Genomic DNA, 107,455 nt, shown 5'->3' with positions numbered 1-107,455 from the left:
GGGTTATGCCGCAAACCGCCATATTCTTTCTTCCTATGTCAAAAAGTGTAAATAGATTTAATTAACATGGATGATATAAATGTATTCTCAAAGCAATATCTTTGCAAACAATATAGTACCGTTTATCAGTAGTGTAAAAATGCAGAAGAAATAGACAATAAACAAAAAGAGAAAACTTCATCCCAACCCAGTGGTTAAAGGAGGGTTTCAAAAACCTCTGCTGTTCAGCCCCTAAATGTTGTTTTTACCTTTATACACTGGGGTCGCACCCAACATTTTAGGCTAGTTTAGCTCAGGGCTAAAGAGAATAGAAAGGCTAGTTCACTCCGCTCTTAGAGCTGAAGCTACGATTTCCCTCCTCATGACGTCACTGTGTCCACAGATCTCGGAGATCGCAAGCAAAGATATTATGATAACTTTGCATCTTTCTCTTTGTAAAAATAAGTTAGACTTTTTCTGGTTATTAGCTTTCAAACTTTACGTAATTAACACATTATTTCCGTTCATAAACATAGTTCAAAGAAACTTTATTGGCCATTATATTAAAAAAAAATACCATTTTAATCTTATAAAAATGTTTTACTAGTTGTCGAAAATGACACTATAAATACTTTATTTTAAAAAAGTTCAGTTTTAACTTTAATTATTAAGAAAAATGAAAGCATATATCGACACTTTTTTTATCTACATATTCTTTTATAACAATAAGTTGAGTTAAATTTAGAATCCCTGATTTTAAAATATGCCGTTAATAGCAATTTGTTCATACTTGATCATTAGAAAACATCAACCTTAAACGCTAATTACTGAAACAAAATAATAATTTAGGTTCATAATGACATTAGAAATTTTACAATTGCTTATAGATATTTAAATTTACGATGATATAATTTATAGATATTTAAGAGAACATAATTTTTAAAAAAAATCATAAATATTTAGAATAACTACATTAAAAAATATGTTATGAAATTAGGAGAATTCCAACTATATACTATATATTTTATTTATACTTTTTATTTACATTTTAATTTTCTTTGACTTTATCCATTTTTTAATATTTTTCACCTGCCTTTCTTTTTGAAGTAACGAGGCGGTTTCTATTTAGATAATGAATTTTTATAAAAGATCTCAACGACAGAATAAACGTATCGCTGTTTTATATTAACTGTGTCATTTCGAAATCCATTCATTGCATAGTTGTTCATTTACTTTAGGGAACACGCGGAAAAGTATATTTTTTCCTTTTGTTTTTCTATCAAAATTTTTTCAAGTTGAAATCGCGCAAACTGGCATTTTGATAATAGTTTTAAATTCTTGTCAATTCACTGCAAAAACTGAGGAAAGTCATTATAGAAAATAACAAATGTCTTAGAATATCTCGCAAAAAGAAATGCTCCAATATTAGTTAGAGCTAGTAAGGCCGAGCGCTCCATTCTTGAAGTAAAAGTGCGAGCTTTGCGCCAAAGGCACGTCACTAGAGAAAATCGGAGGATTGGCGCGGCGAGAGCTACTTCAAAGAAGTGAACCAGCCCTTCTATTCTCTTTAGCCCTGAGTTTAGCTAGTCTAAACTTCTCTCCCTATTCGTTGATTTAAAATTTCGAAATCAGACACAAAAAACGTATTTTGAGCGTCGAGAAAAAAGTATGTTTACTGTGAGAAAGTACGTTTCTGAGTCTAATTCCATAATTTAAAATATCGCTTACATAAGTTAATTTGCATATTTTAGTTTAGGCTCTCGAACTATTAACATAGTTTTTCGAAGGTCCGTCGCCAAGGAAAATAAAAAGGTCACAGTTTAAGTGTCTTTCACTTGAAGCTAAACGATGACTTGCCGTAAAGAATTATTTGATCCTTAGAACGGACAAATAACTTAAACATTTAAAAAGTTGAAATTATTTTCAAAAATTGCCAATTGGGTATAATATGAAAAAAACACAACTACTTCGATTTAGTAGGAACAACATATGACGCAATGCTAAACGAATGGAATTTAGTTGTTGTTTATCTAGTTATTGTTATTAGTAGTTGTTGTTATTTGTTTTAGTTGTTGTTGTTTATTTAGTTGTATTTAGTTTCAATTACTTTTCTTTATAATGCAATAAAATCTGGCGAGCAGCTATTTAAACGATCGAACACTTCGTTTGTTTATTTGTGGCTTGAAGTTAGGCTCGCAGAAAATGCCGTTCATGGGTTAAATTTAGTAGGAACAACACAACCTGTGACGTAGGCTATATTATACCCAATTAGGAGATATTTTCCCACCTAGATGAAAATTATTAAAATCACTGCCTTATTCTCAGTTTTTGTAACTTTTTATGAGCCCAGATAATGCAGCATTGGAGTAAGCTTTTAAATATTAAAAAGAAAAAAAAATTAGAACACAAACGCTTTTCATTTCCTGAAAACTGGTTTTTATCCATATTGATGTTTTGCACCATTTTCAGAATAAGCATTGACTGCGCTAGCTTTAGATAGGCTAAACATGTCCTAACAGTTATGAGTAACTGTTATAAACTTACAACAGTTATGAAAATAGTTAAGTATTCGTGAAAAAGCATCATTTCATATGACAACGAAGCCTTTGAAAATAAGAGACCTTAAGAGCTAGAGTATACGATCATTAGAACAAAAGTTATTAAATATATTCGCTTTTTTTTTAAAGCTCTGTCCAGTTGCCAGTTTTTTTTTGCATTGCTTCGGAATGATTAAATTTTAAAATTCACTAATTTACTAATCCATATAAAAGTTTTTTTCATTCGTACTGAAACTGAGGTAAAAAACTTGTATAAGGCTTTAAATTTGAGTGACTCAAATTCAATCAATGGCTGTAATTCATAATTTATTCAGTAATTATTTAAAGATATACTGTACGTGTGTACCAACCAAATAGTCCTACCAACCCTTTATTTAAAATGGTAGCGATTTAACATCTATTTCATTAATTTTGCCAGAATTTGAAACCTTTCCTATCCAATTTACAGTTATTATTTATTTCTTCACATTAATTATATATAATATTCGCGATCGCAACGCTCGAGTACGCCGTCTAGCGGGAGCCTGTAAATATCGGACATTAATTTATCACGTTTTCATTTAGTTCCATCAAAGTCATTGACTGAATCAGACGCCATTTTTTAGCAGCAAATAAGAAACAAAATTTCCCTAAGGAAAAGACCGAAGAACTTGAAAAAAATCTCCAGAATATTAGTAAATCTTTCAGGAACAGAACACGCCAAACATTTGAAGAAAAATTCCTCAATAATTTTTAATTTCTATTATCAACAAACTTGCAACTGATGACTTCCGATTTCGGATACTGTTACAGATGTGTGTATTAAGGTAAAATGCATTTCTTCTGTCTTCAATTCATTACGAATTAAAGTGAAGTCAACATTGCTTTCGTCATTCCAGTGAATAAATATGAATTCAGAACATACAGAATTGTAATAGTTATAGCATATTCTTCTTCGTTATAGAATAGTATATATTTCTGTATCCATATAATTCGGAAAACAACAATAAAAAATTATCCAAGTTACTTGAAATAGTGCCATTTGTGCTGATTCTTAATTAATTTAAATCGTTTTCTTGGTAAGTTTTTTTTAATTTTGAAAGAATAAGTTCAACTAGAATTCAGCTATTCTGTTTTTAGCTACATATTCAAATTCATATCAATTATGAAATTTTGCTGTGTAGTATGTTATCTAAAAGTAATGAAGGTATAAACTATGTATCTATTATTTGAGAATAAAGTTTTCAAACAAGGAACTTATCATTTTGGAATTCTCCGGGAATCATAAATCTGGTAAGTGCAATGATTTTTACAATAAAAAATTTGCTTGTAAATATTTTTTTTTCATTTGATGATGGTTCTCTACAGAATGGTTTTTTACGTCTGATTAAGAACTATAAGAATAATAAAAAAAGAAACAATATGAAAGTTTTTATTTCAATGTTAATAATTCCTAAAATCGTTTTTTTTATCCTAAGAATTCTTTATTTTCCGTTTTTTAGTTTATAATTTTTTGATAAAAATTGTTCTCAAAATACTTTTGAAAAATTAAATGGTATAACATTATGTGTTTATGTATACTTCTTGTATATTCCAATGTTTGAAATAATATGATTCAGAAAAGTATGGAATAAAAATTCGGTACTTACGACGTATTAACGCCACCGCCGCTACAGATTTGGCGGTTTTTAAGTGCCGCCAATCTACACTTAAAATTTTTGCGACAGTTCATAAAATAAAACACTTTATTTAAAATCAAAATAGTTAATTGGATTTCGGTGGAAAATGAGCCGATATAGAGTTTAGCATAGATTCAAAACAATCATATCGCCATATGAACTCTGATGAATAAGATTCCAAATGAAATAACATTTCCAAAACGTACGTTTGCCAAGATAAAGTTTTATGTTGTGGGAATTGGTACATTTTCGTTTTTTCGGTAAAATATTTCCCTCCTGAAAAAATAAAATTGCATCTTGTTTTGTTTTTGGCAAATCCCAAAGACGAATATTCGTAGCACTAAAAATGGCGACAAAAAAGAATTGTTTTTTTTTTTTTTGTTTTTGTTTCGTCAGCATTCTTTATTTTACGTTTCTTAGTTTCTAAATAATGATTTTTATTGAAACTTGAAATTTTTTGATAAAAATTGTTGTCAAAAAACGTTGTTTACAAAATTAAATTTCATAAAATTATGAGGTTTATGTATACTTTTTGTTCATTTTAATTTTTGAACTAATATGATTCTTAAAACTATAGAATGTAAAGTTTAAATGGGCCTTTCATGTTATATCATTACATTTAGTAATACTATTTCTCGGGCATTAGGTTTTAACTCTTATAAGAATATACATATTTTTTTCTGTTAATGTGCAAATATTTTTCCGATGTGTTTTGGATATTCCTTCTCTAATAAAAAGAGATACCATTTTGTTTTCGGTTGTACAAGAAAGAAGATCAAGCATTTTTCTTTTTTAAATTTAATAAGCCACATTAAAGAAGGAACGTTGCAATGCCACACACTACATTAACGACGTCTCCAGAGTAACTGAATGACGGTTCATATGGAAATCGCAGGTAAGCGTCTCATACAACAACGCCCCCTATAGTTCGTTGCGATCGCGAATAGTGTCATTGTTAATCAAATGGATTAAATTAAAAATAAAGTTGTTATTTGTAAAATTTACTACCACTTTAAATATTAAAAAAAATAAATTTCCTGTTTAAAGTGAATAAATATTTTATTTTCACCTATAAAAAAATGTTTAAGTCTTTTTTTTAAAAGATACTTAAACAAGAGAAAAAATGAATTAACGGCTGACATTAAGATTAGTGTTTCGATGAAATACATAAAGCTCATCACGCGATACTGACATCTAATGAAATTCTTGTTGGAACGAATTCCGAGGCTACATATTGAGTTATAATACAGACTGCTCATCACCATGGCAACTACTTCCAAATCATATGTCTAAATCCTTATTTGCTAAAAATACTTATAACAAAAGAAGTTCTTTATACAGTATCCGGAGTTAGTTGGCGGAAAACATCTAAACTTTAAAAGTAAGTTTTAAAATAAAGTTGTTTTGATATATATAATCCCTTGAATTAGAAAATATTGATCATTTGAATTACAATAAATCCTTTCTTTTAAAATTGTCTTAAAACGCTTTTAAGTTTTGCAGTTACGGGAATTTTAAGTATAGGAATAATTAAATTTATTTTTATTCAATTACGTAGATGATAATCGTAATTTTTTTGCATTATTATTAAAATTTTCGATATCGTTTAGTTTTATTTTTTATGAAGAAATAAAATCTGCAATAAATTTGGAAATCTTCAATAAAGTGAAACGCTGTAAATCTTCTGGAATTCTGTAACAAAGTAAGCATGTTTACGAGTAATAGATATATATTTTTGCGCTAGTAGTATACAATATATATAGTAATGTATATAGTAGTATAGCGAGTAATATATATATACTTTATTTAGAAATGCATTGTTTCCAATTTAAGTACAACAGATTTCTTAATCCACCCGTAAGCCGACCCAAAATACGTTTTTGATTCATCGGTTCTGGAATTTTCATATTAAAATTAGTTGGGGGTATTTCCGTATCGTGATCTGCAACGCCAACTAAAATCGCTAAAGCGCCAAGTTGGTTTGAAACAGGAAAAATTAAAAAGAAAAAAAAAAAAAAAACAAGTAGAGGTTTGCCCAAGAGCGGCTACGAGTTATATCCTTCGAGTTATTTTTTTTTTTTTTTTTTTTAACATTATTAAATCTGTAGTTCTATAATAAGTTTTCATACTAACATTTATTGACTTTATTTTAACAAGAAATTTAAACTACAATTAAAAATTTATAAGTAAAAAAAAGAAATACATCGATTCATGAATTTCATAAACAATAGAGTAAAGCATATTTAAATAATTTGCTTGTATATCTGGTCCTGGAAGGAAATAAATTAGAAACCTTATTACCGCATAAAAAGATTGCACTATATTCATAGCAATTCATTATTGTTATATTATGAAAGTTTTCTTTTAAGCTAAAATTGTTCTCTCTTGGAATTAAAATTTAAATCCAAAAAGTGAAGTGTTCTAGGTAATATTTTAAAAAAACCTGTTCAAACCCATCCGAATTGCTTATTTTTTCATTTTAATGTGCAGATATGCCTAGCAGTAACAGCTGTAAACTTACATCAGTTACAAAAATAGCATATTATTCGCACCAAAAGCATTATTCCTTGCGACAACAGTGCCTTTGAAAAACAGCCTGAAGAAAATTATAGTTAAGATCAAAATTTTATTCTTTATATTAATAATATATTACGGTGAACAGGAACATCTTCTTTTTCTAAGGTAAATTTAAAGTAGGAAATAATTGAGTTACCAGTCTTAATCTTGTCGGAAAAGAAAAAAAGAAAAAGAGAGAAATGTAATGTTTAATGGATAAAGGTGAGGAGAAATTACATTTTGTGTCTTCTCCCGACGATATTTATTTTATTTCATTTTAAATAAAAATGACGAGATGATCCCAACATTCTATAATAATATTTTCTTCCTTTTTTTCTGTCTTAGTTTATAATAGTCTTCCGTCTTAGTTACATTTAGTTTATAATATTGTTTGATTTTGTTATTTTTTTTTTTTAAATCCGCATTAATTTTGGAGTTATTAAATCTCAAAATTTCGTTTCTATTCTCCTGTGTAATGCATTTACTAATTGTTTTAAAATCATTATTTTTTTTTGCTGCCGCGTTCTTTTTTTATGTTTAGAGATCGAGATACATTTTTTCTTTTATTGGAATTAGTTCTGGAGTTATTAAATTTTAAAGCTGTTACAGATGTTACAGATGTTACAAATTAGCTGTTACAGATGTCTTTCGTGTCAAGTTAAAACTACGCGTCCGCACCTGGCTAGCACCAACCACAGTTCTAACGTATAATATCCTAATTGTCAGATCATACATTTGATTCCCCTAGCCGTCAGACTGAGAGGTTTTCGTGTTTTTCCTCTCCATGTTACGCAAATGTTAGTTCCGTCAAAAACTCCTCCCCGAAGGCAAATTTCCCCCAATACTTAATCCAGGAGTTCCCTTGTCTTCCGGATAGAATTCAAAATTAGAAGTCTACGGAGTTGAACATTGGAAGCCGTAAACTTAAAATTGGATAAGCTACTCAACGATGATTATAAAATAAAATAAAATGAGAAAGTTTGGGACCCACAGTGGCTCAGGGGTTAGAGCGTCCTCCTCCCATTGTAGTAATACAGGTTAGAAGCCTTGAGGAGGCTGGTGAACATGAATTCCACTCCCGGCCTACCATAATGGTAGATATCAGTGGTAGACGGATCATGGGTTAGAACCCTCTTGCCGTCGGGTTTACCCAGGGAAGTTTTCGTGTCTTTCCTCTCAAGGTAACGCAATTTCGGGTTATTTCCATTAAGAAGTCCTCCATAGGGTAGTTTGCCCCAATGCTTGATCCAGGAGTTCCCTTGTCTTCTGGTTTGGGTTCAAAATTACAAGGCTACGGAGATAACATTGGTAGTCGGAAATTCAGAATTGGGATGGCTGCTCAACTCCGGTTATAAAATTAAAAAAAGAGAAATTTTGATCAGAACGTTTTAACAAGATAATAAATCTCCAGCCAATTTGATAAAAAATTGATTTCCATAATATTTGTGCGGGTTCCTTTTGTTATGATTTTCGAGTTTAATACAAAATTATTTTTGGGAAGAATTTCTTGACTAAGTTGATACATTTTTCGTATAATGAAAACACATTTACGAACATAATTTAATTTTAGCATAAATTCAACTTTGTTGCAGATCCAAAATTTCAATGCAGCCTCAGGAAAACGTCACGAATTCTGCAGTCATCAAAGCAACTTGTTATTGTCCATGTGCTCAACCCAGCAAGGTAATATAACTTTCCTTTTTATTTACCCTATAATACATATCGTAAAATTGCTCGTGTCATATGCTAGTAATATAATTCGGCCTTTTGCAAACAACCGCAGTCAGAGCCCTGTATGCTCTAATCAGCTTCACAATTTCTATGCTTATTGAAATACTTTTTATGCTTCAGAGTAATTGGAGAGTACAGCAATCATAATCTGATTCATATTTAGGCAGTTTGTAATAAGCTCGGAATTTTGAAGACTAATTGTAAATTGCCTTAGTAAAGATTTTATGGCAAAGAGCAACAGCGAATTCAGTAATTCTTCGTATATATCTTTATTAGCTCAAAGATTTATAAATAGATTGTTATAATCCTAAAAACATCAGACAGATTAGAAAATACCAAAGAATTTTTTTAATTACTTTGGCTCATTACAAAATACGGATGGCTTTTTTAAATTAGTAACGATGCATCGTACTTGATAGAAATAAATAACTTGAGCTGTTTTTAAATAATATTGTTACTTCTTTTATAAAAATTACAGACTCTGGGAATATTTTTTACACCAAACCAACCAACTTTAGCCATCGAAGTGCATCTGCTCTGTTGTTGTTATTTCCATGTAATGGAATTTTCCTATTTAATGGAAGAATTCTTATTAGATGGCTTTGGTCTATAACTTTTAATAACTGCCGAAACTCAAAGTTTTAAACAATCACACAATGTAATAATACATTTTTATGAAATTTAGAACTTTTCAAACATTAATTAAAGAGTTTTTAAACAAAGTAGGAAGGAAATTTTAGTATATATATATATATATATACACTTAGAATATATATTAAGCTTGAAAAGAGGCTAGTCAAATTTACACCATTCCTGATGTTTAGAGCCTAGCAATGCAAGGATATACAAAAGATACCCACGTGACGAAAAGAGCCAATCATCACGCGTCTGAAATCTTGGTTGAATGAGGTTTTCAATCCTCTTGTGACGTCACGCGCCTGATGTCAGGCCTCGTAATTGGGGAGAAATGTAACTCTTAGCATAAGTAGTATTGATAAACCATGAATAATGTAATACATTGTTGCAAAAACTTCATTGGCTGTAACTTACTTGTTTTTGATCTTATAAAAGACTGCAAGAGCTTCTTCCAGTACCAGCAGACACATGACAGGTGCAGATCGGAGTGGACAGGCCATTCGAGATTATTGGAAGCGACAGGACTTCTTGGATCAAATCACAGACTATGCTCAGCGGCAAGAGAAAGAACTAATTCGCAATCAGTGGGAACATGAAGCTGAAAGGAAAGCTTTTTACAGCAGGGTACAGTGGGAAATGGATAAGATTAAGGGAAAAATGGAAGAGGACTTGGAAAAACGCAGAAAAAGGTAATTTTATGCACAATGAAGAACGTTTTGAACAGTTGATCAATAATATATTGAAAATGAAAGGTAATTATTAAAAATGCTTTTCAAAGTCCTACGATAATCAAATTCGTCTAGATTTCGGTAATATATGACTTGAATAGGGAGCAGCCTGTTTCGCTTTCTTTACAAATATTTGTCTCAAGTTTCGTTATTATTCGATGTTAGGCTAGAGGTTCAATCAACTCTGTTATGCAACAAGACCTACTTAGAAGGGAACAAGCACGTTTTAAAACTGGTATTTGTTTAGATTTTATACAAAGTTGTAGCAAATATTTATGTTTTGGTTGTGAACGTGGTTAATAGTTGACTTCGCCAAAAGTGAAAAGCGGACTGCTTGTCTATTGGCCTCAACTTAAAATATTACTGAAGATTTTAAGAGAAGATTTTTTTTAGTTATTTTCTCTCTGATTTAATGATTTATATATACAAAGTAACTCAAAATCAAATAATATAAATAGGGAAGGAAGACTAGCTTCCATAAACAATGGACATAATGTAAGCCGGTCCTCCAAGGATTGGAACAGGTCCTGTGTATCAACGAAGAAACTACATATAGGGCCACAGCAGCAGATAATCTTCTTGAAATAAATTTGCAACCATCTCTCCTCGTTAGGCCGCAACACATCCCAGTCTACCTCTTGCAACAATAACCAAACTTATCATGAGTTCATGGATTTCCTTTCCCTTGTGTACTTGCGTATCCAGCCCTACTGATTTCTGGCTCATCTTATAAACTCTTGTGAACCCAGATGATGAACTGATTTGACTTTTGTTTGAGCAATCTGAAATCCTTTTCAAACTCTTTTGAACTAGTAAATTTTCAAATTTTACTAAGTGCAATTTCGTACTGTCTGCATTGAACAATACGTGTTTAACCCTGTCTCTCCACCTGCTCTTTTGAACATCTTTACACAGGGTGAGTTGACTGACAATCTTCAAACCGTACCCCACTCCTGATTCTTTCACCACAGCCCGAACCTTTGCCACTGCCGGACCACTTATTGTTTGAATCTTGGAACTGTTCATATTAAGCAATTAATTACTCTATCCAATCACCTTATGTAAACTTTTTTACCTCAAGCTAGTAATTTTCTTAGGCTAGTACAATTTTCCTACAGGAAATAAGCGGTGCAAGGTTCTCCGTAGCCTTCATATCAGTTCTAGTTATGTATTTAGAGAGCTAGACTTCTCCTATATTGAGAATAAAACTGCATCATAAGATAACAGTATCATTAGGTATAGTAAACCATGTCATAGATCAATAAGAATAAAACAGTGTTAATATTATGGAAAAAAAGCTAGATAATAAACTCGATCTGAATGAGAGAGGGACACTTTTTACGTCTGAAATAGGAACCACCAATTTTTATTGCAGCTTGGACCTCTGTAGAAAGAGTACCTCAATTTGAGCAATAGGTTTTAGCATTTTAGCAGATAATGTTTACTTCAACAATGGATAAATAATTATCATTTAAAGGAAAAAAAATCGAAACAAAACACTGAAAATTGCAATAACTTTCAAACAAATAGGAATTTTAGGAAAAAAAATCTTATTAATTTTATAATTCAAAACAGTTTTATCAGCACGTCAAATTTTAACTGGGTAGTTGTATTACAGCTGATACTAGATCGACATACATAGTTTTTTTACTACAAGTTTAACATTTAACTATTCCTGAACTAATAATCGAATGGTTAAGTTTTTTATTCTGTCTAACTCTCTTGTATATTTTTCTACATGCCTTTGTAATATAAAGTTTCTAAATGTGTTGGATTTCGGCCAGCTAAGAGCACAATGTTAGCACAGAGAAATGAAGAAACATTAGTAAAAGAAGCATTTAAAATTGCAATAATTTTCGAACAAATCAGAATTTCGAAAAAATACTGTGGTTAAGTTTATCAACAAATATGGTCCTTAGCATGCCAAATTTCAACGTTGTAGTTGCATTGCTATCGCCTGTAAAGCGGCCGTATAATATTTTCCCAGATAAATCTAACAGTTAATAATTTTCGAACTATTTATCGAATGTTTTTCATTCTTCCATAGCATTTTTCTACTTACGTTTTTAATGTGAAGTTTCTAAGTCTTGTTAGTCTAAGAATTTTCTATGTTGCTAATCTTTTGAGCAGCAGGGCAAAATGTAACTTTAAGTTGAAGACCTAAGGCATCGACGGCTACTCTAACAATTTATTAAAATAGAGAGATATTATAGTATTCAAAGCAATTTTATAATATTTCCGTATTTTAAACCAATTTCTTTATGTATTGCGTAACGAGCCGTTGTGTCTCCGGGCCTTTCGCCTTCCAATGAGGTGAACCGGACTCGAATCCTAGCGATGATTGGTTGATACGAATTCCGCCCCCGACTCGCACCGACCACAGTGCCGATGTAAATATCCTCAGTGGTAGACGGATCATGGGTTACAGTTCCCTTGCCATCAGGCTAACAGTGAGAGGTTTTCGAGGTTTTCCTCTCTATGTAACGCAAATGCGGGTTAGTTCCATCAAAAAGTCCACCACGCAGGCAGATTTCGTCCAATACTTGATCCAGGAGTTCCCTTGTCTTCTGGATTGGGTTCAAAATAACAAGGCTACGGGATTTGAGCATTAAAAATCGTAAACCCAAAAATTGGGTGGGCTGTCCAATGACAATTACAATATATATTGCGTACCAGCCCTGAAAATCACCACTAGCCACTCGCTGCGTGGCGAGTGAACAAAAAAAAAAAAAAAAAAGAGAAAAAAGTGGTGACTTAAATTCACAACCATGACACTTTTTCTCAACGTAATTTTTTTTTTAAAATTGTTAAATGGTAAAAGTACATCAATGCAGAAAGAGACTCTGAAAAACAATTTTCATTAAAATGTCCAATGTCTTCATTCAAAATTTTGATCCTTCAGAATCCATCAAATTTGTGAAGGAAAGATTCATGTGGAAAGGAGAGTTCGTTAACAATTCCCATATTTCAGAGTTGTAATGTATATATTAAATATATTTTGCCTCCCCAAATATTTCAAAAAAATAATTCAACAACATAAATAAGATAAATATATGGCAAAATTTAGATAAACATACTGACTTTAACTTTTTTTTTTTAAAGTCTTTTGCTTATTTCTAACGTGAATATTTTAAAAAATATAATTTAATCCAAGAAAAAATGTTGTAAAAAGTGGCCATTAAACAAAAAGGACCTATATATGTAAATATCGATCACTGACTCATTAGGTTTGAGGAAAAAGCGGCTACTGAGTCATAAGAGTCTACTGGCTACTAACTGAAAATTTAGTAAGAATTTAGTAATTTAGTTTAAATTTTCAGGTCAATTACGTAATATTTATTGTATGCTAAAGTGGAATGTGTAAAATCGAAGAATCGTGCGAAGGAAAAATATAACTTATCCAAAGTGCCATTTAATATGAAATAAGTGCAGTCTTTCTTTTCGGAATTAGCGATTTAGATTTTAGGAACTTTAATCTAAAGCAAATTACTACGTCCGTTTTCTGCTCGGTGAAATGGTCAGTGATTATTGTTAATTTATTTCTTTTTGTATGGAAATTGAGGTCACCAGAAACAAAAGGTGCGATTATAATGAAATAAGATTTTTCAGTGATCTGGAATTTGATTACAATTGATAGTTTTTGAATGAATTATTTTAGTTTTTTAGGTATGGTTTAAAGATTATAGAGAAGCTGTTTTTCGCTGCACCTGAAAGAATAATTATTTGAAATTAGGACAGTCCTCAATAAAGTGTTGCACGATTTTTAAGACTTAAATAAAAATTATTTTTTTCTTTTGATAAAAATGTAAAACATTTATCAAAATTTTTTTTAACTGATAAAAAATGTGTAATGTTTCTCAAGGGAACGCAAGTCTTTTAAAGTGAAAGTTTTATGATTATTTTTATATTTAAATTGATATGGAAAGTTTTGAGTGCAATCATAAATTGTTTGGCTTGATTTTCAAATATAATCCAATTTAAAAGAAATTCTATTGAGAGCTCCTGCGAAATTGTATTAAAATATGTGAAAGTGAAAAAAAATATAAAAATGTTTCTTCGAATTTGAAATATCTGCAAATTATCTTCAATTTTTATCAACATTTTGAAACAAAATACATATATGCAGAATACATATCTATATACAAAATAAACCTACAGCAGAAATGTTTTAGTGAAATTATAAATGCTTCGCAAAATACATATCTACATACAGAATACATACCAATAACAGAATACATATCTGCATAAGGAAATTTCTTAGAGAAATTATAAATTGTTTGGCTTATTTTTGAATTATAATACAATTTAAAAGAATTTCTATTGATAATTCTTGCGAAATTGTATGATTATATGCAGTAGTGACAAAAAATATAAACATTTTTTCTTTGGAACTCAAATGTCAACAGATTATCTTAAAATTTTATCACTATTCTAAAACAGAATGCATACTACAAAATACACATATAGAGAATACATATCTACCATATTTACATACGGAATACATACCTACAACAGAATACATATCTGCATAAGGAAATTTCTTAGAGAAATTATAAATTGTTTGGCTTATTTTTAAATTATAATACAATTTAAAAGAATTTCTATTGATAATTCTTGCGAAATCGTATGATTATATGCAGTAGTGACAAAAAAATATAAACATTTTTCTTTGGAACTCAAATGTCAACAGATTATCTTAAAATTTTATCACTATTCTAAAGCAGAATACATACTACAAAATACACAAATAGAGAATACATATCTACCATATTTACATACGGAATACATACCTACAACAGAATACATATCTGCATACAGAAATTTTTCAGTGAAATTCTAAATTGTTTGGCTTAATTTTGGATTAAAATCCAATTAAAAAAATTTCTATTGATAATTCTTGTAAAATTTTATAAAAATATGCGAAAGTAACAAAAAATAGAAAATTTTTTCCACGTATCTCAAACGTCAATAGCTTACCTTCAAATTTTATCTACATGTATAAACAGGATTATAAGTGGACACAACGTTTTGTTTTTATTAACTGTGGAGAAAAATAAGATGTTCCACTTTTTTGATGCATTTTTTTTTCGAGAAATAACGCATCAAAAAAGCGGAATGAAAGTTAGGTGAATTCGTTACACTGAAGCCACTACAAAAATTTTTAAATGACACTTTCAGCTATATAATCCTTATAATAATGAAAAATAAGGGGCAAAAAAAAAAATAAAATAGAAAAAAAAAGTCTTTAATAAGAATGGATGAGTTACCTGACTTAAACTTTTTGGAGCTGTCTCTGGCACTGTCGTTTGCAAACAACCAAAAAAGTCAAAAGAGTGTAGATATTTCATCCTTCTCTTTTTGTTATAAGCAGACGATTTTGTTTTGATTTTAAATATTTTGAAAACAAATTTTTTAATACAAAATATTAACCAACACTACAGATTGTCTTTTTTATTATAACTTTTTCGTTAAAATAAATATTCACTTGAAATATACATTCAGAGACTGATTGGCGCATTTTAAACAGAACGATCAAACCAGATGTAGTAAAAATGCTTCCGAAGATTCTTAAAATCATGAATGGTATTTTATTCTTCTTTAAGATTTAATCTTTTTTTGTTTTAATTTTTTTCTGACAGATTTATTTAAAATACTGTTAATAAAATAAATATTAAAAAAAGAATAATGACGTCGTTGATGAAACTATGAACAGGATCTTTCGAATAGTCAACTGTTTAACTATTGTTGACTTTATAGAAGTTGAAGGAATCTTTTGGAGCCTGTAATCGTAGGGAAATCGTGGCATTTGTTAATTCAGAAGCTAATCAGGTTCGACTCACACGCTTACGTCGCTTACAGGTATCCATTAGAATCTGAATTAAATCAAGTGGCTATGCATAATCGCTTTACAACTTTTTGAATTGCGAGTACAACTGGTTGCTGCGGGAGTGCGTTGCTTTTTTTTAATTTTTTTTTACACACTTTATTATGGGATTCCTATTCTATCCATAGTGTTACAACATTATTGTGTAAAAGCTCGATATAACGAGTAGGGCATGGAAGTTCGTTATTACGACCAATTTCCATGTCCCTTTCAATGCTAATATTAAAGATGCAAAATTGCATGTTTATAACTAGTTAAAAATTGCTAGCTTTTCATTAATGCGACAAATTATTTCCAGGGAAATGAATTTCTATGCTGATTCAATAAGCAAGATTACACGAAAAAAAAGGGCTAAATGTAAAACACATTTATATCTGATATGGGCATAAAAATTTGAAAAATTTGCAACATTCCATCTTATTTCTTTTTTACCTATTTAACCTTTTATGTTCATGAAACAAATATGTGTGGGCAACCACCAGGCAAGTTATCTTCCTCTTTTGAAGAGAAAAGATTTCTGCTACGTTTATGGATTCTGCTGTACACAAGGATGTTCCTTTTATTGATTCATATCTAACATGCCTCCTTGTTTTCTTCTTTCTTGATAACTTACTATTGAAATGTTGTAAATGTATTGCTTGTTGTACAATGACTTGAGGTCGCTCCCTTAATGGCATTTATAGAACAATCCTCACCCATGGACACGACACCACCGATAACAAAGGGGACGAGGTAATTGTATCAATTTCATATTTTTTAAACATTAATTGTGTGTGTTTGTGTAACAAGCACTCTAATTCTGGTTATTTCTCTTTTTTTGACAACTCGTTATTATATTCTTCATTCGATGTTATCAGTTAAGTCAAAAGCTACTACATACTATTACACTCGAACTGATATTTTTGTATTAAATATGCATGCTTGCTTATAACGACAAGTTCGTTAAAACGATAATTACATCGGTTATTGTAATTCGTCGCTATAATGGGCTTTTACCGTAGTTTGTTCCATTTCAGGCTTTCAGATCTCTTAAAAGAAGAAGAGGCCGAGTATCTAATAGAAGAAAGTACTTCATTCCATGAAGATCCAGGGGAGAAACAACAGAGAATGCTGGACAGGTACTGTGAGTTAAAAACGCAAAAAGAGAGGAAGAGACAACAAATTGTACTTGAAAAGAAGGAACAGCAGTTTAAGTAAGTAACTTTATAGGGCGTCCCAAAAGATGTGCTTAAACAATAATTTTATTACATTACTTATTTGTAATTTTCTACATATAGTAGTTAAAATATATTTGATTCACTTCAGTTTTCGTAACAGCATACTCTTTTTAGCAATAACTTAACTCGTGAAAAACCAGAAAGTGGTCAAGAAATTTTTTTCCAAATAATTATAACTGTCTAATTTTTTAATAGATAAATCAGCACAATACACATCCTCGCATCTTTGGTCACCCGATATCAAGATTACATATCCATAACCATAAGCGTGCAGCCCAAGGCCTTCAATTCAAAGATTTCTATCTATGGGGAGTTGATTTGTGTCTTATTATATTTCCCCGAAACTTTCAATTCTGCAGATGTTTTCATGTCGTACCTGAGATTAAAAACTGAGATTTTATGACCCATTGGCAAAATGGGCGTTGTTTTGGGGTTTGATGGCGTGCGCACCTTATTTGGACGTCATCACACTTTTCAATTGTGTTCAAGAGTAATAGTAAGCAGTGCGCATGCGTCGTCATTGCATGCCTTGCTATGGCGACCGCTGTCGTTTGATAATTTTTTTAGGAATTCTTTTTTTCACTTTTAATTTCATTATGCATTAAGTTGGTGAGTTTATTTTTGAGATATGGGACCAGAGAGATCCCATCAATACTTCTTGAGTTGTGAATAAAAGAGAATTTCATCATTTGAACGGTATTTTTGTTTTTATTGTTTTAAATAAGAATCAGAAATTCTAACCTACAGTTCAAACTGGATCGTTTTCAATACTAATTCAGGTGAATATCACAAATAATGAGGGTCAAAAAAAAAAAAAAATTAGACAACAACCATTTTTCCAAAGTATAACCTGCGATCGCCTTTCGGCGATCATAATTATTTATTTATTTTATTTTATTTCAATTAATACATATTTTCAATATTTATAGAGTATTAGTTTCAATAATATGGCAGTTTTTTACTGCTGCCAAAAATGAATAAGTATTTTTTCTTCAGTATTTTTTTAAAATTTGTTTCTTGACAGACTAAACTGCGACGAATTGCGGACTGAGCTGAGCAAGAAAATGCAACGGCAAGCAGTTGAGGATGGCAAGAGAATAATCCGGGAAAGACAAGCCGAGTCGGAACAAAAGATTCGAGAAGAGGAACTCTACGAGCAACTATTGAGGATGGATTGCGAGGCAAAGAGGCAGAAAGAAGAAAAAGAAGAAGAAGAAAGAAAAAAGACAGACATCGCATATAGCAGATACATTGAGGATCAGAGGGAAGCTATGAAATCAGAAAAATTGAAGAGATTGAGAGAAAAAGAGGAAGAGGCTGAAATTATGGTATGCACTCAATATACCGTATGCTCAATCTATCCCCAAAACGGCAGACGATTTGAAAACTCTAATAAAGAAAAATTAGACGTGATGGATCAAAGTTTAAAGGCACTGGCGCGGATACTTAGTAGTAACTGTAGTGAATTTAAAAAAAATTCTAGTTGAGAATATAATTATTAAATCGCAAAAAAATTGTTTTTTTTTGTAAAGAGAAATCGATTGTAGATTTGAAATCAGCTACGCAAAGATATCTAAGTTCCGTTCAAATCTCTCATGCAACGGGGAAAAAAATTTCTAAGTGTTATTTATTTTTAATTAAATCGAACGGATTTTCAACTTTAAGAAAAAAAAATATTAATTATCTTTCAAATGGTGGGAAGAATATCCTTTAATTCCATTTTAAGTTGAAATGAAACGCAAAATAAGATTTTATTTCGATTTAAAGTGATAATGAAGTTTAGAATGCTTTCCCTCCTAATTTTGAGACGAATATGCATTAAATTTAAAAGATAAACCGCAGGGTATTGGGAATATGTGTATATTTTTGATAAGCTTATTTGAGCCAAGAACTTGAAAAAGAAATTAGATTTTGACACATTAAATAAATATACTTTTCAGTTGTTTAAATACTTCAACTTATTTTAAATGCTCTTGCCTAAAAATGTTGAAAAAAAGTATGGTACCATTATTAAATGGTTCAGCCACAGAAAGTATTTAAATGGAAACAGGTATTAAAAAAAAATGCGCAACGGACGCAAGAATGCAAAGCAATCTACGTGCAGCTTTGGAAGTTAAATTTCTAAGATCAGAGACAGAGGATTGTTCCATTTCTTTTGGCAGGTGGAGAAAGAAAGTTGTTTTTTAAGGTTGAAGTCCATTCTGAATTGTCCGATCTTCTCTACACTAATACTTTTTAAAGCTATAAGGCCATTGCCCGGTGTTTACTACACTGATGTTTTGAAAGTGAAAGGCATGATCAGGTACAATCTGCACTGATGTTTTTTTTTTTAAGTGAAAGGCCCTTGCCGGTATTCTCTATACTGATTTTTTAATGGTCATTGTCCGGTATTCTATACACTGACTGTTTTTTAAAGGCCACTGTCCGATATTCTCTACACTGACTGCTTCTTAAAGGCCACAGGCCGGTGTTCTCTACACAGATGTTTTTTAAAGACAAAATACCATTGCCCGGCATTCCCTATAATGCCAACTCGAAGCTTTGAAATGTTTTTAATTGAATTTGTTATTTATAAAAGTTTTATATAATTTTCTATTTTCAAATTCTGGTATCGAAAATAAGTTATTTCTGCTGAATGTTTTTCAGTGAAAATGTAGGCATGTTTTTCTCTCCCTTCAGAAGATTAGGAACAATCTCCTACAATAAGGAGGAACTCTTTGTTTTGTAATCATGCTCAGTGATGGAAATACAAAGGAGAATTACTATAGCCAATAATTATTTTTATGGAATTCGAAAATACATAAAATCTAATGTAATTCATAGAAAAACAAAAGTTTTATTATATAAATCTCTTTTAAGATCAATTTTAACACATGCTTGTGAAACCTGTACAGATGAGGTTATGTTGGGTACCTTTTAGAGAAAGGTCTTGTGAAGTATTTTTGGAGGAATTAAAAAAAATGGTGTGTGGTTTGGAAGAACAAATCTAAAGCTTTATCACTCATATAATGAACCTGGCATTATTAACTTTATTAAATGACAAAGAATAAAATGAGCCGGCCACGTTATTAGAATGGATGAAGACAGTACCGCAAAAAGAGTTTTCAATGCCAGACCAGTTGGCACACGGAAAAGAGGCGGGCCGAATTTGAGATGGGAAAAGACCTAGAGAAAGAAATTTTGGTCTTAAAAACTAAAAACTGGAAAACACTAGCCGGAAAACGGTTAGCCTAGAGAAAACTTCTCGAGAAGGCCAAGGCTCAAACTGGGCAGCCGAGCGATTGATGATGATGAATCATGCTCATTGAACCCTGTTTATACAATATAAGAACTGGTTTTGATTTTTTTCATCTCCCCCTTTTCGTTAGTGAGTCGTATGATTTTAACACCGTTCTTGTGTCTTCGTTCTTTAAACATTGATTAGATATTACTAATGTGTATACTTTTTTTAATACCTCATTTTTGATTAGGAGTTTTGGAAATACGCTTTAATTGTAGCGTAATATTTTGTTTTTAACGTTTCAGGCTGAGCAAAAGAGACTCATGGAATTGGAAGAATTGTGTGAAAGAGAGAAAAATAAAAGGAAACAAGAAGAAATGAGGAGGAACTTAGACAGCTGTTTGAGGGAGAAGTTAAAGAAGAAATCAAAAGAAGTACAAGACGATCTGCTTCAAGATCTCTTCTTCATCATGGATGAATCATGGATGGATGTACAAATCATGGATGACAAAGACGAAAAACAAAGAAATGCAAAGAAAGTAAGAGTGCACGATCAATTAGACTGTTTCTTAGTATTGTTTCCATGTATAAATTTTAGTTATCAGATTTTCGACGAGGCACTCAGATTTTCAATTAACACGCATACTTTTAATTAAAAAACAAATTTACTACTGCTTTAATTATTTACCTTCAAATATCTGAACTTTAACTGAATATTTATTTATCATCAGAATATTTTTAGAACAATACTGGTTATTTTTAAATAAATATTCAGTGTTTGCAAAATATCAAGATCCATTAGTTTCAATTTTTTTTTAAATAAAATTTCCTGAAGTAAACCCGAAATCCCTAAAATGACCGACATTTTGAAAGAAAAGGAGATAGAAATACACGTGTTGCCTCATTCTGTTTGGAAAACCAGTTTAATATTATTCAATTTCAAAATTAGTTCCGAAATGTATCAAAAGATGGCACTGCTGACTTGAAAAATTATAACACTATGACGTCTGCTGTATGTCAAACTGTTCTAATTGAAATTTTTGCACAGGCGGTAAAGAATTTTGTCCTCATACTGCACCACATTGTTGCTACAAATGATGGTTATTATGAAAACAGTTTTCAATAGTTAGTATCTGTTAGCAACACCATCTGGTGACGAATAATTTTAAAACTTGATAAAAAGAAGTACGACGGTTTCCTTTGCTGAATGAAGCCAACGTCCATTTCCTTCATGTTCTATTTTTTTTCTATATTTGACACATTTTTGGTGAAAGACTGTCAACAAGTTTATATAAATCTGTGCAGAATTTAATACAGATCAACGTTTTGATACGGATTAACGCTTTTTTCTCCCTTCTCTTTCAGCGAGCTTTGATGAAAGAACAGCAGGAGTATTTGAAGTATTTGAAAGATCAAATGAGGAAGGAAGATGATTTCGAGAAAGAGATTGATAAGCTCTACCAAGATGAATTAGACGAAATCTGGAAAAAGAGGCAGAATGAGTGGGATGAAGAAAAGCAGAAACGAAGACAGCTGGAGCAAGACGTCATGAACGGCATAAAAGAACAAATTCAATCAAACAGTAAGTTTTTTTTAAAAAAACGTTTAATCTGTTTACTGTAACAAATACTATGTGTAATGTTTAATTTTGTCCTTAATAATAGGTTTTCCTTGGTAAAGATTAGGATATTTTTTCTTTTAATCTCTTAAGAGGCTTTTTCAGAAAGTAAACATACTATACCAATGGAAGCAAAGGAAAAGTTTACGAGAGTTTAATGGCAACACGGACTGTAACCTCGGATGTGTCATTTATTCCTTGAGGTCATACGTAATTTTTAGGGTAAATCTTGTTTGAGCAGCAAGTTTTTATAATGTCTGCAAGAGTCCCGTCAGATGTAAAGTACATTCCGTTCTTCATGCAAAAGGGTATGTTTGCAAAAGGTCGTGGAAAAGGTTTCAAAAAGGCATAAAATTTAAAATAAACGCAGGGACTTGCTGACAAGCTGAGTTTGTTTGTTGCATTACAATGCTCTCCTCACACAAAAGCTTCATTAGGAAAATTTTAAATCATCCGCCGTACAGTCCGGATCTTGCACTCATCGACTTTCCCTTATTCTTTTACCTGAAAAAACATCTTGTAGAGTAAAACTTTTACGACGATGATGAAATCATATATGAATTATGATTCCGAAAACATACGGCAAAGTTCTATGACGGAGGAATACAAAAGCTTGTACCCAGACATAAAATATGCTTTGACAATGACAGCAACTATGTCAAAAAATAAGACATGTACTAGTAAGTAATTTCGTAATGTACATTTAACCAGTTAAAATTTTTTCAAGTGAGTATGCAGCGTTGTATCTTTACTGTTCGAAAACGCCCAGTAGATACAAGCTAGGAGTCGTGAATTAATATTTAACTGTTTAAAATTCTGTGCCATTTGTACTTAAAACCGACTTCATTAATTTTTAAATATCGATGGTCAGCTATTTTTCCACCTATGGGTTTAGCTGCCATCTGTTGATTATTTTCGAAAGTAGAAAAAAATGAAGGGCTTTGTTTACACAAATGTGGGTAACAAGATAGGTCCGTGTAAGTTCAAGAAGGTAGGCCAATATAAGGGAGGTATTTTCTCTTGTGCTTTAAGCGTTTGTTCATTCCTTGTCGATTCGATTCTCATGTCTTGTCGATTTTCATGCTCTGTTGCAAGTTAAGAAAAAACCATTATCCCGATGGAGAGAGTCTCTTTGCATCTAAGTACATGCCAAATGGATTAATGGATGAAACGACGTTGCACATACTTTTTTTTTGTTGCTTATTTTCTTACATTGTGCGAAATGTGGAAAGTAAAACTTATTGAATGATTAATTAACAAGTATTAAGAGTTAATAAAAATGATATCTAAAAGTCGTAACAAGTATATACGTCCTTCGGTTTGCATTAAAAGAAAATGATGAAAGAATAATAAATTCTGTGCCTTGCAGACGATTTTCTTTTATAGCGAAACAAAAGTAAAAATTCTCTATCTCGCATTTGATTCGTTCAGGGTATATGATGTGCAATTTTTAGTGGACCAATCAAATCCAATGCTTTTGCAACGCTATATTGTTGTTTCTTTTTCAAGAACGAATGCTCTCCATATTTATCGAAATATGTCGCCAATTCTAGGACTCTAGTCAGATTACGGAACTATAACCTTTTTTTTTCCTTCAATATTTCTATGATATATATCGTAAAAGATAGCATGAATCAAATTTCTGTCTGACGTGTTTAATTTTTAAGAGCTTTTATATTGCTTTGAAGGCATATTAAAATCTTAGCATATTTGTATAATTTGATAGCGAAATAAAACGGAATTATATGCAGTCGTGGTTGATTAATTAAATCCTATACCGTAATGGTATTTTTTTAAACTTGGAATGGAGTTGAGTTATAAACACATAATTTATAAATTCGGTTCATTATAAGCACAGAAGCTTAAGTTTAAGACCAGTTGCAGTATACAAAATCCAGTTACAATATGCAAAATTGTAAACCTTCCTTTCTAAACCCACCTTGCTATCTAAAAATGATCCTAAAAATCGAATTTCTTTTTATAAATCAATATTAATCCCAAAAATATTTTAACATAGCATTACTAGAAAAAAAAAAGACCTAATAAAGGAAGCTAGGAAAATAAAAAGGCTACCAAAATATGACGAATCATTATTGAGATAAGCAGATATTGACATCAAAATTGAAGGAATTATAATATTGTTATTGATTAGGCTGTGGATAAAAGAATATTACTTTAATAAAAGCGAAACCTTACTCTTCGAGATTTTAGTTTTATCAGCTGAATAATTGCGTCAAAATATGTTCACAAGTTTATTAAATAGTACACCTATATATATGTATTTTTTCACATTGAAATATCATATATTTAATTCTGTTTGTCCAATTTTTCCCCATTTGAAATAAATGAATAAATCCAATCTTTTCAAACAGTCTAATCCCTAGAAACTATTTCATTTTTTTATTTACAGTTGAAAAAAGTAAACAAGTTTTTCATTTGAACGAATCATACGCTCAGTTGGTTATGAAAGAAGTTGAAGAAGATAAAAAGAGAAATGCCGAGAAACTGAAATTAATTAGAGAACGAAATGAAAGACATCAAAATGAGCTCCTAGTAAGTTTATTTCGTAAGAACAGTTCTCTTTTTTAGTTCTTTTTCTTCGCATGAATTCGAGAATAACAAACTGTTGTTTGAGACAAAAATTGAGGGAGAAGGATTAAATTAAAGAATTTAAACAGAAATATCGAATAATTTTTATTAGACAAATATAAGTTTTTTTTTTGTCGAGTTATTTTTTACCTCCCATGTGTGACTGATGATGTTTTTGTTGTAATCCAATAACAATTGCATTTTTCTTTTTTACTGGAGCCAAAGATTTAAGGGAATTTAAAGAATTCGTTTTAAAACTTAAAGTTCCTAAGGTTTTAGAAAGAGTTTTGTTTATATTTTATAGTTATTATTAATAATTCTACTTCAGTAGTTCAGATTTGAGTTAATGTTTTTTAGTCTTTTAATGCACGTTGAAAACTTTATATGACAAAAGGAAGATTAAGCTGTCGTTGTAGAATATATTAGTATGCTAATTTTGCTTTGTGTTTAAAACTGATGGTAAAACGAATGCTTTTTGTATTAAGCCTCAAATTAGCGACTTAAGGTGGTAAATGGATTATTAAACAATTCAAAAATAGTCAGGTTTTTTTAAATCTCTAAAGAAAAATATTAAAATTTCCATATTTTAATTGAGTGATGTAGGAAAATTAAGTGGTGAAAAAGAAAATTTGGTTTGTTTTATGAAATAATGGAATATTATTGAAGAGTAATAATCAAGCTTTATTAATTGCGCATAAGCAATAAGTACACAAAACATTAAACTTGGTTTTTCGAAGCTATGTCGCCAAGGAAATTGAAAAATCTCACAGTTTACACATGTGGCAAAATGATGATTTTAAACTATCTGTATACACTTGTCATGAAGAATTACCTGGGCTTTAGAACGGATGGATAACTTAAATATTTCAAAAGTTATTAAACATTTTTTTTAAAAATCGCCAATTTGGCGACATTTTCCACATAGCTGAAAATTATCAAAATCACTGCTTTATTCTCATTCTTTGCAAATTTTTATAAACCCAGATAGTATAGCATCGGAATAAACTTTTAAGCATTAATAAATTAGGACACAATCGCTTCTCATTTCCACTAAACTGTGTGTTAATGCCATTTTCAGAAAAAGCTTAAGAAATGCTAGCTTCAGATTGGCGAAACTTGTCCTAACAGTCTTGAGTAACTTTTGTCAACTCACTGCATTTATGAAAAAAGCTTAGTCTTTGCAACAAAGCATCATTTCATATGATGGCGAGGCCTTCGAGAAACAACTTTCATGCAAGGCAACAACACAAAGAAGGCAAGAAAAGAACACAGGAAACAAAAAAGACTAAAAGAAAAAACAAAACGAAAAAATTAATAAAAAATGAAAAAAATAAATAAAAAATTAAGAATCTTAAAAAAATAATAAAATAAGTTTTAAAAATTAAATGCATGGAAGATTCTGTTTTCAAGTTTTCCAATCCCGCGTTTATGCAAAGAAAGCGATTTTCTATGGTCTTTTTTGCTGACTATTTACGCACTTGCTTGTACGCATTTCTTCCAACCTAAAAATGCTCAAATCGAGTCACTTACTTCTATCATCCATTCCTAGTGCACTTCAGCATCCAAATAGAGTCTCGGTGCTGCCATCTAGTGTGGCAGAAACTAGACGTCCAAATTAACATGACCAACGGTATCTCACCCATTGTGGTGGTCCTGAAAGAGTGGATACCACCTCTGGTGAACGCACTAGGTCTGCTCATTGGCAAGACCGATTGTGCAGCTCATTGGAAATAAAAAAAATAAAAAAACTTCTATCATCCATTGAGATCTTCGGAATCTAATAGCTTTATCATAAATGAATGTTATAGAATTTAATGACTAAAATGAGAACTTTTCCTGAAAAATCTCATTTTTTTTTAAAAAAAATGTCGATTACATGCTTCATCCATTTTCAAAAGCAATTTTTTTTAAACTCTCAATTTTTTTTTTATTAAATTTTTTTATTGTTTTATTCACTATTCTTTTTTGTGTCCTGTATTCTTCTTTTATCTTTATGACGTTATGTTTACCTCCTCGGAATAAATTTCTTTGCCGAAGCTCGATTGTGAACGAGAAACCTTTTAAGGGCTCTCCGTAAATGAAGTCAGACTTTTTTTTCAGGTATTTTTAACTTTTTTTGCCACAAAAGATCGCACTTTTACCATACTTCGACCCCTTACCTTATAAATGTCACTCTACACGACGTAAATAACACTTGTAATGTAGAAAGAAAGTACGGTGTTTTAGACTGCATTTCAAATGTTATTTTTTACTTTATGAGTTTTAATGGCATATGTGAACATGGAAATATATATAAGTGCACATATTTTGCATGGAATAGGGAACACTGGATGTTCAAAAAAAAGTGTAAATTTTAATCGATCATTTTCTAATTTTGATGGAAAATTAGTAGCATTGATAGAAGTCTGTACACAATGTTTTAGAAGAAAAGTAATATTTAGTTTTAAAGTTATAGCTAAAGGTATTTGTTTTTAAAAGTTGATTAAAAATTCAAAAAGCTCCTTGCGAACGAATTTTAAATTTTTTAAATTAAATATTTACCCAAAAACGCTGTTTATAGGTATTTAAATAAATTTAAGTGATTATGGTAACCATGTAAAAATAAAATGTACCTGGTTATTAAATGTTTATTTTGTTAAAAATTTTTCTTCTTCAAGAAACAAGCTTCAATTATGTTTGATTAATTATTAAAAAAATGAATTAAAAAATTGAATTAATGAAATGAATTTAAAGTTAAACAAGACACATCTGAATTTTTTTTTATGAAATAAAAACTGGTGCGCAAGGAGCTTCTTCGAGTTGTGAGAGCATTAAAAAAATTCCTTTACGAGAATAAGCAACTTTGTAGATGAGAATATTGATGTATGGGCCTTTACAAATTCACAATCTTATAACTCGGTAAGAAAAACTGCGATTTAAGCACTTTTTGTTGCACATTACTTAATAAAGTGTGATTTTTTTCAATATCTCGAAAACCAAATAATGGATTTTTTTAAAGGATTTTTCTCATTCTGAACGTCTAGTATCCCCTCAAGGTATATATCTATATCATTTTTTTTTCTTAATGTGCGGTTTCAACCTTCTTGCTATCCTCCACCTTGTCACCATGAAAATTACACCCCTATGCACAATATTATTTGTAGACGACCCCGAAAGTAATTTCATTTAAGAAAATTTGAAAAAAATATGTATATGCCGTACGTTAGTTAAAAAATTCGGATCTTTATAAACAGTCACTATAGTTTCACTTGCTAGGCTAATTAAAAAAGTCTTCGGTAATTTCTGCCCAGTCTAACATATTATTTCAGGCTTATAAAAATCAGCCTATATGCCTTTAGGCTGATTCAAACATTTGCTTTATCAGCTTGACAGTACAGCTAATAGGTAGTTAAACAGTTTTATGATTAGTTAACTAGGTAGTTCTATAAATAGGTAAGCAATGATAATTAGGTAGTTAAATAGTTATGTTTTCGAATTAACCTAAATTTATTTGGGTTCATTACAAACGGCCGAAAGTAAACCAGGATAAATTTTTAATTGCGTGTATCTGGTCTCACTACATTTACAGAGTTGCCAACTGCTCCGGACACGCCAAAATAATTAAAAAAATGGTAAATAACTACAAAGTAAATTTTGCAAATATTTGACAATGTTTGCTTGCTTTTTAAAAGATATAGCATGACAAAAAAGTACTTAAAAGTGGTGAATTATATAAGCCTACGAATTATTTAAAAATAGTGGTGGATAAAAATCTGCTAAATTGAACTTATTAAACCAAGAATCACAATTGCTAAACTACCACTTTAAAATATATATTTGCAGTCCGGAGCAAGTTGGCATCTATGCATTTAACCTAAAAGTGTTAGACTGATTAAAAAGTATAGGAAATTTATCTAATAAACCTGGCCTATTGTGAAACAAGGACAACGATTGCGAAGAGTCCAATTTTTCCAATTGACCAAACAAGTGTCTTTTTTTATGTATTTTTTCTTTCAGAATCAAATCCGAGAAAAACAAGAGCGATTGAAAGAGGAGAAGAGGTTGATTGATATGGAATTGGAAGTAGCTCGTTGCGATAGAGAAGATGAAGAGGCCAAGATTCAAAAATTGCTTTCAGACATGAAGATAGATCATGAACATCCATATCGAATGAGCAGGAAAGGGCACAATGATGCAAATAACTGTTGTAGTGTCTGTAATAATCGCAATGACTGTAATTGTTTCAGTGCATGTAATTGTTGCAGTGTCTGTAAATAAGATGATAAAAAATCTCTAATAAGTGAACTGATTAATATAATCTAAAATTTTAAATTAGTAACTTATCATCTGTCCTAAAAATAACCGATTATGGGAGAAGCCAACCAAGGATAAACGGCAGAAATGGAAGTGTCCGGTTTTCTGCATCACGCTTTGGAAACCAGCTATTTATTTCTATCAAAATATAAAATTAATTGCAAAGTTCGTCTTCAGATGGTGCCACTAAGTGACAAATACTGAAAGAGATTTGAAACTAATCACCGTTTGCAGTAACAGCGTGATGGTGTTGCCTGAAAACAAAATCAACAAAAAGTCCGTGAAATTATCTTAGTTGGCTTGATCTGACAAGCAACAAAAACATTGTTTTTTTCTCAATATGCAGCACCATCTATTAACGAACTTTGTAACTGATTTTAAAATTTAGAATAAAATTAACTTATTTCCTCAGCAAATTTACATTTCAAACAAACTAACATTTTTCATAAATTTATTTTTAAGAACGTCTAATTTCATTTTTATTACCCTCAGTAGTTTACAGGGTTCACACGGTGTTTAAAAAAGTTAAAAAATGCAGTGCCTTTTTCATTGTTGCAATTTTACTGTTAATAGCTTTAACTTTTAAATTAATATATCAAAGCTGAAAATTTGCATCAATTTTCATGCACTTGGAGTTATTATATAGTGGTGATAACGAATGTTCTAATATAATTACATTTTGATACCACTTTTAAATTCTTTAACACACAGTAAGAACTTTGAATTTGGAAATATTAGTTATTTAACAATATGATCAAAGTTTTGAAAAAAACCAATAAAAAAAACATAAAAAGACGAAGAGCGAGATTTAACAGTACGGTTTGCTGCGTTCTGCTAAAGAAACTAGATGTTTGTTTTTGCAGGATACAAAGTAGACAAAACATGGGACTGCTTTTTTCAAAAAAATAATAAAACAATATTTTTACAAGTTAATATTTCAACAAGTTAAGTTTAACTGATCCTGTGAGGAGTAAATAATTAGACCTCTAAGCAGAATGCAGCAAACTATCTCCCCCAGGTTTTTTTCTTTAAATTCGATATCAAAATATATTTTGGTACATTAACATTTTTCTCGTGAACGCCATGGTCATTCTCTGGTTATTACATGTTTAGCTCCTTGTGACGTTGCGGTTAGTGAGAAAGGAGGCACATCTTGTGATGGTCAGATAGAATGATTCTCTTGGGGAACTTTATGAGTAATTTGGAATGAATCAAAGCAAAGAACTGTTTAAGACGCAAGGACAAGTTATGTACAGTTGATTTACAAAAGAATATAAAAATGTTTTATTGTATAATGAGCGTATTACACACAAGATATGTACATGGAATGATTAGAGGAAAAAGAAAAAAAATATGATATTTCTTTTGAGGATATGGCATCAAGTGAGAACTTTCATCATGCAGACCATCATTTTCGCCCTAGCTTTCCTGTTCACTTTCTAAAAGTAGAAATAAAGAGTCAATGATTATCCTATAGTCTGTTTATCTAAAAAAAATTCTCCTCGCCAGCTGTCTGGAACACAGTCGGTAAGTATAGTTACAAGGTTGAATTATTTCAAATAGGAGTGTGGAGGACATTTAGGACAAATATTGACTGGAGTTAAACAAAGAAAAATATCAAAAGCTTTCATTCATAAAATGTGTTCTTTCTAGTTGCTTCCATAGCAGAAAACAACTGCAAAGTCTGTGGGGGGAGGAGTTCTCTAGATCGACAGACTATACGGCAATTATGGTTATTATTTTAGAATTGAAGGTTTAAATATATGATAATGAAAAGCAAAACCTGAAAATTTTTAAAAGGAGTATATTATATTTGAAATTGTTAATGGATGGATAAAACTTAAAATCAATTTTCAACTTAATTACCAAGAGTTTTAACAATTTATTTGATATTTTACTCATTATCGGGCATCTTCTACCAAATTTGAGAAAGGCTGCAGTCCAAATTAATTGCCAAATTTGAAAAGCTCTGTCCAAATGAAAAAAAAACAGAATCAAGAGTGCTTTTAAATTTAGTATTAAATTCCTTGAAAAATAATTTATAAATTTACTGCCTATTCCCTGCAAATTAGATTACAGTTTTACTACGGATTACCTGTGAAGTAAAACTAAGTATCACTCTAATTACTGCCGATCTATGCGAATTATGTTACTTGTTTCAGAAATTTAGGTTCCAATTTTTAAGTAATACAAGAAAATTTTAAAGAAAAATGTGAATAATTGTAGGTTAACCCCTTTCTTTGCCAATTAGAAACTTATTTCTAAATTTTTACTTTTCCAAAATTGTTAAATTATTTACTTATTACCAAACTTACTACTACGCATTTCCTACCAAAATAATTAATTAATTCTCAGTTAATTAAATCATAAATTTCTTTACCCATTTCTTTTTAATTAAACTGGCAAATTAAAACTTTCAATTTTGAAAGAGCTTGCTTAACTACATAACGTTTAAACATGTAGTGGTTGTAATGATAATAGTTTGCATCTTAAAGATGACGGCTCGATTTCTTTATATTTTGCAAGAATAATAAAAATATAATAAATATTTAAAATGCAACGATACCACTGTTTTAAAATAACAATAATAAAAAAAATTTAAAAATTTAAATTTCATTAGTTTTTAATGATATCTATTACCAATACCCACGACAAAAAATAAATGTTTTACTGAAAAAAAATAAAATTTATATATTTTTCCAAGTACTAATACAGAAATTAAAACTTAAAAGTTAAATTTAATTATTAATTTGAAATTTCTTGTAAAAACTTACTTTCCCTGATTTTTTCATGCAGTCTTCAACCTATGGAAATAAAAAAAAAAACATATATCAAATTGTATATTTCATAATACAAATACAAAATAGCAATCAAAATAACTTATATATTCAGGGTTCTACCATCTGTTTGCTTCTCTTACTAAACCCAATAATTGTGTCTCAATCATTTTTGTTTTTATTAAATAAATCACAGCACCAATATCAAAAAATAATCATTAAAAATATGACAAACCTTTTTTTATCTAATAATTCATATTTGGGTTCACAAAATTCCACGATTCAATTACGGGAAAAAAATTAAGCTCTCATATTGCTCGATTACAGTCACAGCTTCATGCCCAAACGTGTTTTTGAAATTCGTATTTCATTTTGGGTTATTATAAAGTGTAGTTTAAAGTTTTTTTTCCCGATGGTTCGTAAATTTAGGTCTTAATATTGAGCATTTAAAATAGTTATTTTAATATTATTTTAATTAATAGCATTTTAAATAGTTATTCTATATTCATTATTTTTATAGTATACGTTGTCTAAGCACAGTTTTAGATAAATTTGAACATAAAAGTAAATATAACTTTTTTAATAGGAAATTTGACTTTTTAACGTTCAGTAATTTTATAATAACCGCATTACGATTGGTTTCACTTCACTTTCTTTCTCAGATGAGATTCATAGATCAGACGCTGGATGGGCTGCAAGCCACAAAAGAGGTTCGAGCCCCAGTTCTTCACTATGACAGATCAGTGCCTTAATCACTGAGTACTCACAGCTCAAAAATATAATTCATAAATACTTTTAAATAATGCATAAATACTTATAGGCATTTTATATATCAAATTATATCAAATATTTATAGGGATTTATCGTTATAACTTTTATTAATTTTGTACTAATGATAGTTAACCTTTTCGGGACGTGCGAGTCATAAATGTATTCGTACGAAATCAGAATGGAAAAAAACGAACGGTAGCTTAAGTTTGGACAAGGCTTATTTTTTTAATAATTTAACAGTCTTGTTTTTACTTTCACTTTAAGTCTAACAAATCTTATTAATGTTAGTTCAAAGTGCAACTATATAAATTTTTATTTGAATTAAGTAGTGATATATTAAGTAAATCAAACTATTATTACTCCTCCCCCAAATAAACTGCTATAGAAAGATTTTGCCTACCAGTTCTTTTTTTTTTTTTTTACCCTGATTGTTGCCACCCTGCGAATGCATAGATGACTCGCCAGTCTCGAAGAGATTAAGGATACGTACCTTCATATAATGACCGTACCATGTGATATTTCTATCCAATGAAAATGCATCATATGGTTATTTGATTAAAATATCGTAAACGCGTTACAAAGTTTTCATGTAATGATCATTTTGGCATTACATGCTAGGAATCAATTACATTTTAGACATTACATACTAGGATATTGGTACGAAAGCTTAACTTTAAATACACTAATTAATTAAAGTAGACGATATTTCAAATTACGAAATCAGACAGGGAAACTTATTATTATTATTTTTTGAACAAACATACCCTTTTTTTATGGATTTGGATTGTTCCCTATGGAATATGGTAAATAATAATATGGACATAATATGGAAAGTACTTTCCTTATAGTTTCGGCAGGAGAGCTTTCAAATATGTGAGCGTTTTAAAGTTAATTTCCTTTTTATTCGCCATATATTCAGAAAAAATTAAGATAATCAAAAAGTGTTTGCAACACGATTATAAACCTCGTTTATTTAAATATGATTTCACGTAAAAATTACTTTTTATAATTATTTATTGTCTTTTAATATTGCTTATCATAGTTTATTAATGATCGAAAAAATTTTGAATCGTAATGTATTAACTATTTTATCCTAATTTCAATCTCGTTATTTTTAATGAAAAAAAAAAATCCAAAATGATAACGAAGTTAGTAGAACAGTTCAGGGGAATTAAAAAATTAACTATACGACTCTTACGAAAAGACGAAATACGAAAAAATAAAAGGTGAAATTATTATAAAGGGTCATTTTCTATCTTTTATTTTATAACCGTCGTTGATGGGTCAACTTAATTTTGAGCTCATGACTACCAATGTTCAACTCCGTAACCTTACAATTTTGAGCCCAATCCAGAAGACAAGGGAACACTTGGATCAAGTATTGGGAGACATTTGCCTTCCTGGAGGACTTTTTGATGGAACTAACCCGCATTTGCGTTACATAGAGAGGAAAACTATGAAAACCTCCTACGGTTAGCTGACGGCAAGGGGACTCTAACCCATTAATCCGTCTGCCATTGAAGATACTTTACTTTATCACTGTGGTCGGAGTAAACCGGGTGAGGAATTCGTATTGATCAGCCATCTCTGGGATTTGAACCCCGTTAACCTCATTGTTAGCAGCCGCTCTATCACTTGATAAACCACTTTTCTATCTTTAACTATTGGAGCCATATTTTCCAGATTACGGTTACCTCTCCTATTTTGAGTGGTAACCGCAACCTGCAAAATTTGGTACTGACGATATTCAACAATTCTTCCGACGATATTCAAATTCGACGATAAAAACGATAAAAGGTATATTTATTCAGAGAAAGCACATTTTGGTGCCTTGTTTCGTAACTTAAATTATCGTCAGCTCTGATTACTTCGCATATTTAAATCCCCTAAACCATTAAAATTGATTTTATTGAGTGAAAATCCGTGTCTAAGATCAAAAGTTATTCAAGGAGTTTTTTTTTTTTTTTTTTTGCGTACTGTACGGTGTTGGAGGGGGGGGGGAATAAAGCCTCTTCGCTTGTACTCAGTTTACAGAGAAGGGAATACGCTAAATCTATATAATTTGAGACAATATTACCTGATGAGAAATGTAAAAATTGTAGAAATAGCTAAAATTAGAAACTATTCAGTGCACTTAAACACAATTTTTTTCCTTATAGGAATTTTATCACCGTCCTTATTATAAGGTGAACTCATATACAGCAGCGGTTCCCAATTTTTTTGGCTATGGAACCCTAAATGATCAATATTCTTGTGGCGAAAGCCCGACTTAATGATTAAAGTAAAGACAATTGTGAACATATTAAGCTTCGAAAGACTATGCATGCTTTATTTCAAAAATATTTAATGAGATAAATGAGTTAATAATATAATAGATGAAAATAGGAATATAATAGAATTAATAATAGAAAATATTTATGAGAAAAATCCTTTTATCATTAATAATCTTAAAATAGGTTCTATATCCGAGAGTTGAATTCACAGTCCTGGAGGTGAATTTAAACTCGTAATGACTTTATTTTCGGTGAATTATAATAAGCTGAAAATGAATGAAATAAGCCGAATAATGGTTTTCGTTGAAATGAAAACTAAAAAGAATTACCATAAACGTTGAAAATGACTACTATTTCCTTATTAATAATCCAGTTATTTTATTTTGGTTTGAAAAGCGCGATGAGAAGTATTAATACAATATTTCATAAATGAATGTACTCTTCATAGTTTATTCAGCATATTGTTCTTTTAGAAATTATTTATTTACCTTTTTCTTTAAAAATGTGCTATTTTTCTTCAATCGCATTTTACTTTAATATCGTAAAAGCAACCACAATATTAGGTAAATAATTGATTATGGATTACATCTAAATATAATGACATGCTTAAAAAATGTAAGGAAAAAAACTGTTTAAAAATTCCCGAAACCGAACGGAATTAAACGGGTTCTGATTGTCGGCATCCGTTTAATTCTTCCATGGAACCCTTGGGCTCAGCGGAACACCATTTGGGAACCGCTGATGCAAAGTGTCTGAAAAGTATAAAATTTATTCACGAGTTACTCGAGTTATCGCCATTTTAAACAATTTGTGTTCCGTTTTCATTTTGCGATGATAGCGCTATTTGTTAACCAAAATAGAAAGACTTGTATGTCAAATTAAGTACTTTTTTCTGGAAAATCCAAATCTGAAATATTTAAAATTTTTAAAATTAATTTACATTTTTATTACTTTAAATTAGAAATTAATTTAAATTATAAATTAATTTAAATTAAAAGTTTTAAAACATTTAAAATTTTTCAGTTGTTTTCGCATTACTAGAAAAGTGAGATTGAAGGGTAGAGTTTGGTATCATTAAATACAATTTTTGAAAATATTTTCTATGTGTATTTGTAGAAATTTGACATTTTTATTTTTACAAAGTATACATTTTTTGCTGCCCCTTGTAAAATAAGCACAATAATAATAAACACCCTCTCGGTGCAGTGTAAAAGAAAACAGTTGCAGGTATTATGCCGATCTGATCACGGTACATTAAAGGTTAATATAACTTCTTATACACTGCATTTGAATTTTAACTTTTAAATAAGCACTGCGGCGAGAATGCCTAATTGATGATAAGTATTTTGTTTACTGAAATTCAAACTAGAACTTGCGACGCTGTTCCTCGGACTCTGACATTCTCATTTTAAAATGATTTTTATTGAAATTTAACATACTTTCATGAATAAATTCATTCATTCGAACTAATATATTCTACCCCCAATCTCAAAATTCATAAATTTAATAAACTTTTATGAATGACTATATTTGTTCAAAGTCTCATATTCTACAGAATCAAACTTTTACGAATGACTATATTTGTTCAAAATCTCATATTCCAAAGAATCAATCTCAATAAGCTTAATACAGAAGTTTAGGCAGAAAAGTCTTCTCTTATTTTAAAGGAATCAATAGTATTTCTCCTTAATAGTGCTTTTAACATGGCTTATTTTCTTTATTTAAATTAGTACTTATAGCCAAAATTAATTTAGCTTCATTGGCGGCAAAAATTGTACTTTCCTTTTAAACGAATTAGTTACATTTCTCTATTTAATTTGCTTATTAGAAGATAGCCTATTTTTTTAATTTCAAATTATACATTATCAAAATTAATCAAGCAACATTGTCATCAATCATAGCATTGAGATTTTTTACGATTCTCTTAAACGAATTTGTAACATTTCTTTATTAATTTTACTTTTTAGTACATAGTTTTTTTTAAAACTTCAATTTGTAGCTATTAAAAAAACTAAATAAGGTAAGGCTTCAATTAAAAGTACTGCGCATTTTTTAAAGTTCTTTTCATATGAAAAAGAACTATTTTTCCGTAACTTTGATTATTAGTACAATAGTTTTTTTTAAAATTTATATTAGTACCTATTATTAATTTTGTTTTTTAGTACTTAGTTATTTTTAAACTTCAGTTTGTAGCTACTAAAAAAACTAAATAAGGCAAGGCTTCAATTAAAAGTATTGTATTTTTTTTAAAGTTTTTTTCATATGAAATAGAGCCATTTTTCCATAACTTTGATTATTAGTACAATAGCTTTTTTTCAAAAAATTAATATTAGAATTTATTAGTAATTATTAGTATATTGACAAAGAAATTGAATAAAATCTAATGGATAATTTTATATGCATAACTGCATTAAGTTGATCTCTTATGTATTCAACATCATTAAATCCAAAATATTTGACATAGTGATTTAATAAACTTATATGAATAACTACCGTTCATAGTTTCTTCATCACCGAACTCAAAATGATCAATACAGAAATTGATAAACAAATTTTGCAAAATTTTTAAATAATTTTAAGAATAACTGCTCTCTTTCTAACTGAAATATTCTACATCATCGAACTCATAACAATTGATAATAAAAGCTTCGGAGGCTTTTACGAATACTATTATATGAATATCTACATTCATTCGAACTTACAGAGTCTACGTCATCAATTTCAAATTGATTAATACGAAAAATGATGCATAAATTCAATAAACTTTTTGAATAATTTTATGAATAACTGCATTCATTCTAACTCATATATTCTCACCGAATTCAAACCGATTAGTAAATTATTTTAAGAAACTTTTATGAATAATTTTATTTATAGCTACATTAATGCAAACTATGTTCTAAATCACTAAATTCAAACTGATTGCGATAAAACTCTCAAGAATAATTTTACGAATAATTTCATTCATTTGAATTCATATATTCTACACCACTAAACTCAAAATGGTTTAGGTAACACTACGGAGATCAATATTCCATTAAGGTAAGTTAATACCTCGATAGGGTCAAGGCACTTTAAGTAAATGTTACTGTCAGTTACTGAATGCTACTCGGCAACCGAGTTTGTGAATCTTATTATTAATCTATCAGATCATTTTGGCAACACTTCACAATGGTTTTTCGCTATTAATATTCCGACTAAATTCTACTAATGGGAGTTAACGAAGAAATTTTCCAACTATATTTAGCTAAAATTGGAAATTTTTTTATTAGAAATAGTATTGATATTCGATCAAGTGAAAAATTTATAATATCTATCAAATTAATGCATAATTGATCACTCGCCGTTAACGAAAAAAATCACCGCTACCGTCATAGCGTTTTTAGTTATATTACAGCACTTCAAAATATCACTAATAAAATAGTGTTGTTTCCAGTCAAACATCGAAATCAAGCATCACTGTCGTCAGCTGTCAGTGAGCTGGTACTTGATCACTTTTATCGGACTGTTAAGAGACTAAGGGTATACGGTACCGGTCTTCATTAAATGTGTTATTGTAAAGTGTTCGAGTGCAGGTCGTCAGGTTACCAACGCGAGAGACCCAGCCCCATCTTGGAGAATCTTTGGATCATCTTCAGGGATGATTCTCAGACCGTCGTCAACATCCTATTTTATTTTATTTTATAACCGTTGTTGAACAGCAGATCAAGGTTTTGGGTTTACGACTACTAATGTTCAACTCCTTAGCCTTGTAATTTTGAACCCAATCCAGAAGACAAGGAACTCCTGGATCAGTATCCCCAGAGGTATGATTTGTTATGGGAACATGGAGGACTTTGCGAGTCAACAGATTCAACGTGCATCAGTCACCATTAACTACACGGGGAGTCTTTGGCTAGCTGGGATCGAACCCTCTACCCCTTGAACATGGGCCCACCCTGTGAAAATCTAGTGAGACGTAAGTAGACTACTACTACTGAAACAGAGTTAAAATGTTTAGTTTTTGGCGTTAATTTTCCCTCTTTGTCTTTCATAAATTCTAATTATTTTTATACATTGTACATTTAACATGATAAATACTATTAATATATATATATATATATATATATGTATATATACATAAATTCTGTTTTAGTTCACTACTCTACCACTGAAAAAAGCAATTCGTAACTGCCTCAAAATAGTCTCCGTCCTAATAAGTAATCCAGCAAAACTTGTTTCCTTTTTGACTTTTGAAAACCTTATTTTGTTATTCGGAACATCTTTGCTCAGCTAAAATTATTTTCCCCCTAAACCTTACAATTATAAATTACAAATTGAAGTGAAATAGAATTTGCCATAAAAAGTTCCTCTCTTGGTTTAGCACCCTCTTAAGAATAAATCTTAATTCTTCCGCTCTTACTAGGTTTAAATTAACAGTCTGGGTTGCTAATTGCGCGGAAAACAAAAGCTTTGCGCATGCTTTTAAGTTAAGGTTATAGTTATTCAACGCCAAGCGTAGCCATGCTGTGTAGTGTCGACGGTTTGGATTATTGCGTCAGGGGAAAACCAGGAGGCCTAAACCATTAAAATAGTGGCTTAAGTTTTATTTCCAATATATATTTTGTATATTAGAAAAACATTTAAATGCTTTGAACTGAATCTAGTTAAATCAAACCCGGAAATTAAGATTGTACTGCGTAAATATTTACATAAAGTGATTGCCTCATTTAAGTAGGTTCTTAAGGGAATGAAGATTAAAACTTTATTCTACCAGGTAACAAATGCCATTTGACATTTGAGGAGGAGTTTATAATTCACAAAAAGTCTTCCGGTTTGTATTGTTATCTGACACAACAGATTCAATTATATTGTTAACCTGTTTAAATTATGAGAGCTCAATTCAAAAAAGAAAAAAAAAATAATTTCAATAGAATTTGGAACTAACTACAGTCGGACTTCTAATTAACGAACCTCCATTTCGCGAATTTCTCCATCTTCCGATTTTTTTCAAGGAACCAAGAACATTTTGGAAATTTCTTCGTAAAATAACTTCCAAATAGCGAAGTGAATTTTCTATTTAACGAACTTTTCTTTGAAATCCACTTTCCCTATTTCCCAAAAATATTTCAGAACATTTCAAACTTGTTTACGCATTTTATGTGAGAAATGACATTGCAATGACTTTAAAATTTTTGAGAAAGCAGTAAAATCCATTTCTCTTTTTGTTTGCAATTCAAGCGAATACTCAGACATAATTAACGAATTTTATCAGTAGCAATTCAACTTAAGAAAGCACGTGGCATGAAAGTTTGCTTAAACATACTTTTATAATTAATGCAGCTATAATTTAGTAAATAAATTTAGCTATTTTTAGTTGAAAATGTATGTAGCATGATAGTGTAACACTGGATTATGTTTTGCTGTATTCTTGCTTTACATGTAAATTTCTTTTATGGCTAAGATTTATGAAATAAATAGTAGACACTAGTTTACAAGATAAAGGTGTATCAATTGCTATTTAATTTTGTCCAATGTTTATGAATTTGAAACCTGTTTCGTGTTGTTTAAGCATTTCAAAAGGTGATTTTCTATTTAACGAATTTTCCATATAACGAACTTTTTATCGGGATTTAGCGACTTCATGAAATAGAGGTCCGACTGTAGTATATCTATTTCAGCTAACGGTTTCAATATACATGGTTATTCATAATTCCCTCCGCCTGTAAACGCCATTTTTCTTTACTACAACTGGTTCAGTGGTACATGTTACTGCCATCTACCGGCAACTGCTTAAATTAAAACTTGAATACTTTCGGAATAATTTCATATGTTCTTTTTTGCTATATTCGTCTTCGTTTTTTTACTATAACGCTTCGAAACTCCGGAGGGAATTATGAATATTTTATGAATTTTTACGTTAACTTTTCATACTACCTAATTTAAATTAAAAATAATTTTGTTTAGAAAATTTTCTACGCTAGTATGCTATGTTTTAGAATTTCACTTATTTAATAAAATAGTATTAAAAGCTTAAAAGATATTGGACGATATTTTAAAAATATTTAAGGCATCTGTAACAGGCAGGTGTGAAATGAATATGATATCTTTCATCTTAATCCAATAAATATTTGCATTCAGTTTATGTCTTCGAACGGAATTATGCCATATCACAATGATTTATTCATTTACTGTTTATTCTAAACTGTTGCCACTCAACCGAGTAATATTGTGTTTTCATGCGTGTTGAAACCTTTAAGTGGTCTGTCGGAACATTATTTACAAGTGTCTGATAATTTTTTCTCCGAGTTAATTTTGTACCTAGGAAGCTGCTCAACTGTGTCTTTATATCATGGAACGTTCTTGAAGTCCACTGAACTCTGGTAAATATTATTTCCAGGAAAATTCAAATTTTGCGAAAAAAATTTATTATTTTCCTTTGGCTAAAACGAAGACTTAGATAAATAGACAATCTAATAAATTATTATTTATTTTTTTTATTTTTCATTCTACGAATTTTAAACTTTCAAAATATAACTATGAAAAATAATAAATTAAGTCAAATTTTGAGATTGATGCTATAGGATATAAGATTTCGAATGAATATAGTCTTTCATAAAATTATACATAAAAGTTTAACAAACTTCTGTATCAATTTCTGTATTAAGAATTTTGAGATAGGTACTGTAGAAAAAAGAGTTCGAATGAATATAGTCGTTCATAAAATGATACATAAGAGTTTAATAAATTTTTGTATCGATTTTTCTATTAAGAATTTTGAGATAGGTACTGTAGAATAAAGAGTTCGAATGAATATAGTCGTTCTTAAAATGATACATAAGAGTTTAGTAAATTTTTGCATCGATTTTTCTATTAAGAATTTTGAGATAGGTACTGTAGAATAAAGAGTTCGAATGAATATTGTCGTTCATAAAATGATACATAAGAGTTTAATAAATTTTTGTATCGATTTTTCTATTAAGAATTTTGAGATAGGTACTGTAGAATAAAGAGTTCGAATGAATATAGTCGTTCATAAAATGATACATAAGAGTTTAATAAATTTTTGTATCGATTTTTCTATTAAGAGTTTTGAGATAGGTGCTGTAGAATAAAGAGTTCGAATGAATATAGTCGTTCATGAAATCATACATAAGAGTTTAATAAATTTTTGTTTCGATTTTTCTATTAAGAGTTTTGAGATAGGTCCTGTAGAATAAAGAGTTCGAATGAATATAGTCGTTCATAAAATCATACATAAGAGTTTAAGAAATTTTTGTATCGATTTTTCTATTAAGAGTTCTGAGATAGGTGCTGTAGAATAAAGAGTTCGAATGAATATAGTCGTTCATAAAATGATACATAAGAGTTTAATAAATTTTTGTTCCGATTTTTCTATTAAGAGTTTTGAGATAGGTGCTGTAGAATAGAGTTCGAATGAATATAGTCGTTCATAAAATGATACATAAGAGTTTAATACATTTTTGTTTCGATTTTTCTATTAAGAGTTTTGAGATAGGTGCTGTAGAATAAAGAGTTCGAATGAATATAGTCGTTCATAAAATGATACATAAGAGTTTAATAAATTTTTGTATCGATTTTTCTATTAAGAGTTTTGAGATAGGTGCTGTAGAATAAAGAGTTCGAATGAATATAGTCGTTCATAAAATGATACATAAGAGTTTAATAAATTTTTGTTTCGATTTTTCTATTAAGAGTTTTGAGATAGGTCCTGTAGAATAAAGAGTTCGAATGAATATAGTCGTTCATAAAATCATACATAAGAGTTTAATAAGTTTTTGTATCGATTTTCCTATTAAGAGTTGTGAGATAGGTGCTGTAGAATAAAGAGTTCGAATGAATATAGTCGTTCATAAAATGATACATAAGAGTTTAATAAATTTTTGTTTCGATTTTTCTATTAAGAGTTTTGAGATAGGTCCTGTAGAATAAAGAGTTCGAATGAATATAGTCGTTCATAAAATCATACATAAGAGTTTAATAAGTTTTTGTATCGATTTTTCTATTAAGAGTTGTGAGATAGGTGCTGTAGAATAAAGAATTCGAATGAATATAGTCGTTCATAAAATTATACATAAAAGTTTAATAAATTTCTATATTAAATAGTTTGACATTGGTGGGGTTAATTATAATTCAAATGAATAGAGTCGCTCATAAAATTATACATAAAAGTCACACATATATTTAGGATATTCTTTCTACTCATTACCATAGAAGTTCCAACAAATTTAAACAAATTTCTACCCTATTTCTTATCTGCTTTTAAAGAATAGATGAATAGAAGATCATCATCATCAAAATGTATCTGGGAGCCTGAGCGCTTTTCCCAGATGAATAGAAGAATGGCGGACTGTGCGTTATTAATATTTTTTTAATTCTAAAACAGTAGAAAAATTTAGGCTAAAATTTTATTTTTAATCTAATCAATTTGATTAAAATAAATTTCATTATCCCAACGCATATAAATACAAATTTGATAAATTCTGATAATCAAAATGTGTATAGACCATAAATAGCGTATTAGCAAATAAACAAAAATTTTATAAGAGAATGTCAATTCAGTTGGTATTTCATTCACTACCGCTACAAAAACTTCAACGCAAGAAGCGCGAAAGTTCAACCTCTTCTAACCCCAGGTACCCACAAACTGGAAAAATTAAAGAATGGTTTCTGAAGACTGATTAAAATTTCATAAAGTTAACTTCTAATTTAGTTTTATAAAGTAAGTTATGACGTTTCCACACACCATGATAAACGAAATGAAAATGTTTTTTTTTTTTTTTTTTTTTTAAAGATATCAAGCGTCGAAGCCAGAAATATGAATTCGATCCCAGAAATATGAGTGTTTCAAAGAGTGCTTATTTTTCATAAGTTAGCTACCTCTTTAAAGTAATATCAAAGACTCTTTTATATCAAGCCTAAAGGGGTTAAGCAACCATTTAAAGTGTTTCGTCCGTCAAGGGTTTTTCGTAATTAAACTGATAAGTTTAATCGATTGTTTGTTTGTTTCCGAAAGAATAAAAATACTTCCTCATTCTTTTTTCTTCTTTTTTTTGTTCCAATTTCCTGAATAAATTCATTATTACTATTTTTCAATTTACAACAGACGCGCGGTAAAATGTATGACTCATAAAAACAGATTCTGTCAACAAATGAGGTCATTAACATTTTTCTCTTCGTGAAGCGTTTTTCAGAATGTATAATAAATTAGTCACTGTCGTCAACTTCTTATAGCTCTAAACTAGTTCCATTTTTTACTCAGAAACTAAAATGGCTAACATGAAGCCCTCAAGAACTCACTTTCCTATTCCAGATTAGCCAACTTTCCCAAATTATTTAAGATGGCAGCCAAATTTATGCTTAAACATTACGTCTGAAATGTTTTTAACTCTGTCGCCATCATATGTCATACGTCCGGCGTCTTTGTGTGCGCATGCTCGCCGTCGCATACCATGCGACGAAGAGAAAAATTGCATTATTGAAATTGAATTCGTCGCTACTTATACATCTCTTTAAATCTTGCGATTATTTTTGTATTTTTGAATACTGCTAAGAGATGGCGCCACTAGTTTCCCTTTTCTTCATAATTTTTGCTGGGAAATTTCCCGGCCTGAATTGAAATCAAAATCATTTTGCACTTTCTGTAATTTCGCTTTCATTAGTGCTACCGTTGCATGTCAAAATAGTTACGATAGTTTTGTGATAAATGTAGAGATGCCAACTGCTCCGGACACGCTAAAATAATTAAAAAACGGTTAATAACTACAAACTAAATTTTGCAACTATTTGACTATTTTCGCTTGCTTTTTAAAAGGTATAGCATGACATAACTACTATAAAGTGGTGAATTACATAAGTCTACGAGTTATTTAGAAATAGTGGTGAATAAAAATCTACTAAATTGAATTCATTAAACCAAGAAACACAATTGATAAACAACTACTTTAAAATATTTATTTGCTGTCCGGAGCAGGTTGGCATCTCTGTAAAATGAGCATTTTTACGCTCAGATGCCCAAGTAAATTTTAACGATAAAGTTGTTTTAACGGTAAGGTTGGAAAATTATTTTCCAAAATAATTTTTACCTAATTTTAATAATTATTTTATGCAGATTTTTATCTTAAAAACATTAAAGCAATAAAGTGAATAAATATGTTATCTCAGTATATTTTTTAAAGATTAAACTTGGAGGCATTGTGGGGAAAACTGGAAATCGCAGGGAGGGGAAAACTGCGAACTCTGTATCCCCTGAGCTTCCACGGCTCCTCAAGTGTTATTGATTCCTTATTTTAACCCCTATGACGAATGGGTATTCAGCAAGTAGTTAATAAATCAATAATACTGTAGTATCGACAGGAGTATGTACCGATCCTCTCGCAATGGGCAACTAGCTTCAATGAAGTACACATTAGAAAGTTAACACTGAGCATATACTCACAGCTCTTGTTTTGTTTTGTTCACACATGAATATAATGGCGTGAGTATCTGTTCCATTGAGATCTGTATATCCGAGGACATCTTCCTTGCACGTACTCCATCCACTGGATGCCTATAAAAAATGGTTGTTTTAAGCATCACTAGAGAATATATTGGCGATAAACGAATGTGAAAAATATACTTAACAATGCAAAATCTTCATTTTGCTTCAAAAAACTATGAAAGTGTGTAAGGTTGACATGTTTCGGGCTCTTGAAAATAAGCACCCATTCTCAAGACTCCCACTCTCAGAAATAAAACTCTTGACCGATTCAGCAATTCTTGAGTTTCATTTGGTTAATTTTGAGAATAATTTCGCCACGAAATCGCGTGATTTGAGACAATTTTGAAAAATTTGAGAAAATTGTGATTTTTTTATACAATTATATATTTTTACAATTATTAATCTGATTGAAATTTTGTTATTGCTAGGAAAAACGCACTTCAAAAAGCATATATTATCTGAAACGATCCATAATTTTAAAACTCTATTTTATTAAAAAAAAAAAAAGCCCAATCAAAGATCAGTTTTATTTTAGGTTTAAAAAATGAAATTAAACCTAAAATACGACGCATCTATATCAATATTGCTACCACTTTAGATAAAAATGGATGTAATGGATTGCATTGATAAGTAGTTTTTTACCACTTGAATATTTTTAGTGGACATTTGAGAGCTTCGCCTATTGAAAATCGACAATAAAGATTCGAAAACTGATAGCATATGTAGAAACCCGATACATGCTAGATGATAATTATCATAAATTGAAATAGCTGGAAAATTAGGAAAGTTTCAAATTGCTTTAAGTAGTTTGCAACCACTTGGATATTTCAAGTAAACATTTGAGAGCTTCGCCTATTGAAAATCGGCAATAAAGGTTCGGAAACTGATTGCATATGTAGAAGCCTGATGCATGATAATTAGCATAAATTGAAGTGGTTGCGAAATTAGGAAAATTTCAAATTGAGTTGATAAGTTGTTTGTTACCACTTGAATATTTTTAGTGGACATTTGGGAGCTTCGCCTATCGAAAACAGACAAAAACTTTAGGGACCACCCAATAATTGAGCATCTCAGACAATAATAGTTAAGAAAATTGTAACGAAATATAATTATTTTAGGTCTGAAAATCTTTTGTTTAAGTTATAGTTTCCCTTTTTTAAAACTGTTGAAAAATATTTCAGAAAATGATAATTAGCAAAAAAGTGTTTTTACAAGTCGAAAATTAGTTTGCTAACACTTAAAAGCAGGAAAGATCTAATTAATAGATTTTACATACAAATATTTAAAAACTGATTTGATACTGTGTGTAAAACAGATTAAATTCAACATTAAAAATTGAGATTTATATTTTTAACTCATTACTATTGTTGCTACTACAAAAAAAAATAGTTTTTTAACCAACATATCAACAACTATGAAAAGCGTTTGTATCTTATTTATTTAAAGAATAAAAGGTACACTAACACTGAATTTTTTAAATTCATTATATAGCCTCATAATAATATGAACATACAACAGTATAAACCCATAATAATATGAACTAATAATAATTGTTTAGACTCATAAAAACATTTTGAAAATATCTATTTAAAACGGAAAATAACTTATTAATATTTTTAAGAATATTAAACAGTAAATAATTTATATTTGTTTTTATAATTAGCTTTACGTTCATTTGTAACCTGTCAACTTATGCGATTAAATTGATTAATATAATTGTTAAATACAATTAGGAATTATCTTTATTACTAAATAAAATATCTTTGGCGTAAAGCATTGGACGAGTTTAAGTAACCAAAAACTACACAGAAATTTCGTAACACGAAACTGAACATGAAGTTGCCATGGTAACGAAGCAAAACGATTTGATTTTAAGTTTTATCTCAATAGAATCAGAAACTAAATCTGTAAAATAAAATATTATAAGATCTTTGATTGGCATAGTTTTTAATTTTGATGTAATGACATAGGAGAGATTTTGGAAAGCCTTACGATTTCCTCCATAACTAATGTTAAAGCTATTTTAACTCCAAGGAGCATGCTCACAAATTTCCCAAAAATCTGCGTGACGCTAAGGGGTAGAAAATAGGGTTAGCGTTATGGTTGACGAAAGACAAACTCTATGCAAAATCTCTCCAATATCGTCAAGAAACTGAAAATGTGTTCATATCTATAATGGATGTTGGTGAACGGCAAAGTTCCCTAGAATTCTATTATTAATGTAATATTTTAGTCATTCATCGAAAAGAATTCGAAGAATTAAATGTTTGAAATTAAATACAGTTTTTATCTCTCTACATTAAAAAATTGCTAACAAAGTCACTGTTTTGGTTGTTCGACTTTGCATTTTTATTTTGCTTGCGTAAAAGTTATGAGATTTTTAAAAACTTGAAATTTCAGTGGTGCGTATAAAAATGTTCTTGGAATACGATGGAATTAGAAAAAATTAACACTAGATAATTAGTTCGAGTATTCGTTCGAAACTTGTAGTAAAAAATACCATGCGGACCACTAAGCAGTTATTTTTTTACCGCTAAGGCTTGAAACCCTGCTAATCTGCACATTATGGCTAGATAATTATCTGATTAACAGTAGTGCGCTAATGTGCGGAATCAAGATTATTCCACAGATTACCTAGGTTATGTGAACATTAACTTTTTCCATGGCCGGGCTAGCCAGGTTGGCAGGGCATTGGACTCGCGTTCGTGAGAATGGGAGTTCAAATCCAACCGGGCGAATACTTCCCGTGTAGTCAATAGTGACCGGTGCACGTCGAATCTGTCGGGGCACAAAGTCCTCCATGTTCCCATAACAAATTACACCTCTGAGGGTACTGAATTGGAGATTGATCGTTCTCAGGTTCAGGTCAAAAATACGATCTGAGGACGAATGAATGGATGTATAGTAAGGTCCGTCCTCTAAACGGGTGTGACGTATGGGTGGGGCAAAAGTCAAATTCTTGGCCATAGATGGCGCCACTGGAAAACAAGAACAATCGCACCCTTGCCTTAATGGCCTACGACGATAACAACAACTCTTGGCATTCAAAAGGCTTCTCTAAGAAATTTTCACCAATAAACTACTTTCCACTTTAAATGTTAAAATTTTACGTTTCATTGTTTAGTCACGGCTTTTCTCAGTGTCTTCTAGATATTATGTGGTAAGTCTATAATCAAAGAGTTTTGTTTTGAAACGTTTAGTGGTGGCTTCGAGTGAAGAATTCTAGATGGCAAAATACAAAATCTGAGCAAAATCATTCGAATAGTACCTGAGAAATCGAATTTTAAAAATACGACTATTTTGAAATTCGATTTCTCATGAACTACTCGACCGATTTCGATTAAATTTTATATTTTGATAGGTAAAATTACATTCGTTAAAATGATGCAGAAGAATGATGTATGATGCAGAACCTTACAATTCTAATTTTTTCCGACTATTATTAAATAAAATAATAAAAAATAATAAATATTTACTAAAAGTTATTTTTTGTGTGGAATTATCTTTGGATATACAAATTTTATAATTGTGTACAGAAATTTTTCAGTTTGCTTAAAAAGCCTAATTTTGGTCCTCTCTCCTGAAATAAATATTAGGACCATATTACCTAGATTGCAGCTATTCCTATTTTAGAGGTCAGAAATCCGAATCCATAGAAAAAAAAGGTATGTTTATTAAGAGAAAGTACATTTTTGTATCTGATTTAGTATTTTAACATATCGTCTGCATTAATTAATTAGAAATTTTCAAGTCACCCCCAGATAATTAAAATTGAATCTTGGGAACGTGAAGATCCGATCATTAGATCAAAAGTTACTACATTTTTATTTTGTATGCATTGTATGTTACGGTAGTAGTAACTATTCAATCAATAAAAATGAATTGAGTTTTTATATCTTCTTATGTTTTTAGTCGTCTGAGATATACCTGCTAAATCTGAATTTGGTACCCGAAAATAATTGCTACTGCAGCGCGTCAGCCTATTTTCTGGTAGATGCATTAAAATAAGAATATTAAATAATAGTTATTTAAATGTGGTCAATAATTAAACGGCATTCCCTAAATAAAAGTGGTAATTTATACGCTTGTTTATCAGATGTAGCATTATTTGTTTTTAAAAAAAATTGAAACTAATAAGAGAACACTAGAATGGTATACACACTTTGAATTTAAGTATTTTAACAAAGCGCTTAAATAATCAAAATTTTTATCATTAATTTAAGTAAAAAAGCAAGTCTCATACTATTAATTAAATTTGCCTTGCTATTTATATTTAATTTATTTATTGAAATTCCTATTGAAAGTTTCCAATGTTTATGTGAAAAAATGTGTACTCAGATACACAAGAGAATGTTTATTTTCGATTTTTGAAAAATTTTAATGTATGTTTTCCCTGGTTGCAACACTTAGAGAAAAATTATGCTGTAAACCCCTTTCGAAGCAACTTTAGACGTTTCTTAGTTGATTTATAGACAACAAACACTGCTTAAAAGGAATTTAATCAAATGGAAAAACGAAATGCGAGAGAATATTTCGACATGATTTTTGAATTATTTTAATTAATGTTTCTCCTGGTGGAAAATTCTGCTAAAACTCTTGCGATTCAACTTACAGGAAGTTGTTCTAAAGATAGCAAACGATTTTTAGAAGCCATTTAACAAATAAACCTTTTAGTGTAAATTGAGGAATACTAGGCTCCGTAATATTCTAAATGGGTTTTACTTCATGCTACGACATAGAACGCTATAGTTCTATTTCTATACGACATAAATTTCTTATATGGTTTAGAATCCAGACAAAATTGGGGCGCTGTTTATTATTGTTTGGATCGAATTCGATATGCTTAAAAGAAGAACCAGTCTGGTAGACAGCGCAGGGCTTCCTTTTACTAAAGAGAATCCCATTACTTCTTAACTGTAATTACTAAGAACGTTATTCCATCCATAATGATGGGAATTAGAATAAATACTGAGAAAACCATGGTGAATACTCTATTTTAGTGTGGAAGATTAAATGCTTGAGACTTTACGAATGCTATTCGTTATTTGAGTAGAAGCTTCTTAAGTAGAAGCTTCTTAGAAAACGAGCACAATTATTCTTAGAAGAACATTAGAAAAATAAACAATAGAGAAAATATCTCAACTAAATTGATTTTGATGTGCCTAATTAAGAATTGTACGGGTTTTAGAACAATTCTTTTTGAAATTTTGAATTATTATTGAAACTGAATTATTATTGAAATGCAAACATTATATTTTGTAAAGAAAGTGAAGCTCTTTGTCTGATGATAATGCAAGTGCCAATCGTTTTTTTGCCGCAACAAACATAATTTATCAAATTATTAGAACAACCAACTGCATAAAAGGAGCGAAAATGTTCCATTCAAATGATTTTGAGGTGTTTAATTAATTACCACGAGGGTCTTATTAAAAGTTTTCAGGGCAGTTATTTTTATCAAAACGTAAAAAATTATACTTGTAAAGGAAAGGAAATTATTTACACTATTTCGAACATGCTTAATTTAAGAAGAAAGAAATTAAAAACAGGTAGAAATTTTTTCATACCAATATTTAAAAACTGCTTTATTTAAATTCATATTCTTAGAACCCTCGCTGAGATTCTCCAACAAAAATATATATTTTTTAAAAAATGTTAAGAAGTGAATGTTCTTTTAGAAATTTTGGTATCAGTTTCTTAGTTTCTCTAGTCATTTTGATTTAACTTATACTTGCCAACTTTTTGAGGGTGATTTTCCGAAGTGATTAAGAAATGGCAGTTCAGTAAGAGGAATAGAATTTCAAACTGATCATCGTCTACTATTAAGAATTTATACATACTAGGACTGGACGCAACAATATGGAAACGTTTCTATATGAAATCCAGAAAAACAATCTTTATTTTAGGAGAAAGTGTTTTGAAAAATTTTATAAGGCAAAACAGCTGGCACAATTTGATAGTGCTGTAAGCTCTAAAAATATCATTTCACTCCTGCAAAATAACTCGGATCAACCAAAATAAGGAGAGGAATTCGATAGCTTCTTTCTATCTTTAAAGCCAGCTATTTTGAAATTATTCTAAACGAATGCAATATACGAATGCTTTTGAAATTATAGAGGAATCAAAAAGTAAAAAAGCCTTTTTTCTTTCTAAGCTCATTTTGATCAATGTAAAATTTACATGGGTAAAAAAGACACTTTTTCTAAAAGCTCCAAGCTCCATTGGCGCAATCTTTCGAATTGCTCCAACAGTTTTACTACGATCTTCCAAAATGTTTGTTGCTAAAGGAAAGATTGTTTGCAGAGAGTTTTTATCGATGTGTTTCCATAATTTTGTCCAACCCCTGTTTGTCTGACTTATTTATGTGTAGTGACAATTGTAATTTTATATTAAATTTTTAATTTCAGAGACTTAAAAGATTGTTAAATCTTGTGACATTTACAGGAGGAATATTTTCAGTGACAATGATTTTCAGTGACAAATTTCTGAAAGATAATCAAGTATTTGCACAGTGAACTATCTATTTTTTTTTTAATATTTTGCCAACAATTTGATATTTCATAGGGGTGTCGAAACTTAGAAAAAGTTTGGATACCTCAGGCTTAAGGTATTAAGAATTTTCTAAAAATTAAGCTGCACTTTTTAAGCAACTAAAAACGTAATTGTCTAATTAATGTGTCTTACATCTAATATATATAATTCTCTTACGTGGCTCCCAAATTTCGTCTGTATTTCTTTTCCGCCGGTGGCAACGTTTGCTTTGTTTTGTTAACGTTACTATTTCTCTTACACTGCGAATCGACCAATGATTGCCGCTAAAAATGTCACATGCCAAATCTAGCTGAGGTGACTCAACATATAGCGCCTTTAAAAACGGAAACTGAAATAACCAGAGAGCATCAGCTGCGACAATCTCATACTATTAAGCTAGGCAGAAGTGAGTAGTCTTTGTCGATAGATCTCTATTTCAGTATTTTGTCGAAAGCGCTTTTTTTCACGAATTTATATATTACGAATTTATTTGACGATTTTTGATTTATATTACGAATTATACTATAGCACATTTCTAATAGGTTTAACGAATTACATGTCATTTATTTGAATTCAAATTTATTTTAATGACTTAGTATTTACTAAAAAAGATGTAATTTTTTTAAAAAAAAAGTTTTTTATATGGATTTGAATGATTGTTTTGAATTCTTAGAATTTTGTGCATTTGCAATGTGCCTAAGTTAGTAACGAGCGAAGCGAACTTGGTTTGCGAGCGTTAGCGAGCAGGGGGCGCAGCCCACTAGTATTTTTAGATTATTGATTTATTTGGTAAGCAAAACAATTTAAGAATTAACTTTTAAAAATAAGATTTATAAGTTATAATAACATATTACTTTTAATATTTAATTTAATGTTAAATATAATTATAAGTTATAAATAAGTTGCCACCGCTAAAAGAGTTTTCTCTCAACGACCATACTAGTATGCACCTATAGATATCGAGCAATATTCAGAATAATTATTAGTATTTCAGTAAAAAATAAACAATCGTTGCATATAATGGAATATTATTTATGATGTTGTACTTTTGAATGTTGTTAAATATATATGCTGTTAACATAATTTTTTTAATATTCAGCGAAATTTCTTAAGGGAATGAATATACGGCTACTATTTTTTAACTTACAGTTAATTAATTTCTGTAGTGATTGGATAACGGTTTTCGTCAAAGCAAAGGCAGAATTTCATAATGAAATTAAAGTAAGTTAGTTAATCATCATTTATTAATGATTGATTCAAAATTTCTCAACCGTAAGATACAAAGTGGAAAGTTAATATTATGTTTTGAAACTACGTGAACTGTGTGATTAAACAGGTTTTATATAGGGATTCTTTTTCTTTTATTTTATAATCGTCGTTGAACAACCGACCCAATTTTTGAGTTTACGACTACTAATGTTCAACTCCATAGCCTTGTCATTTTAAACCCAATCCAGAAGACAAGGGAACTCCTGGATCAAGTTTTGGAAGAGATTTGCCTTCGGGAGAATTTTTATGATGGGACTAACCAACATGAAGAGGAAAAAATCGTTACAGGGAGAGGAAAATCACGAAAACCTCCCACGGTTAGCCTGGTGGCTAAGGGACTTGTAACACGTAATACCACTTAGGATATTTCACGTCAGCACCGTGCTCAGTGCAAACTGGTCGTGGAATTCGTATCGACCAGCCAATGGTGGGATTCAATTCCGGGTCACCTGATTGGGAGGCGTGTGCTCTATCCCCATAGCAACCACGGTTTATTATACATGGATTTTTATATTTTATTTTGTAACCGTCGTTGAAAAGTCGACCCAATTTTTGAGTTTACGACTATTAATTGTTTGCTTGTTGAGAATTGATTGAAATTGTTTGTTGAGAAGACTTAAACATTGAAAACAAGACATTTCTAAGAAACTGAATAATAAATTAATCAGTTTTTTGTTTTGTTTGTTATGAAATTATTAATTTATGAAACTATTTTTTGAAGTGTTAGGAAAAGTGTATAGATAAATAGTAGTGATAAAGTAGGTTTGCAAAAAAAAATTGCTGAAAATTAAATATAAATTGTTAGTTGAGAAGACGCAAACATTGTTAAACAACAAAATTTTAAAGAACCTGAATAAATGAGCCTGTTTTTGTTTGTTTGTAAGGAAATTATTAACTTATGAAATTACTAGTACTTATGAAATAAGGTAAATTAATAACACATTAACAGAAAATTATGAATAAATTATTTGTTGACAAAACGGATTTAATTGCTTTGCTGTTATTCGTTTAGTTTAATTTAAAAAGCGTAAGACAGAATTGCATCAATAATATCCAGCAATAAATTAGCATAATAATAATAGTATTTACTGGAAAAACAAAAACATTTGAAACTGAAAATTTTATAAAAATTTAAAATTTCGAGTAATTGGTTTGTCTCATATTTTTGTTTTGTTCATTCACAGATTTATTATCTTCATTAAAAAATAAAGTCTCACACGTTTTAATGATATTATAGTCTGTAATAATAATAATAATAATAATAAAGTGGAAAAGATAACTTACTTCGGATGAGAAACCTTCTTTTCCACAATCCATGAATTTTTCAAGCTGCGGTTTTGTCAAATCTAAAAAAAAAATAATTATCAATATCATTAAGATTACACGTAATTCAAGTTTTAATAATATTCCAACGTATAAAAATATTGAGTCTATCATAAAATTCTGTCCATGCCCAATTTTGAAGCAATGGAAAACGCCTTTTAAGAGAGAGTCATTATTTTTAAAATAAGACAAAAATCTGATATTTGATAGTTGTATTTTTGGTTGGTTTTATATTTCCTGCTATTGAAATAGGTTATGAAAAATGAATATTGTGCAAGTTTGAGTTCCTAAAATTTTTTTCTCTCCCCTATTGAGAAGTTCAAAGTTCAAGGTCAATTCTTTAAAAATGAAATATAAATATGTTTTAAAGGATTCATCTAAAGAAAGCAACAGGACCCAAAAGTTTTGTCTTGTTATATTATGTTAACTCGGTGCTGGTCACCGGTGACCCCATGTCCTTCAACATGTTAAGACGGGAGAAAAAATCCCCAATCGCAACGCCAAGAGTTTTAAATAAGCAGTGACTGAATTGTTTCTAACGACACTTAAGTACATGAGAAGTTGGTTGGCGATTTATTGAAAGATGAAATGCCCCAAAACAAAGCCAACCCCGCATTAATAATATCAAATTTTAAATAATTTGGCTACAGCTTAATCACTTAAGAAATCGTGGGAAATTAATATAACCCTGTAACTGATACATTTTTGAGGCTAGAGAAATAAAGTAGTTTAAGGAATAAAAAGTTCGAAATTAATTTTTAATGAAATATACACCACAACATATACTTTTCAGAATTTAATTTGAAACTTACACATTATTACTGGAAGCTAGGGAATAAATGCAAAGTTAAAGTTTTTAATACCAACACAGATTATTCTTTGTCACTCAAAAATCAATAAAAAATAAGTCAGTATAAAATCAAATCAGGTTATTTTTATTTTTTCAAGAAAGAGAAATCTTTGTTAAGAATTAAAACTCTCAACTATTTTATTTACTTTAAAAAGGAAAAAGGATAATATCTTAATATATATTAGTTTTCAGTTCTCTGTTGCCGATCTATTATAAAAAAGTACTTTTGTGACGGAAAGTTACTGCGTATTTATAATCAGACAGATTTGAAAATTTCTAGTGTTAGCTACCACTTCAATTCTACAATATATATTTTTTTAAATTTTAGATCAAAATACAGCTATTTATTTCATTAACACTTTCATTGCAGCAAAAGCACGTCTTTCTGTTACCTTCCACGCTAAAATTGAAACAAAAAGCAAATTTCTTTAATACTTGTATATTTAACTTTAAAAAATAATAATCAATTGTAATCAATAACAATTTTCTCTTTTTACTTGTGTTAAAATAATAAAATGAAAATAATAATCTATTACAAATGTTGGTGAATAAGTCGCTGGAAACGCTACTATAATATTAAAAAACTTTGTGTAGAGGACGAGTTATCTTGTCTCTAGCGGGCAGCGAATATTCCTGGAAGACGAGTTATCTCGCCCTTCGCTATGAAAGCGTTATTACATATAAAGATGATGAGACTTTGTCATGTTTCTGCATGATAAAATTCAGGAAATAAATAATTTGAGTAACAAGGTTAAATCATTTTTGAAAAAACTCATGGAAAATTTTTCAACCATAATCATGAAACTTAAAATTGGTATCTAAGAGCATTGAATAACTTATCATTTTTGAGAAAACTCATGGAAACCTTTTCAACCATAATCATGAAACTTAAAATTGTCATCTAGGTGCATTGAATAACTTTTAAAATCTTTTTTGAAAAAACTCATGGAAACCTTTTCAACCATAATCATGAAACTTAAAATTGGTATCTAGATGTATTGAATAACTTATCATTTTTGAAAAAAATCATGGAAACATTTTCAACCATAATCATGAAACTTAATATTGGTATCTAGGTGCATTGATTAACTTATAAAATCATTTTTGAAGAAACTCATGGAAACATTTTCAACCATAATCATGAAACTTAAAATTGGTATCTAGGTGCATTGATTAACTTATAAAATCATTTTTGAAGAAACTCATGGAAACATTTTCAACCATAATCATGAAACTTAAAATTGGTATCTAGGTGCATTGATTAACTTACAAAATCATTTTTGAAGAAACTCATGGAAAAATTTTCAACCATAATCATGAAACTTAAAATTAGTATCTAGGGGCATTGAATACCTTATATAATATTAAATGAATAAGGTGTGAATAATTTTTAAAATACTAAATGCAATATAAATTTATGAAGATAGACTGTGTTAGTCATCTCTTCAAAATTTATTCTGTTTTCATGTTTTTGATTTAATGTTTTTGCTCTCTGGTTACTTTTAACTGCTATTTGAATTAGTGTACTTACTAGATTATTTAAAATACACCGTATAATATTTCTATGTAATAGTAAACAATCCTGAAATATTGTGGTTACTAAATATTAAGTTATGAAGATTTTAAATTTCGGAGCGATATATTTTGATGTCCTATCGGAGTACAAATGATTAACCTTTTGGACCCGAATTTGGTATTACAATTTCGTTGTAAGTTTGTTTGTTTGGCACAGTGGTTCAAAGGGTGCTATACCAGAAGCGTAACCTTTTATGACGAATTCTGTTCCACACGCATTAGCAATTTAAAATAAAGTGAATTCAGATAATTTAAAAGAAATCTATCAACCTTCAAAAGCTGAAAACTTTTGTCAAAATACAAAAAAATTATGGTAGAGTAACTATGTAAACTATGTAAAGGGAAGACCTGAAAATTTAAATATTCAGTTAGTAGCCAGTGGCCGGTAGGGTCTAATGATTTAGTAGCCACTTCTTCCTCAAACCTAATGAGTCGGTGACTGATATCGATAAGTTCTTTTGATTTGATATACACTTTTTGAAAATCTTTTTTTTTTTTGTTGCTTGGATTAAATTATTAAATCATATTTTTAAAAAAAATTCATATTAGAAATACACTGCGGTTATAAAAAGTTAATTCAACAATGAAAATGATACAAATATGGGACAAAATTTAGTTAAACATACTGATTGTAAAAAACCTTTTTTAAAAATATTTGGGAAGGCAAAATACATTTAAAGTATAGATTGCAACTTTCAAATGTGTGAATTGTTAAAGAATTCTCCTCCCATTTGAATCTTTCCATCACAAATTGATAGATTCTGAAGAATCAAAATTTTCAACCGAGACAATGGACAGTTTAATGAAAATTCTGTTTTAGATCATTAAACGATTTAAAAAAAAAAAAAAAAAAAAAAACGATGGGAAAAAGTGATCGACTGCTGATTTATTTTAAGTCGCCACTTTATTCACCTGACTCGCCATGTGGCGAGTGTTTATTTCCAAGACTATGAAGAGGGTTCGCAATTTAATTTCTTAATTTTTGCATATTTTTACGAGCCGCTTTTTAGATTAAAAAATTACACCACAAATATTTTTTATTTTCACAACATTGTGGCATTTTGTGCAATATTCTTAATTGGCAATGAAGGGGCTAGCTCAAGATGAACAAAACTTGACCCTATTATCTTGGATAATTGTTACAAACTGACAAGAGTTTTAAAAATAGCATATTATTCTTATTTTATATGATGACAGAGACTTCATAGAACAGTCTTAAATGTTTCCGGAACATCGAATTTCGATAGAAAATTTTAATCAGGCCAGAACATTCTTAAGCGACATACTTTAGTTCTTTGTTTATTAAAGAATAGCGGTTGCTAAACGAATCAAAGCAATTAGTTTTACATTTATAACGGCTTGTAACATTTGTTGAATTAGTATTGCCAGTCTGGCTAGAAAGCAACGGAAAGGGTTATAAGAAGTTGCAGTTACAGATGCTGCTTATTAGATTATGATTAAATAAGCTACGGTTTATCAATAGCCTTAAACCATAAATGATACTATTGAGTTTCACAGAATGTAAATGATACTATGAAATGAGGCTTCGATTAACAGATTCACTCATAAAAACTATGTAAGTAAAGCCTGTTCATATGACTGAGACTGGATTCATTCTATTCTTGTTGTTTTTCGAAGGTATGTCGTCATAATGAAATAGTGCTTTTCAGCGATTAATAAGCTATTTTTATAACTGTTGTGAATTTGCAATAGTTATTCATGACTGACTGTTTGGTTTAGTTTTGTTAATCTTAAGCCTATGCTAATTATGAAAATATAGCAAAATAGAAATGCGAAAGAAAGCCTGGTGTCCTGAGAATAGATGTGATCTAATATTTTGATTTTTTCCCCTTCTTTTTGATATTCGAAAAAGCACTCCAACTCTTAAAAAGTACGCTCACAAAAAGCTTAAAAAATTCAGAATTATTAATTGATTTTAATGATTTTCATCTAGTAGAGAAAAATATCGCCAAATTGGCGGTTTTTAAAGAAGCTTAACTTAACTATTTCAGCTATTTGGCAGAATAATTCCTTGAATATATATATAGTTTAAAATTCTAGTTTTGCTACAACTCTAAGGCACTTAAACTGCGGTTATTTTTTATTTTTCTAGACGAAAGAGCATCAAAAACCACGCTTAATTTTTTTTTAGATAAAATAAAAAAATATTTATATCATAACAAAATCCTAGATCTACTTTCAAAGACAAAACACCTCATGAAGAGATCTGTCCACTTACCGCAAAACATGTTCATCTGAGCAGCGGCAAATGCAATGGCGGTAGTAACCACAATCAAAACTAATCTCCAATGTTCCATGGCAAAGTGCAATGAATTGCTGGCAAACAAGAAAAAAGAGAACGAGTGAGGAAGAAACTTTCTCAGATTCGAAGCTATGCCAAAGTAGGTTAACTCGGGTTAAATGGAACGTTTTGTCCCGCCTTACAATTTCGTCAAAATGACTTTCTCTCTTCTCAACAGGAAACAGATGAAAGTGAAGGTTAACCTATCTTTAGGTAAGGGGAAAAAATTAAAAAAACACGAAATGTTTGATCATGGATTTCAAAAGTATTTGCTTTTTGCCGTTGGCAATCACCGGCAATTGGATTTCTTTTGTATACTTTGTAATCGTTTGTTTTGGCGAAAATTTCAATTTAAATAGCACTTCAAAAGTGACATTGTTTCTCTGGAGATCAGTGGATATATCTGCTTGTCTTTAGTTCTTTAAAAGAAGTAAAAATCATGATTGGAATGCATGTTGACATAGCTGTCAACAGTTACGGATTGTCCGTAGTGTTTCATTTTTATATTTAAAGTGGAAATGAATCTTATAACTTTTTTTAATTTTCGGATTTATAAATTTAATTTAATATAATTTTTACTATAACTAAATACAAATAAATCAATATTACATATACAGAGCTATAATAAGAAAAGAGAAATCAAAAATATAAAAAGCTAGTTATAGGCATGAAAATGAACACATATATACATATGATTTTGCATTACATAAAACCGACTGCAGCAGAATTACAGCTTTCTATGCAGATGACACCGGAATCCTCATAAAATCCAGAAATCCAAACCTTGCCGTTGAAAAATTATAGGTGCAAATATATAAAATAGAAGTCTGGCGCATCAAGTGGAAAATAGCAGTTAATCACAAATTCTAATTGTACAAAATAGAAGATTTAAAATATTTCCTCAATGCCAATCAAAAATGCTTAATGATAAAATACCAATAGTTAAAAGCAAATTACCTTGGCCTAATCATAAACAGCAAACTTACATGGAATGATCACGTCAAAAGCATTATAGACAAAGTAAACACAGCAATAATAGTCATACAAACTCTAATTTACAATTAGAACATGTCTCTAAAATTAAAGAAATTACTCTATACAACAATGGTCCATCTAATACTTTCCTATGCCTCACCTGCCTGGTCAAAAATGCCACAGCATCTCATGAAAGAACTTAACCAATTTCAAAGCAAGATCATATAAGAAAAATCATCTGTGCCAGATGGTTCATCCGGAATACAAATATCCATAAAGATCTAAAAATCCTACCTCTATTGCAGCACATATATATACTTAATGCAGATTTTTTCGACAAAGCCACAAAATGCAGTACGGCTAATTTCAACGAAATATTCAACTCCTAAAACTTCAGTAAAGACAAGAAATATAGACCAATAACTACACATTTAACTTCCGACGCCTCATATCACAACTATCAAAACATACAACAGTTCCCAACTTCAAATCTAATCTGAAAAAGGAATATTCAAGGCGTTTCCTCATGCTGACACATTTTTTACCCACCTAACAACAACTAAAATTTTGAAGCAAACATAGCTTGGAGCAAGCTTCTTTTATTATTTTCCTATATCTTTAGTTACTTACGCAAAGTGCTTGAAGTGAATATAAAGGAATCCCACTCCCTTCTAACCACAAAGACTTAATTCAAACGTAACTCAAATTCATGATCAATGGGATAGGCTTAATCGCACTACTATTACCTGGACATGAAAATGCTTGTAAGCCATAGCAATAAGGTACTTGCAACACAAGAAGGGGACAATCATTGATACTTAGACACATAACCTATGACCTTAGCTCCAGCTGGTCGCTTATAAACAAGATGGCGAGTTAAAGTCGAGCTAAGTTTCTTCACATAATTGTTAATTAACGTGAAGTTAATTCAATACAAAGGCGCACATCTAATTTGTTAAAATATAATTCTTTCTTTTCTACTTCTTTTACTTAACTTAGATTTGCTATTTGCTTATGTATTTTTTTGTAACCGCTATTTATTTTTGTTTTGGGCACCAGGCAACTTCAATGCGTAATAAGTTTATTTATATTCTACATGGCTTCGTACCTATCTTTGTGATAAGTACAAATTTATAGTGAAAGAATATAAATCTTTGAGAAAGAATCTATAAAGAAAGAATATTTCTCTTTGCCTTTTGTTCCTTTTCCCGTTGACAATTTTTCACATTCCACCTCCACAAACTTTACATAGAGTTTCATGCCGCGTCCATTTACGTATACTCGATAGCGACGTATACTCGATAGGGTTAGGTATACTCGATAGTACCTCTTATTCCTGTAAAAAACGAAACGGCATCTTTCTCACTCCTTGGTAAATTAAAAATCCTCCAAATTTTTCCCCCAATGCTTAAATTGGAAGAAAATAAATTTACTCTATCATGAGGTTTGAATGCAAAGTCTAAATGGAACAGAAAGTGAAAGTGTGTATTGTTACTGTTTTACTGTTAATTTGGCTAGTTTAAATGAATGGCGGTTTATCACTGTCGCCATGAAAATCAAGTAGTACCATTAAACTAAACTAAACTCAGTGGCGCGGCAGCCCATAGAGGGCCAAGGCCTACTGTGCCCATCTCAGTTTTCTTCACCTTGGGCTCTGGGGTGCAGGAACAAATGTTCCGGTCAGGTGGTCAGCCGAACGCGGAACTCCCAGTGTTTAGTTCCCAAGCATGCTTCGACCCACTGAAGGGATGAAAGGCTGAGTCAACCTTGCCCGGATCCAGGATCGAACCCAGGACCTGTGGCATTGGAGCGCTACCACTGAGCCACCGGGCAAGTAGTACCATTACCCTTATTATATTTTCCGTTATTTTTAAAATTTTTAAGACCATCCCTATTAAAATTTGATTTTGAAGGGCCCATTTTAATTCGGATGATTGAATAACAAGCATTTTTATACAATTATTGGTAAAACAACGGAATAAGCTAAACAATTTTAATTTCTGTTCTTTTTTAGCATATTTGATAAAGTTTTAAGCTTATCTGATAAACCGACCCCACCTCATGGGAGTCTAAAGCAAGGGTGTCATAAGAGAAAATTTTTGATAAAATGTAAAATTCAAATTTTTGCTTTTTTGATCTGATAAATAGTTCTCAAGTATTTTCCTTCAGGATTAAGGCGTCATCTGTGAAGTAAATGCAAAGCCCCCATTTCATAAATAATCATTCTATTCATCAGTAATTTTCAAAACACGCCCGTTAATTAATCACAATTAGAAATGTAAGATTAAATTATTCAATTGTGCAATCAACTTGTTTCAAAGTTTAGTTTAGTATTATACCTTTTCTTGTTATTAGATTTTTGATAAATGTCTGTTTTGTTATTTTAAATAAGTTGAAATTTTTGGCCCAATCCAAAACTTTTTCTTATTTTTATTCATATCGCATAATTTTGTTACTTCAAATTTTTGGATAAATGAATAAATAAATAGATAGAATAAAATAAAGAAGTTCTAATAATCATCAAACTCGAGAGAGAGACAGAGAGGGAGAGGGAGAGAAAGGACGGAGAGAGGGAGAGAGAGAAGGAGATTTCCCAGAGGAAAAGAAAAAAATTATTAAAAAACGTTTTTTTTTTTTAAAAATTCCCAAATTTTAAAAAATTTGAAAATTAGAAAAAAATTGGAAATTAAAATAAAATTAGAAAAAGATATAATCTCATCATTATTTCATACGATTATGTCCAAAAAAATAAAATAAAAAATAGTGTTTCCGATATAAATCTTGCGAGCTGATAACGAGATGCAGACGACAGGGTGCTTAGCATAAAAGCCAACCACACTCTTCTATACAACTGTTATCCGTAAAATCAAGGATGCCTCAAACGACTTTAAAAATGTAAAAAGTAGTAGAAATTCAATTCATATTTAATTACTTATTTTTTTCTTTAATTTGTCAATCGTAACTACCAATCACTTACGTTTCAAATTATTCCTAAGAAAGCAAAAAACTATCTTTATATCGTCTTTCAATGGCAAATTTAAAAAATAAACTAGAAAAAGTAGCTAAAAGTAATCTCATTTAACACAATTTTGGATTTTATGAGACACCACTTTTTACAATTTTTAGTCTCCAGTGGCAACCCTGATAAAATGAAGGTTTCTGTTGCATTATTCAGGTTGCGAGACAGTGTAACTAGAAAAGCTAGAGAATAACTATCCATAATCCAGGACAAGTTGGCAACTTTGTTTTTTTCTTTCTATTTTTCGGCACATAAAAAACTCTGCTATTATAAATTGTTACAATAAATCTGCCATATAAAAATATTAATAAATTAGAGTAGGCGACAATCCTGTTTAAGTTGAAGCTGCCAACCTTAAAGACCTTTATTGTTTAAAAATGATAGTTATTAACAGTCAATGACACTTTTTTTAAACTTTACTAGCACTTACTTCATGAATTATTTAAATATTTAAGAAGTTCAAGTCAAATTCATGATATTCTTAGCCAACAGCTTTTACTTTTTTCAGAAAGGTGTTTAATTAGTGATAAGGTAAAGTCAATTAAAATGAGATTTATGTTGGTGTTTTGTAAACATTTCACCACCAGTAAAAAACACTGTTAGAGAGATAACAAGCCTATCATATATATGTTAAAATTATTTAAATGTAATAGTTGTCAAAATCATTTTAAACCGTATTTAAAAATCTAATGATGGTGTCGCAGTTTTCCATTGTTGTCCGTACATTTTTATTGCCTGAAAAATCACGTGGTAGGATCCAGTTTTTCCTCATTCATTTTCACATTGTTTTGGCTGCATTCAGCATGAAATTAATAAAAATCATAAAGGCATTCTTTTTCTATAAATATTTTTGTATCCCAAATTTAAATATGTTGTTTTCCTGTACTGCTATCATTACTCTTTTATTTCAACAGTTTAAAACTAAGAGAATTATTGTTTATATATTATTATTATGTAATTCTGCTTCACATTTTAAGATAAGTTATTTAGAAAGGTGGTGTAACCGCCTTACAATTATTATTTTTATGCAAATAGCATTATACTGTTATAAATTACATTTAAAAAGATCTGTTAAATGATTTAGAACTTAACGATCAGCTTCACGCACAATGAGATGCTAGCAAAACTATTATTTCATATATCCGCCCATTTGGTAAGCGAAAACATTAAATTACTGTTATGAACTCGTAAAATTTGTTTGAGCAGGTAGACTATACATATTTGAGGGTGCCCCTTGATTCTCGCCAAGTAGTGATCGCGGTTAATCGCCAAGCTGGGCGATGTAGAAACCGCATCGTGATTCTGATTGGTTTAGATTTTAGCGTCATTTTTAAATGTTCAACGGTATATGTAATTTCAGAGGTCCGTTAGTTCTACGTTGGATACCGGCTGGTAAGGTTACTTTTGCTTCTGGTCCTAAAAATGAATACAGTAAATAAGATAAATCTTAAGTTTCTGCGCGATTTGAATAACAATGGAAAAAAAAGCAGGGATTGACTGGTGTATGAATGAAGGTTTAATTAGTAATAGATATAAATGTCCTGTTTGAGGGAGTTGTTTTTTTCCTTTTCTTTATGTGCTTACTCCATTAATTTTTGTTTCGATTCAAAATGCATTTTATTCGGTTTATTAATTTTTTTTTATATTGGGTTCATTGTAATTTTATAAAGTTTTGGCCAATGTTTTGTTGAAATTTTCAATATTTTATTGAAACATCATTATGTTTTGGCCGTCATTCCTGTTACCGCAGTGTTCCAAGCAAACAGAAATGGCGCCAAACATAAGTCACCAATTTCACCAAGGGGCACCCTCAAGTATATTTTTACCAAATTACTTCTGTTCACCAATAGATCTAAATATTTATAATACAAATGGATTATTATATTTGGACCTGGAAAGTGGAAGCACAAGCGTAAGCAAACAGATTTACTTTTAGTACATGTATGTTAAGTGAATAATTTTAACTTTATTTTATTTTACAACCATCGTTGAACAGTCGACCCAATTTTTGGGTTTACGACTACTAATGTTCAACTACGTAGCCTTGTAATTTAAAACCCAATACAGAAGACAAGGGAACTCCAGGATCAAGTATTGGGAGAAATTTGGAGGACTTTTTGAATGAACTTAGAGGAGATGCAATTGTTCTTGTTTTCCAGTGGCACCATCTACATCCCAGAATTTGACTCCTGCCACACCCATACGTCACACCCGTTTATAAGGTGGATGCATTCATTTATTCATACACAGATCGTAATTTTGACCTAAACCAGAGAACGATCAATCTCCAGAACCCCCAGACGTATTGATTTGTTATGGGAAAATGGAGGACTTTGTGACCCGACAAATGTGACGTGCAACAGTCACCATTTACTGCACGGGGATTCTTCGGCTGGCTGGAATCGAACTCCCGTTCTCACAAACGTGAGTCTAGCTCCCTGCCAACCAGGCTATCCCGGCTCGGTATTAAAGTTAAAAAGTAGTTATTATTTCCAACGCTCTTTTTGGACAATCCACACCTTGCATGGTTAAAAATGACATAATTTCTAAAAGCTTCAAGCATGATTTCACAAATTGTGTCAATAGTTAGGCAGTGTAAAATCCTCCAAAATACACTCTATAACAAAAAAATCGACGTACCAAGAAGGAGTTACCCGATTGAAACGAAAATTGGTGGCTAAGAAGACAATTATGTACAGAATAGTAAATGATTAAAATTTCAGAACAATTGAATAATTTATTGCAGAGTTACAGTAACAAGTTCAATAAGGTGTTGACCCGCCTCTAGCCTGGATACAAGCTGACACACGGCTTGGCATAGACCGATAAAGCTCCCAGATGGTCTCTTGCGGTATTTCCTACCAAATTCGATCCAATTGTCGAACGAGGTCATCAACATTCCGTGCCAGATGCAATCGCGTTCCCATCATATCCCAGACATGCTCGATGGGAGAGAGATCTGGTGATCTGGCAGGCCAAGGAAGAGTTTGACAAGCTTGCAGAAAGTTCATATCAACACGTGCCGTATGTGGTCTGGCATTGTCCTGCTGAAAAACCAGCCCAACGCGCTGCAAAAGGAACAGTAGCAAAACAGGTCTTAGGATGTCGTTGACGTACCGCTGTGCAGTAAGTGTACCTCTAATGACGACCAAAGGAGTCCGGCTGTCAAAGGAAATGGCACCCCAGACCATAATGCCTTGTCGAGGGCCGGTGTGGCGTGCAATAGTGAAGGCAGGATCCCCCTCTGCCCTGTGCGTCTCCAAACACTAATGCTATGAATATGAATACTATGAATATAATGCTATGATACTATGAATACAATGCTATGATATACGATATAATACTATGAATATTTGCACTATAATTGTTGACATATTAAAATTTCTTAAACATTCTTAAAGGAATCTCGTAAGGACTGCACATGCAAGTTTAAAGCTTTTTACAATAGAATTAAGTTTTAGGTGAAAAAAAATTTAAAAAAACCAAATCCAATGTTATTTTATATAAGGGGTCGGTCATCGCCATCTTTTCATATCAATCACCAACTCAGAAGATTGATTTGCAATTATTTTATTGGACAATAAAACAGAATGTAACGTCGATTTTTTTGTTGAAACAATACCCAATTAAAAATACTGAACAATTTTTATTGTTTCAATTCAGATTTGGTTTCCTATTTTAGTTTGTGATTCCATTCGGATAAAATTTAAACCTAATCGGTTTGCTCGATTTTCTTGGAAAACTTCATCCACAAACTTGTTTTTGAAATACTTATTTATTTTTGGTTACTGTGTAAGATTTTTTAATATTTTTTGTCTAAAGAAACTATTTAAGTAAGAAGCAAAAACTTAATTCATAACAAGTGTTTTAAAATTTTAAATAATTATTTTGCACTCATTGATTTGATTGAATACGTAGAGAGGAAGACAGTTTTATACAAAAAAAGAAGAAACATATTATTTATTTTTGTATTATAAAAATAAATAAAACATTTTAAAGAGCTAATATAACTTATTTACCGCTTAATAATTGTAAAACAGTAAATAAGTAAAATATTGTAAAATGAGAAAATTTATTTACGCCTACTTTTCCGGAAGATTTTATTTTTTTAATTTATTGTGGTAGAAAAATTTATGTAACCGCATTTTATTTTTATTTGAATAAATACGATTAAAAATGACTGGCAACCATTTTACACTTAAATAAATTAAAGGGTACTGATGCCACTCTAAGAATGTTTGTAGCTGTTGAATTAATTTCAACGAATCGGATTGATATTTCCTCACCACAAGGAAATGTTCTTTTTTTTTTTTTTTTTTTTTTTGAAGCGAGCAAAAGTTGGCAGGTATGGGTAATGTCGGGCATAATAAAAAGAAGCAGAAACATTTTTAGTTTTTATCCTTTAATTTTGAACAATAATCTAAACACAAATACTATAATAATAGTAGGAATCTCAAGAATAATCGTATATACCATATAAACCATTATCATTAATCTCCAGAACTATCGTACTTTCTCGTGTGCGTTTTTCCTTCAACTAGGTGGCGCATCCTCAGCTCGCACTGCTCACTAACCTCTCTCTACATTGTTTATTTCTGCTTAAATGTCAATATTTTCCACAAGGCCGGGATAACCTGGTTGGTAGGTCACTAGATCCATGTCCAAGAGTTCGTGGGTTCGATCTCCGCCAGCCGAAGACTCCTCGTGTAGTAAATGGTGACTGATGCACGTTAAATCTGTCGAGTCGCAAAGTCCTCCATGTTCCCATAACAAATCAATACCTCTGGGGGTACTGATCCAGGAGTTTCCTTGTCTTCTGGATTGGTTCAAAATTACAAGGCTACGGAGTTGCACATTAGTAGTCGTAAACCCAAAAGTTGGGTCGGCTGTTCAACGACGGATATAAAATAAAATATTTTCCACAGATACCCCGAATATTTTGGTTTTAAAATATACAATTAGATTAACTTTATGCAAGATATTTTGTTTATATGTTAGTCATAAAGAAATAGACAATTATCTGGATTTGAAAAATAATCATCTGAATTTGAAAAAAAAAGCTTAATTAAAAGAAAATAGAATGTGTGACTCAATACGAAGAAATAACCGAGAAGTAATTTTACTCGCTGACGAAACTTACAACAATTCAAATAGAGACAGATTCTTATCGCTGTTATGTTTTCCCTTTTCAATTTTAAAAGTTTCACTATGAATGTTAAGATTTATAAGTGGCAACACGTTCTTTCTTTTTTTTTTGTTGCTACTTTTCATTAATATCCAAAACGCAGAGCTATAAGCGATAAGCAGAGAGCTCGCTGCACTTAACTATACTCAATACTTAATATCTATTCGAGCGTGAGTTTATAAAATAGCAAAATAAAGATCTTGCGAGAGAAAAATAATATTTTCTGTAACAATGGATCAACCGTCAATATTTAAAGCGAAAAAGCTGGAAAGAAATAAAAAAAAATCATTTACATTTCCGATAATTTTTGAACAAAAGGGAATTTCTAAAAAGCTTTGGAATTTAATAAGCTTTCGTTAAAATTATAATACAAAATGGTCTTAACAAAACATTAAATTTCAATCCTGTAGTTGTAATTCAAGGAGCAGCAGATCGACGAACTTGTTCTTTTTTTTTTACTAAAAGTATAACAGTTAATAATTCAAAACGTAACAATCAGAACGTAATTTTTCTTTATTCTATCCAATTCCTTGTACACTTTTCTTCTTAATTTCAAGTTTCTAAGTCTTATAGAGTTTGAGCAGCAAAGCAAAATGCAACGTAAAGCAAAAAAAAATAAATAAATAAATAAATAAAAATTTTAAAAAAATGTGTTAAATAAATAAATAAAAAAGTTAGAAAAAATTTGTAGAAAAAGGCACTTTAAATTTCAATAAATTTCGAACAAATTCGAATTTCAAAAAAATAACTAGAAACTCAAAAGAGACAGAGAAACTAGAAATTCAATTATTTCACTTTTTTTAAAAATACATTTTGGTAAAACAAAAGCGTTCGTTTACCCAAAAATATGTATCAAGTTGATTTGTCTAGATCTGAAATTATGCTTTGTAATGTACTACTTTTTTTAAAAAAATTAAAAATTAATTTAAAATTAATTTAAAATTAACAGATTAGCTTAAAGGCTTATTCTCTATCATTTTTAAAAAAAAGTATACTTTCTACTTTGGAGTACTTTATTCCAAAAATTATTGCGCAAAAGTAATATAAACTGTTAATTAATTTATAATGAATAAATGAATTATTTTCATTACCATGTATTTTTATACTGATAAGATATTTGGATATTTGTTATTAATTATTGTCCAACGAGAACGACAGTTATCTTTTCAAGTTCTGTAAAGATATGGATATTTATAATTAGAAATATTAATTATCTTTCTGAAATTTCCTAAGTTAGAAATTGCCTTCTAATTTACATCAGCAAAGCAAAATTGCATCTTAAATCACATCAATGACGACAAAAATAGAAAATGTAATGAGCGATAGTAAAATAATTGTTAATAATATTGATAGTCAAAATAAAATAACTAATTTTAAACGTACAGTAACATATTGAAATTACGCCATTATTCTTCGATTGAACTTGGAAGTAACACATGAAATCAATCAGTAAGCTCTTGTATATAAAGTAGAAAGTACAGGTCTGAAAGTTATAAACGTGAAATTTTTGATACATTAAAAATAACATTAAAATTTAAAATACATAACATTTAATGGAAACTTGTTTTGCCAATTAGTGTTGAAATTGTTTTTATTGAATTCATTAATTATAGTTAGCAAAATTTCGCAATGAATACAATATAATTTAAAAGTATTTAAACATAAAAATATGAAACACAAAAATTTATTTTAAAATTAAATTACATATCATTCAACAATGAATTTCATACATACTTATAATTTAAAAAAAAAATAAAAATAAATATTTCAGAAATTTCTAAACTTACAGGCAACTTTCTAATAACAGTCCACTTAAAGCATTTGCACATTTGTATCGTAATTTACACTATTAATCGAAATAAAATAAACAGCAATTAACAGTAATAACAAGTACTTAGTCGTGATAATAATGCATATATTATTAATTATGTTCAAAGAAATATTGCATTAATATGGTAACCACTGAGAGCCTTATCAAAATTCGCAGATTTGAGCTAATAAAAAATTCCTCCGCGTAATATATATATTTAAATGCGCACAAGACATGACCTTTAGCCAAAAGGCACTTATTTTTTGTTTGATTAGAAACTATTGAATGTGACATTGACACTTTAGAATGTAGTTTAGTGGTGTCAAGGTTATGATAATAATGTGTCACTTTTTGTGTAATCAGGTGTTTAACGTTCAAGAAATAACTAAACGAATATTTATGTAACTCAAAAAATTATTATTCAGTATCATGATCGTGAAGAAACTTAAACAGATAAAATTAATAATTGGTTAATTAAGCTGTGAAAACTGACCCTGACATACACGCAATTTCTGCGAGAAGTAAGATTTTATCAGATATAAGATAGCCTTGTTCAGAATATGAATAATGGGGAATTTTTAATTTAAAAAAAAAATCTTGCGACAATGTAAAAAAAAATTTTGACCTAATGATCGGAATTTTTATTCTATATTAAAGAAAGTTACTGCCACCGCTACCATGATTGTGTGTTTTTGAATGATCCATAACATGAATGATCGGAATTTTCTTTCTACATTAAAAAAGGTTACTGCCACCGTTGCCATGAATGTTTGTTTTTGACCTATTGATCGGAATTTTCTTTCTATATTAGAAAAAGTTACTTCCACCATTGCCCTGAATGTGTGTTTTGGAATGATCCATACCATAAATGATCGGAATTTTCTTTCTACATTAAAAAAAGTTACTGCCACCTTTGCCATGAAGGTTTTTTTTGACCTAATGATCGGAATTTTCTTTCTATATTAAAAAAAGTTACTGCCACCGTTGCCATGAATGTTTGTTTTTGACCTATTGATCGGAATTTTCCTTCCATATTACAAAGTTACTGCCACCGTTGCCATGAATGTGTGTTTTGGAATGATTCTCTATATTTAAAAGAAGTTACTCACGCAGTTACCGTTGTTTCAGAAAATTTACATCGAACGTGATGTTTATTGCCGTAGCTCAACTATTAAATAAAACAATATCGGATTTTGCATATTACCAGAAAATTGCTTTAAAAATATTATGGTGCCATGGAGGGATTTTTTTTTTCGTTTTCTGTTCCATGAGATTTATTTAATAGATCTTAGATACTTTCATACCAATGATATGAAATCTGCAATCTTCCTCCAAGTTACATATTTTTTTAAAAAAGACATTTTTTTCGTCTAATTGCACGTATAAGTTTAAAAACGTTAGATAAAACGATTGGGTTGCGTAAATGAAATACCAAATTTCTAGGGGGAACATCATCCGGGTTAAAACTGAATAGGAACTCATGTCCGGAAATAGCATCTTAGTACCGAAAATCGGAATCTGAATATCGGAACTGTTTCAAGATGTGCTTTTGAATAGGCTATAATAGGGAAGCTTCCCTTGTATATGACGATATTTCCGGGCGTGATTTCTAAGCAGTTTTAATCCTGAAGCCCTAGAAGTTTGATCCCCCAACTCCCCTAGAAGTTAATCGCAACATTTACGTGGTCTCCCGTTATATATAACATTTTTAAACTTGTACGTACATTTCAATAAAAAATGTAATTTTTGAAAGAAAAAAAATCAGTAGCTTCAGGAGCTAAACGAACTGGAGAATCCAAATCCCTACAAGTGAATTAGACAAGATAACGCGCATTTTGAGTAATATCTAAAATAAACTGTTCACTTTAATTATTAACAGGCCTAAACTTTCAACTGATCTTCTGACTAAGTATAGGCCATACCTTCCAATTTCAAAGGATTCCTTTATTTTCAAGATTAAGAATCTAATTTCGATGCTGCGCTGACTCAGGAAATAGAGCTTTCGCCTCCCAATGACCAAGTTCAAATCCGAGCGATGTCTGACTGATTCGAATTTCGCTCCTGGCTGGCAGCGACCACAGTGCTGACCTAAAATATTCTCAGTAAAAGGAGGATCATTTTTAGGTTAGAATTCCTTTTCCGTCGAACTAACATGGCAGTATTTCGTGGTTTTCCGCTTCTATGAAGCGCAAATGCTGATTTGTTCCATCAAAAAGTCCTCAACCATGCTTGATCATGGAGTTCTCCTGTCTTTTGGGTTCAAATTTACAAGACTACGGAGTTAAAAATTGATAGTCGTAAACTCAGAATTGGGTCGGCTATTCAACGCCGATTGTAAAAAAATTTACGTTGAGAGAGAACGTTTTTATGCCAATATTATTAATTGAGATATTGTTCGTACTTAATTAGTACACTTTAGAGAGAAGGCTCTTAAACAGTGTAAAGAATTTGGTAAGTAAAAATCCTGTCTTTTGAATTATTACTCTTTTAAGAGATTTGCGTGTTTACTAATATCTTAAAATAATGATAATACTAATTTTCATTGAGTTTCTTTGGTGAAATGTCCATTGTAAGTAGTTGGGCCCCAGAAGTTTATTTTTAACTTCAAAATTACAATACGGCTAGCTATTATAAATACATTATAATTTATTTCATTTTAACTTTCGTTCCCATCTAGTATTTCATTCTCCCTATTTTATTTTTACTCATTGTATGAACATTTCCTAAAATTTCACAAACGATAATTTTAAATTTAAGTGAGATAATTTATCATTTTAAATTATTAAACATTTCTAATATTATTAGCTCAACATGCTCGAATTTAAAGATAAATTTCTCTTAGGCAATCGATATTATTTATTAGTTCCATTTGAAAAGATTTCCATGAACTTCGCTAACGAGGATATAGAGTAAGAAATAATTTATCATTTTAAATTCTCAATCATTATTAAGATTATGTCCAAAAGTTTGGTTTTAAAAGGAAATATCTTATAAGTGTTCTATTTTGGTTGTGCGTTTTTAACAAACCATAGGCACTAATGAAGCTCCCATTTTAAAGAATTTCTTTACTTTTCGCAAACTATATTTTTGAATTCATACGAAGTACGTGAGGAGTTTATGTTAAGAATAGCGTTAAAAATATTTCGGTTTTACTTTTTTATTGATTAATACAAATTATCACTCATCATTTACAATATGTTCAAAATTTGGTTTCAAAAAAGATAACTATTTAGTGTTCGATTTTAATTATACATTTCTTCCAAACCATAAAGGTATTTAAGAAGCTTCAATTTTAAAACATTTCCTTAAATTTCGCAAGCGATAATTTTGAATTTATAGGAACTTGCGCAAGTTTTACGTTAAAAATAGCTTTAAGCGGTTTCACATTTTGACTTTTTTTACCTTTACTCTTTTCCAGAGCATGTTTCCGTGAAAAAACTACATAATAAGGAAAGATATTTCAGAAATTTCACCAAATACATCTGCTTTAATCACTTTGGGGATCGTCTGCTCCAATGAATACGACTGAAAACTCACTCCAATGCTGAAGGCAGTTTAGTGACCTCGTTTGCACCAGTGAAAACTCTTTCCTCAGGCCTACGGAAAAGAACATGCAGGTGCTACAATGTGATAGTGACCGCAAGTGTAACGTGATTCAAAATAAAATTGTTTTATACTTCATTTCATTCATTTCATTTCATTTTCATTTTTATTTTCATAAAAGTAAATTTTATCTATAGCAGTACTTATACTTTCGTTGCAAAGTAACAAAGCCTGATTATAAAGTAGCGTATTACTTGAATTATAACTCTGTTTCTTATAATTTATAGTTAAAGAGAACTTTATCTATGACAATACTTTTAAGCTTTTCATAAATAGAATTCTACCATTTACGGCCATTGTTTATAACCATGTTCCACCATTTCTAAATAGTAACTTTAGAACTAGCAAAAAGTACCCAATTTTGCACGCAATCCATTGGTTTAGAACACTTTACTAGCACTTTTATAACTAGTTACGAATTACGTGTGTTGTACCTTTGACGCAGATGAGATATATTATATATTTTTTTCTGACACTCTAATTACAATCAAAAATATATTTTATTATCTTTTTAATTATAAAAAATAAACGAATAGTTATTAAAAAATTATTAGATTGTCGGAATTATTTTTGTATTAAAATATGAAGTTCAAAAAAGGTTGTTAGAATTTTTTCCCCTTCATAATCAAAAGTTTCTCACTAATTGAATTTGTAAATTAAAAAATTTCAATGATGTATATCTGTTTCTCTTAGATCTAAATAACGGTAAATAAGTGCAAATTAAAGCAATTATTGTTTGGAAGTTAGCAGTGTTAGGAACACTTTAACTTTAAAGCAGAAAAGAAACACCGGTGTTCCATGCTGTATTTAATAACCATAAATTATTGAAATACTATATATTATTTTTCACTTACTTTAACTTAAGTAATGCAAAATAATGAAAAAATATGAAAACTACGTTTTACCAAAATTCTCGGTCAAAAGGTAATAGTACTATTACGGATTTCCTACTTTAAAGAATAATTTAAAAACGGTTGGATATTGAAGATTATACAATGGTTTATAAAGGAACGTGACCGAAATGTAATTATAGTTAAACATAAATAAAAGTTTCGGTTTTATCAGAATAATTGAATAAATATTCAATTTAATCTTACGACATGTCCTAAAAGGGAAATTAAGCATTTGCACTTAACAGAAGGAACGATTTCAAAATATGAAACATAAATCTGGAATCTGGACCCTCACTTATCTGGAATCTATTCCTTTTAAGATCTTTCTCAGACGAACATTATTACTTGAATGTTTATTTATTTAGTTTTATAGCACTTTGCTAGAAAAAAAATATTATATGAAAAAAAAATTACTTTCTTTTAATTCTTCTCATTTTAAATTGCGGAAAGATTAAAAGACTCTAGAAACATGCCTACTTGCATTTCAAGAAGAAGATCACGGATACCGCCTCATGTGACCCATGACGCCAACTAATCGTTTATTAGCAAAATGGCTTGTTAAAGTTGAGCTAAGTTTCTCCACATAAGTTAGAATGTTGATTAACGTGAAGTTAATCAAATACAGCGCTGTATCTCACATAGAATTTGTTGAAAACTAATTCCTTCCCGTCTACGCCTTTTACTTAATTTAGATTTATTATTTGTTTGAGTAATTTACTGTAACCATGATATATTTTTGTTTTGTGTACCTGGCAGCTTCGATGCATAATTAGTTTATGTTTTACATGGCTTCGTGCTTATCTTTGTGTTAAGTAAAAAAGTAGTTGTGGAAGAATTGAAATCTTTGTGAATGAATATAGAATGTGTCACTTAAGAGCATTGATACTTAGCGGGCTTGGCTTTACTCGAAATAGAACAGAAAAGAAAAACAGTTGCTAATGTAAACAAATGACGCGTTTCAACAGCCAATCAGGATCGAGATACCCACATTACGTCATTTGCAGGTATTCCATTGGCGAATATATATAAAAAATTAATATGTAATGGAATACCTGCAAGTGATGTAGTGTGAGTATCTCGATCCTGATTGGTATTTGTTTACGGCAAACATGGCATTTGTTTACATTAGCAACTGTTCTTTCCATTTTATTTCGAGTAGGCCAAATTCGTCAAGTTACAATTCTCTTAAATGACACATTCAATATTCTTTCACAAAAATTTCAAATCTTTCACTATATATTTCTTAATTAACACAAGGACAGGCATGAAGCCACAGGGAACATAAAGTAATTATGCATCGAAGTTGCCAGGTATACAAAACAAAAATATATCACGGTTTCAATAAAATATAATAAGATACATAAACAAAGAATAAATCTAAATAAAGAAAAAGACGTAGACAATAAAGAATTATATTTCAACAAATTCAATGTGCGATACAGCGCTGTATTTAATAACCTTCTCGTTAATTAACATTCTAACTCATATGGAGAAACTGAGCTCAATTTAAACACGCCATTCTGCTTATATTAATTAAGTATTGCAACTTTTTAATATAAAACAATTTTAAAGTTATTTTTGTTTTCAGTTCTTATAAATGCAACTTATTTATAAAAATTAAAATTAACAGGTTTTGGATTAAACTAACTACTTAAAAAAAATTTCTACCAATAATTCTTGGCATATATAGGTATTTTCTATCAAACTCACTGTTTACTATAAGAAGGATTCTAAAATGATTTCCTAAGAACTCATAATAATTTGCGAATTGTCTACATCTATGTTAGAGTTATAACTCTTAGCGTACCATATTTTTAACTAAACGAATATTTCTTAAAATTTGCTAAAAATATTTATTCTTATATGCGGAAATTTTCTTTTTTAATGCTCACTTTTTATGCTCAAACTAGTTTAAAACGATTTCATGGTATCAAAAGGAATTAAATATTTTCAAAATCTCCGTCAAATATATATATGCAGAACTTAGCCACCTTTGGACTAAACAAACTTTTTTAAAAATGTTCTATAAGTATTTTGTCATGTATGTGGATATTTTCTAACACTTTTACGTTCACGTTTTGGTCTAAAACAATTTTCAAACGAAAAGTTCTAACAAATTCACAAAATGTTCTTTTCTTTTTAGCTACATAAATATAAATCTATACTAGACTTATAATTTTGTAACTAAACAAACTATTTTAAAAATATATCTAAAAATATGTTTTAATATACATAATCTGTTCTTCTACTTCAAAATAAACAAACATAAAATAACAGCTTACAAGTAAATAAAATGTTATTATCAATCTATTCGTATGTAAGTTTTTTTTATTTTAAATTTATTAACTTAACTGCACATTTTGCAAGTGCAATTAACTGTTTCTATTTAATAGAAGAAAGTTAATTTCAAAATAAGAAACTTGAAAATTGGATACTTGCACTTCAAGAAGAAGATCACTGATACCCACATATATGACCTATGACGTCAGCTCCAGCGGATCGTTTATAAGCAAAATGACGTGTTAAAGTTGAGCTAAGTTTTTCCTCACAAAATTCTTTCTCGGCTACTCCTTTTACTTAACCTACATTAATTAATTTTTTTAATGTATTTTATTGTAACAGTGATATATTTTTGTTTTTTGTACCAGTCAACTTCGATGCATTATAAGTTTGTTTATGTTCTCTGTGTCTTCTCGCCTGTCAATGCGTTAATTAAGAAATATATACATAGTGAAAGAATTGAAATCTTTGTGAAAGAATATAGAATGTGACATTTAAGGGAAATAATGCTAGACAGACTTGGCTTATTCGGAATAGAATGGAAAGAACAGTTGCCAACATAAACTAATGTCACGTTTGAGCAACCAATCAGGATCGAGGTACCCACTCTACGTCACTTGCCGGTGCATTCTTATTAGGGATCTTTTTCGACCTTTCATTCCTAAATGTTATAATTTTTTTAAGGAAAAAAGTTGCTTTAATTTTTTAAAAAAAGAAGAAAAAATAAATTAATTAATATTAATAATGATACCATTGCTGAATTCATCTACCTTGAAGAAAAAATTTAAAGACGGTTGAAAATTGACGATTATCTAACAGTGTATAAAGAAATGTGGCGGAAATGTTCTTCTATTTAGATATATCAAATGTTTGGTATAATCAGTTTACTGGAACTTTTATTCTTTTTAACCTTACGACATATCTGACAAGGGGAATTAAACATTTGTACTTAACAGAAGGAACGAATAATAAATATGAAATAAAAATCTGATTTACATTCTTATCAGGTATATTATGAGCTCTTTCTTCCGTAAACGTTAATACTCGGATGCTGTTTTTTATTTTTTTTTTTCATTTTTAGACTGATACGCAAGAAAAAGAAAGATAAATGATGCTTTATTTATAAACGTTTAAAGACTTTGGAAAATTGACGATTATCCATAATTCAAAAAAAGGACGAGCTAGAAATCTAATTAAAAACTTATTTTGATATATCAGAAAGAATTAAAAAGTATGTTTTTTTCGGGTATTAACCCTGCGACGCAAAATTTTTATTAAACACATTTTTCATTATTTTGCATTGATGTAAGGACAAAATAAGTGAAAAATATTGTATTTAGTATTTTAATACTTTAGCAATGAAATACAGCATGAAACACCAGTCTCTTTTTCTGTGTTAAAAAGTAAAATGTTCCACACACAGCTCACTTTCCAAACAATAATTTTTCAGATTTGCACTTATTTAGATTTGCAATGCATGCGGGATTGTATTGAATGATTGCAGCAATGAATGCGGGAATGTATTTATCAAATCAATGCTTTTAATGAAACATGGGAAATACCTTAACTCCATTAGGAGCACCGTACGTTATGCTAATTAATCACATATATATGATTCTCAGTGACTATCTAAACTGATATGTTTAATGCATTTTGAGTGAGTTAATGCAGATAAACAGTGTTGTAGTACTAGAATTTTATACCATTACCATTTTATACCATTAATTTCATACCATTTTATGCACCGTGATAAACGTGAATACAATCTAATAGTCGGTAGTTATCAGAGTTTTGTTTTTTACTTATTTTTATGATCAAAAAACAATTCTAAATATTTTTATTGCCCTATTTCTTTTTACTTTTTCTTTCATATAAATTACATTTATAACATACAAGAGCTTATCGATTTATGAATTATTTATTACTTAAACTTATACTTTCGTGTACAACTATGTAAAAAAAGTTACATGCTGCGTTATTGTTTTTTCTCTTTATCAATTCCTTAGAAACAGTTATAAGAGAATAAAACCTCGTAATCGCAGTTTAAAAATAAAAATACGGAATTTTATCGATTGCTTATTTTGAAATTGAGTAATAGTCAAACTTATCCATAGATGCCAACATTTTTAATGTGTCATTCTTGCTTCAATATATTCGATTTAAAGTTAGTATTTTAACCACCACTTTTTAAAAAAAATTCAATCTTTTATGAAAAATGTCACTTAATACCAGTTACAGATATGCTAACTTGCTCGGTTTTGTAAAAAAAAAAATCTTTTTAGCGGTAATGAAATTTGAATTATTTTTAGTTTAATATTTTTTCATTTTATGTAATTTTTCCAAAACTACATATCAAAAATTCAAAGTACCATACGAAATACTGTTTTCTAGTGGTGTTTATTATCGCAGTTATCTAGTGGTAATACTTTCAAATTACCATACGAAATACAGTTTTCTAGTGGTGTTTATTATCGCAGTTATCTAGTGGTAATACTTTCAAATTACCATACGAAATACAGTTTTCTAGTGGTGTTTATTATCGCAGTTATCTAGTGGTAATACTTTCAAATTACCATACGAAATACAGTTTTCTAGTGGTGTTTATTATCGCAGTTATCTAGTGGTGATATTTTTAAAAAATAGGCATAATTATCCTTATTCTACAAGTTTTACTACACTGCTAGACAATTGCTAAGGAACAGTTACATTTTTCGGAATAATTAATAATAGACATTGGTTGAAGGAATGAAACTAAGTATATATATATATAATGTGCACTTATTATAATGCAAAATGGCACAAGAAATTATGTATCATAAGTGCTCTCCTCAGACGATTTCCAAACAGTTTCGAAAAATGGGTCTTCTTGCCAGAATGAAAGGTTATGTGTAACACAGTAAGATTTATGATTACCTCGGACACTAATGCATATTCTGCATCTGCTATTTAGAGTGTCAGCTAAACTATAGTGTGTTCTTCGGGGTTTGAGTCAGAGAAGGTACACAAAACTATGCTTCAAATAATTAATGATCAAAGTTCCGCGATTTTAAGAGTGGAAAGAAAGATTGGTCGAATTCTTCTGCACTCGGATAGAACAACAAAGAAGAGAGCGCTAGCAGTTCGTTGCTGGGTTTAATGCCTCTTGACTTTACAAAATTAAATGAAAATCTTAAGACATTAAGGCAACAAATTGTAATTACTATTTTTACGTTTGTTTTTGATTTGAAATATTTCGTTTCATCTACAGTTTAATTTTTTTTTCCTTCAAAAAAAGCAAATTTTGTAGGAATTAAATATCAGTTTAAAAATTCCAAAGATAGCTTAGGAAAATTTCTATGTGCTTTAGTAGTTGGAAAATATTTTTTTTAATGTATTGTATTGCTATAAAATGTAACTAGAATCTGAAGTGTTAAATTTATTACTTCTATATAATTATTTCCTACTGCCAATTTCATACTTTTCCTCTACCCAACACTATTCACTAACGTAATTTTGTTTGAGAATTGCTTGGTTTTCTATATCACATTAATTTAGTACTTAAAAAATTTTTCTTATTCCAACTGAGCGTTTCACATTTTTGTATGGAAATTTCTACTCAATACACAACTTTTTCATTGAATAAAAAAAAAAATTGGATTCCCAACAGAAAATGAAAGAATTGAAAATGTTCTACATTTTTTAGAAAGATTTCATATTAAGCTGGCATGGTAAAGACTGCAAGGCCTTTGTGGCAAATCTTCTTAGAAGGTTAATAACAGATGAAGTGGCCATCTGCTGCAGTTTAACTGGGATAATATTACAGATACTGGGACAAGTATAAATAGCCAATTCAAAAACTCTTTTGAAAAGACAGACTGACAATTACAAGATGATTAGATATAACTAATTTATATATATATATATATATATATATATATATATATATATATATATATATATATATATATATATATATATATATATATATATATATATATATATATATATATATATATATATATCCAGTCTTTACTAGCTTTTACAAGCGAAATTTAGAAAAAGGAGATTATTAGCAATTATAAAAGACGAAGGTTTTTACTTGCACAAAATCTTTTTACAGTAACGTTTAAAAACATCTTACACTTTTAGAAAATATTTTTCATTGTTATTAATTCATTAATGGTAATAAAAATACCGGCTATTATTTATTAATTTGGTGTGAGATAACATTTAAATTAAAAAAAATTCCAATAACAGTTAAAATTCCTACAACAGTCAAATGATAATCTTGTAAAAATATTTTAAAATCAAAACATTTCTGTATAATGAAATCTGATCAAAATTTTAAAATTTGCTCCATAAAGTTAACAAATTCGTGTGGAAATCTAAATTCAAACTTAATTCTGTAGCTCTGAAGTGCTTAGGTGTAGATTTATTTTTTTATTGTCAGTGGACAGGATCCGCGATTGTTTATTATTTATTGATTAGTCTCATGTTTATACTATTAACGGAGTAACAGTAAAATTTCATACGTAAATTCTGGTGCAATTGTTTTTTTCCCCTCGTAGTTCACGAAAAAATTCCTTTATGAATTTTTTCGTGAGCTACGAGGGGGAAAAAACAATTGCACCAGAATTTGTGTATGAAATTAAAAAAGAATTTTGTAATTTTCCTACAGACATTCCTACACAAAACTACCTTTTTTTTGAAACTACAAAAAATTTACTGTAAAATGTTTCGATCTAAATTATTATGCATATTTTAATTGTTTAGTTCAGAGTTTTTACTCTTCGACGACTAAAAGCTTGAATATCAAAATAACAATAAACAGGATATTTTGATAATCCTTTCTTCCACCTCAAGATTTTATGTAAAAAAAACATTCCGTTATAACGCTTCTGAATTCACCTTGGTTGGGTGTATACACTACCAAGTCTCGATTTTCTATGGTAAACACCATCTCTTCCTTCGCAATCAAAATCAAATTTTAGTTTTCAACTCTATAGATTTTTACTGAACTCTGCATAATCTGGTATGCAGGAAGAAAAAATCTTGTTTACGAAAATTTTTTAACAGTTTTGTTTCAAAAAATTCAGTTACTGTTTTTTTTATATTTTTAATTAATTCCTCCCAGTATCACGAAGGAATTTTTGGTCGTCAGTAATCTTCTATAATTAAAACGGAATGTTTTATTTTTCTTTTTTTTTTACAGTGTTGCTTTAATTCTACTGATGTAAATTTTTCTAAGAGCTCCATTTTATTTTGTATTAACGAGAGCTGGAATAACCTCAGTTGCCGAATCTAGGCAAAATGGGTGTTGATGGCTTGCGCACCTTATTTGAACGTCATCTAACTGTGTTCAAGAGTAATAGTAAATACAGTCGAACCCCGCTATAGTGAACCTGGGATATAGTGAACACTCGGATGTAGTGAACTTTTTTAGCGGTCCCGTCCGTATTCCTATTTAAATAATGTTATTTTTAACGCTTATAGTGAACAGCTTAGAACTTGGAAACTCGGTTATAGTGGACTCAAATTTCATTTCTTTAAATATCTTTTTCAGTCCTCCATCTTTAAACTTGTAGGTGTTGGGACTGAAAATGAATGCATTCCTATAAAATGTGTCTTATTACTCTCCTTTATGCTTATCACTTTTAACTATACCATAATAAATGTCAAACAGATCATTTATCTTATACTCCCCCCTCCCTGACAAGCCTCGCTATATGTCTTTTCCCCAAGCTTGCTCTATAACTAGTTAACTTGGCCACCTGCTGAATTTTTGGAATTTTCTTATCTGTTCAAACCATATTCTTTACAAATCACCCCTTGACAATCAAGAAGGGGAACAATTTAACTCATTCTACAGATGCTCTCTTCATATTCTTACATTATCTATTTGAGACAAGATTTTTATTTCAAAATCAGTGAAAATGGCAAATTCTCTAAAGAGAAAAGCGTTTTCGCTAGAGGACAAAGTTAAAATTGCAAAGCGTATTGATGATGGAACCAATCAATCGACACTGTGTAAGGAATTTTGCTTGTCAAAATCTACAGTTTCAAACATTTGGAAAAATCGAAGTGCAATTCTTGCGGCATACGACAAAAACATGGTTTCATCGAAAAAACTGCGTGGAGCTCAAAGAGAAAACGTAGGAGATGCTTTGTTAAGATGGTTCGAAATCTTGTTCAAAATGAAAAAATCTTGCATTCTTTTCACATTGTAGATAAGAAAATTGATGAACTCAATTTAAAATCAAATTGTGTTCAATCAAAAATCACAAATTTTTTTCATAAAAAATGAAAATAAAACTAATATTTAGCGACGTAATTACTTTTTCCATCAATTTTTGCTTTATTATCTGTTAATTAGTTAATAATTTTTTAAATAACTTATGCAAAATTGCAAAGCCAATTTTCAATCATTCAACTGTCTTATGCAAGAAATATTCTTCAAAAAATTTGGATATAGTGAACCATCGGTTATAGTGGACACATTACTGAGTCCGCAGACGGTTCACTATAGCGGGGTTCGACTGTAGTACGCATGCGTCGTCATTGCATGAGTTGCTATGGCGACCGCTGCTGTTAGATAATTTTTTTAGAATTCTTTTTTTCGCTTTTAATTTTGTTATGCATTAAATTGGTGAGTTTATTTTTGAGATATGGGACCAGAGTGAACCCATAAACACTTCTTGAGTTGTGAATAAAAGAGAATTTCATCATTTGATTGTTATTTTTGTTTTTATTGTCTTAATTAAGAATCAGAAATTCTAACCTACAGTTCAAACTGGATCGTTTTCAATACTAATTCAGATGAATATCACGAGTAAAATGGGACAGAAAAAGCTAAAGCCAAAGAACATAGACGGGAATACTTTAAACACACAAACGGAAAGATTCTGTTCATAAACGCAAGCGTTGGGTAAAAAGAAAATTAGATAACAACCAATTTGCCAACAAAATTGATTTTGAAAATTAAAGAAATTTCAATGATGAACTGTCTTTCTTAAATCTAAATAACTGCAAAAGAGGGCAAGTAAATATTTTTTTAAATTTTGGTTTTGACATATGATTTTTTGTTTTTATGTTTATGCATATTTTTTTGATACAACAATTATTTATGGAATAAGTATTTGCTTAAAAAATCTAGTTATTGCTATTGTATTTTCTACATTAAAAATCCAATTGCACATCTTTGAGAATTTTTTTTACCTAACTGAGTTAAAAAATATAAAAAACTGATTTTTATTTTCGATAAATAAAATATTAAGAAATGTCCCATTCATCTAGACAAAAAAAAAGATTTTCCGTAATAACAAAGAAAACTGTACTGATGCCAGTTGTTAGCATTATGAATCAAATGTTTAATTTTTGCTTTATCCTGTTAGCTGCTTAAAAATTAAGGTAATTTTTCTGTGTGTCTAATTTATTGATTTAAAATATAAGCTTCGTATGGAAACATTTTCAATATTCTATTTTTGCTGAGCAAAAATTTGAACTATTTTAGTATATAAGTTTTAATTTTCATCACTTTTAATGACTTTCTGGTGATTATTAATTTTAATAGCAGATGAAAATTAAATTCAGTAAGAGAGAAATAAGTTTAAATTTAAATATGAAAACTTTATTTATAAATTTCGCGAACAAAGAAATTTCTGGTGCACAAGGATGTATGCTAAGATTTTTTTTTGTTTTTTTTTCTTTGCTTGGTAAAGAAATATTTGAAACTTGCACTTTTTCTTATTGGTTAATTTCCAGCTGTAACAGGAAAAATCAAATATTGACAATGCCCTGTATTTCATGGATTAAGTCCCATAAATTCTTTCTTTTTTACATTGAAGAAAATAAAGTCAATAGCGAGTTATCTCATAAATACTTGCAAAAGAGAATGTAAACTACTTTCTGCAATACCCACTAAAATATCTCACTTTTTGTCAGAATAAAAATCTATATTAGAGAAATATATGTAATGTCGTGACATATAGTCACAAATTATCAGAGCTTTTAAGGATCATCCAAAAATAGTAAGTGGTAGCAAACTATTCATCAAAGGAATTTGATGTTTTCCTAACTTCGCAATCAATCGAATTTAGAATATATCAAATTTCTATACACCTAATAAGTTTTTACATTTTGCATTTTTCATTTGGAATCTTATTTATTAGAGTTCATATGGTGACAGAATCTGGTGAAAGAAAACAGAGATTGATTTGAAACTATGTTAAACTCCATATCGGCCCAGTTTCCATCGAAATCCGAGTGACTACTTTGATTCTAAACAAAGTTTTTTGAATTTTAAGTGTTCTTATTTTAAATAAAGTGTTTTATTTTATGATTTGTAGCAAAAAATTTATGTTTAGATTGGCGGCCCTTAAAAACCGCCAAATCTGTAGCTGCGGTGGTGTTAATACGTAAGTACCGAATTTTTATTCCATACTTCTCTGAATCATATTACTCCAAACATTAGAATATGCAAGAAGTATTCATAGACACATAATGTTGTACCATTTAATTTTAAAAAAAAAGTATTTTGACAACAATTTTTATCAAAAAATTATAAACTAAAAAACGTAAAATAAAGAATTCTTAGGAAAAAAAAAGATTCTAAAAATTCCTCATACAGAAATAAAAAACTTTCATATGGTTTCTTTTCGTTATTCTTATAGTGCTTAATCAGATGTAAAAAACCATTCTGTAGAGAACAATCATAAAATAAGAAAAAAAAATTTTTTTCAAGCAAATGTTTTATTATAAAAATAATAACACTCACCTGTTTTATAAATCCGGAGAATTCCAAATGAAATGTTCTTCGTTTAAAAATTTTATTTTCAAATAATTTATATATATATAGATTATCCCTTCATTACTTTTAAATAACATACCACACAGCAAAATTTTATTATTGTATGATCTCAATATGAATTTCAATTTGCAACTTGAAAACACAATAGCTGAATTCTAGTTGAAATTATTCTTTCAAAACTAAAAAATACCAAGACAAGGATAAAAATTTGTTAATAATCAGCAAAAAGGATACTATTTGAAGTAATTCAGATGATTCTTTATTGTTGTTTGTCGAATTATATAGATGCAAAAATATATACTATTCTATAAAGAAGAAGAATGTTCTATAACTATTACAGTTCTGTACGTTCTGAATTCACATTTATTCATTGGAATGAAGAAAGCAATGTTAACTTCACTTTAATTTGTAATGAATTGAAGGTAGAAAATTTTTTTTTACCGTAATACTGTAACAGTATGTGATTCCGAAATCGGAAGTTATCAGTTGCAAGTTTGTTGATAATGGATGGTGTTTTCAATATAAATGTAAACAATAACAATCTTTAGCTCGATACCTACTCTAAGTTCCGGTTAGAAAGTTTGCAACTACAGCTTGTTCTGCGAGGTTCAAACGTTCAATTTTTCAATAAAAGAAATAAATTAGATAAAATCTGAGCTCAAATCTGCCATATTTCATAAGATATTAATGTTATGTAATTCTCTTGAGCGTGAAGTGGAAATTTGCTTTAGTTATTTATAGATGAATTATTTAAAAAGGTGACATGGTTGCTAGATTTTGAATAACTCGCTTTTTTGGCTGTATTGATTTGGCCTCTTTCCATTTGTTTATTACTATTTGTTCCTATTGCAAGCTGTGCACCATCTTATGTTAGTGTTAGCATATTGTTCTAGGAGCAAGATTAATTTATACATTACCTATAATTCAGGTTTAAATTTGAAAGTTGGCATATGTTATTGACACGTAGTGTTACAGCTTAGTATTCGCGATCGCAACACTCGACACTCGCGATCGCAACGCCATCTGGGGAGAGGCCGGTTTCATGCCATTAGCTCTTCTCCCTTCCCTCTCCTCCTCTTTTCAGTTGTATAGGAATGTACTACGATATTTTCCCTTTCTATTTAATAAGAATATTTTTTAACATTTCCATAATACTTTTCTTTAGAACTATGTTTAGTGTAGTTTTCAGTTCCATATAGTTTTTCAAGTTAAAAGATTTCAATCTATATGAAAATCAAGAGAGAAACTAACGTACTTCCTTCCTCTATGACTTTCCTCACGCTAATGGGGAAAGCATGTGAAGTGTTGCCATAGGAAAAGAGTTCTGCTTTACGCCACCTGCAGCCCATTTCGATCGCCAATTCTGCATTTCGATATGAAATAGAAGGCGGCAAAATTACGAACAAGATATTACTTTGTTAAGGATAAAACGGGTACGAGTAATTTTTAATTTTGGTTGCTTCTGTTATATCTTTTTTCACGACATCCTCTTTTATGTGGAGTTTATACACTTGATTTGAATTAAGCTTAAGAAAAGAAAAATTACTCGAGATTTAGAATAAGTAGAAACTGGGAGCTTATTAAGTGAATTTAGTAAATAAACCGATTAAATATTATTTACATTAAGAATATGGATGCTCTTAAAGTGAAAAGAAAGTCATTGGCTGCGTTCCAATATTCGCACCGGTGACACTGGTTACACGAAAGCAAACTAGTCACGTGACCTCAGTTCGCACCGTAATTTAGGAACGATCGGTGCGGTTAGGTCCAGTTCTGGTTGCCATTAGCAACCAGAAGCAGACGCTCTCCTCTTTCGGAATCTTTGAGAAAAATATATTAGTGATAACAAATTTATTTTTTGTTCTATTATATTTATTTCTTGACCATTCTATTTTTGCATTACTTGTTAAAGAATATATATTTCTAGACTTTTAAAGCTGCTTCATATAATAAAGCAAAATATCATGATTAGTTTCAGTTTATCTTATTTATTTTTTAAGTTTAGTTGATAGAAAGTAAAACTTCAGTTTCTTATTGCATATTTTTCCTATTTAAATGTTTATTTTAAAATGCATCCATCATCTCAGTAAGTTTTATATTTAAATATTTAACAAAATTAAAGAGAAAAATAAAAATCTTAGTACAATTTTTACTGTTTTTCTTTGAAATATTTTGGAAATCATATTTTTGAAAAATGAGTGAGTTATGATTTTTTAAATTAAAAAAATATATATATTTAGCTTGCTTTAAACTTCATTCTTCATGTAAATAGCGTAATTAATTGACTTTAAATATATAAAAAACTTACTTTTATAATGAATTTTCTCAAGAGAGCAACTTTATCTTAATATAATAAGATCTTTTAAAATGTAAATTTGATAGCATTTCAAATGCATGAGATGGCATCTTTGAAATGTCTCCCATTGTAAGCTTAAATGTCAATGACAAACAGTCAAAATAAGTTTAAAATTTGATTGCTAGAATTTAGAAAAATTAACTCAGCTTCTATTATGATAGAGATGGTATATAGTGTAATGTTTATGAGCAAATTGACTTCAATTGTGTAATAAATATATATTTTCATAGTGAAATTTTTCACGAAAGCTAATTTGTTTACATGAAGAAATTTTAAATTGAAACTTCCTCAGTTCCTCTAACAGAAATTGAAAATAACCATGTGTTAGATAAGACTAAAAAGATCAAAATCCAGTTGTGAGATTTTTTTCTTAGCTGCAGTTTAAGCATTTATAAAAGAAATTTAAAAAAAAGGAAGTTAGGTAATTTTTATTAGTGAACATATTGTAAGATATTTTTTATACTAGCCACCTTTGGCGAGAAGTTATGTCACCTTTCAAAATTACCTTGTACAATATTTAAACTTTAACGGTAATCAAGTCGAATGCAGAGCTCATCAGTATTTAAATATTTTAATACTTCAAACCCACCTCCGATCCTAACAGCATAATTAGTTTTAAAAAATATATTAACCAAATTTTTTTCACCTTTTAGCTGTTGCCCTAGTTGAAAGTACTTCCATCACAATTTTAACAAAATAGTTAACACAGAGGAAAAAATTAGATTATTGTATGGTAAAAGAAATCCCTCCTAATACTGGATAATAAAACCAAAATATATAGTATTTATATATTTCACTTCAATTTTCCCATTCACAAGATAACGATTTTCTGAAAATTCTGGTTTTCAAAATTACCCACACACAATTAATAAAAAATACTTAACTGAAAAGCGGGTTTAAGTGAATAAATTAATTTTAGGCCATGCTCCAAGGTATCATGAAAAAATTATTAAACTTTACCAAACTTAATTTCATATTATAAAACCATATTTCATTTATGGTGTTTATTTCTATAAAATTACAAGATGACTCTAAATAAATACTTAATGCATAACTAACTGTAAAGCTTAGTGCCAAATATTTTTATTAATTTACAAATAGCACATGGACAAACAAATTTGATTAATTACGAGGAGAGAAAAAAGGGCCATTCGGTTTAAAGTCGGAGCATCCACTGCCTGGTATGTGGAGGTGCTGCAAGTTTTTATATAGTTAACATTTCTGTATGAAAAGCAACTTGTTGAATTCTTTTTTTCAAAATTTCTTTTTATTTTACCAGTTATTTGAAATTCTATTTTAGCATTAATAGTATTAGCAATAGAAAGAAAATAGTTGTCAAGCCACTTTTCTTGAATTCTACTGTGAAGCACTTATGCTGTATAAAATTTACTTTGAAGCACTAAACAGTGTTGCTAATACAGTCGAACCCTGAACCTGGGATATAGTGAACACTCGGATGTAGTGAACTTTTTTAGCGGTCCCGTCCGTATTCCTATTTAAATAATGTTATTTTTAACGCTTATAGTGAACAGCTTAGAACTTGGAAACTCGGTTATAGTGGACTCAAATTTCATTTCTTTAAATATCTTTTTCAGTCCTCCATCTTTAAACTTGTAGGTGTTGGGACTGAGAATGAATGCATTCCTATAAAATGTGTCTTATTACTCTCCTTTATGCTTATCACTTTTAACTATACCATAATAAATGTCAAACAGATCATTTATCTTATACTCCCCCCTCCCTGACAAGCCTCGCTATATGTCTTTTCCCCAAGCTTGCTCTATAACTAGTTAACTTGGCCACCTGCTGAATTTTTGGAATTTTCTTATCTGTTCAAACCATATTCTTTACAAATCACCCCTTGACAATCAAGAAGGGGAACAATTTAACTCATTCTACAGATGCTCTCTTCATATTCTTACATTATCTATTTGAGACAAGATTTTTATTTCAAAATCAATGAAAATGGCAAATTCTCTAAAGAGAAAAGCGTTTTCGCTAGAGGACAAAGTTAAAATTGCAAAGCGTATTGATGATGGAACCAATCAATCGACACTGTGTAAGGAATTTTGCTTGTCAAAATCTACAGTTTCAAACATTTGGAAAAATCGAAGTGCAATTCTTGCGGCATACGACAAAAACATGGTTTCATCGAAAAAACTGCGTGGAGCTCAAAGAGAAAACGTAGGAGATGCTTTGTTAAGATGGTTCGAAATCTTGTTCAAAATGAAAAAATCTTGCATTCTTTTCACATTGTAGATAAGAAAATTGATGAACTCAATTTAAAATCAAATTGTGTTCAATCAAAAATCACAAATTTTTTTCATAAAAAATGAAAATAAAACTAATATTTAGCGACGTAATTACTTTTTCCATCAATTTTTGCTTTATTATCTGTTAATTAGTTAATAATTTTTTAAATAACTTATGCAAAATTGCAAAGCCAATTTTCAATCATTCAACTGTCTTATGCAAGAAATATTCTTCAAAAAATTTGGATATAGTGAACCATCGGTTATAGTGGACACATTACTGAGTCCGCAGACGGTTCACTATAGCGGGGTTCGACTGTAGTACGCATGCGTCGTCATTGCATGAGTTGCTATGGCGACCGCTGCTGTTAGATAATTTTTTTAGAATTCTTTTTTTCGCTTTTAATTTTGTTATGCATTAAATTGGTGAGTTTATTTTTGAGATATGGGACCAGAGTGAACCCATAAACACTTCTTGAGTTGTGAATAAAAGAGAATTTCATCATTTGATTGTTATTTTTGTTTTTATTGTCTTAATTAAGAATCAGAAATTCTAACCTACAGTTCAAACTGGATCGTTTTCAATACTAATTCAGATGAATATCACGAGTAAAATGGGACAGAAAAAGCTAAAGCCAAAGAACATAGACGGGAATACTTTAAACACACAAACGGAAAGATTCTGTTCATAAACGCAAGCGTTGGGTAAAAAGAAAATTAGATAACAACCAATTTGCCAACAAAATTGATTTTGAAAATTAAAGAAATTTCAATGATGAACTGTCTTTCTTAAATCTAAATAACTGCAAAAGAGGGCAAGTAAATATTTTTTTAAATTTTGGTTTTGACATATGATTTTTTGTTTTTATGTTTATGCATATTTTTTTGATACAACAATTATTTATGGAATAAGTATTTGCTTAAAAAATCTAGTTATTGCTATTGTATTTTCTACATTAAAAATCCAATTACACATCTTTGAGAATTTTTTTTACCTAACTGAGTTAAAAAATATAAAAAACTGATTTTTATTTTCGATAAATAAAATATTAAGAAATGTCCCATTCATCTAGACAAAAAAAAAGATTTTCCGTAATAACAAAGAAAACTGTACTGATGCCAGTTGTTAGCATTATGAATCAAATGTTTAATTTTTGCTTTATCCTGTTAGCTGCTTAAAAATTAAGGTAATTTTTCTGTGTGTCTAATTTATTGATTTAAAATATAAGCTTCGTATGGAAACATTTTCAATATTCTATTTTTGCTGAGCAAAAATTTGAACTATTTTAGTATATAAGTTTTAATTTTCATCACTTTTAATGACTTTCTGGTGATTATTAATTTTAATAGCAGATGAAAATTAAATTCAGTAAGAGAGAAATAAGTTTAAATTTAAATATGAAAACTTTATTTATAAATTTCGCGAACAAAGAAATTTCTGGTGCACAAGGATGTATGCTAAGATTTTTTTTTGTTTTTTTTCTTTGCTTGGTAAAGAAATATTTGAAACTTGCACTTTTTCTTATTGGTTAATTTCCAGCTGTAACAGGAAAAATCAAATATTGACAATGCCCTGTATTTCATGGATTAAGTCCCATAAATTCTTTCTTTTTTACATTGAAGAAAATAAAGTCAATAGCGAGTTATCTCATAAATACTTGCAAAAGAGAATGTAAACTACTTTCTGCAATACCCACTAAAATATCTCACTTTTTGTCAGAATAAAAATCTATATTAGAGAAATATATGTAATGTCGTGACATATAGTCACAAATTATCAGAGCTTTTAAGGATCATCCAAAAATAGTAAGTGGTAGCAAACTATTCATCAAAGGAATTTGATGTTTTCCTAACTTCGCAATCAATCGAATTTAGAATATATCAAATTTCTATACACCTAATAAGTTTTTACATTTTGCTTGTGGCGATTAAGAAAAGTTAATGATCATTTTTTTAAAATTTTAGCGAACCTTTGACAGCCCTGTACTCTAGGAGTGACGTCACGTCCAGATTGTCGTTTTAGCTGATGTTACACTAGCGATAGGATTGCATTGGCAACAAAAATCACATGAAAAGGTGGATTTTAGCTGGGCATACAAAACGGTTAAAAAAAAAAATCTTATAATTACCTAAATTCAAGATGATATTCACCTTAAAACAGGATTTTCTTAAGGATTTTTACAAGCTTGAAAACACTAAAACAATGTCGAATTATTGTTATTAGAAAAAAGATTGTTTCCCATGGTTTGGGATTAGGGTAATGTGCGTATAATAGAACAGATTGTCACTGATCTTGTTTTAAGGTTAGAAGGTTTACATGTAAACCGCATAAAAACCCTTTTTAGGTTTATATGAAAAGGTTTTTGTTGAGTGAAAATAAACCTCACTTTGTTATCTGGGCCTTGTTTCAAAAGTGGTTTATTTCAAATTGTTCATAAAGGATCATTAATTTTTTAAAATTTTTCATTAATTTAAAATTGGCTAAATATTATTGATAATTTTTGTAAGAAATATGTATCTCGGTAGCTTAACTGTTACATACAAGTTATTTTATGTATCTAAACAAATTGACTTAAAAATTGGGTTTTTTACCACTTGTCGTTTTTCCAAAGAAAACACATTTAGTAATAAAATTACAACAATCACTTTAATAAAAGCAATTGTACAACATAAGTTAGAAAAGATTTATTAAATAAAAGATGTTACAAATAATTCTAATAAAAGTTGCTAGAAATATTTTTATTTTTTTTCATTGAAAAAAACATATTAACTTGAACTCAGGATTCTAATGATAACAAAATAAATCACAATTTATATCGTAGTCAAACATAACTGGTAGTAAATAAAGTAATATAATCCAGTAATAGAGGGGTAAATTGAAACCAATATGAACATGAATGCAAACATGAATGAAGATATTTATTATTTAAAAAACTATTTTATTACATTTTATCAAAAATATGGTGTGTCAATAGAATAAAACATACTTTATTTAATCAGATGACATTTTGGAGAAAAACTCATATTCATTATACTACAACAAAAAGGTTTCTCACCAGGAAAAACACAAACAGTAAAGTTAGCATTTCAAAAATTAAAAACTCTTTTTTTTTAAACATATTAAAAGAATAAGATTTTTGACCAGTATGAAAAAAACAACAATAAATAAGATGGACCTTAAGTGAAAAAAAAGAAAACTTTTAACAAGCATATGGCTTTTAAATAGCCTGAACATGACTGTGATTAGTCAGATAGTTCTTTCTTGAAAAAGCCTTATTACGTATACTACATGAGTAAAGTTTCTTACCACTATGAAGACGACTTTGTTCAGTCAAACTACCTCTTAATGAAAAACTTTTGTTACATACCAGGGTTCGTGATTTTTTTTAAAAAAAATCAAAAAAATCGGATTTTTTTGATTTATATCAGATTTTTTTGATTTTTATTTAAATACACTATAAGAGCTTTAAATTATGATCAAAAAAACTTTATAAATGTTTAATCAAAATTAAATTAATATTAAAACTATATTATAACAATATTTTAGAAGCTCTAACTTACTAAAATAATTTTTCATTATAATGCATAGCGACCATTTTGATACAAAGGCATGATTGAAATTAAAAGACAAGATAAAATAGATAATTTAAAGAATACTACTTTAACTAATAACACAAAGTTTCAATTAGCACAGCATAATTTTAATTTAAAATTGTGATCTCTTTTTTTTTCTCATGATTTATAAAATAGCAAAATAAATGCAACAGATTGTGTTTATAAATGTTGTTATTCATCAAAAAATAAATATTCAATCTATATATTTTTATGTTAAAATATTCATTTTTAATCCTTTATCAAAATACATAAGTTAAGCTAAAAAACATTTTAAAAAAAAATCTATGTACTCATTGGAATTTTTTTTCACAAAAGAAAATCTGATAATTTCAAAGATACCGTAAACATATTATGAGAAGAAAAATAAAAACCATTTAATAACCCTACTGCTTCAAATAGACTTTGATAGGGAAGAATGACACTATATCAGGAAGAAAATACCTGAACTCAGTTTTTTTTTCTATTTTTGGCATATTAAGGTAATTTCTTTTTAATATAACCTCAAGCTTTAGAAATGTATAAATTTCCATCAATAAACTATAATGTAGATTTGAATTTCATGCATTTTTAATCAAAAGGTAGAATTTTAATTAACATTTGCTTTTTGAAAAAAAAGCATGTTTATTTACTTTCTACAGCTATGCAAGTCTATATTAAGACAGCATTAAATATTTACTTTAATCTGTACTTTCAATGTTAAGAATCAAAAGATTTTTAAACATGTAATTTTAAATGTGTTTAACACACTCCAAGAAAGAAAGTAATTTCGTTAACTAAAATTAATTAATGCAGCAATTTATTTAAAATAAATTTTAAAACTAAGAAAAGAAAATAATAAAAGCATCAATAATTTAAAGCACTGCTTTTTAACTTTTAAGATCAATATAATATATATATAAAAATCAGTTGATTTAAATCAATGATTTTTTTAAAAAAATCATTTGATTTTAATCATGATTTAAATCGTGATTTAAATCAAGCTGATTTAAATCAACGAACCCTGTTACATACACTACAAAAATAAGGCATCTCACCAATACGAGCACCGCCTATGAACAGTAAGATTACTTTTTGTGAGAAACTCTTAAAATATGTAACACATGAATAAGGTTTCTCACCAGTATGCACACAACAGTGTTTATTCAGAGTCACTCAATGTAAAAAACTCTTATTACATATAATACATGAATAAGACTTCTCTTTAATATGAACACTACCGCATGTAGTGAGATGACTTTTTCTTGAAATTTTCTTATTACATATACTTTAAGGATAAGGCTTCTCACCAGTATGAACAAGACTGTGTTTTGTCAAACTACATTTTAGTGAAAATTTTTTATTACACATACTGCAAGAAAAAGGTTTCTCACCAGTATGAACACAACTGTGTTCAGTCAGACTCAATTTTTGTGAAAAACTCTTATTACATATATTACAAGAATAAGGCTTCTCACCAGTATGAACAAGACGGTGTTTATTCAAAGTCCCTCTTTCTGAAAAACTCTTATTACATATACTACAAGAATAAGGTTTCTCACCAGTATGAACACGACTATGTATTGTCAGACTACCTTTTTGTGAAAAACTCTTATTACATATGCTACAAGAATAAGGCTTCTCCCCAGTATGAACAAGACTGTGTATTTTCAGGCTATCTTTATGTGAAAAACTTTTATTACATATACTACAAGAATAAGGTTTCTCCCCAGTATGAACACGACTGTGTATTTCCAAACTACCCTTTTGTGAAAAACTTTTATTACATATAACACAAGAATAAGGTTTCTCCCCAGTATGAACACGAGAGTGTAAATTCAGATTCATTTTCTCTGAAAAACTCTTTTTACATATATTACAAGAATAAGGCTTCTCACCAGTATGAACAGGGGTCTGTCTAGGTTTTTTTACTAGGTACCTATTTTGTGAAAATTTAGAAATAATTTGTGAAAATTTAGAAATAATTTGTGAAAATTAAAAAATCAACACAACATGTACACAATATCATTTTAATTAGTATTTTACCAAGTACTCAGCACACTTAGCATATTGAGATAACAGTATACATAAATAAAGGAACAGATTTTTAATATTAACATACTCAAACAAGTTTTGACATTGTACTAGGTTAATACTGAGTATAGTTGTAAAATTAAATATTTATAAGTAAAAACAAAGACAAAAGTTTTTAGTAATGAAAAAAAGAAAAATATATATTCAAACATTAATTTATAGCATGCAATCAATTACCACTGCTTAACTCATAAAAAAAAAAAAAAACAATTGTACCATGTAATAATTTTATAAATATAATTAAAAGTAAAAAAAAATTAAAGTGCCTTAGTTATTTATACAGTAGAGAACCATTTATCCGGTATCAAGAAAACCGGGAAGAATTTTGCTTGGTTTTCCTGCTATTTTAAAATTAACGATTATAAAAATAAAAAGCAAAAATTTGACTCATCCTTTTAAAGTTGAGTAGAGGGAAAGGGGGGAATTCTTCTCACTTGCCCAGAGGAACTTCAATTCTTCCCCTGGCCTTGAAGATCATTAGATCGAGAGGGGTAGGGAAGGGACAAATGTTGTTTTTCAGATAAGCTGCCGTCAATCAAACTTAAAGGAGTGGCAAGCTGATTTCGTTCTCTCTTTGATTTGCGAGGGGGTGGGGAAAATACATTGCACATGCATATCAATGAATATCTGAGTTAAGGAACTTGAAACTTCTGGCTAAGAGCATTTATTTTAAATGTGAGATTTATTTTAAATCCACTTCAGTTACTCAGTTTTTATATTCATCTATTTGACATCGCTTAACAAAACAATATTTTTTTGTTGTTGAATAAATTCCCATTTTTTAGAAATGCGATATCATACAAGTTTTTCTTGATGTGGAATCGCATCTGCTTTTGTAAAAAATAGTCTTTTTATAAAAAATAAAATAAAAGGAGAAGATTGTTTATTAATTTTAGCATATAATTATTTGTTAATAAAAGCAGACGATTATTTAATGAAGCAGACAGCAGTTTTCTTTTTTTAAATTTTGTTCTGTTTCTCTAATTTCAATGCGTTTCAGTTTTGTTTATTTTTTTTTCTAAGATAAATTTCGTACTCAATAAACCAATTCTTTTTATTCATAAAAAAATAAAAGTTAAATAGAATAAATTCAGAATAAAATTTGAAAAAAAAAAAAACTGTGTTTAAATAGTTTGGTGTTTTAAATCGTACAATATGTATTAAACAAGCAGAAATTGTTACAACCCTTACAGGCATAATCGGCGATCACCAGCATTTTTAAATTTGGATACAATTTCTAAGCATTCTATTTCAGAAAGAGTGTCAAGTTCATTGAGAATTATTCTCAAATGCATGTCTAAAGATTGCTGCGTCATTCGTGAGCGCAAATCAGTGCAAATTAAATTCATTTGCGAAAACAGTCTCTCAACACTGGCAGTTGAGGAAGGAATAATGGAGCTAAAAGAGAGTAACTTCATACAATTAGGATAAAATGTGCACAGTCCAGAACCTTCTAATATTCTTAATAAATCTTTCGATTCAATTACTTCCGACATCTTCTTTTTTGCCAACTCCTGCTTGCCCTGGCGAATAAACACTTGTGCTTCTTTCATTTTTTCCATTTCATACGTCAGTTTTGCTGATGACATTTCTTTTTCAAATCCTGATATTTCTATCTGAGCTACTGTTTCATCTATAATAGGAGCTGAAATATTTTTTGAACCTCTAAATTCATGACACTTTTCTTTCCCATAAAAGGAAAGCAGAGTTTGCCAGGATGCATCATTATCTCCAGAAATATTTTTGTCGGAAAACAAATCAAATCCATTTAATGGGGCAGGAATAATAAAGGCATTTTCCATTTCATTTTCAAAATCTTTAATAAAAGGTTTAACAAAAGTCTCTTTATAGATTTTAATAAGTTCAATAGAATCATATGACTTTGAACTGCTTCGTGAACTTCTACTTAGAGCAGTGCAGTCTAAAGCAAATGAAAGTAGTTCCCTGCTTTTTTTGAAATGGTTTGCTTTTTCAATGTTTTTAGAGAAATCGAGTACTTCATCAACAAGTTTGCTCACTTGTGATGAGACCGAGCTGAACGCTATGGCAGGACTTTGTAACCATAAGTTCAACTTATCCACTTTCCCTAAAAAATCTGATAAAAACAATAATGTCAATAATACTTGAGGATTTAAGAGTTGCTCTCGAATACCTTTTACTTCGGGCTCTTTGTTTTTGACAAACAAGGCATCCAAAGCCTCCACCAGTTGATGATAGCGTGTGTTAACTCTTTCACAAGCTTTGCCATGTGAAAGCCATCTTGTCACTGAAACCTTCAGCATTTTTAAAGTTTTTATGTTATACACTTCTCCCTGTATATCTTTAAAAACCTGCGATTTTTCCGGACTGTAGTGAAACATTTTCCACAGGCTAACTAATACAGAATCAACTGATTTCAAGTTATCATATTTTTTTAGTAGGTGAACAAAGACAAGAGCTAGCCTATGGTTCCGACAATTTATATATACAGAATGAGGAGCATGCAATTTCATCCTTCTTTGCACCCCTGATGTTTCCCCGCTCATTACATTTGCACCATCCAAGGCAATAAATAAGCAATTGGATAATTTGATGCTTTTTGCAACTAAGAACGTTTCAATGGCATTTGTAATAGATTCTGCATTAGTAGAACCCAAATTAATAATTCCAAGGAATTTTTACTTAATGCCTATCACTCCCGGTGCTTTGTATCTTGCAATCAAACCCAGCTGTTCTCGCTGGGCCTCATCCGTGGACTCATCTGCCATCAAAGCATAAGCTTCGGCGCAAGTTATTTCTGCAATAATTTTCTCTTCTAAATACAAAGAGATAGCTTGCATCAAATTGTTTACCGAAACATTCGCTAAATAGGTGGCATTTTTCGCACAAGTTTTTAAATGTGAATTAATTTCTGGATCACCCATTTCATTTCCAAGAAATCTTATCATTGATTCAAAATTTTCTGAAACAGCCCAGTGTTTTTTAATCATAAAGTAAAGTACTTTAATAAATTTCACTAATAATTTTTCATTTGCACTCCTTTTTTCTTCTTCAACTTTTTTTGATCCCAATTCAATTTTCTGAAGAATAGAAGGACCTTGTATGGACTTTAACGAAGTTATTGCTTCGTTATGTTTAGTACTATTCTCGTGCATACGGATGCATCTAGTAGGATGACCCAAAAAATCCACGCCCTTGTTGCACCAAGGCCCATCCTTATAAAAAAGAGAGCATATTTTGCAAAGATACCCTTCAGCAGAAACACTGAAATACATCCAATGAAAAGATTTTTCAAGAGCAGAAATATTATTTGGATACATATTTTTCACTTTTGTTGCCGTAGTTTTCTTTTGAAAGCTTATTTCTTCATCATTGACATCAGATAAATCTCTATCATCTATTTGAAAAGCATCTAAAATCGGCGCAACACTAGAATTTGTTTTCATTTTACAAGTTTCGGATGAAACAGATTCCTCTTCGAAACTTAAGTCGACTTGAACACTCGAAGCATTTTCCTCATTAGTATTGCTGTTTTCAAAAGCCACAGAGAAAACTGGAGAAATGGGTTCAACAACTTCGTTAGAAGTACTAGGAATAACCTTTTCAGCATTAGTTTCATTCTCGCTAACGTCGGAATTTCGGTTTGTTTCGGCAAATTTGAAAAAATTCTTAATTGATTCAGTCCCTTTGCTATCGCTTTTTCGTAAACGTTTGATATAATAGCTCGAATTTCGACTTCCTGTAAAGTTAACAGAGGGAGGGCCTCGTCGTTTCATTTTAAACTTAGCAGAAAAAAAAAGCTCGCTATAATATGGCGATCCAAAGATCCCTTTCTAGAGCATCAGAAGGGAAAGAAATACTCCTAATTTTTCTATTCTCACTTGAGAAAAAAAAAAAAATCGGCAATGATTGGTTGGCTACAACTAGAATTACAAATTAATAAAAAGAAATAAAATAAAAAAAATTCCAAAATATCAGAAAATTAAAATATAGTTCGGTGTTCTAGAGGTGTTCTTCCTTTCATTTTTTTAAAGAACACCATATTTTGTTTTGTAATAAAATATGACTGCGAGAGGGGATTTTATTACAGATTTGTACAAATGAATTCAATCATTGCGGATTTCGCTTTTATATATATATTTTATTTTTTTTTTAAATTTGGGGTGATATATGAAATTGAGCACAAATGATATTGAGCACGCGAAGTTCGAATAGCGCATTTAAGAAATCACTCTTTGATACGTTCGGCTTTCGCCGATATCATAGTTATTTTATGTGGTGGTTAAATCGATTTTGCTACGAATTTTTAACTTGTCAAAAAAAAATTCCTTATATTTTTCTTTTTACAATTTTATGACACCAAAAAATCAAATCTCGCATTCGATTATTTACTTTGAATGTGACGATTTCATCGAGTTTTTTTTTTTTTTTCCAGACTTCTCGGCAGTTTTTGCTAGTGCTACTGATTTTTACGTGGGTTTTAAAATTGCGATATTTGTCTGCATCGACGAGTGAAATTCGAATCAAGCATTTAAATAATCACTTCTTGATTCACGCGATTTGCACCAATAATATCGTAAGTCCATGTGATATTTTGATTGTATTTTTGGTAATAATTGATATTGATTTTTATATGGTTTTTAAATATCCCGATATATTTCAGACAATCTAAGAAACTCGAATCGAGCCTTTGAGTATTTATTTTTTGACGCTTTTTTGAGTACTTACTTCTATAATTTTTTTCCCTTACCAGTTTTTTTGGTTGTGATTGCTTTTGATTTCCACATAGTTTTAAAAATCCAATATTTTTAATACGGTGTTATTTATTATAACAACAGAATATTGAACCGAAACACGCATTTTTGTAACCCCTTTTAAGAGTCTGATTCGTGTGATTTCGTCGTCTATCCTTCTTTTTTAAAGTTACTGTCAAGATTTAACGATTTTTAATTATTTTTGTTTAATGTAATGATGATTTACAAAATTCGAAAGATGACATAATTAGTGCCTTTTTCCGACTACAAAATGCGAAATACTAGAATAATAACACTAGAATAAAAAACATATAACATTTACAGTTGATATAAATATATATATATAGAATATATATATATAGCAAGAAATGTCCAAAACAATTCTGCCACAGGGTTTAAGTATAAAGAATAACATTTATTAAGGATTTTTTTTTAAAAATAAATAAATGTTGCTTTTCGGCCGAATATTCGGTATTCCGCCAAATCACTATTCGTTACATCACCAGTTCTTAGAAGGCCGCTGACGGGGTGTGGGGGAAGCATTTTCCATAGATTGCAACGATTGGGGGGTTTGCATGGAAATAACGCTTTTTCTTCCACGGCAATTGAGGACGATTCTGTTGACGTTCTTTTTCTCCCACGAGGTTTCGGGGGCCAGGCAGGAGGAAGTAAAGCGCTCTACTTACAAACCGGGTGGGTAGCGAATTCTTCTACGTCATAATAACTATCTGCGGGAGGGTTCCATTGCAAGCCGAAACGCGTAGTTTACCCGGAATTTATAATTTTATACAGCTGATATAAAATTTTAAAAGACGTGTTGGAAAATCTTAATTTAAAAAAAAAAAAAAAAAAAAAAAGAAACGTATTTTGTGAAACTACCGTTTTTCTTAAAGTTGAATTTGTGAAAGTACCGTTTGATCGAACGGTGAATTTGTGAAGGTACCGCTAAACGGTAGTAAATTTGCCCTGGACAGACCCCTGATGAACAAGACTGTGTTTTGTCAGATTACCTTTTTGAGAAAAACTCTTATTACATATACTACAAGAATAAGGCTTCTCACCAGTATGAACAAGACTGTGTTTATTCAGACTCCCTCTTTCTGAAAAACTCTTATTACATATACTACAAGAATAAGGCTTCTCACCAGTATGGAAACGACTGTGTCTTGTCAGATTACCTTCTTGAGAAAAACTTTTATTACATATAGTACAAGAATATGGCTTCGCACCAGTATGAATACGACCGTGTATAGTGAGATTTCTTTTTCGTAAAAATTTTTTATTACATATACTACAAGAATAAGGTTTCTTACCAGTATGAACAAGACTGTGTTTTGTCAGACTACATTTTAGTGAAAAATTTTTATTACATATACTACAAGAATAAGGTTTCTCACCAGTATGAACACGACTGTGTCCTGTCAGACTACGTTTTTGCAAAAAACTCTTATTACATATATTACAAGAATAAGGCTTCACACCAGAATGAACAAGACTGTGTATTTTCAGACTATCTTTATGTGAAAAATTTTTATTACATATACTACAAGAATAAGGTTTCTCCCCAGTATGAACACGACAGTGTCGATTCAGAGTACCTTTCATTGAAAAACTCTTATTACATACACTACAAGAATAAGGTTTCTTCCCAGTATGAACACGATTGTGTATTTTCAAACTACCTTTTTGTGAAAAACTTTTATCACATATACCACAAGAATAAGGTTTCTCCCCAGTATGAACACGAGAGTGTAAATTCAGATTCTTTTTCTCCGAAAAACTCTTCTTACATATATTACAAGAATAAGGCTTCTCACCAGTATGAAAACGACTGTGTTTTGTCAGACTACCTTTTTGAGAAAAACTCTTATTACATATACTACAAGAATAAGGCTTCTTACCAGTATGAACAAGACTGTGTGTAGTGAGATGATTTTTTTGTGAATATTTTTTATTACATATACTACAAGAATAAGGCTTCTCACCAGTATGAACACGCCTATGTATAGTCAGATTTCTTTTTTGTGAAAACTTTTTATTACATATAGTACAAGAATGAGGTTTCTCACCAGTATGAGCATGACTATATTTAGTCATATTACTTTCTGAAAGCTCTTATTACATATACTAAATGAAAAAGGCTTCTCACCAGTATGAACACTTGTAAAAAAACTCTTATTTTATATGCTACAGGAATAAGTTTTTTTACCAGTATGAATTTTAGTATTTACTCATACTTTTTTCTGAAAAACTATTGTTAGAATAACAAGAATAAGGTTTACTTACAGGATGATACCTATTCAGAATTAAATTAGGCCTTTAATAACATATGATACAAAAAAGAGCATGCTGTATCAAGTCACTAACTTTGACTAAATTTTTACTTAAGTAACATATAATACTGTGGAAATATGATCACCTTACAGCAGGCACATGATTTATTAATAGACACCTTTGTGATATTAATTAAATTACCAAGATACTAAATTATTACTATATAGATACTAAATTATTACCATGATACTATTAAACTAAATTATTTCACTTTATGTTTTTTTATCACAAACAGCAGAATAATATACAATTTCATGTATTAGATTCAATTAACCAAAAACATAATATTTAAGAAAAGAAAAAGATATATGCATGCACAATATGAATTTTATTTACTGTCAGCAAGAAGATATTTTATCACTCACATCGATTTTTTTTCTGCATATAGGAGATAATATTTGAATTAGATCTGCATGGAAATAACCTTTGTTAAGCGCTTTCTATATTGTTTCCGTTACTATGCTGGTAATTCACTTCACATTTGTGAGATTATGGATATGCAGGCTTATAAATTTAATCCAAATAGGGGCAAATCAAAAACAATTTTTTTATGCTTTTCTTTACACAAATAGGGTTTATTAAAGTCGTCTTCGGTATAAGTAAAAAAGTATGTTTTAATATTTTTCAACAAATAAGTACAGATTTGAGCGTTGGCTACGTTATCGGTTGCCTACTTCAACACACCTGATGTCCAGAATCTTGGGACAGTTTTTAAAAAGTAGAGTAAGTTACTACAGAATATCAACCTCTCCTTTTCTTAAGAGAGCATTCATACTGCATTGTAGAAAACAGCATATGCAATTCTAAAGATGCTATTAAGAAAATGATTGGGAAATTTCTTGCGAGTATAGTATTTCACTAACGAAGTCGCGCTGGCATCTCAGAATTCACCCACATGAGTTTTAAACACGCACTATTTTTGTGTCGATCAGAAACATTATCACAGTTCACATTTAACACACCCCTGATTGCTATCGAGGAAGAATGAGTCTAATTTGATGATCCTCTTCTCTCGACGTGATTGAAAGTGCGTTGATTACAAACACTCCGTAAATTAGAGCATATTTTTAAACAAAATAGAATTTTCTATATATTTATAGGTAATATATAATATTTTAAGACATCCCATATGAAGAGCCTTAAAATCGTTACGCTTTTCTTGATGATGGTAACAGACGGGCATTTTTGGAGCTCTGTCTTGGTTGCGCTTATAACTCGCTAATTGTATAAAGGGAGATGCTTTTCTTGAAGCAGTAGAGTTAATTTAATATCCTTGGCAACAGTTTCCGTTGTCGCCAAATATTGTGCCAACTTATTCGACGTAGTCGTAAAAGTTGTTCTCAATTGGGCACGTTCCAATATTCGCACCGGTGTAACCGGTTACACTGGTTTGCCGCACCGACCGTTCCAATATTAAAACCAGTTACACCAGTGCACTGCACCGATCGTTCCAATATTCAAACCAGTGTCACCAGTTACGCACAAAGTGCACCAGGTTTCTGGTCGGTTTGGTCAGTTCGCATGACGTCATTACCCTTATTTGTTGAGATCGTCATAATTTTGCTGTATTTTTGAATGGATTTTAATATAAATTTGTTATAAAAACTTTTTTTATCATTTAAAATAAATTTTCTTGTATTAAGTTGAAATATAATAATTATTATTGGAAATGTATTCTGTAGATGAATCGCCTTGATGCTGTTTATAGCAATGGATATCATTCATAAACGTTTTATTTCTGATATTAGTATGTTTTTGTTTTCAAGACTAAGAATTCATCTGAATTTTGATACGTGTGGTGATTAGATTTACTTGATAGATTCACATCGAAAGAATTTTGACTTGTGATTTTCAATAAACATATCGTTTTGTAAATCAAACAACTATCCAAAGCATTGTTAAATTTGTAATAGCGATAGAACTTTAAAATCAGTAAAAGATTTATTGCTTCATATGCATTCATAAACATTTTTGTCCAATGTATATTGTCTTTAAAATAAACAAATCCAATCAATATTTGATTGTTAAATACTTTTCATTTGTGTCATAAATTTTTCTTATATCCTTTCTATATCAGACCTGGAACGATGAATATTATCCTAGCTTAATAACAAATTATGCTTTTAGTTTTTACTATATTATACATCATATGAGTTTCATTAAAGGGACTGACCTAAGTTGTTAAACTAGGCCTTCAATGTATTATGCTTATAATTTGTATTGTATGTATTTCTTTTTATAATATTAAATCATTTCTGATAACCACAACATAGTAGTAATGATATGGAAATCTATCCTGATCTGTACCTCCTTCAGCACACGTGCAAATCAATGTCTTAGATTAATAACAGATGATATTATATAAAAGTTTAGTTTTTGTAAAAGGATCTTAAATAGAGCCCAACGACAAAGGTCGTTCATTGGCCTGTGTTATTAGAACTAGACTTTTTTGCCAAAGGTTTTTAACATTTATATTTCTTTCATAATTGTTAACTAAAATAAATTCTGAAAATCACAATATAATAAACATTCTAGTGTTATATTATGACATGATAATTTTGAACAGTATGAAGATTTTATATGTTATTGGTAAATTTTTAATTTAAGCTTTGATTCTGATTAAAATTTTAAAAAAATCGACTTCTATTTTCATTTTTTATTAGTTCATTACTTTTTGTTTCAAGATTTCTATTTCTTAATGATAATTATTTTTTAATTCAAGGTATTTATTACGTGATTATTGATCTATATGTAATATAAATATTTATTTTTTATAACACTAACTTGAAAATTTCTGAAACACTTATTTATAACTGTTGTTTTGTATACTTTTTTTTTGAATTATACTACTAAATCTAACTTTTGGCAAATTTTTTTAAAAATTGACTGAAATAAGTGAATTATTGACTAGCTTGTGTCATCTTAAACTTTCGGGTTAATATTTGAACTTATTTTAAAAGTTTGATTTAAAACATTTTTGACAAATACAACTTAATAGTTATGACAGAGAGATTTAACTTTATGTGAAACATCTTTGTATACACCATTATTTCACACTAATTGCAAACAATAGTTAAGTTTATCTGAAACGATTTTAAACTTGATGGCAAAGGTTGCTGTCACTATGTGTAATTATATTACTACAAATTTAAATATTTCTGTCCAACATAGAAAATTTTTTATTACGACAATATCTGCAGATTACAATATTAGTGAATTTCTTATTTTTGAATGTAAACAAATAAAAACGCTTTAAACTTTATCATTAGTTCATTTCTTGTTTTGTTGCAACATTTTTGTTACTTAATTTTTTTAAATAATTTAAGTTTTACATGTATATTTTACAATAAAATGATATTGTTGTGTTAAAACATTTTTTTTTACTTAAATACTATAATTGTATAGTTGTGATGGAATACTAAAGCTCCCACTTGTAGCAAAATTATAATAATATCTTTCTCTCTTTTTAACACAAACTCATTTCAGGTAAGTATGTTATCTATTTATAAATATTTCTCCCATGTGGCACCATGGTATTTCTCTATATACAGTCGAACCCCGCTATAGTGAACCGTCTGCGGACTCAGTAATGTGTCCACTATAACCGATGGTTCACTATATCCAAATTTTTTGAAGAATATTTCTTGCATAAGACAGTTGAATGATTGAAAATTGGCTTTGCAATTTTGCATAAGTTATTTAAAAAATTATTAACTAATTAACAGATAATAAAGCAAAAATTGATGGAAAAAGTAATTACGTCGCTAAATATTAGTTTTATTTTCATTTTTTATGAAAAAAATTTGTGATTTTTGATTGAACACAATTTGATTTTAAATTGAGTTCATCAATTTTCTTATCTACAATGTGAAAAGAATGCAAGATTTTTTCATTTTGAACAAGATTTCGAACCATCTTAACAAAGCATCTCCTACGTTTTCTCTTTGAGCTCCACGCAGTTTTTTCGATGAAACCATGTTTTTGTCGTATGCCGCAAGAATTGCACTTCGATTTTTCCAAATGTTTGAAACTGTAGATTTTGACAAGCAAAATTCCTTACACAGTGTCGATTGATTGGTTCCATCATCAATACGCTTTGCAATTTTAACTTTGTCCTCTAGCGAAAACGCTTTTCTCTTTAGAGAATTTGCCATTTTCACTGATTTTGAAATAAAAATCTTGTCTCAAATAGATAATGTAAGAATATGAAGAGAGCATCTGTAGAATGAGTTAAATTGTTCCCCTTCTTGATTGTCAAGGGGTGATTTGTAAAGAATATGGTTTGAACAGATAAGAAAATTCCAAAAATTCAGCAGGTGGCCAAGTTAACTAGTTATAGAGCAAGCTTGGGGAAAAGACATATAGCGAGGCTTGTCAGGGAGGGGGGAGTATAAGATAAATGATCTGTTTGACATTTATTATGGTATAGTTAAAAGTGATAAGCATAAAGGAGAGTAATAAGACACATTTTATAGGAATGCATTCATTCTCAGTCCCAACACCTACAAGTTTAAAGATGGAGGACTGAAAAAGATATTTAAAGAAATGAAATTTGAGTCCACTATAACCGAGTTTCCAAGTTCTAAGCTGTTCACTATAAGCGTTAAAAATAACATTATTTAAATAGGAATACGGACGGGACCGCTAAAAAAGTTCACTACATCCGAGTGTTCACTATATCCCAGGTTCACTATAGCGGGGTTCGACTGTATTAGCAACACTGTTTAGTG

The 107,455-nt window shown here is 29.8% G+C and overlaps 2 protein-coding genes across 3 annotated transcripts; one reads left to right on the top strand and one right to left on the bottom strand.

Moving 5' to 3' along the window:
* The first annotated feature begins 5,458 nt into the window (after window positions 1-5,458).
* On the top strand, window positions 5,459-29,460 carry LOC107455158 (cilia- and flagella-associated protein 53). 2 transcript variants are annotated; one of them, XM_071186794.2, is made up of 9 exons: window positions 5,459-5,576; window positions 8,344-8,434; window positions 9,554-9,807; window positions 16,747-16,923; window positions 17,972-18,275; window positions 20,473-20,706; window positions 21,533-21,749; window positions 24,196-24,338; window positions 28,371-29,460. In XM_071186794.2, exons 2-9 carry the CDS (start codon window positions 8,357-8,359, stop codon window positions 28,629-28,631), a joined length of 1,668 nt encoding a protein of 555 aa, XP_071042895.2. In that variant the 5' UTR covers window positions 5,459-5,576; window positions 8,344-8,356; the 3' UTR covers window positions 28,632-29,460. The 2 variants fall into 2 exon arrangements, with proteins under 2 accessions (XP_071042895.2, XP_015928114.3); XM_016072628.4 differs by lacking the exon at window positions 5,459-5,576 and adding an exon at window positions 5,591-5,897.
* Window positions 29,461-29,927: 467 nt separating this feature from the next.
* LOC107455159 (uncharacterized) lies at window positions 29,928-59,008 on the bottom strand. Its single transcript, XM_016072629.5, has 5 exons — window positions 58,753-59,008; window positions 54,050-54,111; window positions 44,927-45,037; window positions 31,442-31,471; window positions 29,928-30,106 (listed from the first exon to the last, which is right to left on the bottom strand). The coding sequence occupies exons 1-5, from the start codon at window positions 58,829-58,831 to the stop codon at window positions 30,047-30,049; spliced, it is 342 nt and encodes a 113-aa protein (XP_015928115.1). The 5' UTR covers window positions 58,832-59,008; the 3' UTR covers window positions 29,928-30,046.
* Window positions 59,009-107,455: the final 48,447 nt, after the last annotated feature.

This window comes from Parasteatoda tepidariorum, chromosome 9, assembly GCF_982258835.1.
Source record: "Parasteatoda tepidariorum strain Cologne lab strain chromosome 9, Ptep-v5.0, whole genome shotgun sequence".
NCBI lineage: Eukaryota > Metazoa > Arthropoda > Arachnida > Araneae > Theridiidae > Parasteatoda > Parasteatoda tepidariorum.
Note: the sequence above shows the minus strand (reverse complement) of the source record. Positions and strands in the feature narration are given on the sequence as shown.

What these genes read in the sequence shown, in the direction of transcription:
- LOC107455158 (XM_071186794.2), top strand. Translation starts at nt 8,357, where the DNA reads ATGCAGCCTCAGGAAAACGTCACGAATTCTGCAGTCATCAAAGCAACT. An exon ending in AAGAAGGAACAGCAGTTTAA is followed by an intron (nt 16,924 to 17,971) that starts GTAAGTAACTTT and finishes GTTTCTTGACAG; the next exon opens with ACTAAACTGCGACGAATTGC. An exon ending in AGGAAGAGGCTGAAATTATG is followed by an intron (nt 18,276 to 20,472) that starts GTATGCACTCAA and finishes TTAACGTTTCAG; the next exon opens with GCTGAGCAAAAGAGACTCAT.
- LOC107455159 (XM_016072629.5), bottom strand. Translation starts at nt 58,831, where the DNA reads ATGGAACATTGGAGATTAGTTTTGATTGTGGTTACTACCGCCATTGCA. An exon ending in TCAGATGAACATGTTTTGCG is followed by an intron (nt 54,112 to 58,752) that starts GTAAGTGGACAG and finishes TTTTTTTTTTAG; the next exon opens with ATTTGACAAAACCGCAGCTT. An exon ending in AAGAAGGTTTCTCATCCGAA is followed by an intron (nt 45,038 to 54,049) that starts GTAAGTTATCTT and finishes CATTTTTTATAG; the next exon opens with GCATCCAGTGGATGGAGTAC.